This window comes from Sciurus vulgaris, assembly GCF_902686455.1.
Source record: "Sciurus vulgaris genome assembly, chromosome: 7".
NCBI classification, from domain to species: Eukaryota; Metazoa; Chordata; class Mammalia; order Rodentia; family Sciuridae; genus Sciurus; species Sciurus vulgaris.
In genome coordinates this window covers 150981875-151103770 of record NC_136467.1, presented here as the reverse complement: position 1 = coordinate 151103770, position 121896 = coordinate 150981875, and the positions used below count along the sequence as shown (strand labels likewise).

General features: G+C 47.2%; 1 protein-coding gene across 1 annotated transcript; it reads left to right on the top strand.

Moving 5' to 3' along the window:
- The first annotated feature begins 9815 nt into the window (after nt 1–9815).
- On the top strand, nt 9816–96579 carry MBOAT1 (membrane bound glycerophospholipid O-acyltransferase 1). The gene is made up of 13 exons (XM_079148324.1): nt 9816–10066; nt 53636–53781; nt 54844–54921; nt 59628–59723; nt 69254–69309; nt 71282–71336; nt 75626–75809; nt 76701–76893; nt 81723–81826; nt 84596–84660; nt 87039–87171; nt 89433–89584; nt 95387–96579. The coding sequence occupies exons 1-13, from the start codon at nt 9968–9970 to the stop codon at nt 95511–95513; spliced, it is 1488 nt and encodes a 495-aa protein (XP_079004450.1). The 5' UTR covers nt 9816–9967; the 3' UTR covers nt 95514–96579.
- Nucleotides 96580–121896: the final 25317 nt, after the last annotated feature.

Sequence of the window (121896 nt, the reverse complement as noted above, 5' to 3'; positions counted from 1 at the left end):
GACAGAAAGCACCATTGGTTTCCTTGGGCTTCCAGCCTGCAAACTGCAGATGGTAGGATTCTGCAGCCTCCATCAACACATGACCCACAGCCTCATAACCAATCCCTGTCTGTCTCTGTCCGTCAGTCTATCCATCCATCTGACTTAAACAGTTGCCTAAGTGTTTCACTTTGGTTCTGTATGCAAGTTCTCGGGCATGCTGTGTGGTGGAGATCACCCTTCATCTTTTCCCACGGGGACAGATTTCCAGATGTTTCCTTAGCTTCTCTGCCTTTCCCACTGGTCTACAATGCCAGCTCTGTCCTGTATCAAGTTGACGTTCATGCTCTGACCTGTTTCTTTCTTTTTTTTTTTTTTTTTTCTGACCTGTTTCTAAGCTTGCCATTTCATCCCACTGGGACAACGCTGCTGGGCTGTGGTTACTACAGCTGTGTGACCGGTCTCTGTGTCTGCCAGGGCGAGTTCTCTGATGCAGTTCTGCAGGAGAGCCCAGGGCCTGTGCATGCCCGGCAAGCAAGCCACCTGCCCCGAGCCACATCCTCGGACATTGGTATTTTATTTTGAGACAGAGTCTCGCCAAGCTGCCCGGGTTGTCCTCGAACTCACCGTCTGCTGCCGCAGCCTCCTGAACAGCTGAGGTGACAGTACCCACCACGGGGCCTGGTCTGCCTTCTCTTTTCTTTGTCTTTCACCATCTTGTCTTTGGTGGCTGGTTTCCAGACACTACAAAAGGGATTTTTTGAAACAGTGCAAATTCTGGGCCAGAAAGATTTCTTAAATAAAACAAAGATAATGGGAAAGATGGATAAATATGACTAAATTAAGACTATTTATTAAAAAAACCATGGAGAGTATGCTGAAAGTTGGGAGATGTTTTCAACAATTATGACTGATTAATGCTCAATATTAGTATCTACAACATTAAAAATACTCCCCAAATTAAAAAAAAACAAAACAAAACAAAAGCAAATTATAGAAAAATAGGATTAAAGTAATCAACATTTCAGAGAAAGCGACACATGAATGGCCAAGAGAGAAGTTAAAAGATGCTCAATTTTATTTCTACTAAGAAAAAAATAATGAAAGTGCTTCATCCTCTTTGGTTTGGCAAAAATTAATAAGGCCAATAATACCAAGTGTTAGGTTGTGGAGCATTTGGAATTGGCACCCTGCTGGAGGGAGAGTAATCGGTAAACAGCCATGTTGGAAAACCGTTTGGCCTTATCTTTTAATGATGAATGTGCATCCAGCCTGATCTGGGAGCATTCACTCCTAAGATATATACTACAGAGAAATTCTTGGACCTGGTTATTAGGAGTCAAGAATATTCATGATGGCAATGTTTTCTAAAATGAAAAATCTGGAAACAACTACAATGTCCATGTATCAAGTAATTGTTAAATAAATTGAAGTATATTTTCTACAAAGGAATACTATATAGCAAAAATGGTTACACTATTTTAAGATATCTCTATGTAGACAAATCTTGCAAATGTAATATTGAGTAGAAAACCCCAAAAGTTAAAGAAGATCTAACCTTTCTTCTTTCTTTCCTTCCTTCCTTCCTTCCTTCCTTCCTTCCTTCCTTCCTTCCTTCCTTCCTTCCTTCCTTCTTTTTTTCATTCTTTGTTTCTTGTGCTGGGAATTGAACCCAGGGCCTTGTGCATTCTAGATTCTAGACGAGCAGGAATTTTTAGAGAGAGGTCAGAACAGATACATTCAACAATATATGCTTAGAGATATATACGTAAGTGATAAAGGCACAAAAAGAAGCAAGTAAATAATTAACACAAAATCCAACTTGCTTTACTTCTGAGAAGGAGCATGTAGGAATTTTTTTTAAGGCACTGACTTTCAGACATTTTGTTAATGTCCCCCTTCAAGGAGTTTGAAAAAGCATGTATTTGCTCCTTGTGTTAGTTAGCTTTCCATCACTATAACACAATACCTGAAGTAGTTAACTCATAAAGAGTAAAGGTTCAAAGTTTTGGACATACCAGTTCATGATCAACTTGGCTCCATTACTTTGGGTCTGGCTAGTCAGTGTATCACAGCAGAAGCACGTGGTTGAACAAAACTACTCACCTCATGGCTAGGAAGCAAAAGACAGGGAACAGGAAAAAGTTGGGGTCCAACAGTCCCGTTTGGGGACATGCCTCCAATGATCTAAGGATTTCCCACTAGGTTCTTCTTCTTCTCCTCCCTCTTCTTCTTTTTTGGCACCAGGCATTGAACCTGGGGTGCTCAGCGTCTGAGCCACATCCCCAGACTATCTTTTTGTTGTTATTGTTGTTGTTGTTTGTTTGTTTGTTTTGAGACAGGGACTCACTAAATCACTTAGGGTCTTACTAAGTTGCTGAGGCTGACCCTAAATCCATGATCCTCCTGCTTTTCAGCCTCCCAAGCTGCTGGGATAGGAGGTGTGTGCTACTGCACCCTGCTGGGTCCCACTTTTTAAAGTTCCTATCATCATCTGGGCTCAGTGGTGCTTGCCTGTAATCCCAGCAGCTTGGGAGGCTGAGGCAGGAGGATCGGAGTCCAAGGCCAGGCGTGGCAAATTAGTGAGAACCTGTCTCTGAAGGAAATTGAGAAAACAGGCTGGGGATGCAGCTCAGTGGTAGAGCTCTTGCCCAGCATGAACCCTTTAAGGCCCTGGTTTCCATTCCCAGTATGTTGACAAGAAAAAAATAATACTTCCTTATGCCTTAAATAAAATGATGGAGTGGTTCTCACTGCTTGGGAGGATGAGACAGGAGGACAATTTGAGCCTAGAAGTTCAAGGTCAGCCTGGGTAACAGTGAAACCCTGTCTCCAAAAATGTTTGTGGGTGGAAAATGTGCTGAAGGGTCTTTGGGAAATAGTGATGTTTGATATTCACTGTTAAGGCATTTGGATATCTGCACCTTCAGTAAACTGCGGCAGGACTGCTGCGTGTGGGTGGTGGAAAAAAGAAGCCAGAGGACCAGAAAGATCAGGAACGAATGCTGAGATAAGAGAAATGCCCTCAGTCGGCAAAATCTCCCGGCTGGCAGAGGGCCTGGCACGGAAGGCGCGCTCTTGGGCTTGGGTTAATTCGCCTGGATTCCACGGCAGAGTGACCGGGGTTGAATCTGGGGCACACGTGTGTCTGTAAAAGCGCATGCGAAATACGCTGCTGTCAACTGCAACCTGGTGGATGGATATCCTAAGCAGGATGCGGGGGAACGCCTCGGGTCCTGGGCAGGTACGAATCAGGGACGCGGTTGTGCTGTGCTTGATACCAACGCAAGTGACTCTCACGGCACGATGAGATGTGATTCTGTTTCCCTCCCCGTCTTTCTTGCCCTATGACCATAAGAAACAACAAGAATCCCAAGGGGGTAATAATCCAAATGAGGTGTGAGGCAGTTATTTTGGTGTGGTCCTGATGTGTCCCCCAAATTCATGTGTTTAATATAATCTCAGTGAGGTGAGACGTGGAGATGCGGGGCTTTGTGAGGGTGTGAGGGGTTAGGACGAGTCCAATGGCACCTCGATCCTAGACCTCCCATACCCCAGAACCGTGAGCCTGGTGAGGGTGTGGTGGCACACACCTGAAATCCCAGCCACCTCGGAGGCTGAGGCAGGAGGACCACAAGTTCGAGGCCAGCCTCAGGCACTTAGTGAGGCCCTAAATAACTTAGTGAGACTCTGTCTTAAAATAAAAAAAATGAAATGTGGCTCAGTGGCTAAGGACCTCTGGGTTCAAGCCCCAGTACCCCCGGCCCCCCAAAAAAGGAAAGAAAAGAACCCGTGAGTTGGGGCAAATACCCGCGTTAGTCCTGTAAATAGCCGGTCTCACTGTCCACCAGCATGGAGTGCTGACCAGTCTGATGTGTTGACAGAAGGCTGTGCAGGCTCAGAACAATAAGCCGGGTCATGAGGACTTAAGCGAAAAATAGAAGAGACCGTCATGAGTCTGGCTGGCGGCCCCACGGCCAGGAAAACGTCCGTCCACGCGTGTGAGGCGCGTCCGGCTCGCTGCTGTCACGACCCTGCGGATCAGGCCGAGGACCGCAGCGAAGAGCGGGGACAGGCGGGGAGATCCCACCCGCTCTCCCAGGAACAGGGCGCAGGCGGAGCTGCCCGGAGCCTGAGGTGACAGAGGCTTCAGCTCCAGGACCCTCGGGCCAGCGGACGGTGCATCTCAGGGGCGTGGCCAGCACGGCCCCCACTGCAGCCCGCGGGGAACCCTGGCGGCACCCGTTTCTGCCTGTTCCTATGTTCTCCAGCATCATCCTAGTCACACGTTATTATTCATGTGACATTTCTTTGGCAATAGTAATTACCTGGAACTCAGTCAAAGAAGCAGGAAATAAGAAAAAATAAAGTCTGATATCCAAGAGAGAATGGCGTGGAGTCCTCTACTTAAACCCAAGCACTGCGCTTGTTTCTTCAAGAGGCCCTTAGGCACTCTGCCAGAGCTAGTGACTCCGGGGCCATCTGTAGACTTCCCAGATCACAGGAGAATCCAAGAGAGCAGCAGGCAAGGCGGTGGCAACTGAAATACCACCCGGGAGGCGGAGATGGGAACACCGCAAACGGACACAGGATCCAGAACCTTGAGCTCTGGCTGCAGGTTACGCCAGACAAACCTGACCCGGCAGTGGGCACCACGCACGGCAGGGTCCTACACATCCGTAATAATTCAGCTACGATCACTGACCCCATTTAAATATGCAAGGACACGTGAAACATCTCCCTTTAAAGAATCTAAGTTAAAATGTCAGCCCACAGATTCCTCAGAAAACTTGGAATGGAACAACCAGTTATTCCACTCCTCAGCACATACCCAAAGGACTTAAAATCAGCATACTATAGTGACACGGCCACATTAATGTTCGTAGCAGCTCAATTCACAATAGCTAAGCTATGGAATCAACCTAGGTGCCCTTAAATAGATGAATGGATAAAGAAAATGTGGTACATATACAAAATGGAATATTACTCAGCCTTAAAGAAGATTGAAATTATGGAATTTGCCAGTAAATGAATGGAACTGAAGGCTATTATGCTAAGTGAAATGAAATAGTTCCCCCCTCCAAAAAATGTTGAATATTCTCTCTGATATGTGGATGTGGACTCACAGTAGGTGGGGGTGGGGACTTGAGGTCACTGTATTGGACAAGGAGGGATGGGGGAAGGGAGGGGAATGGGAATGGGAAACACATTAGAACGAATTTGACGTGACTTTCCTGTGTTCATATATGAATACACAACCAGTGTGACTCCACATTGTGTAAACCACCAGAATGGGAAGTGATACTCCATGTATGTATGATATGTTAAGATACACTCTACTGTCACGTATAATTAAAAAGAACAAATTGAAAAAATATTTTCTCACTCTTAAAAAAAATGTCATCTTACAAAGGGTGAGTTTCACCAAGCGGAGTTAGTTAATACTTTTTGAACAATTACACTGTGACAAGTTATTGCACAAGGACTCTTATATTAGCTCTTATACCAGCCTCAAGAGATTGTTATTTTTATTTTCTGCTTTACACAGGAGGATGCTGAGGCTTGGGGAAGTTATCTGATTTGCCCGAAGTCACCAAACCAGTAAAAGGCAATACTGGTTTTCAGAACCAGTTTTCCTTTGCTCTCCGGATTGAATTTTGAGGGTGGCACATGCCTGTAATCCCAGCGACTCAGGAGGCTGAAGCAGGAGGGTCTCAAGTTCAAAACCAGCCTCAGCAACTTAGCGAGGTGCTGAGCAACTCAGTGTGACTCTGACTCTTAAAAACAAGACAAAACAAAGCAAAACAAAACAAAAGACCACTCTGGGGTCGTGGCTCAGTGGTTAAGAGCCCTGGGTTCAATCCCTGGTGCTCTCCCGCCCCTGCCAAGATGGAGTTTTGTCATGTTTGTCACCTGCCCCTCTTCTGTGTTCCAGGCTCCAGTGATGGCCACTCAGAAGTTGTCCCAAATCACATTTTAAAATACGGTTCCGAGTATTTCTAATTCATGGACTTTTCTAGCAGCTTTTTCTGCACCAGTCAGCAGTAACTGACTTCTGCTCTGCATTCTCATGACCGCTCTCTTTCAGAATTATCACCGGCTGGTTGTCCTTGCTCACGGCAGCTTCTCCTGGATGCTTGGGGCTCGTTCGCTGAGATGATTTGTCTTGATTTATCTCAAATGACTCAAGGACACAGTATTCTTGGGGGAAATACAGTAACTCTGCCAGTAGTGAAGTGGGGCAGCTGGGCAGTTGTATTAGTTTCTTCATTGTCTGAATGTGTAAAAATATAAAAACCATGTTCAGCTGCAGTCCCAAGCCTGGAAATCACGCTTGGCAGGCAGGGTGCAATATGCGTTCCAAGCAAATGCTGATCAAGTGAGCGAAACAGGAAGAAACAGAGGGCCCAGGGCAATGTCTGCATTCCCTGGAGCCTTGTGGATAATGCCTAAGGAAACCACTCATAAGACAAAGATGATCCTGTGAGTCTGTTTGGCCCTTCTGCATATCAGCTTTCCAGCATTAGGCCTGGAGTTTAAAATCTCACGCAGGCAACCACTTCTACTGCTTTCCTGAAGGTGGACTCCTCGTATAATAAAAAGATCTCTGACAATTAAGAACAACGCTGGAATACCCAGAGCTGAACTCTATTTCTGAATAAGCTAGCTGCAAGGGGCGAGAAACTCAGAATTATGAATAAAATGGAGATGATGGCCTAATAATTAAGGTGATAATAACACCTTCCCTTCTGATCTCTTAACAGTTGTTGGGAGGATCAAAGAAAATGATACAAATGAATATGCTCTGTGGACACAGAGTATCATTACACAGGCTGTTATTAAAAGGGCCATTTTATCTTCACATGGGTTATGTCACTGAAGAAGGTTTAATTCGGTTTTGGTGATCTGCACTGATCGTGTAGCTGGCATCTTCTTTTTGAGGGTTTATTGCTTTTGTAAACTTCGCAGATGATCTCAATTCACTTCTGCCATTTGTGGGGTCTGGACCTGCCTGTGACCAAGTGAGTTTTTAGTAGTCCAAGGTAGCATGCTGCCTTCCAGAACAAGCTAGAATCTTTCCCAGGTCTTCTGTGCCAGGCCTTTAGATCTCACAGGGTGTGCGGTGGATCTTCTGAACAACATTCATTTTGAGCATGGCTCCATAGGGGGATTTAAAAAGCTGGGTTTGATATCAAGCCCCAAACTACTACAGGAGATCACAGGCCTGGGCCTCACCCCCAAGTGGGCATTGCCCCTGCATGGGAGGAAGGGGAGGGTCCTGGACCGACAATGCCTCTTTCAGAAGAGGCAACATACTGACCCAAAGTCCAGGCTCCGGAATCAGATGCATGCGTTTTATTTAACCTCCCTAAATATGTCCAGCTTACTTGAGCTCTCTAAACCTGTTTTCTCATCTGCAAAGAGAGATTTCTATAATTCCCCATGGTTTGTCATCACTGGAAACTGAAGCAGCCGCTTTTGAAAAGTGGTATCTAACGTGCTGTACTTATATCCCCCTTGAGCCGGGATGGAAGCAGACGCAGAAGGGCGGAGAGTGCCGTGTGGCCTCGGGGCAGCTGTGAGCAGCCTGTTCGGCAGTGAGCAGGATCCACCCACTCTCTTGGTACTGGGCCACCCAATGGTTCTTTGAGCAGTAATTGTATTAGAGGATCAGTAAGACGATGGAGATGATTGAGTTGTAAGTTCTGTGACTTTTTTTTTTTTTTTTTAATAAGATCTAAGCACAGTTGCTGCTGGTTTTTGTTTTTGTTTTTTTTCCTCCTGTGTGGTGCTGGAGATGAACCCAGGGCCTCACACGTGCTGGGAAAGCACTCTACCACTGAATTACACCCCTAGCAGTTTCTTTCTGCTTTTTCTTTTGGAACAGTGTCTTGCTAGATTGCACAGACTGGCCTTGAACTTGCAATCCCGAGTAACTGGGATTGCAGGTGTGTGTAACTAGCTAGTTACCGCATTTTCAAGTGAAAATGGACTATTATTACTTTTCCTTTCCTCCCGCCCCCTCCCGTTCCTTCCTCCTCCTTCTCCTTCTCCTTCTTCAACACATGCCCATGTGAAGACTCTTCTCGGAAATCTGAAGAGACCAGCCTTGCTCACAAAACAACCAATGGCCTGAAGCATTCGCTTCAGAAAAACAACACAAACTAGCCTGCTTCTGTTTTCTGGCTATTCCCATCTAAGTGGTTCCCTGCCTCCATTATTATTTTTTTTTAAACTTTCTTTTTCAGACAGGGCCTCACTGTGTTGCCCAGGTTGGCCTCCAACTCCTGTGTTCAGGTGATGCTCCTGTTGGCCTGGCCTCCTCCGGAGCTGGATCTGCAGGTGCAGCCCACCCTTCCTGTTGCTTTCGGGCCCTTTCCCATCTGCAATGCCTCACTGAAGCTGTTATCTTGCTCAGGATTAGGTGAACGCTTAAGCCTGGTCATTTTCCAGGACTGTGGGATGTCTAATGAGTCTGCCTAGCCTAGTCATCCTCAAGTATATGCCTGCATGAGTGTGTGTGTGTGTGTGTGTGTGTGTGTGTGTGTGTGGGCGCAGTGTGAGTTTTCTTGTGTAGTAAAGCAGGGATTGTGGCCGGCTGATGGCCTCCTCTAAAAAGTCCAGTGGGTCAGGGAGTGGTGGTAGGAACTTTCTCCCCCCCACACCCCCCACTTCTGGCAGAGGACACAGGATGGAGAAATTCTGGCCTGGAAAGTTACTATGGGGTGCAACTTCTTGGTGATGAAACTCTCCAGCCCTGGAGAAGGCAGCAGAGAGGACATTACCCTGGGGAGGAAGTTGGTGCCAGTGGCCTTCAGATGAATCTGAGGATGGAGGCCACATTCAGAACGTCTGCCCCAAAGTCCCTGCCTGCCTGCTGGGTGGGATGCTCTACCAGTTAGTCCTTGACCAAGGGATGGCATCCAGATGTTTCCCTGGGGAACCCAGTGGCCACAGGCGCTGTCTTCATTGGCTTCCTATCCATAGTCCTAGGGTACCTGCTTCCCGAGAGCCTTTAGCCAGCTAACGTTCAGAAATTCCTGGAAACGATCTGCACGACGTTTATGGATCTTTTATTTTTTAGACACAGGGTCTGGCTGCGTTGCCCAGGTTGGTCACTCCTGTGCTCGAGCCATCTCCCTTGCCTTAATCTCTGGGGTGGCTGGGACTGCAGGCAGTTGTACATCATCACGCCCAGTTCAGATTTTATGCTTCTCAAAATCTACCAATAAACTGAAAAACTTTTCCAGTCCACAACGACACAAAGGGGTTGGGAGCCTGAGATGACAGGAAGGGGCAGGGGAGCCTCATCTAGGGTCACTTATCACCGTGCGCATCATAAAACAGCAAACCCGGCTCCGGACCGGGGTAGAGCTGTCCTCCGGGCAAAGCGACGAAGTGAGGAGCAGCGCGGAGCCCCGGGTCTGCCGGCAGGCCAGGCAGGGAGGTTGGGCAGCCGCCGGCAGCCCCGGGGCTCGTCCGGCCGCTGGACAGGAAGACGCAGGCGACCCCGCGGGCGCGGCCGGGGGACGGGGCGGCGACTGCGGCGAACGCGAGCCGGGGGGCCGGGCTGCTCTCGGAGGCGCCGCCGGGGCGACCGGGGGCCTCGTCCCGTGGGCCGGGAGAGGGGCGGCGGGCCCGGGGCAGCGAGAGGCGGCGCCGCGCGTCGCGGCCCCTCGGGCTCGGCCTTCAGCGGGCGGGGCGCGCCCAGTCCCCGCGCTGCCTCCCGCCCGCCCCCTCCGGGCGCCGCGGCCGCGGGGCCAATGGGCGGCGAGGGGAGGGGAGCGGGAAGCGGCGCGCTCGGCCGGCCTCCCCGGCCGGTGGCCGCCGCGCCAGCGCCGAGTTTGCGCCCAGAGCGTTGGCGCCGGCTCGCGCCGCCGGCCTCCCGCTCGGTGCCCCGCGACCAGGCAGCCGAGCGCCCCGGCGGGAGGACGTCCAGCGGGGCGGCGCGGGCTGGGCCGGGGCAGCCGCCTCCCGAAGATGCAGGATGGCCGGAGAGCCGGCGCCGTCCAGCCGGCCCTACCGCACCACGGGCTCCACCTGCCTGCACCCGCTCAGCCAGCTCCTGGGCATCCCGCTGGACCAGGTAACCGCGCCCGCCGCGTCCCCCGCCCCGTGCGGGACAGGTGGGATTTGTTTTTTCTTTAAGTTGGTTTAAAAAAATTTTTTTTCCCGTAAGTGTACTAAATAAATATCCTGTACACCCTGCATGGCAAGTTCGACTGAACTTTTTTTTTTCAAGTTTTGGTTTGTACCAAATTCTCAGATAGTCGGATAAATGAATCCAGTGCTTCTTCCGTCATTGTAGTCAAGTTGTTTTTTTCGGTTGGGGGATTGGGCCACGGTCCCTCCCCCATTGAGCTGCACTGTAACCCTTTTTAAAAATTTAAATTTTTTCTTCTTATTCTGAGACACAGCTAAGCTGCTAAGCTGCCCAGGCTGGCCTTGATTCCGCATCCTCCTGCTTCAGCCTCCCTGCGGCTGGGGTTACAGGCGCGGCCAGGCTGGCTGAGTCGTTATTGTTTTTGATCTAGGTGATCCTGATTAACCTATGGCAGTCCATGGGGTTTGAACGGGAGACGGGTTTAGCAGTGAGGCCGGGCCAATAGGTCCCGCGTGATGTCCATCAGAAAGGCAGGAGTAAGAAAAAAGGATAGTTTGCTTCCTGAGGACCTTGTTAATCTGTTGGGTGTGTCCTTGAGGCTGGAGGCTTCTGAGTGGGCGAGAAGCCATGGTGGTTAATGCGCTGTCCAGGAATTGCTGCTAGCCTTCCAGCTACACGGGGCAGCCAATGGGTTGAGGCTACCATCCTGCTGTTCCTGTGGGGCTTGGGGCTGGATCAGCTCTGACTTAGTATCAACTCGGTGTCTGTTGCCTCCAGTTGGACTTGGGCAGGACGCTGGAGTCGCGCCTGCTGCACCCCCACCTTTGTGTTTGGGGCTGAGTGAGTCTTTGCCGTTTCCCCCCTTCCTTTCCCTGGTGCTCTTTTTTCTTTCCTTCCAACAAGCGCATACCTGCTTCCCTTTCCACTCTCCTCCTTCAGCAACGAGGAAGTGAGCCCTGGCCTCCTGCCCTGTTCAGCTACTGTTTACTGAGCCACCCTCTCCCTGGCTCTCTGAGGATCTGACCACTGCAAGCTCCGGAGAACCAGGAACTTGGGAGAGGTGTCTGATGCCAGGCCGTTGGTGGGGACGCAGGCAGAGGCAGACCCGATAGCAAATTCCTTGGCTCTGAAACTAAATAAAACTCTTTGCTGAATTTCCTGAAGGGGAATTCATTTTGTACTTACCTCTCCACCTCCTATCAGAATTTATTTTAATTTCATTTTCTTTTAAAACCTATTCTGCACAGTTAGAGAAGAGACTCCCGGGAAACTTTTGTATGAAAAGAGATACAGATGGAGGACCACACAGGTCCTGGCTGGGAGGTGCCAGTCTAGGTTATTATTAGCCTTATAACTGCATCCACCTCCATCCTCAGTCTCCTGGATTTCTGATTTTAATTTATAAAAAAGAACAAAGGAGCCGTAAAGGTATTTAAGATTGAGAGGGATGAAGGTATTTCTGGAATGAGCTCAGGGGAAAATGTTTGCCATGGAAATGGCACACTTGGGATCTCTAAGATCTTAGTCACCCTGATCAACCTCCAGCAAGGTCAAGTCTGAATGCTTTTTTTTTTTTTTTGGTACCAAGGATTGAACTCAGGGGTGCTTAATTACTGAGCCACATCCCTAGACCTTTTTATATTTTATTTAGAGACAGGGTCTTGCTAGGTTGCTTAGGGCCTCACTAAGTTGCTGAGGCCGACTTTGGATTTGGGATCCTCCTGCCTCAGCCTCCTGAGCTGCTGGGATTACAGGCATGCGCCACAATGTCCAGACTGAATGACTCTTGGTGAAAGAAGCACCCATTGGGCAATGTCCCCGGCAGCTTATTTTAGACCCAGGGAAAACCCGGATGGTAAATAATGTGGTTTGAGGCTAAGCTGTGGCCTGAGAATTTGGAAGCTTGGCGTGTTGTCTCTTTCACACTTTCGAAGCTTTTAAGGGCTTGGATGTCAGACCCACCTGGATAAATTCCTGCTTTTCCAGCAAACTGCCTTTGTGGTCTCTGGCTGGCCCTGTGCCCTCTCCGAGTCCCAGTGCCTTCATAAGTTAAATAGGAGATGGCAACAAGACCTACATTTGGGGTTGAGAAATTTCATACAAAGTGTCCTAGGTAGGAAGATCCTGGCATCAGGGTGTTGACAAGGAACAGAGTTTAACTCAGTTGGTCAAACTAGAGAGCCTCTGATGAACCACTTCGACTGGTGTGGGCAGGGTCAAGGGGACCAAGCAAGGATGGAGGGGCTGTAGTTCAGTGGTGGAGCACTTGCCTAGCATGCAGGAGGCCCTGGGTTCCACCCCCAGCACAGGGGAGTGAAAGGAAGGAAAAAGGATGTCGAGCTACCCACATCTCCAGCCGCTGGGGAAGAGGGAAGAAGTGCATTACCATTGCCCAGTGAGGCCCGGACCCCACCCCTCACCCCTACCAGGAAGCAGTGAACCTCAGCCTTCTGTTTCTCCTTTTGTCTGCAGGGGCTCCTCCTGGGGCACAGAATGGGGACAAGCAAGGTGGAGCCAGACGTGGCAGGGCAACCTGAAGATAAGAAAGCGGTCCTTGATAGACATGTACTCCCGTCCCAGGGAAGAGTGGCTTTTATTGGCCTAAGCTATGCTAAAAATGGTAAAACACACGCTGAGTTACCCAGATAGCTCTCCACGTGCCAGTTAAAGACCTGGAATTGCTTCCTCGGTGTCTGGGTAGTCCATGCGTTGATTTCTGATTGATGGCACTTGTGTGAAGTCTTTAGCCTCTGGGTCTCCCTGGGTCAAGTAGTTTATTACCTGCAAAAACTGAAATACCCATTGAGCATTCTGGTTTGTGAGTGAAGAACGCCTTATTCTGTTTCATCTGGTTCTTCCACTTGTCTGTTTAACTTCTGGGTGCCCTTAAAGGATGCTGTGTATGGTGATGTGTCTATTGAGGATGAGTCTGTTTTTGTTTCCAGGGACTTTTACTAGCCAGCAAGCTCCTAAAGATGCAGAGTCACTGAATTTCATTAGAGACAGTTCAGATGCAGAGCATAGGTGGTGTGGACGCATATTGAAAACTGAATTTTGAGCTGAGCCCCTGACCCTGTGCGGACTTGAGCTCCAGCAGCAGTCGGATTGGATCCAAAGTGTGCTTACCTTGGATAAATGAGGCAGGGACTTTTCTTTCCCATTTATGGGGAATCAGGGGACGAGAATGGAGTTTTAAACATCGTCTTCTCCTGTGCTCTCCGCCTTGTTTTGGTTGTGGAGTGTGACATGATCTGCATTTCACTAGAACCTTCCAAGTTTGAAAGGTGAATTTGACCTCCAGAGGGAATCTTATAATGTGGCTGTTATTCCTTTGTGTGGTACAGGGTTCTGTCCTTGGACTGGGAACTTTGAAAGCTGGAAAGGAAACTGTTCTCCAGCGTTGAGGACCTTCTCGTGGTGGTAGCACCCCCAAACTGTGTGTGCACAAAGTATCAGTGCAGTCAGAAGCCAGGATTTCACCCACCCCTGCAATGTAGCAAAAAGGAAAAATAGAAATGATTTTGAGATTAAAGCAAAATCATTATGACTGCTTAAGTAAGCTGGTGTTACAGTTTAGTCTGGAGGAGTGAGGACCAGCTTTAAAGGCCTGGCACTCCAGACCAATGGTGACAGCGATGAGTTTTGATTACACTGGGGGGGCCTGTGACCTTGGTTTTCTCTACCTGCCCAGAGTTTTCAGTCACCTGGTTGGTTCCCTTGGCCATGCTTGGAAAGACCCACCCTTATTTCTGTTCTTATCTGAGTCTTGCCCTTCATTGAAAGCTCAGCTCACATTCCACAGTCATTATTAGGTCAATTAAATATTTATTCAGTCCTATTTGTACCAGGTACCTGGCCGTGTGGTAGAAATAGAAGGATTAAAACAAAAGAAAAAAAGAAAAGAAGACGAAGGTGCCCATCCTGGAGGAGACCAGAGACCTATCTTAAGTATACAGGCGGTGCTCTTCCAAGGTTTACAGTAGGTGCCTGGAGGAATAAAGAGAGGAAGCCCATAGGCCACAGTGAACTCCTGTAGAGTTTGCTGTTTGCATTTAACACTTGGCAAATGTTTTATGATAATATTGTGATCTTACTGGGTTCACATGCTGAATTCCAAACTCATTTAAACAATCCATGTGGTCTGGGTTTTTATTCTTTTTTGCATTCTCAGGAACTAGTAGGTGCTCAATAAAAGCTTATCATTAGTAACGGAACATGCCAGTGTTATAAATAATTAAGCTTCAGTATAGAGCATCTTGCTGTATTTATTTTTAGGTGCTGGGGATGAGGCCGGGGCCTCCAGCATGTTAAGCCTCTGCTCCCCACTATCCACATCTCCAGCCTAGGGGCTTGGTTTTGAGGTGGACTGTAGATTACTTTGTGGGAGGAAGATCCTCCACCCAGCCTCGCCCAGCCTCCTGTTCTTCACGCCGCCTTGGGCTGCACCCTGGGGATTCTGACTCCCACAGCCTGCCCTGCTCCTGGGCTTTCCAGGCCACTGACTCAGAGTGGTGCCTACACACAGTGGGCCCAGAGCATCAGCCAGGGAAAGACCCACGTCCTTCCTTTCCGGCCACAGTGGTTTCTGCAGAGTCAGGTCTGCTGTCCCCACTGAGTACCCCATCTTTGTCTGCCAGTCTGGTGGGAAGAAATTAATTCGTCTAGGCTGCACACGACAAGGGTTGAGTCACAGCGTGTCACAGGCACTGCGGGGGCCGCCGTGGAGGAGGTCTTGCCACCCTTTGACAGCTCCCAGGTGGGCAGGGTGGGGACACATATTCCAACCAGTGTCTCTCCCAGGTGGAGCCTGGATGGTCTGCTCTGGAGCCAGAGAACCACTGCTCTGTCCTGATGGCTGGGAACTGAGTGAACCGAGCCGCGCGGAGGCCTGGGATGGAGGCCTGGCTGCGCTGGTGGAGGTGAGCTCTTCACACCGAGGCAGGACAGGAGATGGGTCTTGAGGGATGAATAAGAGTTTGTGAGGCCAAGTGGGGAGGGTCGTGCTGGGTGGAAAGCGCAGTGTGGATGGAGAGGTGGAGGCGTGAGGTTGTCTGCTTCCTTCAAGGAGCCCGGAGTCCACGCAGGTGACTGCTTGGTGTGGTCCTGAGGACAGGGAACACAATGGAGAGGGCAGCATGTGCACCTCCAGGCCAGGGGTCGGCAAGCTTTTCCTAGAAAGGGCCAGACCACCAAGCTCTTTGTCTCTTCAGACCATACAGCCCTGGGTACTACCTGACTCTGCCTTTGGTGGCATGAAGGCAGCCACAGATAATATGTAGGCCATTGCGTACCGTTGTGTCCCATCAAACCTCACTTTTGCTGAAATTTGAGTTTTATGAAATTTTGAGGTGTCATGAAATATTCTTTTCAACCTGGTGTGAGGTGCACACCTATAATCCCAGCAACTTGGGAGGCTGATGCAGGAGGATCTCAAGTTTGAGGCTGGCCTCTGCAACTTAGTGAGGCCCTGCTTCAAAATAAAAAAATATAAAGGGGTGGGAATGTGGCTCCATGGTAGAGCCCTTGTGTGCCCAAGACGTTGCTGCCATGGTTGTCTTTGAGATCCAGCCTCCACCTCTGGCCTGAATATCAGGCTCCTTGGCTGATTCTTATGCCAGCTGAAGTTTGGGAGCCATTGCTATAGTCAAAGGGAAGGCACTGAACTTTTTAAGTTGTGAAAGGATTTTCATTTTGTGAAGGGGTCTGAAATGTGGCCCGAAGGGGGATGAAGGGGTTCTGGGGTCTTTTGCAAAGTGTTTTTTTTTTTTTTTTGGTACTGGAAATATTGAACCCAGGGTTGCTTAACCACTGAGCCACATCCCAGTCCCTTTCTGTATTTTATTTAGAGATAGGGTCTCACTGAGTTGCTCAGGGCCTTGACAAGTTGTAGAGGCTGGCTTTGAACTTGAGATCCTCCTGCCTCAGCCTCCTGAGCTGCCACATAGTCTTTAGGGGGCTGATCAGAGGGAGTTTAATGGGTGACTGAGTCTGTTCAGGCCGTCGAAACCCTTCAGTCTTCGGGGCACAGATGTGAGCCTGTGTGAGCATCTCTCTTCAGGAGCAGAGGTGGAGCAGTTGGGATTTTTCAGAGGAGGCTTTGCAGAGCGAGGCACGGGTGTTGAGAGGTGCTGACGAGCTGTTGGGAGTGATAACAGTGCGAAGGGAGCTGTCTGGAGGCGAGGGACTTGGCGGAGCAGGTGCGGGGGAAGTGAGATGGGGGGCCGGGATTCCTGGCGCAGGATTGCTGGTGCTCCTTTCTGGACCATCGTGAAGGCTGGGTGTGGACGCCAGGGTCAGGGTGAAGGTCAGTTCAGCCTAGCGCACTAAGAGCTGGGGTGTTTGACAGACTGCCTCCCGACGCCGAAGCCACCCATGTGCATCTGGGATTTGAAGTGGAGGAAACCTCACATCGCCAGGAAGGTGGAGGATTTCTGGCAGCAGAGAGGAAGACCAGAGAGAGAGAGAGAGAGAGAGACAGAGAGACAGAGAGAGAGACAGAGAGAGAGAGAGAGAGAGAGAGAGAGACAGAGAGAGAGACAGAGAGACAGAGAGACAGAGAGAGAGACAGAGAGAGACAGAGAGAGACAGAGACAGAGACAGAGACAGAGAGAGACAGAGACAGAGAGACAGAGAGACAGAGAGAGAGACAGAGAGAGAGAGGAAGAGAGAGAGGGAGAGAGAGAGAGGAGAGAGAGAGGGAGAGAGGGAGAGAGAGAGACAGAGAGAGAGAGAGAGAGACAGAGAGACAGAGAGAGAGAGGGAGAGAGGGAGAGAGAGGAGAGAGAGAGAGAGACAGAGAGAGAGACAGAGAGAGAGACAGAGAGAGACAGAGACAGAGACAGAGAGAGACAGAGAGAGACAGAGACAGAGAGAGACAGAGAGAGAGACAGAGAGAGAGACAGAGAGACAGAGACAGAGAGAGACAGAGACAGAGAGAGAGACAGAGACAGAGAGAGAGACAGAGAGACAGAGAGAGAGAGACACAGAGAGAGAGAGAGAGACACACACACACACTGTGCATGCATTAGCTCGCCTCCTGTCAGGAGTCCAGGCAGAGGCCGGAGGGAGGGAAGGCCTTGTGGGAAGGCCAAGGCAGCTGGGGGTCTGGGGAAGCACTGACCCCTTCCTGCTGACTCTGACTTTGCTGGTGTAGGGGTGAAGCGGGAGCAGAGGGAGGTCAGGAGCCAGAGGAGGGAGGGAGGCCGAGATGACTCATGCAGGAGGAGGAAGTCAAGGGCAGCGGGCGGTGCCCCTGGAGAAGGAGTGGGCCTGCAGGCGGGTGGGGAGGGGGAGGGTCCAGTGACAGGTGGCACCTGGGGCCCAGCCTCCAGTGACTGACCCCAGGTAGGTCAGCCTGGTGGAAAGCTCCTCTTGGTTCTGAGGGGTTGCAGCCAGGGGGGTGGAAGGTGGCTTTGGGAAGCAGCTGGAGCACAGGGGTGGGCCGGGGCAGCGGCACCTCCCTGGGTCCAGCCCCTCGGCTCTCCAGCAGGGAGCCTGTGTGCAGCAGGAGGATGAGCAGCCTCCACTCTAGGGTCCCTGGGTAAGCCCAGGAGGTGGGCCGGCCCCCCTGGAAAGGACTGGCCACACCCCCTACCCGGGGGCCTGATTGACAGGGAAGGATGGCAGGAGAGGGTGTGATGTGGTCATACACTCCCTGGCGTCTAGGCAGAGACCCAGGGCACCCTGGAGCTTTGGCCTCCCTGCTGTGAGCAGTGTAGCCTTCCAGCTTGGCCTCAGTGTACCTATCTGGCCTATAGATCAGCTTCGTATGTGGAAAGCTCAAGCTCTCTGTGCTCAGCCCGCTGTTCTGCGCATGTCATCTCATCTAACAGGTAAGACAACGCTAAAAGTCGTTCCTTCAATTTCAGATTAAAGAGCCGGTCCTCTGGCCTTACGTGGCCTGTGTGGAGCCCTGCAGCTGGCAAGGGCAGAGGCTGGACTAGAACCCAGGTTGGTCTGGAGCCTGGCTCCTGGTTAGTCACTGCATTACTGGGCAGTGCACGCTCCTGGCCCAGTACCGGTCCCTCTCGCTGCAGAGGACTTTATATTTTCTGTCCCTGGGGTACCCTGCAGCCGCTGCTTGGGCACTCCCTGCTCCGGAGCTGTGTTCCTCCTCGAGTGCTCATCCCTGAGGCCCCGTGGTCACCTCCTGTCCGCCTGTCACCTGGCCCTCCTGCTCCCAAGGCCAAATGGAGTCCTATGCTTTTCCTTTTGTTTTCATATTTTAATATCTGAGCAGGATGCACACAGCTGAGGGTCATTCAGCCAGATACGGCATCTTTCTATAGTTTGAAAGGAGACCAAATTTGAGTGAGAATTTAGCCTAACAAGACAGAGGAAGCCATCCTTTAAATAGTCACATCCATATCTCAAGTACATTTGGTTTTCTCAAAAGAAAATATGCATTCTTGACCTCAGTGAACATTGTTATTTTGGTACCAGGGATTGAAACCAGGGGCGCTTAACCACCGAACCACATCCCCAACCCTTTTAAAAAAATATTTTATTTAGAGACAGGGTCTTGCTGCATAGCTTAGGGCCTTGAAAAGTTGCTGAGGCTGGCCTTGAACTTGCGATCCTCCTTCCTCAGCCTCCCTAGCCACTGGGATTACTGGCCTGCACAACGAGTGAACTTTTTTTAGCATTTATGATGAATGACTAATACTTTGTAACCAGTTCTCATAGCTTATAAAACATTATACCAATGTTATACAAAGTCAGTGAACAGCACCATTTGCCCTTGGAAGTGCTAACCCATCAAGCCCATTCTTCCTGATCTTCACAGCTTCCTGTCCACTCTCTATTTTTGGGCTCTTACCTTTGTCTCGAGATATTTATTTCTGCCCTTTCCAACTCTGAAAGGCTTCAGCTGATACTTATTGAGCGCTGTGTGCCAAAGACTGGGCTAGAACAGAGATACAGAGGTGAATCAGGACCTGTGCCTTCTAGAGACAAACCTGTGAGCACTTGTTAAACTGCCGTAAACCCTTGTGCTGTGACGCGCTCACTGCTCCAGGCATGTGCGCACACACCCTTGCCCAAGGACAAGGAACCTCAGCATCTTCGGCTGCTCCAGAGGGTGCTGTGGGCACACTTCTTGGAGTGGCTGCTTTAGGAGAAGAGGATGGCTGAGGGGAAGTTTAGGGGGTAGGGAACCAAGGGGGACAGTCAGAATACCCCAGGAAGAAGCTATTTTAGCAGAGGCAGCGAGACCATAGAAAAGAGTGACACTCTGTGGGCAGTGACCTCTGTCAGAGAAAAAAGTGTCCACAATTGAGTTTAAAGATCTGATTGCCTGTCATCGGTGAGTCATGATTTGGGCCGCATCTGTCTACACACAGGGCGCTCCTCTGAGCTACCCAGACGAGGTGGGCTTTGCAGGCAGAAAAGGCAGAGCAAGCAGAAACAGGAAGCAAGCAGATCGGTGGTTTCCAAGTCACTTTCCTTGTAGGATTAATAAAGACAGGGCTCCTTATCAGCTGGGCTCAGGTGGGCTGGGCGCCTCCTGTTGGGGGGAGAACAGGCTCATTTTCGAGTTCACTGAGCACCATGATTCCTTTCTGGCGTGGTCTGGTCTGTTGAGGTCTAGTGCAGGAGCTCAGGCCAAATCTACTGCTTCCCATAAATTCTATTTAATGCCAAAGAGAGTGAATGCGAGGCCCCTTTGTGTGCTTAGAACTAAGTAGGGACTAAATTCATATTTGTGGAATTGGAATGGAATTTTGTTTACATTTGTGGTTTGGATGAATGACTAAATTAAGATAAAATTGGGAGCCAATGCTTTTACAACTGAGTTGGGCCTATTTGTTATTTGGTATCTGAATTTCAGATCGAATAGGCCTAATTACTAATTTAAAAATTAATTCGTGGCTGAACTGATGATAGTTCAATGTTAATCTCGGGTTGCTTAATTATAACACATTTTCATTTCCATTGTATGGAGCTGAAAGTTTCATCATTGGCAATTACAGATGCAGATATTAATATCATTTTGGGGGCCAGCAGTCTCAAATTCCTGTGACCAGCATTTAGAAATTCTTTTCAGGTGTCTAAGTGAAGTCACACTTGTGCGATACTCTCAAGTGTTCTGTTATGGCTTCTGAATTACATTTGTAAAAACAATTTCTGGAAAAGACCCTACTCAGAGAGATCAAGCTTGGAAATATCTCTTGTACCAGTAATTTATGAAGAGGATTCTGTGTTTGTCATTTGGTAACAGTGGTTGTGTGCTGTGCAAGGAGACTTCCTATTTTAAGCAGGTCAGCCCTATCAGTAAACAAGATAAAGGGGAGATTTGCCACAGCCTTACTGATGGCAGTTCCTAGTAGTCTGGCCAGGAACACATCAGTGGGAAAATAACTTCAAGTAGTTCATACTGGTTATAAACGTGCTTTACTAAAAGGGTGCTGTCCCCCTGGGCTTAGGAAATGTGACCATCTGCAGTGAGATGAACTCATTAACCCATTTGTTTTTTAGTGATCCTAAAAAAAAAAAGCCAAAAAAAACCTGTAGACTTGGTGAATCACTTACCGACTTCCTTGTAATAGTGGGGCTTTGGAACTTTTTCAAGTTACAAGAAATCAATCTTTTATGTATTGGTGATTCGAGGTATGGATTTGAAAGTCCACCATAGCCTTAAAACATGCAGTTTAGAATGTTGAATTAAGATTTCTGGACCGATATTGCTGGGGATTTCCTAACTGTCACGTCACCTAAACATTCCATCCTCAGGTTTGTTTACCCAAACACCACCACAGAGCTCAGGTTATAGTGTAATTTGGAAAGAGCATGGGTACATTTGAAAAGTTCAAGTTCAGGCTGTTCTAAATTCTTCTTTTCAAACAAGGAATTAAAATTCACAAATTACTGTGGGTCCCCCCCAACTCTGTCTTATTCACCATTGTGTGGCTGTGCTCTGAAGCAGATGAATCAGCAAAGGTACCCAGCAAAGGCCTACAGGAAGTTGCTAAACTCGAAAGTCATTTTGTGCAATTTCATAAAGTGGCATAACTGTGAGTGTCACTGGGATGAGACTTTTTTTTTTTTTTTTTTTTTTTTTGGTATTTTTTTTTGGGGTCTTTGTTTTAAATAACTTAGTTATTTAGGACACTCGCACCGGCAACCCCAGTTACATCCTTTCAGAGGAAACTGATGCCCACGTGCATCCAGAATCTTTCAGCTTTCTGACATGTGAGAGTCTGAGTCTCCCTTTGCTTTTCCCCCTCTTTAACTTACATTGTCTCTTGGGGATCGATTCCTGTCTGCATATGCAGAGCTCCAGGGACATCTGAATGCCTTTGCCACTAACGGACCACGGTCTCCAACAGTAAGCATGAACTTACCTGCAGGCTATTTAACAAAAGGGAAACCAGTCAACATTGATAGAGAATTGATTCGGAGAGCCACTTAATACAAATTACAGAGGGAAAAGCCAAAAGAAAGTTTCCCTTTGTAATTTTTTTAAAAAATGTACAGGCCCTTGGATGGAGTTCACAAAGGCACGTGGAAGATCCTGTTGTTTCTTGCTACTTTCAGCCTTATTGAGGTAATGTCTACTTAATTTTATAATTAGGTTTACTCAGTTGCAAAACCTAAGTTGACTTTTTTTTTTTTAAATCTTTCCAGTGACGTATTTAGATTGTTGTAGATACGTCTTTATCTGACGGCCGCTTTTGTTATCTTGGTTTGAAAGATAATGAGGCTGTAAACTAAAAACAGTCATTTCTTCAAGATGTAGGGCGGGGCCCTGTTTCACATGATCAAATAATGAATTAGGCTGCAAGTCTTTGCTAGTTGAAATCCAGGGAGAATTTGAAGAAAGGGAGTGGGTTGTACAATGATTTAGAAATTGGACTATTTATGACTTTTTATGAGGACTGGAAAGCCACCTCTTGTGTACTTGGCAACCTTCATACAATAATAATTATTAGAGTAACGTGTAACGTGTGTCTACATTTGGTTCCCTGTTTAGCTTCAAAACCACTGGAGATGTTAGAAAAGAGTAAGAAAATTGGGATAAGAACAGCTAGGTTGTAGATTGCCAAAAAAAGGGACATGAACTTGAATAAGTCAGTGAATTGACTGAGAAGGGCAGAAGGGACAGGAGCTGAGAGCAGACTCCCCAAGACCTTAAGATACAGGAGAGGTGGCCAGTGCCTCTCCTGTCCTGAAGAGGGCCCCGCGGTGACACCCTGGGGAAAGACCCTTTCTTCTGCTGAACCCTTTTGAGCTCAAGAGAAAGTGTTTCTATTCCCATGGTGCATTGGTCAAAACTAAAAACAACTGACATTAGTACATAGCTGTTAAACATCTCCAGATATTTTGAATTATATCTACTTTTCCATTGCCACACCAGATAATTCACCCATCAGAAGTGTACAGTAATATTCAGTATATTCATAAGATTATGTAACCATCGTCACCACCTAATTTTAGAGAACGTTTTTATCTCTGAAAAGAAAGTCCATCTCTAGCCGTCCCCATTTCCTCCTGCAATTGACCTCCCTCCTCCCTCCACTCACCCCAGCCCTGACACCGGCTAATCTGCTTTCTCCCCATGTAACTTTGCCTATTCTGGACATTTCATGTGAATGGAATCATAGGACATGTGGTCTGAGTGAGGGCTTCTTTCATTTCCGGGGGTCTTTGGTGATTTTCGATTGTGCACTTATTCTCTTTTGTGTTTCATCTGTGGGAATATTTTGAGACCTCGATTTAAGGCCTCAGGACTTCTGCTAGGCATCCACGGGCTTTCTCAATCCAGGCTCATTTAAACTGCATTTCCTGCTTTGGATTTTGTTTTGCCTCACAGGGCACGTGAAGTTAGGCCCCCAAACTCATCCTCAGGGGAGTCTTTGCACTTCTGACTCTCTGCACAGAGCCAAGTCCTGTATAAGCACACATCTGCTGTCTCCCTCTGTGGGAAGACAGGTCTTTCTTCTTGTGAGATGTCTCCTTTTAGAAGTTTAGGAGGGATCCTGGACTCAGGATATATCTTAGCTTTATGTAGAGCCTCCATCTCGTCCTCAACGTCTCCTTTCCAGAGGTTCTCCTCCAAGCTCTAGGCCACTTGGTTGGGCAAATGCCAGCTCTGGCAGTGCTTGACTCTCTGATTTCTGCTTTCTTGCATTTCTGGTTTCTGAGGAATTCTTTTACTTTCTCAGTAGTTCAGCTGTGCCTTCTTGGAAATGACTGGCATGTAAGTACATCAGTTTAGCGTAATATCAGTACAGGGGGTTACATATGAGAGTATTTACAGGTATGTGAAGAGTCAAGGATTAGCATAGATACTTGTATTTCCTTGCTTTGTCAGCTAGGAGGGTCCACAATAAGTGACACTCCATCATAATAGGTATGGAGTGTTTCCTAATGCCATTCTCCAATAAAAGGTACCAGGGCTCCTTGAAGAAATAGCCAATTCTATGACTGGGCCAGGAAATACACAAGAGGAGTTTGGAGCATTTTGTAACTGTCAGAAAGTAAGGAAGTACTCAAAAACAAAAACAAAACCCATAAATGATAATGGCATGTCAAAAGGACATAGGAGCCAGTTGAAACTGGTCAAAGCTGGAATAATTTGAATAAAAAAATAAATATTAGCCTATCAGAGTACAGATTAAAGAAGTATAGATTATAGGTAGTAGAGATGATAGAAGTTTCAAATTATAATTTGAAGTATAAAATAAATATGCAATAAGTTCATAAATCAATGATTGAGTGAATGAGTAAATGGAAGAAAAAAGACAATTTGGAATTCCTTGCAGAATTCCGAATAGCTTATGTGGACTCTCTGCCTTAAGCAGGGGAACGCACTCTCCACTCCTTAAATGTTGGCCGTGCGTAGCGACTCGCTTCCCAAGAGTGCCTGTGGAAAAGCTGGTCCACACGCCATCATCCGGTGCTCAAGGTCCACACCCACACCTAGAGCGCTCAGTAGGTGACCCTCCACGTGATGTGGTGCAAAGGGCACATCACCTCTGCCCTCCTTGCTATACCTCATAACCCCTAAGCCCTGTCCAATTGCGAGAAGAACCTCAGACTGATTTTAATTGGGAGTTTCTACAAAATACGTGACTGGTAGCACTGAGCGTGTGGCGGAGGGAGGCTGCTGGGCAGCAGAGACAGGGGAGGAAGAGGCCCTCTCTTTTTCCAGGGCACTCCTCCACTGATCTAACTTGCACCTACCCCCACCTCCTAAGGGTCCACCACCCAAACCCCAGAGAGAACAGACCCATGCATTTGCCCATGGGTACTGAGATTGTCCCTCATCAAGTTTCCACCCTGGAACCACCATTCTGCCTCTTGAGGATGCTGCCTCTGTTCTCCATGCTGAACAGGCTCTCCTGTTCCCAGAACCATGGTGCGTATTGTTTAAGCCCCAAGAATCCATGCAACGTCTGCTCACGAGGAGTATAGGGACCCAGCTTGATGCGCCTATGTGGTAACCACCATCTTGTCTTCCTGGTGACGCGGGCATACATCCCAAGCCCTGTAGGACAGAGGCATTCAGATAGCCAAGCTTCTCATGCTAGACTCCGCCGCCTGTGCTGTTTCTTAGCTGACATTGGACGTTGTGTTAATGCGTTTGAGAGAGGTCAGGAGCATTCTGGTTGACCTGGCCTAGCATTTAAACCCCTTCCTCGTGCCTTGTGTGGGGATCCACCTGGCTTGCTGCTCCCCAACACACCCTTCTCTTTATAAGTCCCTAGGACATGTCACTGTGCGCTTCTGAACCTGAAAAGAAATTTGCCTCTGTCTTCGGTCTCAGGGCACCCTATGCCTTTGGTGGTTGGTTCTCATACCCTGGAACTAGGTTTCTCTGAAACAAGGAGTTAGGAGGTTCCAGTGGAGTAAAGGGGAAACAACTTCAGACCCCCCGGGTATGCAGGTGACATTTGGTTTCCTCCTGGGATGTCCTGTGAGCTCGCCTTGCTCCAGGGTAGTGGGAATGGCCGGAACAGGACTGAATGTGAGGCCTAGAGCCAGTGTTTCTTAGGCGTGTGGCCTTGGGCAAGCTCTTTCAACTTGTTCCTTATCTGTACAATGCAGATAATCCCTAGGGAAGGGGCTGTTGTAAATGTGGAATGAGCTGAGTGACCTTGGGAAGGTCGTAGCAAGCTGTTTAGTGGGCTCGCAGGTGGGTGCTCTCCCCACCCGTGACGGCCCATGGGGTTCTGAAGCTAATAGAGAAACAGGTGTCCCTGTGGCCACTCTAAACTGGAGAAACACAGGTTCCCGGGTCTCTCCGGAGTTCACTTTGTAATGGTCCAAGTTGGATGCTGTCTTCCCGCGCTGACCATCTAGGATGTGGATGTGTTCCTGGGACCACCTTAAGGAATGGGTAGGGCGCCTGAGTGGGCTTTGGAGGAATTTGGCTTTCAGTTAGTATCTAGTAGACAGAGCAGGCTCAGCATGGGGGACAGTGAACGAACACAGGGATTTAAGGTCTAGGGCAGAAAAGATGGGGCAAAAGGAGGCAGTTGGGAAAGGTATGGATGAGAGAAAGAAGAGTTTTTTGACTGTAGTGAACTGGGAGGGTGGAAATCTCACCTCAGACATAGGTCGATGTACCCAGGAAATATGAAGGGACTCAAAGAATGGCTCTTTTTCTCAGGTACAGCTTACCTCTGATCTCTGGGGTTGCTAGTTGGGCTGTGTTCGTGGCCACTGAAGAGGCTTTGCTATGAGAATTCTAATAAATAAATCGATCTATTGTTTTCTAAAGCAGACTGTGAGCTACCATTTCTACTTACTTTCCAGCCAGTTGGGTGTAAAAAAGATATAACTTCTTTCCGTCTCTTCTAATGAGAAGAACACACCTCTGTCCCCACAAAGGCCTGGGCTGTAGGTTCCCCGCTTACTCTATCGCGTGGGATTATGGCTGCCTTCAGCTCCTGGCCGCTGTGCTCACAGAGCCAGGAATGAGGCTTCCACATGGTTTGTTGCCTTGCTCTGCTGAGCTCAGTACTTCACATGGAGGTCTCATCGAAGCCACAGAACAACCCAGGGCGGTAAGAAGTAACTTTCCTCCCCGAAACCCCCAGGGCGGAGCGACTGGTGTGGGTTCAGGGCTGGGCAGCATAGAGCCAGGATTTGCACTCGGGCCTCGTGGGTTCCGGCCCTGGGCTCATCATGGGCAGTGCGAGCAGCCTCCCAGCAGGGTGGCTCAGGCTATGTGGGTGAAAGTGGGAATGACTCAGATTAGCAAGCAGTTTGGAAGCTGCCCTATCTGGCTTGTCCGATGACCCAGGGGACTTGCCTTGCTGTCTCGTCCATGGCAGGTGACGCTGCAGGACATGTGGCTGCAGCAGCCCTGTCTGTGCAGCTGGAGTCACAGCACCTGGACATCTTCCTTGCTAGGCTGCGGATCCAGGCCTCCCTGACGAGGCTCCCTGCCCACCCTGATTCTGCTCCCGATCCAGCTGCCGGCCACCCTGACTGGTCCAGCATTAATGAACAAGCCAGTGGCCGAAGGGGCGACCTTCTCAATGGGTGTTTAGAGATGGAAAGATGCCTAAACGTTAGGAGTAGAGGAAAAGTTAGATCCAGAGGTGGTGTGTTCAGGCTGCAGACCCACAACTGTCAGAAGACGAGGTCAGATTGAGAGGTGTGCAGGGTGCTGATAAGAGAGCAGGTCGTGTTAGGATCCCACGTGCCACTGAAACCAAGAACTACAGATACTTTGTCTGTCTGTCTATCTATCTATCTATCTATCTATCTATCTATCTATCTATCTATCTATCTCTTTTTACCTTCTTTCTGGTTCTATAAGTATAGTCAACAAGGATAGATAGAAGTCCCAGAGACCTTGACCCTTTCAGTCACCCTGAGGACCAAGGACTGGGGAGGGTAAAGGAAACTTAAAGATTTTCCATCTGTATTGTTTCCAAACAAGCACAGCATCTTCTTTTTTAAAATGTAAGGAAAAGCTCTCACAAAAGCCAAAACATGAGGTCAGCCAGTGTTCATCGACAGATGGATGGAGAAAGAAAGTCTGGTGCTAGGCAAGGACCCACCACTGAGCCAAATTAGACAAAGGGGAATGAAGGGAAGGGAGAAGGTGGGAACGGGAAGGGCAGTAGAATGAGCCGGCATCACTTGCATGTGCAGATGTGAATACAAGCCCAGCCTAACTCCACATCATGCACAAGCACAGGAATGGGAAGGTACACTCCATGCATGTATGACATGTCAACATGCGCTCTACGGTCACGTAGGGCTAAAAGAACAAGGACCGAAGTCCGGTGCATATATACCACGGAACAGCATTCAGCCAAAGGAAGAAGGAAGCCCTGCATCCGGGACGCCATGGAGGAACCAGGAGGATGTGGTATTAAGTGAGAGCAGCCAGCCCAGAGACAGTGCCCCCCGGTGTCACCTGCAGGAGAAGTCTAAAGAGCGGAGCACTGGAGGAGGAGAGGGGCTCCCGGGGCTGGCCACAGGAGCAAGGCGTCAAGGAGGAAACGTGGTCGGAGAGGGCTGCACGCGTGATGCGGTTGGTACCCAGGTATCGCACTCTGGAAAACTGCTGGAAAAGGACGTTCCAAGTGTCCTCAACCCCACACACAGGAGTGCACGAGGAAATACGGTAACAGCTCAGCTCGGCCGTTCTGCAGGAGAGCTTGGCATCCATGGTAAGCACATACATTTTTGGCCAATTAAAATTTCTAAAATAAATAAGAAGTGCCTTGGCCCTGAACCGATGGGACTGGAGGATTTGTATTAATTTGTGGAGGCAGGGAGCGAGCTTGCAGGGTGTCAACTGAGAAAAAGAAAGAAATCTTTAGGACTCCACGGAACAAAACACCCGTGCACGATGCCAGGCGGTGTGGTTATTGGGGGGTGTTGTAGGTGTAAAGCCCACAGGGCTGCAGCGGAAGCTCAGGAAGGAGAAGAAACCTGGTACCAACTCAGAGTCTTGGGCGTCACGGAGACGGGAATGCTTAGGCCGGGAAGTGGGAGCTAGAGGTGAAGTTTGGCTAAGGAGGTGAGATGGCCTCTGTCCTTGGGCCACATTAAGCTGGAAACAGGCCGAGGCAATAGGTCCCCGCAGGCAGGTGTGCTCTGAGCTCAGGGGCACCTGGCAGCAGGTGGAGCCGGGACAGGAAGAGAGCTGGGTGGGGCTGGGCTGGGCCAGAGCAGAGACGCCCCTGGGGACAGCCCTGGTGGAGTGTGGTGGGGTGGAGCCCGAGGGGGTGGCACCTTGGAAGTGGGAGAGAGGGAGGTGCCCCCCTCAGGGAGGAAGCAGAGGCCCCTGGGAGCACAGCACAGGGCGGCCTTGGAGAACTGGCTGCAGCGTGTCTGCGGAGGAATGAGGGGGAGGAAATGGACGCCTGTCCCTGCTGGGCAGGGATGTCTGGTGGCCTCGAGGAAGAGAGATGCAGACAGAGGCAGGAAGGGCCAAGGAGAGTTGGCTTTATGAAGGATGGAAGGAGTTGTCCATATTTAAAGACAAGACGTGAAGAAATCACAAAGCCTCTGGAGAAAAAGTTAATGTGAGAGGCATTGGGACCAGAGCTTGGTCACCTGAGGGGACAGGTCCCTGCCACCGGGAGGCGGAGGGCAGCTGGAGGTGGAAGACACAGGTGTGAGGAGCTTCGGTTGACAGCCCACAGTGTGGCGTTGACCTCTCATCCAACTGAAGAACGCAGGGACGAAGATGGGGAACCCGCCCCGCTGGTGCTCTGCGGGAAAAGCCCAGGAGACGGCAGCGATGGGACGGCGGGGTGGAGCCCAAGGGGTCCTCGGGCCTCAGCCTCCTCGGAGGCTCACCTCAGTGACCCTGGCTTAGAGCACAGACTCCCAGACACCAGCTGCTCCTGGACACCGGGGCCTCCGGGTCACCTGGGCGCGTCTTCACACAGGGCCTTTGTGAGTCAGGATTTCCTGGAGAAGTCGCAGTCCAGGACAGCAGCACTGAAGAACTGCTGTGCCCGCAGGTGCCCCCAGGGATCCTGCGGAGGGCTGGGGCGGAGACGCGGTTTTCAGGCACCTGTGCTGAGTGCCCTGAGGGTCTCCGAGACTTCGTCCTTTAGGGGTTCTTGGCGATTTCCAAGGCCGAGAGTGTGGGTCTTTGTTGTTTTCATTTTTTCCCACTGTTTCTTGTCCCTGCGTGGTTCAGAGGCATGTCTGAGCACCCCTCAATCCTTCCGGGAGCTTTTCAGTTCACAGAGTTACTCTGCCGCACACAGTGTAGTCTTAGGTAGAAAACCTCCCATCTGTTAAGTTTCTTCCTTCCTTGATCTGACCAATGGATGTATTGTTTCATTTGTTCTGTCTTATTAATTACCAGGGACTTTTCACTTAGTGACATGACTGTTTTCCACCTTCTCATCTTTGTTGAAAGTAGAGATAGCCCAGTCTCTTCTGGTTTTGTAAATGGTTTTATGTTTGTAAAATAAAAATGCAACACTCTTTTCAGAGGGGCTGTGGGGAGCAGAAAGTAAACTCTATGAAACCCCAGCAGAGACAAATTGCAGAGCACCTGTAGAGAAGCCATCGAGGGCTCGTGCCATGTGGGTTATAGGTGCTTGGTCAGGGCAGTTTGAGAATATTCTAGCAGGAATCTCATGTGCTTCCTCATTTTGTAGATAAGAAGACTTGAGCTCATCGAGACTTGATCCCTTGCCCAAGGACACCCAGCTAGTTAGTGGCAGAACCGGTTGCCTGATGCCAAAGTCCAGTTCTTTCCAATTTGGCATGTTTAACACTTTGCTCATCTCTGCAGAATTAGTAAAATGTGGCCATATTAAGAAGGCTGGGCGTCTGAGTTAGGTTAGTGCAAACAGGTTGTTGCTTAGTGTTTAAACATTCCAGGCAGTTTGGGAATTCTCTGCCATGGCCTTGGGGGAGGACTTTATATTAATATCTGAGTGAGCAAATTGTGGTCGTCAGAGATGTTTCGGAGGAATAAACATACAAGGTTATTTTTATCCCAAAGATGTTTAAATTTGTAATAAGTGTTTCCAACCAACTTGTAAATAGTTTGTAACCACGTTTGCAGGCTGTAGATTTTGCTGAAAACTGAGCAGGTCGAGATGCCAACCGCTGTGCTTTGCTTTCTGTATGTCAGAGCATGGAACTCATTAAATTAACTGAAATTGATCATTGGCATTGACCCAAGGGGCTGTGGCTTTTCTTCTGAATTTCTGGTTAGTTTATTTCCTTTCAGGAGTAGATGTTTTCTTTCTCCTGTGGTTTTCTGAAGTCCCAGAGCCAGATAAAGTTTCACCCCTTTACATAGTTCAAAGTGAGCCTTGGGTAAAATATTCCTATTCATGCAGTTTCTTCAAAGGTTCCCACAGGCTCTGCCCCAGAGTAATGGCATTTCTGGCCGGCCTTGGGGCGGGCCCAGGGCACTCAGAGATCTGCTGCCAGCTGGGGCAGCGCTTGCCTAGGTGGTGGCTTCTCCATTCCACACAGGACCACGCCTGCATCTTTCTGTTGCTGTGCCCTCATCCTGGGCTGCTGGCAGGGGAGGAAACTCGGGGCTGCAGAGTGGAAGAGGAGGACCCAGCGCAGGGTGCTTCCGATGCCTCAGGAACAGGGGCCCGGGAGCCCTTCAATCTGCAGCCTCCTGTGCGCCTTCCTGTCTTCTCACCTGGCCCGCAAGCAGGACTGTTCTCTCAGCAACGTTCAGCCCATGACATTTCTGCCAGTGGCTTATCCAGGTGAGGGACTGAGTCAAATGACCTGGGAGTCATGGGCAACTTACGAAACCTCCCCAAGTTTTAGCCTTTTCATTTGTGAAGTGCAGCTAATAATGCCTGACGCACAGGTTTGCTCAGAGGGTGGAATGAAGAAAGGTGCAGAATGCTTGGATCCTAAAGAGTAAAATTCTATTGTCATGTATTAGGTACTGTGCTAGGTGCTAGGTATTAGTTAGAGCTCACTAGAGAAAACAGAAGCTGCAACTGTATCTGCTTCATTGTCTGCCTATTGCCTATCTATCTATCTGTCTATCTATCTATTCATCTATCAAAGGTTGACTTATTTTAAGGAATCAGCTCACATGACTGTGGAGGCTTAGCAAGTCCAAAATCCACAGGTAGCTGGCAGGCTGGAGGGAAGGGCAGCAGTTCAAGTTCAAAGGCAGACCGCGGGAGGATTCCCACTTCTTCGGGAGAGGTCATCCTTTCTCTGCTAAAGCCTTCAACAATTGGACGAAGCCCGCCTACATTACAAGGGTAATCTGCTTCATTCATGGTCTGCTGACTTAAATGTGAATCTTGTCTAAAAAAAATCTTCACAGAACTATCTGGAAGAATGTTTGACCAAATAACTTGGTATCCTGGCTTAGCCAAGTTGGCATAAAAAATTTACCATCTTTTTTACGAAGATGAATAAAACTTGTTCCCTGCCTGTGGAAACTCAAACTTAGCTAAAATACACACACACACACACACACACACACACACACACACACTACCACTGAAATGCTGGCTACACACAGGCATAGAGGTAGGGAGGCAGACCGTAGCCCAGTGTGTGTGCAAACACCAGGGCGGGCATAGGAGTGTGGGAATGAGGGGAGGCCCCCTGGCAGAGAGAGGTCCGAGAATGTAGAGGAGAGAGGGGTCAGCTGAAGGGTCTCTCTTCTGCAGGGAGTGGCGTGCACCCACAGGGCTGGGAGCCTGGGAGAGAGAGGCTGGGCTTGGGACGCTGTTGTTCATTTGGTGGAGGACAGTTTGGAGAGGGACAGACTTAACTGGTTGCCACCAACTTTGGAGAGTCTTCTAAACACAGGGGCTGGTCATCTTCCCGAGGATGGAGTTCTGACCCTCAGCTGTAGCTTAGTGACTAGGGTCCAGCTCTCTGAAGGTTTCTCTCTCTCTCTCTCTCTTTCTCTCTCTCGCTTGCTGTCTGCCAGTGTGGCCTTCCTACATGGCCTGCCAGCTATCCTCTGTCCATCCATGGTGACATGGCATCTTGGACAGCATCCAGTCCTCTGCCATCCCCCACAGGGGTGCCGTGCTCATGGGTGCTGGCTTGGCTGGCGAGGCTGGACTAGCACCTCAGCAGCAGCTCTGGGAGGGCTCCGGGGGTGCTCCCCTCGTGTCACCCGTCTTGCCCGGCGAGCCTGAAAGCACTGCTCCGTTCTCATGGCAGAGGTATGAGTGATGTTGGGAGCGGGTGGCTGCCCTTTCTGGCCTGGACAGTGTGGTGGAGTCACAGCCGTTCAGGGTCCTGCCTCAGGCTGTCCTGGACTGGTCTTGTTGCTGGGCTTGCACCTGCTGAGGCGGCTCAGGCGTGGACATCAACCAAGCAGAAAGCCATTTTATCTGTCTCCAGTGACCAGCGCATTCATAAGCAGGATGGAAGTGGTGCCTGCTGGGTACCAAGCCCTGCGTTGGTATTCCACCTTGCAGCTCTCCCAGGAAGTTCCACGAGTGGTCAGGAGCAAGGGCAGTGAGCTGGCTGAGTGTCCCGGTCAAGCTGGCCGGCTGCATCCTGGGCTCTTCCTGGCTTTGCTGGCGGTGGCACCTGCCCAGTTATAGCCTGCTGGGGGATCTGCGCTGAGTCTCTGTGAACTCTTTTTTTTTTTTTTTTTTTTTTTTTTGGTGACGTCCTTGCCGAACTCTACCTTCTGTGATCGGGTCACCCCCGTCCCCTTGTGGCCTCTCCCGAGGTTGCGAGTCAGTGGAGGCGTGCAGGTGGGTCTCTGCTGGGGTTGCGCAGCTAACTCCGAGGCCTTGTGGTGAACCTGGGGCAAGGAGGGGCTCCTGTGCCCTGGGCTGAGCTGTGCCGCAGGTGGGGCCTCTGGGCAGGGCAGCTGTGGCCTGGCCTGTGGAGGGCCCAAGGACAGGGAGGCCGGTCGGCTTGTGGGAGGCAGCAGAGAGGGCCAGAGAGCAGACCTCACCACGCTGCCCCTCTCCCCACAGGAGGGAAGGGTCTCCCCAGCAGCCAGTCCCCTCCCTCGGGCAGGGAGAGCATGGGAGAGGGGAAGTCGGAGGAAGGCTGCTTCCAGCGTTCCAGAAATGAGAGGTCCTCCTTGTGGGCGGGCCCAGGGGAAAGGCCGCCCCTGCTGGACGCTGCTGCCGTCTGAACGTCTCCTTCCTGCCACGATCCACACGTGGAAACCCAGTCCCGACGCAGTGGTGTGGAGATGGGCCTTGGGGGAGCCATTGGGCCATGAGGACACTGCCCTCCTTGAAGGGAATCCTGTCCAGTGAGAGAGGAGGCCGGCGAGGGGCCTGTTCACCCTCGGCCACGCGAGGACACCTGGAAGGGGCCGTCTAGGAGGAAGGGGCCCTTGCCGGACGTGAGATCTGCTGGCGCCTGGATCGTGGCCTTCCCGACTGCGGCACTGGGGCGGTAAGGTTCTGTTCCCGTAGGTCACCAGGTCCAGCTGTCTGGTTAGAGCAGCGCAGATGAGCAGAGACGTCTAGCGCTTTCCAGGCCTGTTACTCCAGTCCCCCCGACAGCTCTGGAAGGAGGCGTTTACACTGCTCTAACTAAGGAATCCGATAACTCAGGAAACTAGAAAACTAATTTATAACTCAGGAAGTGCTCTCAATGGCAAGATGAGATCATCTGGTTTCTCTTTTAACCTGTCATTAGCACTGCCTAAAACCCATTGGTTCAAGGTGACCGTTTGCTATTATTTCCATTTTAATTATATGTCTCATTACAGACAGTTTGGGCTACATCAAACTGGTTTCTGGTCATTTCACTTTCTTCAATTCTTAAATTTTTAAGTTCTAATCAAGCCTTTCTATACCTCCAATTTGAAACATTTTGCAAGTTTCCCTAAGAGATGCCATTTATTAAATGAAAGCTTTAATTAAATTCATTTTCCCAAATATATTTCTGAATTAAAAAAAAAAAAAAGTAACTAGCAATCCGTCTTTAAGTGTGGACAGGCGAGTCGGTGTTGTGTTTAGAGGGCGGGAGTGCCGTTTCAAAGCCCAGCACTTCCGACAGTGTGTGAAACAGCTCAGAGTGGGGTTTTGTTGGCAGGTTCATTAATTATAGATGCCTCTAGAGCTCAGTTAGTAAAATTGGAGCAACTGATTCCATGAGGGTCAGAGAGTGGGATGCGAGTGACCCAGAGCCACAGTGTTTGTCGAAGCAAGAAGGGGCTTCCGAGCTGTCTCTGGAGCCTGGGGTCTACCAGGAGGTCCTCAGGAGGTGACAGGGGTGAGCCCAGGGGGAGAATGGCAAGGCGGCCGGTCAGAGAAGGCGGGCAGGAGAATTGGGTCTTGAGTGAGGCCAGGGTGAGTTCTGGGGGTGGCTGGGAAGAGGAACAAGGGGATTCGAGCGAGTTGGAGGAGACCAAGGGACAGCAGGGGTGTGTGGACAGGCGTCTGTTCTCTGGGCAATGTGAAGAGCAACAGCAAGGGTCCTGTCTTCAGAGGAGACAGGGTGACAGGTGATGGAGACGATGTGCACACAGGTCCTCGGGGTGCGTGGACTTGGGGTGAGGCTGTGCACGAGCACGTCGCAGTGGCTTCCAAAAGGAGCCAAGGAGCCAGGGCCGCTCCCTCCCCAGCTCTCCGAGGGAAGCCACTCCATTATTTATTGAATGCTGGGGACACCCGTATGTTGGTGAGCTGGACTCTGAGGATGGATGCCTGTGGGATGCTTGTCTCCCCTCCCCATATCGAGGCCAGGACAGTGCATTTATTCACGCCGCCTGTCTAGAATCAGCGGCTTTATGTGAAGCCAGTCTCCGAATTGTTAGCTCCGAATTGCAAACGGCCACCTCCTGCTCTCATTTTATCCCCGCCAAAGCACCGTCATTCAGATTTTTGAGTTAGAAAGGAGCTTACAGAACATGAAGATGATCTCCTGATTTTCCTAGTTAGAGAGTTTCCACCCCGGGGGTGAGATGAGTGGTCTGACGTTCAAGCCCACGGGGTCCCTGTCCCAGCTAGTGATGGCGGTCCAGGCTCAGGGCACCAATGCCCTGGCTCTGACTCCAGGTGCACTTGGAAGGGCCATCGTGTTTGGAGCCATGGTAACTGCTCATTTTAATGTACACACTTCCCAGAATTCTGTGACACCTTTCAACACTCTTATGTTTGGGGGGCTTGGACCACTTGATAAGGATCACAGCGGTTGGGTCACCATAGCAAGCTTAGCTTTTGCTTGGAAAGAAGTGGGTTCTTCATGAGCAGCTTAGACTCTGCTCACTGAGCACAGGCGGAAGGACTTTCCTGTGCTGCATCCCTTGTGTGCTGGTGTCCCGTCACCCAACCCTGCACCCTTCCCCACAGGATGTAGGTAGGTTCCTGGGAACTAACCAGAACAGCAGCAGTTACTTCTGCTTTTACTGTGGAATGGTTTAGTTCAAGTGTAAAAACAGAAATAGAAAAACCACAGCAGGAGACAGGAAGTTGCATCTTGGTTTAGCAGAGTTCCTCAGGTGAGTAGATTGCTTTTATTTTTAAAGTTTACAGTACTGAAAAAAACAATTGTGTATGCTATCGGCCTGAAACACAGAGAACCCAAGTGCTTCCCCACCACGTGGCGACAGAGGGACTTGACTGCTGCTTTGGAGTGTGGGAGAACCTTCTGGGCCACTGCAGGGCAGGCGTCTTGCAAGTGACCTGCCACGTCAGCTGTCTGTCCAGGTTTCATCCATTCTGCCTCAGGGAGGGACCCAGAGTACAGGGGAGGGGAAGGAAGGGCATAGAGGTGGGGAGACAGGCTTGGGGAAGGAGCAGAAGCCGAGGACGGACAGGAGAGAAGTGTCAAAGCGAGCGGTGTGTAGGACAAGGACCAGAAGCACCTGCCAGGCTTCAGGGGAGCCGCACCCCTGCATTTCTTGGCGATTTAAAAAACAGGCATTGGCACCAAAATAGACAGGTAGATCAATGGTACAGAATAGAGGACACAGACACAAACCCAAATAAATACAATTTTCTCATACTACACAAAGGTGCCAAAAATATGCAATGGAGAAAAGATGGCCTCTTCAACAAATGGTGCTGGGAAAACTGGAAATCCATATGCAACAGAATGAAATTAAACCCCTATCTCTCACCCTGCACAAACAACTCACAATGGATCAAAGACCTTGAAATCAGACCAGAGACCCTACATCTTATAGAAGAAAAAGTAGGTCCAAATCTTCACCTTGTTGGCTTAGGATCAGACTTCCTTAACAGGACTCCCATAGCACAAGAAATAAAAGCAAGAATCAACAACTGGGATAGATTCAAACTAAATAACTTTCTCTCAGCAAAGAAAACTATCAGCAATGCAAAGAGAGAGCCTACAGAGTGGGAGAATATCTTTGCCACTCATACTTCAGATAGAGCACTAATTTCCAGAATATATAAAGAACTCAAAAAACTCTACATGAAGAATACAAATAACCCAATCAACAAATGGGCTAAGGATATGAACAGACGCTTCACAGAAGATGATTTACAAGCAATCAACAAACATATGAAAAAATGTTCACCATCTTTAGTAATAAGAGAAATGCAAATCAAAACTACCCTAAGATTTCATCTCACCCCAATTAGAATGGCAATTATCAAGAATACAAGCAACAATAGGTATTGGAGAGGATGTGAGGAAAAAGGTACACTCATACATTGCTGGTAGGGTTGCAAATTAGTGCAACCACTCTGGAAAGCAGTGTGGAGATTCCTTAGAAAACTTGGACTGGAACCACCATTTGACCCAGCTATCCCACTCCTTGACCTATACCCAAAGGATTTAAAATCAGCACACTACAGAGATACAGCCACATCAATGTTCATAGCTGCTCAATTCATAATAGCCAGATTGTGGAACCAACCTAGATGCCCTTCAATTGATGAATGGATAAAGAAACTGTGGTATATATATACAATGGAATATTACTCAGCTATAAAGAATAATAAAATTATGGCATTTGCAGGCAAATGGATGAAATTGGAGAATATCATGCTAAGTGAGATAAGCCAATCTCAAAAAGCCAAAGGACGAATGATCTTGCTGATAAGCGGATGATGACACATAATGGGGGGTGGGAGGGGGGCAAGAATGGAGGAAGGAGGGGCTGTATAGAGGGAAAAGGGGTGGGAGGAGTGGGGGGGAGGAAAAAATAACAGAATGAATCAAACATCATTACCCTATGTAAATGTATGATTACGCAAATGGTATGCTGTTACTCCACGTACAAACAGAAGCAACATGTATCCCATTTGTTTACAATAAAAATAAATTAAATAAAAAAAAAAAAAAAACCGGCACGTGTGTCATCTTGGCATCCCCTAGGGAGGCCTGACCCCTCTGTCCAGGAACAAATGAAGCTTCCCAAATCACGAAGCCCAGGTGGCTGGCAGAGCTGAGGAGCACCTCCTGTTCCTGGTTGAAATGCCCCCACGGGGCCTTTGTCACCGTGTTCTTCAGAGCAGCGACCAGCACGTCTGCGATTCTTGCTGGTTGGACTGTCCACAGGTTGGGGGGTTCTTTATATATGAATTGGCTTTGTTAACCATCAAGTTCTGCCCATCGTGAATTAGAACCCATAATTATGAAACCAGACGGCTTCATAATCTTTGAAATGGAAGGAGAATGGATTGGAAATGTCATCCTTTCCCCCTGCGTCTTATTTATCCATTCTGCCTGAGCTTTAAAAAATTAGTGATGCCGAAGTCAAAATCATCATCATTAACATCGTTACGGACTCGGAGAGTCCTTGCGGCACGGTCGTCTCTACTCAGATTTGGCCCGTGTGATTGTGTCAGCCCCTCGCCCCCATGGGGAGGACATCTGTCTGTCTCGTAGACGGGGAAGGACGTAAGCAGTCAGCGGGGACCAGAGTTGGACCCAGGCAGGCTCCAGATTTGGTGCTGGGCAGCAGACACTATTGTATTCACCCCAAAACGGAAACCCAAACCCAAACTGCCCCCCTCCATGGTCACGCTCTTGGCTCACGACCATCCTGAGGCTGTTGGGCTGTGCGGTAGGCGTTGTGGTTGTGTAGACCTTTTCAGAGGATGACGTTGTTTCTTCAGTTTCTCTTGGAGAGAAAAATACAAGTTTCTTTAAAAAACCTGAGCTTAAAATATTGTAGTGAAGGAGAAGTGAGCAAAGAAAGGTAATCAACCTCCTTGAATCCCTCACTCTATTATTTTAGTTAATTGATGTTTTTCGAAGGGGACCAGTGGCTAGGAGAAGGAGTGGATTTGGACACACGTCTCTCCCCTGCTTCCCTGCTGAAGTCTTCACTGCGTCCGGGACGTTCCAGTCGGTGGCTTTTCTGAGTTCCTTGCCCGGCTCTCTTCTTAAATGGTATCTCCGGGGTGAATTCACTTGTCTCTCGTAGATGTCGTTGCTTTACTTCTGACGCTGCCCATACTGTAGACGTGAAAATAGAAATGAAAGACATTAAAAAATAGTTCACGTTTCGCTTTGAATATTCCTCTCCAAAACTGGTCATCATATGATTTCCATTCAGTATGAATTCTGTGAGCGGAACTGATGTTAAGCACTCTTGATTTCTCAAGTTCCTCACAAGACTGGCCCTTCAATTTTGAGCCTGGATTCCCTCTCTTCTGTCCCCCTCATGTTGCACTTAGCAGATTGGTGGCCTGGGTACCTGATAAACTTGTGGCCTCCTTTCCTCTCAGGTGTCTTCATTTTGTCTGTTCAAACAGGCTAAACAGATAAAAACCATCTTCATTCTTTTTCTGTTGCTATAACAAAATATTCGAAGCTGGATACTTATTACAAAAAGAGGTTTGTTTAACTCCCAGTTTCAGAGGCTGAAAGTCCAAGATGGGGAGGCCTCATGTGTTTGGCCTCTGGTGAGGGCCTCCGTGACTGGGTCACAACATAGCAGGGAAATGGAAAGGGAGCCAACTGCATGAGCAGGGGACAGGTGTGTCAGGTGGCCTTACAACAACCTACTTTTCCACGGACTTACCTGGGTCCTGTGAGAACCACATAATCCCTTCTGAGGGCAGCGCTCCAGTGACCTAACCAGCCAATGACCCGGGCACCACCTCTGGCCGGCCCACCACCTTCATATCACCACACCGGGGACAGAGCTTCCAGCACAGGATCATTTGGGAGACAAACTGTGTCCAGACCGTGGCCGAGGAGGGCGTGTTGGTGCGGCTTGAATGGAGCGCCCGAGGGTTACAGTGAGCACTCGCAGGTCTGTTTAGTGTGCTCTTTGGAGGTTTCATTTTATTTAAAGCATATAACTCTGTACAAGACCTGGCGCTATTACTAGTCCCGTCTTTCTTTGAGTCTGCAGAGCCTCAGTGAGGGTTGGACCCAGGGTTTCCAGGACCAGCCGTGGAGCCTGTGGGCCTGGCCCCGGGTCAGGAGGCGAGCTGCTCTCCCTGCCTGGCCGACTTTGTTCCTACGGGACGCGTGATCACCGGGGCTTTGAGGGGGTGGCTGAAGCCACTTGAGCATCAGGCCAGCTTCGGCCGCACTTCTCAACTCGAGAAAGGACTCAAAGCCGGCAGTCTCCCGGCCGGTGAGGGACAGCGCTCAGCACGGCGGGGCCTCTGCGTAGAGCAGGGGCGGAACGGGGTCATCGGGTCCTTCTTTAGAGCTGTGGGATTGGGGATCCACCCAGCGGCCCCGTCGTGGTCATCTTAGTCCTCGGTCCTCTCCTGGACGGTCTCCAGCTTCCTTCTTCATGCTGGCCATTCCTCTTCTCCCTCCCTCACTCAGCTGCCAAGCTGACCCCGTGCTGCAGGCCAGGCTCTGTCCTAGGTGCTGGAGTCCAGCGAGTACCAAGCCGCTGGGTCTCTGCGACTGAGACGCTCACATTCTGTTGGGAAGTCACTGGACTTGGTTGAGCGTCCTTATCGTCCACACCAGGCTGTGGAGGCTACGTCCCCTCCCCACTTCCCTGTCGTCTGTGACAGAGCCACCGCCACCACCCGCTTCGTCTTCCCCTTTTTATCTGTGCCCCTTCCCGGACCTTCTGTCTTTTTCACCGTGTCTTCCTGAGTCTTTCCCTGCACCGCCTGCTCTGCAGATGGCCCCCACGAACGAGTCTCACTTCTGCTCTGCCTCTCCTTCGGTCAGACAGAATCCGGATTCTCTTCTCTGCCCTCCTGTCCACCAGGAGCCAAGTGCCTTTTGACGTACCGCAGGTTATTTTCCAGAATGAGTCCTTAACCACTTTGGATGACATATTTCCATTGTTTATATCTTTAAAAAAACCTGTTTTAATATCTATGATTATCTTATAACATTCGAGATTTAAAGCCTAGATTTACTTTCAGAAGTTGTTTTCTTTTAGGGAAGCAGAGGTTGAGGAAACCCTAGTTCTTACGCAGAAGTCACACGTTTCAACTTCGTGTGAGGCGGGTGAGAGCGCCCTTCTTCTTGCTGGGACCTCGCAAGGGAGATGACACCGTCCTATGTTTCTGCCCTTTTGTCTTTCCCACCCGTGTTTTTGTGCATCCTATTATGTTGAAACACACACACATATACACACACGCACAGATATGTACATGTTATGACAACTGCGCTTTATCCCAGATGGCCCCACAAGATCTGTTTTGTAAATGTTAAATGGCATTGTATTCCATTTATATGTCTACACATATGTGCATTTTTCTATTAAATATAGCTTATTTACTATTAAGTATACTATATTAAATGACTAATTATTAAACGTACCAGTGTCTATAAGATCAACGGCACATATGCACAATTATGTTTTATATTTGTGTGTGTCTGTGTGACATTTCATGCGTGACTTTCCATTGTAGTTCTCTTTGGGATTTTCTCTTCTTGGAACAGAAACTGACCCTACAGGGGCCTCGTGGCTAACTATCACTTTGGGAAGCAGAAGGCTCACCTCACTTTCTGGTTGGTTTTGAGCAAGGCGGCGGGTCCTCATTTAGTAGGCATAGCAGGAAGAACTTTAGCTTCCCTAGGAAGCAGTTTTTATAGCAGTTTATATGCAGCATACTTGATCACTTCTCTTTTATTTTCCTTCTTTCAAGATATAAGAGGATTTTCTGGTCAGTGATGCTGTTCGGGTTGTATGAACAGGGTTCACTATCACGTTTTCCATTTAGGTTGGGGGTGAGGATGTGGTTTGGAAGAGATCATCAGATCTGGTTTGCATTAATGATATCTAAACAGACATATATGAAGTAACCTTGAAGAATAAAAGTGACACCTGTACCTAAAGAGGAATACTCTTTAAAAAATTTTTAGTTGTAGATGGAAACAATACCGATATATTTTTTAGATTTATTTTTATGTGATGCTGAGGATCGAACCCAGTGCCTCACATGTGCTAGGCAAGGGCTCCATCACTGAGCCACAACCCCAGCCCCAAGGGTCTTGAAGAACTCACCCATGACTCCGGAACATTCCGTGCTCATGCATCAGCCTATGGGGAAGGTTTTCTGAATGTCTGGGGAGGCCTGGAACCATGTTCCTTGTGGAATTGGGAGAAAGCACCATCTTTAGGGCCCTGCTCCCAGCTCTGCCTTTCCTTTATCTTCCTTTTGCAGTTTTCTCCTATGGTACTGGCTGCTGAGCACAGATTCACTCATTTGTTAACCATGCTGAGACCCCGGTATGTGCCAGGCAGCACAGATGAGTGATGGGCAGGGCAGGTGTGGCCTCAGGCTTCTGGAAGCTTTTGGCCCAGGAGAAGAGACAGTCATCACGCAGTGTGGAAATGTCGTGACTGCAGAAACCTCGGGTGCTGGCAGGCCACCTGTCTTGGATTGGGGCGGAAGGGGGCCTCCTGGAGGAGATGCCACTGAGCAGAGATCAGAAAAGCCAAGGAGGCAAGGTGGAGGGCTGGTGATGTGAGAGGCAGGGAGATCCGTTCCATGGCTGCAGGTGTCATCCAGGGGAAATGCCGGGCAGCCAGAATCAAGGTAGATGGGTGTGTGCATCCCCCAGATGGGGGCGGGGGGATTTAACACTGAACTGGGAGGTAGTTCAAATAGTGTGGAGGTTGGTTCTCGTGGGGGTGATCCCCTTGTCTGGGTTTCTCGGGTCAACACTGGGTGGTGGAAGGGCCCCTGCCTCAGATAGGAGACCAGCAGGAGGCACAGGTAAGGAAGAAAACAAGTTCTGTTGTGGACAGAGTGGACCCGAGGTGTCTGTGGTTTACCCAAGCCAGGATTTCAGGGGCATCGGGTGGGTGCCTGGGAATTCAAGGGAGACACCGGGGTTGATGAAGATTTGGAAGCCCTCAGCTGGTGTTTGCAGGCAGAGGAGTGCGGAGATTACCTTGGTGTACAGGTTGGCCAGCCTGGGGTGGCACTAGAAGGGCACCTGGGCAGCAGGGGAGCAGCCCTCAGAGAGGGACACGCAGTGACCAGGGAGGTAAAAGGCAACAAAAGAATGTGGGGCTGGGGAGTCAAGGAGAAGGAGCAGAGAATAATGTGCATTGTGGAGGCTGCCCAGGGTCGTGGCAGGTGCGGGCTGGCCTTAGTAAGGGAGGAGGAGTTGGGACTTGGCCGGGCAGTTATGGAGGGGCGGAGGTGGGTGCCATGTTTGTGTCATGAAGGAAAGGTTCCAAATGGAGCAGGAGCTTAGAGACCCTTTGGAGTTAAATTTTAAAAACGTAACCCCCTCCCTTTCTTCTGTGACCCCCTAGAGAGATGGAAGGCAGGGGAATTAGTAGGCACTGAAGACAAGCTTGCTTGCTATTTAAAAAAAATTTACCCTGTAGTTGGCAATTTGTTTCCCATCTTTAAAACTGTCACCTCATCTTCTGTTGAGTAGGCAAGGTCCTTCCACAAAGGATGTGCAGTCACTTTGACTCTTGGTCTGCATCAGAGTTCTTATACACACATATTTTGGAAAAGGCGATTAATCACAGGAACCCAAAATAGCTCAGCTCCCAGGGATCAGACGGATATTCCCATTTTGACAGCCCCCATTCCACAATGGCCAGCAAGCTCTGGGTCCCTCCACCCTCGGCGTTGTGACAGTTGTTGTGTGATACCCCAGACGGCCCCACAAGATCTCTGTTTTGTAAACGCTCAATGGCATTGTGTTTTATTTTCAAATTCAACTAAATTAAAATTAATTTTGTTTTGAGACTTTTGAGAATTTCACAACACACTCTGAGATAATGGGTCACACCCTTGGGTATTGCATAAGAAAATATAGCCCTGGTTCTGTTTTCCATTGTCCCGGAAGACCTCACTCAGGGTGACTTCTTCAATAGCAAGTAAGTGTTACTGGTGACAGGAGGCCGTGGGTGGCGACGGAGGCCGTGGGTGGCGACGGAGGCTCTGTCTGTGGAGTGAAGAGGTTTTTACTGAAGTCCACCAGGACAGAAAGTGTGCAAGTCTAGTTTTCTGTTTAGCAGGCAGTGAAGGTCACTGGGGAAAGAAGCCACTTGGGAGTTTGTTTTCCTTGCTCTCTTTAAATAACCTTATTTAACCTCTTCATTTTACTCACTGGGGAAACTGATGCTATTTGTGCCGAGTGCCTCCTTAGTGACGTGAGACAACCAGATTTTCTGTGTGTGTGCGCCTGTGCACACTTGTGAGGAGAGAGAGACAGACAGGGTGACAGGGTTAGAAAGTTACTTTTTTTTTTTATCAGAAAGGCAACACTATAATTCATAGTATAATTGGTTGGTACTGTTTGGGCTTTTTTTTTTTTTCTTGGAAAATCTTATTGTTTCAAATGTAAATTGAAATGTCTAGGTTCTAAAATAAATAATGAAGAGATTAAAAATTGAGGAATGAATGGGGTCTCTTTAAAGCACGGTTATAAACTCACGTCTCCTGTGGGAAAGAAGAGGGGCTAACTGCATCGTGTATTTAGGTCACTTTGGTTCTCTGTGCAGAATGGGCCAGGCCCCTGTGATGCTGGCAGGTCTTCCCGTCACTGATGTGCTTCCTCCACTGATGTGCAGGGAAGTTGGTCAACTCTTAGTGCCTTTAAGCTTTCCTCTTCCATGCCATGTTGGGTGAAGAGTTGAATGGGACCAAAGAGATGATAGGAATAAGAGCTGGCATGGAACGGCCGGCATGTTGAATGCTGGTCACATGAAGTGCTAATTCCGTGAGAGTGGCTGCATTATTCCCATGGTAGAGAATAAGAGTCAGAGACACAGGCTGCAGAACTCAGGTTAGATGACCAGGGAGTTAGGGTAGGAGTCCTTCTCCAAGCATCTGAGTCTTTTTCTACTCCCAGTTACTGCCGATGAAAATCTATGGGTAGTTCCCACAGTGATTCTCCCGTTTTATAGAAAATGTCAGTCTAGAAGCCAATAAACTAATTGGCCAGAGACCAATAAGAAATGAAAAGGTGCTCAGCCCAAAATCAGGAAAATGCAAATTGAAATGAATGCAATACCAAGTTTCACCCTCTGATTGTTAAAACTAACGGCTTTGAACACCCAGCGTTGGCCAGGGTGTGAAGGGGCACTCTTGCGTAACTAGAGGAGTGAAAACCAGCTTTGACCGCTGGGAAATGGAACTGGCAATATGTATTAAAATGTTAAATAAACATACCGTTTTATGGAGCTAGGAATTTATCTCAAAGACATAAATTCACCAGTACATACGGACATAGGTTCAATGGTGTTTTTTTATGGTGCTGTTTGTAATAGCAAAAAGCTGTAAATGACCTGGACGTCGAAGAAGGGCTCAGTAAATCATGTAACATCCACAATATCGACGTTTCCAGCAACTGAGGAACGATGATCTTTGCTTTCCCTGTGAGACCTGGAACCAATTTGGAAACAGAGGGAGGTTAAAACATTCCCTTTAGTGATGGCGAAGCTGATGGACCTCAATAGGTTTCCTGCCTCCTCACCTTTGAATCAGGGGTTCCTGGTGCTGCTGAGCAGGCACCACAAGACACCTGGGGCAGGACAACACCCAGGGGACATGGAGTGGAGGATGCCTGGTTATGAGCAAGAGCAAGTCCCAGGGGAGGGCTGGGCATGCCCACTGCCTTCTCTCACCTCATCAGTTGGTGACTTCCTCCCTCCCTGGGCAGGTCAGGTGGACCATGGGTGCAAAGGTTTCTTCTGTATTTGTCCTCTGTTGTGGCATGACTCATATATGTCCCTCAAGTGCATGTGTTGAAGGCTTGGTCACGGGCCGTGGCATTTTTGGGAGGTGGTGGAATCTTCAGGAGGTGGGCCTGGTAGGAGGAAGTGAGATCACTGGGACATGCCCTTAAAGGGGACATGGGGTCCCTGGCCCTTCCTCTCCCTCCCTTTGCTTCCTGGTTTCCATGTGGTGAACTGACTTCCTCCGCCATGTTCTGCCATATCACAGGGCCAAAGGGGTGGAGCTGTACGAATGAGGACTGAAACCTCTGAAACCAGCAGCCAAAATAGATCTTTCCTTCTTTAAGTTGATTTATCTCAAATACTGGGTCACTGCTAACACACCCTCTAAGGAAAAGAAGTGGGAATTATGTGATCTCCATGACAGTCAAAGCAGTGGAATGCTCACCCTCCTCCCCGTGCTGTGGAATAACATGCAGCTTTGAAAAATGCAAGTTAGCTCTCCATGACTTCCCTTGGAATATGACCACCCCTTAGTACTGAAGAACCATATTACGTGGTAGCCTTTGTACCATGATTTATTAAACTAAAAGAGAAACCCCTTTAGAGGGGTTATATGAGAATGTTTTTGGATTTTTTTCAATGAATATAGAAAAAAATATTAAAGAATATCCTCTGATCTACTAAGAAGGAAGGTGAGTGGTGGGAGAGAAGGTTGTGGATGGGGGAGGCTAGAAACTTCCATCGTGTGTCTCTGTACCATTCAGTTTTAAAGTGAGCCTTTGTTAATTTTATTATAAAATGAAATTAGGGAAAAATAAACTCTATGGCTTCCTGTGGTTGACTTCCTTTAGGTATAGATTTAATAGATGCCGGGAAGAGGACCCGAAGTTCTTGTGTATTTCCTTCCATCTTGGGACGCAGGATGCTAGTCTGATTAGCTGGCTGGCTTTTACCCATTCTCTGTGGACCTGGTGGTTTCCCTGTTCACTTTTAAACCTTCTGTGGGAAGTTGGGTACATAACGTGCCAAGCCTTTCTTGTACCCCTCTGCCAGTTCATGAAGCAGGTGTGGAGTGATATCGAGTACCAGCCAGAGGGTGTCAGAGTTTGCCAGCCAGCACGAATGCACGATCCATCAACAAGAATAATCACTAAAGATGTCACAGTCACCTGGCTGAGTACTCGAGTCCACTTCTAAATGGAAACAGGTCGGTCCATAGAGGCAGGAGACTGGCTGCAGTAGCTGTTTCTCTCTGTGAACCAGTTTCCTTACCGAAGGTCTTGGGCCAGATGATTGACAAGAGCTTGGGTCTCTTGTCTATTTTATGCCTGTAATTACTGTAACACACGCTTACCGAACTGCCTCTTACTTCCCATTAGTGTGGTTAGTTGAAACTGTGGACCTCAGCCCTGGCTATGCATTAGAATCACCCAGGGAACTTTTAAAGAAAAAGGTACCTCATCTGGAGTGGGGCCCTAGCACCCAGCATCAGTCCTTTCTAAAAATTCGATAGCTCGCTGGTCTTCAGCCTTCAGTGTTGAGAACTGTTGTCTTAGAGTGGTCTGCTTGTTGACTTTAGAGTTTGTAGCTCAGCTAATACTGGGAGCTGTATAGTTCACAGAGTTCTTTCATGTTAGCGTCCACCATACGTAGCCCAGAAAGTGTGGCAGACCTTAAGTTGAGGTTGCTTTTCACCGTGGAACTAGATTGAGTGATGGTAAGTCTAGACTCAGCTGGGTAGACTTTGGGCAGATGAAAAGTTCCAGGTTTTTAAGTCTGTACATAAATCTCACTCAGACACACACATACTATCATACATTATGTGTGTGTATTACTTATAGACACATTATATAAATTATATATTGACTATGTACACAACATTTACATTCATTCAGATTTATAATATTATGCACGTGCATGCATATAAACACACTGAGCTACAGGCCCATTGCCTGTGGTGGTCTCTTTCTGTGTGTGAAACTTGACACACCCAGTCTCCAGTCTGGATTACAGATTCATCCTCAGACATTCTGCTTCCTCATCCAGTGGTGTTCCCTCCAGCAGTGTGGACTCCTCACTCCCTCTGGGGCCAGGGTTCTTCACAGGGCCCTTTTCCTTCATGGCCCCTGGGCCCCTGCACCCTGTTCTGCTTCCACTCCATGTCCAAGGTGGTGGAGAGCCTCAGGTGGGCATGCTGCACCTGAGTCAGGATGCTGTACTTTGGTTCTGGAATGTCCCCCAACAGTCCATGTGTGAAAGGCTGGTTCTCAGCTGATGGCACTGTTGGGAGGTGGTGGGTGGTGGTGGACATGGGGACCTGGCCCCCTCCTGTACTTGTTACTCTGCTGCCACAAGGTGACCAGTTCTCCTCCAGAAGTGCTCCTGCCATGGTGAGCTGTGCTGCCACAGGCCCAAGGCAACAGGGCCCAGCGACTGTGAACTGGAACCTCTGAGACCCTCAGCCAGATAAACCTCTCTTCCTTTTAAGTTGTTTGTCTCCAGGATTCGTTACAGTAGCAGAAAGCTGCCCCACATATAGCATGCATGAGTTGCAGTCCCAATTCCTGATGCTCAGGGGCTGTCTGACCCAGGTCAAGTCACTTAGAATCCAGTTTCTTCCTTTGGAAAAGGAGATGTTGGAATTAGGAAGGCTGAGTTGAACCCTCTTGCCATGGCTATGCAGATAGGCTTGGGAACCAGACTCATGGGAGTAAATTCCACTGTTGCCCCAGATGAGGCGTGTGGTTTGGGGTAACTGTCCTACTCCGAGACTTAATTTCCTTATCTATGAAATGGATACCTCAAAGACCTCAGCGTTGTGGACATGAAAGGAGGTATATAAACAAAGGACTTAGGCCAGTTCCTGGCCTGAGGTTAGTATTAGTAGGTTAGTAAATGCTGGTCACCACCATGGAGAGGAGGGGGAGGGGGAGGAAGAGGTGGAGGGGCGAAGGAGATGATTTTATATTCTCTAACAATAAAACTGACTATAAGGGGGCTTTTCTTCCCAGAAGTGGTGACTGACAGCTTGTTTGTGCTCGGGGTTTCTCAGGGCTTCTACATGATCCCAGGTTCTGTTTGATCTTCTCTGCCTGCTGGGCCAGGGATTCTAAGGACATGATTTCTGGGTGGGAGGCAGGCTGTAGGGGAGCCTAAGAAGATATCACCTGTGTATTCTAGGGTTTCCTTTGCTGTGGATAAAGAGACAGCATAATCTTTTTCCACCTTTATACCCACTGGAGTTGGTTTTTTAAGGGTTTCGTTTGTTCTGAATTGTAACTAATGAACATGGCATAATATTGCAGAGTAAGGCGAGCCGGAGGCTCCTGTGCAATCTAAGCTCCAACACGGTGTATGTAAGGGTTGTTTCTCTGAGGATTAAGAGGGAGATCTGGTTCCAGAGGGACTGCACGGCTTCCTGTGGGCTGCTGAAGGATGCTTGGCATGCGAGTATACAGACTCCGGAGAGGGGGAGGCAGTCCTTGGAATGGACTTTCACCCAGCAGGGTTACTTCAGATCTCCCCCTGCACAAGACAGATGGTGGGAGGTGGTCACATGCAGACAGTGTGCGATCAGCTTTGACTCAGGGTGCTGGCCTGTGGCTGAGCGTTTTGAGGACTGCGCCTTAGTTTCCCCAGCAGTGGGTTGAGGGTTGATGGGAAGGTGAACTGAAGTAAAGGACGTGAGCATTTAGAGTAATAGCAGACAGTCATTAAGCTCCATCACATAATATGTGCTCAATAAATGCAGATTGTCCCTGCTTGAGAACTCTTATGTTTGGAACAAAGGCCGGAGGGCAATCGACTTTATGCACAGGACTAACTGGAGTAGGCTAATACTTTTTAGTGGTGTGGAAGCAACAGGCAGGGGCAGCCATGGGGCCCACCGGGCAGCTGTTTTGTTTGGCACTTCTGACCACCTATGCCACTTATGAAGAAGCTAATGCAGGCCTTTGGTTTGGGTTCTGCTTACTTTCCACCTGTAGGAGCAGGAACAGTGGAGTCTGTTTCATTTCATGTGTTTGAGCAGAGAATTTTTATTGGGCAGTGTTACGGGTGGATTTCACATTTGAGTCCTAACTCCCAGGACCTTGGAATGTGACTATATTTGGAGATGGAGGGTCTTTAAAGAGGTGATTAAATTAAAACGAAGCCATTAGGGTGGGCTGTAATCCAGCATGACTGATGTCCTTATAAGAGGAGGAGATGGGGTCCAGATACATACAGAAGGAAGACCATGTGAGGACCCGGTAAAAGACAGCCGTCTTCAAGCCAAGGAGAGCGAGCCCAGCAGAACCTACCTGCTGCCACCTTGCTCTCAGACTCCCAGTCCCTAGAACCGTGAGGGGATCCATTTCTGTGGTTAAGCCACTTAATTTGTGGTGCTTTGTTATGGCAGGCCTAGAAAGCTAATGCGGACAACCAGTGAGTCCTGCGATTGGTGGTGTTCCGGGGAGAATGCTGGGAGTTGAGCTGGCCCAGACAATTCTGGCCAGGTTTATCCTGATCTCCACCACGCCTGGACTCTGCAGCCATTACAATCTGTGATCCGTGCCCTTCCCTGGGCGAGGCGGGAGCAGGCTTCTCCCAAGGCTGGTACCATGCCTGCATGGAGCCGTCGATGTAAGGTTTACCCTGAGCCCTACGAGAGGAACGCATTCAGCAAAGGGCATTTATGGTCGGGAAGCGACAAAAAGTCCATTGAAAATTTGACTGTAAATTATGCACATTGATGATCCATCCTAAAGAATGTTTGCTTCTCCCCAAGTTTGGTAAAAGGTGAGCTCATTACAGATTTAGAAACGTTTCTTGCTGGCATTCTAAGGAGTCGAAGATGAAAGTATGACAAGGGTCTCTTTGAAAGTACATGGTAGTTGGAGAGCAGGGTCCATTTTTTTGTCCTGTTGGACAGAGAGGAATAGGGTCTTCAATGTTCTTTCCCAGCCACATTTATTTTTAGGGGCAAGGCCAGAGTACTCTCAGTGATGGCTTGCCTTTCAGTAAGGAATTGTGTTATGGGTTGATTTTGTCTTGGAACTTACAAAGCAGATATTGCTGAGACAGACATTCCATACCCGGACAGTTGCCTGCACCCCACTGGTGATCCACTGGTAAACCACTATAGCAGGGGAAATAATTTGTGGCCTGTTAAGTTTTGTTATTTGTTAAAAATAGCATGTTTGCATCTCTTCATGAGGGGGAAGGTAATATTTTTAGCTCCTGACAATGTTGGATTCTTATTTTTGTTTTGTTTTTTGTTTTTTGTTAGAAGCCACGATGGCCAGAAATCTCCCCGTAACGCCTTTCTGACTGCAGGAGAGGGTAGAAGGATTTCAGACTCACATTTGAAAACCACAGCACAGTTTCACTGTGGCGGTGAAGAAGTCAGACTCTTGGGCATGCATTTTATTTCCTTGCAGCGTCTTTGAAATCTTGCAAGAACTGTGGAAATTGAGCTCTTGCTGGATCTGAGCTATGCCAGGCTTGCTTTGTTGAGGAATCTGATGGGAACAGCTGTGCGCCTGTCTCTGTGCGCAGAAGGACTCACACAATGCCCTCATTGTGGCCAGCATATTGTTGGCTATCACCAATGAAAGTGTCCCTTTCTTCGCTGCTCTGGGGGCAGCAGAGCCACAGGAAAGTGAAAACTTTGCACATGTTTCTTTTAAATGTGAAGGGTTGTTAGAGACTAGTATGCACATACTTTCTCATTCTCTGGCCACCCACATTTTTGCTGTGGACATTTTTGCTGCCTATAAGAAGTATGTTTTTCTTCAAGATGGCACTCTTTTTTTTTTTGTAAGTAGGTTAACTTCTTCCATTTCTGGCTAACTTCTCCCTAAACTTTCTTTGTAATAGGTGCTAATAAATAACAACCCAGAGAATAGACAGAGTAAGAAGAATCAAATAAGGATTTCTTTTTGTGTGGATGTGTATAAGATAGAATTGGATGCTGGTCAAAGGCTTCTTTTGGAGAACCCCATTTTGTGTGTGTGTGTGTATGTGTGTGTGTGTGTGTGTGTGTGTGAAATTTCACAGGGGATTTTACAATTCAAAATCGCACAGAAGGTATTTTTAAAAAGGCGTAGATCCTTGTGACCCTGGTGTAACAGCTGTGTTCAATTTTACATGTTCTCTCTGCTCTTTTTCATATATTGCTGTTGATCAAAGTTTTACATGGTTGTAAGTGTACGTACCATTTGATATTCTGCTGCTTATTAGTTTGAGCAGAATGGCTTTTATTTTATTATAGGTGCCATTTTAATTGATGGAATGCTCTCCCATGGAGTGGATTTACTTTGACCACTCTCCCTCTAGTGCCCTCTATTTAGGTTGCTTTTACTTTATTTAGTTTTGTAAATGATACCCCGGCCTTTTGGGGGCGTTTAGCTTTTCATCCCGTGACTATGTTTCCAAGAGTCAGTTGAACGTTAAGGCCATCAGCAAACACGGCCACTTTTGGTTTCCTTCGTTTTGCTACTACAGGTAATGCTGAGGTAAATATATTCGTGCAGAACTTTTGTGCGCATTTCAAGATGTGTTAATAATAGTGGGTTTAAAATTTACACAGCTATGCCAAAAAGTGTAGCTTTTAGATTTCTCCCCACTAAAGTTAGTGTAGCTCTCAAGTTACAATTTGGGGCAATTTAGTTTAGTGTGATACTAGTTAGCCAAAGGAGCTGTCTATGCCTTTTCTTGGAAAAGATCTGAGCCCCGAGGGATTTCTAGATCGTCCTGGCCTTCCGATGCCATCTGGGCCTGCCCCTGGTCCTTGCTGGCTTCTGTCCAGGTGGAGCTCTTTCTTGTGGTCTCTCTTGGCCTCTTACTGCTGCATCTGTGGCCCTAACAAAAGTTTGGTCAAGCAAAGACTCTTATCAGTTCAGACAGTACCACCCGATTATTTTTAGGTTGTCTCCTTTTCTCATTAAGACCATAAGCCCCTTGAGGGCAGGGAGCGTGCTTTCTTTCTCTTCTACTCGGGTGGTTCTTAAACTCAAGGGTGGTGAGATCCTGTTAAACCCCATTCCTGGGTTCCCCGGGAAGTGTCTAGCTCAGTCGGCCTGGGCAGCCCGAGTGCTTTTCCAGCAAGTTTCCGGATGAGGTCAATGCTGCTGGCCCGGGGCACGCTCTTGAGACCCTGTCCCTGCATCATTCCTCCTGTACAAATGCTCAGTAGTTACTGGCCAAACCGAAACCACGGAGCAGATTCCTGCACAGTTGGTCTCTCGAGTAAACACCTTCCATGGTGCCTCTGCGCTGGTCCCTGGGCTGAGGGAATGAGAGAATGTGATTGGTCGCCTCACGGCATCCTAGCCTTTTGACTTTTGCTGATTCTTTCTCATTTTGAACCTTGCTAAGTTGATTATTTCTCTGTCCCTGTGTCTGTGTGTGTGTGTGTGTGTGTGTGTGTGTGTTGTGTTGATTTAGTCTACACAAAAGATGTTGCCAAATGTTGCACGACAGACTCATAAGTCACTTTCTCTGTGTCTTTTAAGGTGAAAGTGAAGATGAACTGTAGTGAGCACAGAATTTTGGGGACAGTGGGTGGGGTCTAATCTTCAAATAGGGAGGGAACTATATAGTTCATTTTTAATAATGAAATAAAAATTCTCTGAAGGCAATCTTTTCTGTGAGTTATAAGGGATCCAAAGTATTGTTGCTTTTTATCGGGAAAACAGAATGGGCCAAGAGTTCCCTCCGGCCTTTCCTCCTTGTACAACTGTAGTGATTGCTATTAACTGCTGCAGTTCATTGTAGCATGGGAAACCAGTGATGGAAAACTTGAGCATGTATTCATATCTTCAGTCTTTTTTGCTTCAGTGCCTTCTAAAAGTGAATTAATATGAAGTTTTCATTCTGCATACATTGGAGAGTTTCAGTTACTTTTCTAGTCTTCATTAACGGTTACACCACTTCATGTGTAAATTTATACTGTGAAGATACCTGTTTGCTTATTCTTTAAAAAATTTTTTTCCCTGTATTTCAGGGAATTGTTTTAAGTTTTCTCTCAGGTAAAGTGCGTGTGTGTGTGTGTGTTAGTTACTGGGGGTTGAACCCAGGGCCTCGCACATGCTGGGTGCCTCCTCTGCCCCTGAGCTGCACCCAGCCCCTGTGAGAAAATATTCTTGAGAGATAATCATTGTGACTTTTCCCAGGAAGTTTTTGCCTCTTTTGCCAAATTGGCCAGGTGTGGCTCTAGAGTGTAATGCACAGCTGTGTCCTTTTTGGGGGGTCTGTAGTATCACACCTTGACTTTGGGGAATGCTCTTACTAGTTTAATGAGGAACTTAGAGGTGCAGACATCCGCTGGCCCCTTTGGGGAAGGCCTGGACTTCTTCGCTACCAAGGGAACGCTCTGGCCCGTCTGCATCTCCCTTGGTCCTGCTGGAGGTGGAAGAGGCCTCGCGGGTGCTTGTGCATCAGGAGCTCGCCGCCTGTGGGAGGGAGGCGGCTGGTGAGCCGTGGGCTGGAGGAGAGCTGTGGGCTTATCGTGTCTTACTCCACGTGAAGGCAGTGACCTTCTTGTCAAATACTCCTCCGAGGGAAAAACCAAAGCCAAGTGAGACGCATCTTGATGTGGAAGCCGGTCGGCGTGGGCCGGTGGTAACGCTGCCTCCCTGCAGGTGAACTTCGTGGCCTGCCAGCTCTTCGCCTTGCTCGCCGCCCTCTGGTTCCGGATCTACCTGCATCCCAGTAAGAGCAGCTCCCAGGTCCGGCACGCCTTCGCCACCATGTTGGGCATTTATTTTGTGATCTTTTGCTTTGGCTGGTGAGTATGAGCCTTGTGATCGCTCGCGGTTATCATCTGGATGTTTTGGGGTGATGTTCTCGGCGTTGCACCGAGGAAAGAAATGGACGGGGTTGTACCATACCACATTGTGAGATAAGCTGAAGACAGGTTTGTATTGCTGTAAAGCATTGCAAAATAAGGGGGATGCCACAGGAACCCGCATGTGCTGTATCAAAAATGAAAACCAAACTAGAATCAACACGCTGAGCACGCGTTGGAAGTCAACGCGATGAGTGTTCCTTAAAACCAGGCTTCCCCAGCCCCGTGGGCCGTGTCAGGGGAGGCTGAGGTTTAGCTGGTCCTGCTGGGAGCCTTTCTAGCCTCTGCAGACACGGTGGGTTCCCAGCACCACTCTGGAGCCCCTGCGGTCAGTCCTGCTCCTGGAGCAGAAGAGTGTCCTCAGAGCAGGTGGGGGAGGTAGGGTTGTCATCGAGCATACAGAGCGAGGCCCTTAAAGCTGCCGGGCTGGACTTCCCTGGGCACACCTGGCAGTGCCCTGGGACTGGCACTCCTTTGAAATTTTAGGGACTGACATTTCTAGAAGTATGTGTTGAGGAAATGTGTGCAGAGCTGTTCACAGTCTAGAAGGCCACTCCAGATCCTTCTACGAACATTTGAGAAAGGACAGATAATTTGAATCAGCCTCCAGGCGAAAGTCTTGGTGTCTGGGAAACCTGGTTTTGATCCTAGTACTCGAAAATGAATGAGTGCATAGATAAATAAGTAAATTAATTGAAAAACTAAATAATAAAGTCCTGAAGGGAAAACCTCCACTCTCTGGACTCACCGTCGTATCTGGATGTGAAAAAAAATAAGGGTTCCATTTATGGATTCCTGACATCAAATGCTGCAGGTGGCAACTGTGTAGGCGCCATGTCATTTCAAGAGGTGGAATCTTAATTACCGAGAACAAGCACACTTGATTTATTTTCTCTTACGTGAGCTCACTGTTGATTGCTCCATGGCAGGGTGGAGGCTGAGTAGCCAGGGGGTGTGCTAATATGAACTGTATTCACGTCTCCCTCCCCTCGTGTCTTAAAGGTACTCTCTACACCTTTTCGTGCTGGTGTTGATGTGTTATGGGATCATGGTCACCGCGAGTGTATCCTGCATACACAGGTAAGACCCTGGGGTTGAACAACGTGGGGCAAGGTGAGGTTTCCAGTGTGATCTTCGAAATGCACAAAGTTGTAAATCCCCCGTTTCCCACAGTGGTGTGTCTCAGCTTCCCTAGGACATCCAAGGAGGGATGGGGGACGGACACAGTGCCACGGACACATCTGGAATTAAATGTGCCAAATCAAAGGAGCCACACAGATCAATTCCAGAAAATGCAAATGAATCTAGAGTAACAGAAAATCAGAGGTTGCTTGGGGTGGGTGGTGCAGGGAGGCGAAGAAGGGGCCAGAAAAGGCATGGGTGGTGCAGGTCCCCTCTGTCTGTGGGTGATGGTTTCCTGGGTGTACACCCACATCAGAACTCGGTGAGCTGTGTACTTAACAGGAGAGAAGGAGTCTTGCTGTGATGTTTTGATTTTAAAGTGCAGAAGCAATTTTCTGCTCGAAGGCTCTGTGCTTGGGTGATCCGTGGAGATGTCGGGTGTCTGCTTTGCAAGGTCTCTTTCCCATGGTCTTCCTGACAACTCAGTGCTGAGTCTGCCTTGTGGGGACCCTGGAATGTAAGTTCTGTGAAAACCAAGGCTTTTCACTCATTCATTGTTGAATCCTCAAAACCTAGAAGTACTTATGGGATGAATGAATGACTGCAGGGCTTTTAAAAGATATTTACCCTTTCGTGGCTTCTTTCCTGACGGCTTCTCTAGAAAGCACATGTCTCTCCTCAGCTTCAGGGAACCCCCTGATTAATAAGACTATCAGCATCATCTTTTTTCTTCTTAAAAGCATTAAAATCCATCTTTAAAGCACATGATTTTATAGCTACTTGTAGTAAATTTCTGGTTTTCAGCAGAAAATGTTTTTGCATACTTTTCAACTTTACCTCCATTCTTCTTAGTATCAAGTGAGCTCTGAAGATTTGAATCATCATCTCTCTCTTCAGTGGCCTCCCAGAGAGGATAGATCATTCCTTCCAGAAGGGAAATAGGAAATCTGTTTTCTAATTTGGAAAGAGTGGGGTTTGGAAATGCTTTGTATATGCTGACAAAATGCTCAGAAAAGTTTTTATTTTTTCCGCAATCCCACAGTGCTGGGGACTCGAACCCAGGCCTCCAGCATAGGAGTCAGGCACTCTACGTGATGGGCTATATCACCAGCACAAGTTTTTATTTTTTAACGTGGTGGTGGAGCATGTGTGAAGTGTCTTGGTTTTTCTAAACAAGATTCCGAAGGCGATCATGTGATTAATGGCAGTGCTGGGTCTTTATGGCGTATTTCCTACTACCCCACCCCCAGCTTTCCCAATACTTAGGTAAGGCTGGGGGTACGGTCCCATTCAGAGGGTCAAGAACTCACACCCACACTCATTCCATGGTGGGCCCAGGTTTCCAGGATTTCCTTCCAGGGGCTTGGAAGGGAGCACTCCGTCCCTAATAGCTGAGTGGTTTATAGCCAGGGGGTGACTCTTTCCTCTGTCCTACTGCAGTGGCAGAGGGCTCTGCCTTCAGAGTAAGAAGGAAAGACGCCAGAAGAAGTCCTTTCCCTTTTCATATGCTGGGGTGGTTGCCAGTGCTGGAGAGCGGTTCACAGTTCCCAATGGAGGGACTCGATGTAAATAAAAACAAAAAAAAAATTCCAAAATGGTGTCCTATCGATTCAGGGGAAGGGCCCTAGAGTGGAGTTAGGAAATCAGGTCACCCTGCTCCTGGGCACATGGGATTTCCCATCTATGAAATGTGGAGTTTGGGGGACTTTGAACACCAGTTCTCTGCAGCACCCTGATCCATGATGCTTGGTGTCTTCTCCTTTCTCTTCCCTGAGTCACAGAGCTCTGTCCTGCAGCTGGGAAGAGGGGAGAATGGCATTTGCTGCCCTTTAGAACTGACCCACTTCTGCACCCTGCTATTCAGGATTTTGTTTAGAGAGTTCTTAAGGGACCCCCCTCGGTTTCCTTCCCAAGCCACCGCTGTGCGGGCAGGAGTCAGGGGATCAGTTTACCAGGTGTGGCCAACTGGAGCAGAACGGGGGTTTTATCTCCTTGGTTAGAGGTGCCGTGTGAGACCAGTGTTGAGGCCCTCGGTCCCTGCTCTGTGCCAGGTCCCAGGCCAAGCTCCTTTACAAATATATGACGTTTCAGTATTTTAAGTACACAAACTACTAGTCATCATATTAGTTAATATTTTATCTCATTGTTTCAAATGTATTCTTTCTAAGACAACTCTTTGGAAAAAAAAAATATATATATATTCCTTCTGAGATGTGGAACTGAAAGCTCAGAGAGGCAGATAAGTGGAGTTTGACAGATTTTCACAAAGTGAGCAAACACCTGTAACCACCAGGCAGGTCAAGAAGAGAACATTACCATTGCTCTTGGCCCAGTCTCTGCCACACCCCTCTTTCCTAAAATAATCACTCTGCCAACTTCTCACACCACAGATGACCTTTGCCAGGACTGGGATTTGAACTCGGATTAGTCCGTCTCTAGAATACATGTTTTCCTCAGCCACTCCTGGATTCCTCAGATTTTTCAGGTCCCGCTGGGACTTGAATGCTCCTCCTGTTGTATTAGGCTTTAGCTCCTGGCCCTGTCCTTGACAGCTCAGGGCCTATGGGATGGATGACTTGAACCTGCTTTACCCCCAAGCCAGGTTCAAGTCAGGGTCTCCCTCTTGTAGGGGACAAAGGGCAAATGGCTGGCGTGGCTGCATTTGAACTGGGCCTGGAAGACTCTGCCTTTCGAATCTGCTTTGTGCTTCTGCCTTGGGCTCATGAACTGACCTAGTCCATTCTATTCTTGCTGCCACTGTTGAGGGAGATTTTCCGTAGCCATTTGCTTTGCTGTCTTCCTGATTTAGAAGGGGTTCGGGATGAATCCAAGGTAGAAGAAAATCTCTTTGAATAGTACAGGTTGAGTATTCCTTTCACAAAATGCTTAGGACAGAAATGTTTTGATTTGGGAGTTTTTCAGATTTTGGAATACTTCAGTAGGCTTTAATGGTTGAGTACCCTGAATCAAAATCATCTGAAATCAGAAATGGTTCAAAATTTGTACCTTTTTTTTTTTTTTGTTTTGGCACCAGGGATTGAACCCAGGGGTGCTTAACAGCTGAGTCACATCCCCATGTCCCTAGCCATTTTCTTTCTTTCTTTCTTTTGAGACAGGGTTTTGCTAAATTGTTCAGGGCCAAGTTGCTGCATTGCTGAGGCAGGCCTTGAACTTGGGATCCTTCTGCCTCAGCCTCCTGAGTTGCTGAAATTATAGGCATAAGCCACCTCACCCAGCTTCAGAATTTGAAACTTTTTGAGCAGATGCTCAAGAAGTTTTGGATTTTGGAGTGTTTTGGATTTCAGATAATTTCAGATTTAAGATCTCCCTATTCAGAATGGGTCTGCCAGTAACATCTTAGTAAATAAAAAGAGCGTACACTAGGCGTTAGTTTGTAGAGCTCTCTCGCACTCATTGTCTGGCTTTCTCTTGCTGCCCAGTGATTTTTTTTATTATCCTTACTTTACTATTTCTTAGGTTGACCTCATCTTCATGAATTATTTTAATGTGAATGTGTGAGTTTCAGTGTAATTTGTTATCAGGATATTCATCGTCCCTGTTTTCTGACACGTTCAAAGGCATACCTTCTGAATGTACGCACATATCCGATGGGCTCTAAATAGTTCGAAGAAGGGGACATGTACTGAGTGTGTTGTGATTCTGCATAATAAACTGCTCGTCTGTGTTCAGTTCCCTTATGCCAATGGTAACTGACTCTCTCCTGTGTGTCAAGCCAAGGTTGGGGTGCCCAAGGTCAAGTGCATTGAAAAACAGACCTCAATGTAAATAACTTTTAGCGTTATAATTACATAAGTCAGCGTGTCGTGCTGGACAAATGCAGACAATGGGACAATAGATGGCTGGGGGGCAGGGAGCAGAAGATGGGGTGAGATGGATAGAGCAAGGCCAGCTGAGTGATAGTGAGAGATGGCGCTGGCGCTGAGCCTGATCTGATCAGTAGTTTGCAGATGGACTGTGGGAAGGTTTGGGAGGGGAGCTGCAGAGAAACTTCCCACTCCAGAGTGCAGGCTGCAGCTGCGGAGCACGAGCAGGCCAGGTGGACGGGAGCCAGGTGCAGGTGAGCTGAGAACCTAGGAGGGCTGTGGGTGGAGCATCTCGCATGAGGTTGGGAGTTTTCATCTGAGTGGATGCTGGGACCCCGGCGATGCTCAAGGAGGGTGACCTTGTGCAACTCACTCACCAATGCACATGACCATCTTTACCTTCAAGCAGCTTATGGCCAAGTAGGGAGACAGGAGTTCCTCAGATGTCGCAGTCTGCTCAGGTTGCTGTGGCAAAGAGCTATCGCTGAGTGACCTGTAAACACATATTTCTTTCCCCTGTCTCTGGGGGCTGGTAGTCAGAGGTTAGCCACAGGGTCGGGCTCCATCGAGGGCCCTGCTCTGCTTTGCACATGGCTGAGTTCTCTTGGTACCTCCTTGCATCTCATGGTGGAGAGACAGCGACCACTGTGGTCCAGGTGCAGAGATGGAGGGTTCCGGGCAGAGGGTGGGAAGATGAGGAGATGCGGTGGCCTGGGAGGTCGCCGGACTACAGATGATTGACCATTTTCCTGTAGAGGGTGAGGGAGAGGAAGAAGGGGACATGTACTGAGTGTGTTGTGTTCTGCATAATAAACTGCTCGTCTGTGCTTTTGCTTGTAGGTACACCTTTTTTGTGGCAATGGGATACCTTACGATATGTCACATCAGCCGGATATACATCTTTCACTACGGAGTTCTCACTACAGACTTTTCGGGGTGAGTATCTCAGTTTGGGCAGCAGGGATTGACTGCTGACTTTGACTCAGTCTCGGGGGTCTGTGCATTCCAAGTGTGAATCTGAGTCATCGGGGTAAGTTAAATCAGTGGTGAGACACTGGTGGGTGAGGTTGGGGCTGGACTGTTCTGTGGGATCGTTAGCTGTGCTCAGTTAGGAGGTTAGGTCTCAAGCTGCAGCCTGTGGGCTCTGTCCCACGGCCTGTTTTTGTTTTTGTTTTGTTTTTTTATTACAGTTTTTTTGGAAGACGGCCAGACCCTTGCTCGCTTATGTGTTGTCTGGCTGCCGTAGCACTACAGTGGCTGAGCTGGGTTTTCTGCCGTGGAAGCCATGCCACTGGTCAAGTTGAGAATGTCCACCCTTCAGCTCTCTAAGAAACCTTTGCCAATCCCTATTCTAAGGCCTGTAACGCAGGGCTGGGGCTCATCTCTTACTGGTTAATGATATAGAAATTCTTCCTGGTGAATTGAAACAGATGCTACCCTGAACCTTTTGAGTGTCCCCTGGCTGCTCTGTCTCCTCCCCTGAGACCCCGCCCCCTACCTCCAGGTCATGCCTAGACCAGCGGAGGTTCCAAGGGCTTGTGAACATCCAGTCTACCACCTCAGCCTTAGCCTGGTGGAGCCAGCCCGCCTGTCCTAACTGGTCACCTGGTAAAGACTATGTAGGGTTCACTGAGAATTCAGTGTTCCCTTGAGGTTACTTCAGGAACAACTTCTTATGAATCATGGAGGACGAAGACTAAAGCAGAGTTGCTCCTGGTGACACACCTTAATCCAGTCCAGTGACACATTAAGCTAGCCATCTTGACTTTCATATAAGCTCATGATAGACGGAGGTGAAAGTAAAGATGATGATTTTTCTAAAGCTAGATTGGGTCCTTTGTAGAGTCTCAAAGCAGGGTTAGCACATTAAAAGTAATTGCTGTGGATGAGATGCTGGAAGGATTGTGGGGACCTCGTAAGTGTTGAGTCTCTCAGAGGTTTTGCAAGCATCTTACCATTTCACCTTCTTTGTATATGCTAGAGGAAGTCACTCTGGAGGTGGTAGGTGGGGTTTATGTAAGAGAGATGCTGCCATTCAGCAGATCCACTCTCGTTCATTCTTCAGCAGACACTGGCTGGGGCCCCTGGATGTGCCAGGCATGGCTACAATGGACTGGAGTGAGCAGGCTGCAGAGTCCATGTGCACGTGTCTATTTTCACATCTCCTAGAAAGTTAAACTGCAGCCATATCATTCTGTGCTGGGTTGACTAAGTATCCCCCTAAAATTCATGTCCACCCAGACCCTCAGACTATGTCCTTATTTGGAAAAGAATCTTTGCAGGTGTAAGTAGTTCCAATGAGGTCATACTGGATTAGGGTTTGCGTTAGGTGCAGTATGTCCCTGTAGGAAGGCCGTGAGGGACAGACCACAGAGAGATGACTGTGGGAGGTTGGAGGCAGAAGTTGGAATGATGTAGCCAGGTGCCAGGGAGTGTCAAGGATTGCTGTCAATCACCAGAAACCAGGAAGAAGCATGGGACAGATCTCTCCTCACAACCTGCAGAAAGAACCAACCCTGTTGACATCTTTGTTTTAGACTTCTAGTCTCCAGAAGTGTGAGAAAAGAATTTCCGTGTTTGTAAGCCATCCAGCTCGTGATGATTTGTTACAGCAGCCCTAGGAAATGCAGATGCATCGTTACGATTCTTCACCTTTTGATGCAATACTCCTGCTTCTCCACTGTCCCTATCTCTCGCTGCTCTTGTGATACCTTCTCTTCCCATTTGTTTTATTAAAACCACAAGGGCGGGCTGGGGAGATAGCTCAGTTGGTAGAGTGCTTGCCTTGCATGCACAAGGCCCTGGGTTCGATCCCCAGCAAAAAAAAAAAAAAGAAAAAAAAAAAAGAAAAAAGAAAACCACAAGGGCTTGAAAAATTTTTATCTCCTTTTTAGTATAATCAAAATTGTGGGAAGTTACCAAAAGGAAAACAACCCAGGGCATTTGGGAAAACACGTGCTTGTGAATGGGGGGAATTTGGGGTTGACAGCAGGAAGGATGGAAATCAGCTCCTGTCAACCTCGCTTTCAGCAGCAGAGTCTTGAAAATTTCCTCAAGTGATGTTTTTTCCTGTGGCATTTTTTGCATCCCCTTGAATTAAGAAATCTCTGATGTTACACACAAAACTGCAGAATAGTTTAACCAGACAGGCACTGTTGTTAGGGAAAGATACACAGAAAACGCTTCTGCTTCCTGAAGATCGCACCTGATTTAGTCCTTTGATTGCTGAGTGGCCAGGCATCCAGTTGGTGGAGGGTGTTCCTGTTGCTGTCTTTTCATAGATCACTGTTAAACAGCATGATTTTCCCCTATCACGCAGGTTCGCACTGCCTTGCTGACATAAACCCATCTTCTGGGATTAAGCCAGTGTCCATGTAGACAAATAGAAGGGTTCATACCACCTGGAAACTGGCAAGATGTGTTAAATCAAAAATTGCCAATCAGAGAGGTTCTGTACTGTTGTCTGTTCTCATTGCAAGCACACAAGCAGCCACACATTCTCTTACAGAACGGAATTAACCTAGCCCACCGTTTATTTCAGTTGGAATGTCACGCATAGGATTTTGTGGAGGGGTGAAGTAGGGTTTTGAAGTGGTGTGGTAGCGCAGCTGATGTGGCAAGTGTTCTTTTCGGAGTGTGCGCACAAATCTTCGTGTTTAGCACACATTATCACACCTTGAGTGTGAGAGCACACAGAGATCGGATCAAATGGGGTTGGATGTGATGAGTATTTTAATCAAACAACATGTATATATGTTTTCAGTTTTGGAGAACACATACACTTGTACTTTAGGCTACAAGTACTTCCAGGACGTAGTCAAGTTCCCATGGGCTGGACTGGTGAGACTAGTAAAATATACTTTTATTAGTGCTGCTCATACAACCTGTATCATTGCAGGTAGTGGTGAATGTCCTTTATGCTTTTCTATGACTGTGGGCTGCGCCAGGCACTAGCACAGTTGCCGTTCTCCTGGGGGAAGCTGGGCAGCTGCAATAAAGCTGATTCCTTTTAGGTTTGTGCTGGAGATTGAATGCTTCCGAGGGCAGCAGAAAGATTCCTTTTTGCAGTCTCGGCCAGATTCAGGCAGCTAATTGCTCACCTCATGTTGGTAGTTCAGTTGCTCATGTGTCTTGGAAACAGTATGAAATGAAAACTCTCATATGCTGCCAGTGGGAATATCAAAAGTACAGCCCTCTGAAAGGAGATTTTGCCATGAATTTCCAGTGGGAGTTTTAAAAAAGTTCATATCCCATACGAGTCTAAATTCTTAGTAGTTGAATTACTGTAGAGAAGCCAAATATATTTTTATTCTCCATAAGGATGTCTGACTGTTGTCAGTAGTGAACAACTAGAAGCATCCCAAATGACCGAAGAGAGATGAGTGAGCAGATTAAGGTCCTGGCATGCTTCCATTGTATTAAAACTACAAAACAAATACGCCTATCAGGATTCCATTTTTTCTTTGTGGACCGGCGTAGAGAATGAGTGAGGAAATAACGAAATGTTAAGACAGGTTCTGTCAGGGGGGCTGTTACTGGTGATTTGAATATTAATTTTACTTATTTATATTGCTATGATAATGAAAATCCTGGAATGTTATTTAAATACATTTGCATGCATATTAAAGACTCTGGGGAACCACAGCGATGTGACTGTTGGAACAGTGACCACTGTGGTCCCTGTTACCTTTTTGGAGCATAATAGAAACGCTGCTTGCCTGGCCTGCTTTCTGGTGGGGGAGACCTCTGCCTTCTTGTTCCGTGGGCCACGTTTCCTTCTGCTGCGTTATGACATTCTAGTTACACCATTTACCAGCCAGTATGTTCCGATAATTGGGTTGTATGATGTGGAAAAAAGGAGATATTTGCAAAGAAATTTCAAGATTTGCTTATTCCGTATTTCTTCTTCGGGCTACTCCTAGCTTTCCACAGTCACGGGTTGTTCAATTCTATAGATAGAAGTCATATCAGGTGTACCTGGTGGGTCACCTGTTCAAATGGACCCTTGGTGATTTTGTTGTTGAGTGCTGAAGGGTAGAGGTCAAATCTTGGAAATGTGAGTGTGGGGTGTGTGTGTGTGTGTGTGTGTGTGTGTGTGTGTGTGGTGGGGTTGTCATTATTCTTTTTACTTCAAACATCTCTATCTACCTGTTTTCCTTACTTCATTTCCTCCATTATGTTCCTTTATCCAAATTAGATTAAGGTTCTTAGGTTTAAGATGAAACTATGTTTTTTTTTTTTTTTTTTTTTTTTCTTTAATCATGGAAAAAAAAAAAAATGCTAGAGCAAAAGGAAGAAACCTGCCTCCACCTTGCTGGCCACAGACCTTGATTTTAGGTTGGTCAGATAATCCCAGCCATCCAAGTGCAGGCAGAAGTTCAGAAGCCTCCTTGTGTGGAGGAGAAATTCTTTGGCTGCATCAAGGTGCCCGTCAAGAATGTCCACCTGTTTTTGTTCTTTCTGTTCTTGGAGAATGTGCTCGTATACAGAATTTGCATTTTTGCGAAAAAGGAACATAAATTCTGATGATAAATCAACATTGGATTGTTTTCCTTGAAATACAACAGGGATGAGATTTAGGTTTTATCCTAAATCAGTAACTCTAGGGATTTGATTCTTGAGTCTTCCTAACTTGTAAAGTCTACACTTTGCATCTGATATGTTCATAAATTTAAAGAAATTCGTCAAAGGGTTCAGAGAGGAATTGTTCTGAGGAAGACTGTGTTTGGTGCTCTTCCTAATGCCCATGGGAAAGTAAGTACGTGGGATTTCTAAGCTGTTCCTTTTACTGAACAGGTTTGAGTTCTAATTTGTGGCTCTTAGATCTGCTTTATCACAAGTTACTGGTGCATCCATTATATTTTCCAAACTCATGATCACGTGAGTTACTCATTTTTATTTAAATTGTTAGAAACTTCTTTGGATATTTAAATCAGAAACAATATATGGTTGAAATACAGTCAGGATGATGTGCAACAATATTTGATACTTAGCTACTTGCTTTTTTCCCCAGAAAAGAACATCTTTTCTAAGGCACGACCACAATATGGTTTTTACAGAGACCCGGAGGCACAGATTTCATCTTGAAAAATTAGTATTTTTGATACAGCAGTAGCTACCCAGTACTAGCACTGCCTTGGCCTGGATCCTCTGATAGAGCAGATGCCGAAAGGAAACAGCTGTGAGATTTGTGGGGTGAAACGTTTCCAGGGAGAATGGGGAGGGAGACGGATGAGGCTGAGGCAGCCATGCGACTGAAATGCAGGCTTGACTCCTGAGAGGAGAGAGGGAAGGAAGAGAGAGCCCTTGGAGGGCAGCAGGGTTCTATGTTTGCAAAGTTGCGCTGGAATCCTGCTGCTGGTTTCCAGGGCGGAGGAGCTTCCCTGCATTGGAGGGTGGCTGCTTAGTATCCGGGCACTGCTCGCTCATTGGCTGGCGCAGCCCAAGGGGGCGTGGCCTGTGTCTGAGCGCTGCGGGCCAGGGTTCTCCGCAGCTGCGCACCTGAGGCTGCCCTGCGTGCATCAGGCTACAAGGCATGGGATAGGATTACTCTAACCAAGCTAGAGGGAAATAAGGTTGTATTTCTACGGAGACAGAAAGGTAGGCTAACCGTGAAACATTTTTTCTGATATGTCAATTTTTGGGGTCCTAAGATGGAAGTTATAAATTAAATACATTGTAGAAAGTTCATTGCTTTACAAATAGACTGGTTGCCAGAGAGTACACCCCACATTTTAAAAATTATGTGCTGGGTTTTGCATGAGGAAGCCTGGTTCCTAGGGTTTTCAAACAAACAAACAACAACAACAACAAAAGGCAAAAGCATTAGAAAGAAAACAATTATGCTTTGAAGGCCAGATTTGAAAACTACCTTGACTGTGGCGTTTACAGTGAGTCCCTTTAAGAAAGTCAGCTCGGCTTGTTCTGCGTTCTGGGTCAGAGGTCTTGGTGAACACCCAGAGGGTGCGCTCCAAAGTTACATGGGTCTGTAAGACCAGCTTGGCCTTGCACAGAGCTCTGACGTAGCCCCATTCCTGGGACCAGAACCTCAGTTTACTGGAAGAACAGGGTTTTTTCGTTTTGTTTTGTTTTTTTTTAGGGTAAAAGAGTGTGGTCTTCATGAGCATCACTGATAAGCATGTCCTGAGACACCTGACTGTGTGTCTTGGTGGCCTTGATTGTTAGGGATTCTCACCCCTTCTGGCAGAACACAGACACCCTTCTTTCCTCCGGCCAGCAGGCTCTCCCTCTTCTTTCGACATCTTGCTCAGCATTAGGAATCTTGTGTTAAGTGTGGCCGTTGGACTTTTGCAAATGAGGTATCAAGTTAGGTGTAAGTGTGAAGATTTCCAAGGGTAGTTGCTGATAATTTCTTTAAAATGGTTTATGTATTTCTGTATATGTATGGCTCAAATATTATGTGCTTATTATTTTAAAGGGATGGAAAATAGGAATAAAGAATGAGCAGAGTTAGACAAGAGAGTGCACTCACAGAGAAGGGGATGAATGTAGTGGACACATGTCATATCTGACCTGAAGAAGGCTTGTCCACCCCGTCTTCCCTCACGACTGTACGTGGCCTGGTGTAGGCTGTGGAGCCTCCGTATGATCCAGGATGCTGTCATAGGACATGGGTCAACCTCAGTCTTCCAAATAAATGAGCCATCTGTCCATAGGACACGAAGACGGCAAGCTCAGCAAGAAGCTGGAAGAACGGAAGTCAGAAGACCAGACTAAGGCTTAGGGTTTGATGAACGTGTGTCAGTGAGCAGGGGGTTCATCTTGTGGGGCAGCGCAGCAGCCCGGATGCTGGGTCCCCTTCAGAAGTCACGTCCAAGTCCTCCCCTCAATGCCACGGCGTTGGGCTTACATGAAGGGCTGCGGAGTGCCTTTGCCCTTCCTCCCCGTGTGGTTGCAGGAAGCTGGCCCTCAACCAGGCGCTGAACCTGCCAGCTGACCTAGGACTTCCAGCCCCCAGGACTGTGAGAAATCCAGTCTGCCATTTGCAAGCCACCCAGTGTGTGGCATTCTGCTATAACAGCTTGAATGAATTTAGATCGACAAGAAAATAAAGCTGTATTACGAGTAATAAACTAGGGTAAATTGGAAAAATAGATGTCACTTTTTCTTTTCTTTTGAGATTGGTTCTGGCTGTGTTGCCTAGGCTGGCCCTGAACTCCTGAACAAGTGATCTTCCTGCCTCAGCTTCCTGAGTAGCTGAGACTATAGGCATGAGCCACTGCATCCAGCTCACTTAAAAATTTGTATGATAACTTTGTTAAGATGTAATTCACATCATTTGAAATACACAATTCAGTGATTTTTAGCAATCTCACCTAGTGAATTAACAAAGCCACAATTACATTTATGTTTTTATCAACTACCTAAAGAAACCCACTTGTGTCAGCCAGCATGATCCAACCTAGATGCCCCTTAATAGGTGAATGGATAAAGAAACTGTGGTATGTATGCGCAATGGAATATTACTCAGCCTTAAAGAAGAATGAAATTATGGCATTTGCAGATAAGTGGATAGAGCTGGAGAATATCATGCTAAGTGAAATAAGCCAGCACATCTCTTTCTGCTCACCTCCCTCTCAGACTTGGGCAGCCATCAGTCTACTTTAGTTTTCCATGGATTGGCCTATTCTAGACATTTCATATAAATGGAATCACAGAGCTGGTGATCTTTTGTGTCTTCCTTCCTTGTAGTGGTTTGTGTGAGTACCTCACCCCTTTTTACTGCTGAATGATATTCTATTGTATGGACATACCACATTTCCTTTACACATCCATCAGTCGATGGACATTGGGATTACTTCTTTGGGCTTTTGCTGGTAATGTTCTCCGAACACACATGTGCATGCTTTCTTGTGGATGTATTTTCATTTTTCATGGGTACATCCCTAGCAGTGGAATTGCTGTGTCATAAGGTAACTCTTGAACTGCTTCTGCAGCAGCTGCACCGTTAATAGTTCCAAGGCCATGACAGCTAGTTTCTCCAGATTCCTGCCAACACTTGCTACTGTCTTACTGGTTCTAGCCATCCTAGTGCTTGTTCAGGTGTATCTCACAATGTGATTGTGGTTGTGAGGTTGTGGTTCCAACCTTCATATCTTGGAGGGGTAATTACTATTGGATGTCTTCTCAACACAAAGATGCTTATTTGCCATTTGCATATTTTTTAGAGAAATAGCCACTCATTCTTTTTTCATTTTGACATTGGTTCTCTATAAAGTTGCAAGGGTTCTTCATGTATTCCAGTCATATGATTTGCAATTTTTTTTTTTTTTTTTGCATTCTGAGAAATCTTTTTACTTGCCTGGAGGTCTGTCTCCATGAAATTTAGGTCTTTGGTCCATTTTGAATGGTCTTTGCTCTTTCCATGTGGATGCCCGGTTGCCCTTATCGTTGTTGGTTAAAAAGACCGGTCTTGCCCTTGCTTAATTGTGTTAGCATTCCTTTTGATGTGCATGCCATTCTGAGGAGAGTTTTTATTCGAGGACTCTCACCAACCTAAGGCCGGCACTAGTTTTGTCAATAAAAGGTTTGTTTACAGAGAGCTGCATTTTACAGACGTGTCCTTTACCATGTAAAAGATGGAAGACTCGGCTCTAATAGACAAAGGCTATTAGAACATATTTGGGTGGAGAGGCAGGTATGCGTCATTTAGCTTGGGGAGCGCATTCTGAGAGATGTCTCATTAGGCGGTTTTGTCCTTGTGCGAGTATGAAAGTGCACACACACCAGCTTCGATGTCCGGCCTACTGCACACCTGTCCATATGGTGTGGCCTCTTGCCCCAGGGCTGGGAACCTGTACGGAACGTCACCATACTGACCCCAGTGGCAATTGTAGTACAGGATAGGTGTGTGTGCACCTAACACGTCCAGGTGGGTTTGCCCCAGCGTCACCACAGACGTGCAGGTGACACATTGCGCCATGGCTTTGTGAGGCCCTGGTGTCACCAGGGGTGGGAATTTCTCCACTCCACTAGTCTTCTGGGACTGCAGTTGACCGAAACTTCATGACGTGTGGCACGTGACTGTGCAGGTCTGTCTGTCCAGGTGGACCAGGGCAAGTAGCTCCCAAACCAGGGCTTCTCACGCTTCGTGTGTGTTTGAAATCCCTGGCCCTCTTGTTAAAACAGATTGTCACGTTCCAGTCTGGAGCGGGGTCCACCGTTGTGCCCCTCCGGTGGCTCCAGGTGAGGCCGATGCTGACGATTCTGGTCCTGGGGCCTAACTCTCAAGAGATACTGTCCAGTGTGAGCTCCTTCTTCAGTGTTGCCTTATCTGCTTATTGAAAGGGATTCAGAAGGGAAATACAAACGGAATATTGTGAATTTCCTGTTTTTAGATTGTATGTAATAAGTTGCAAGATGAAAGACCAACGTGCAAAGAAATAGAGTAGCCGCCTCTCCCGGAGGTGCTTCCTGCCATCTTGATTTTTCCATCTTCCCTCCAGGCCCCTGATGATCGTCACTCAGAAGATCACGACCTTGGCTTTCCAGGTTCATGACGGTGAGAACAACATCCTCCCTTTGACTCCCCAGCTCTTCTTTGTGCGCTGTCTGCACAGCCTGGGGTGTAGACAGCGTAGCCGAGTGCCGGGGACCTCGCCACCTCTTTCTCCGACTTTCCAAGTCTCTTTCACCCTCCCTGGTGAATAGTCTCAATTTGCTGAAAGATCTGCTCCAGGAACCGAGGGTTTTCTGTTTATCTTTGCAGTATTTTAAAGCTTGTGATTCTCTCTGAGTTCATTTCCAAATCGCTAAAGAAACAACCTCCTTTTTGCTTTGGTTTCATCTCCGAAAAGCTTATAAAGGTGATAAAAAAATCAAACAAATGGCATTGGATGTTTAATCACTTTTTAATAATAGACCTTTTTTATTTTTTTTTCTCCTTTTGGCTTGCAAAATCATCTCATGAAATTAGCCTGACCCTATAGAAAGCTGGGAGAAGGAAGAATCTGTTGTTTGTCCAGCAAATGTGATGTTCGCTGTTCAGACGGGGACCCAGGGAAGGGGGGAGGTTATTTCAGCTGGGTGGAAGATTTCCGCGTGGCTTTAAGAGGAGCCAGGTGCAGTTCCTAAAGGACGTTCTGTGGATTCGTACAGCTCGGGCAAATGCATTTGTTGGGCGGTCTTCACATGCTGACAGATGGGCTTGTCTCCAGTAGCTGGTTTTCTTGTTCTTCCCTCCAGCTTGGGAGCTGATGAAGTGTGGCCTGACCCAGTGTCCCCTGGTTGATACCAGGTGCTTTAGCCATTCTGTAGAGAACTGGACACCAAGATGGAGTCTTTCTGGGGAAACTAGCCATCACGCTTGCCCTGCACTGAGAGGTTTCCCTGGATGTGAGACTGTTCGGGGCCAGAATCAGAGTAGCTGCTACACGCTCACATTAGCAATCAAGACCAATAGCGAGTGTCAATATAACTTTTGGGGTTGCTGGAGAGATACTATTTGTTGAGATTATAAGGGAAAAATGAATAGATTTTCTTTCTTTTTTTTTTTTTTAACACTGCTTCTTCTTTTTTGTTTAAATGGACTTTTTGCCTAAATTTAATTTATAACTTGTTCTCAGCTTACATTTATTTTCTGAAACATTCCTTGCATGCAATAAATGTCTATTGTCTCTCTCTCTCTCTCTCTCTCTCTCTCTCTCTTTTTCCCTCTTCTTGTGTGTGGGAGAAACAAGGAAATTCCAGAAACATTCTGCCTTCTCTGAGGCGTGATTGAGTCCCTCCGTTGGTGACTGTAACCGGCCTTAGCAGGACAGGCAGTTTTACAGTTGACTTCTTGCTTGCAATGCCTCAGTTTCTTCTCTCCAACTTAATGTGGCCATTTTATAGGCAGCACATGCGTCCTTGGTTGGAAGCTTGTCTGCCGTGGGTAGGTTTTAAGAAGGAATCTGGCCATTTCTCTGTGCTTTCCTTGTATCAGGGTGACGTCTCTACGGTTGCTGGAAAAGGGAAGTCCCGTTTCCTTTCCCTCCATCTCCCTCTCCCACTCTATCAGCTGGTTTCAGGTCCTGCACCCAGCGTAATCAGGGAGGTATTTAAACAGGTGGCAGTGACACCGTACAAAGTGGGAAGGAGCCCCCGTGGAGGAGGGAGGGTGCTGTGGAGTCCACCAGGGTCTGTGTCATAGCATGCAAATTAAACAGAAAAGCTCGCTCGGATTGCTCCCTTTGCAGTGGAACCTGCAGAGACTTTCCTTCTTCACACGTGCTCCCAGGCAGCTCTCTGACCCAGGGCACCCTCCCACCCCATGCTGGGATGGAACCAGGGCCTTGGGCATGCTAAATAAGCCTGTGCTCCACCACTAAGCTACATCCTCCCAGGGCATTTTTATAAAGTGAAAAACAGGGGCTTTACAATTTATGAAGCCAAAACAATTTGTCTTTTTCAACTGAATTTGGTGGGACTTGTTAGGATAAGCTGTCTACTTAACTTCAAACATTATAGTTCTAATTTTTTTTTCTTTTTTATAGGATTAGGTCGAAGAGCTGAAGACCTCTCTGCTGAGCAACATCGACTTGCAGTAAAGTAAGTGACCAGTGGGTTTTTGAGTCCTTTGCAAACCAGTATTTGGAGGTTGTCCTCAGTTTTGTAATATCTGTATATTAAGTCTATGATATGAACATCATATTGTTTATTTATCAAATCTCTTGATGGATACTTGGATTGTCCACCAGTCTTTGACTTTGACAAGCAATCAGTGATGAATAATCTTGAACATGGATTATTTATTTTTTTAACTTTAGTTTTTTAATTTGTTCTTTTTAGATATACATAACAGTAGAGTATATTTTGACAAATTATATATACATGGAGTATAACTTATTCTAATTGGAATCAAATTCTTGTGGTTGTACATGATGTGGGGTTTCCCTGGTCATGTACTAGTATATGAACATAAGAAAGTGATGTCCAATTTATTCTACTGTCTTTCCTGTTCTGACTCCCCTCCCTTCCCTTTATTTCCTTTTGTCTAATTCAATGAACTTGTGTTCTTTCCTTTCTCCCCTTATTGTGTGTTAACATCCCCATATCAGGGAGAACATTTGGTCTTTGTTTTTTGGGGATTGGCTTATTTCACTTAGCACGATATTCTCCAGTTCCATCCATTTACCAGCAAATGCCATTTCATCCTTCTTTATGACTGAGTAATGTTCAATTGTGTGTGTGTGTGTGTGTAACATTTTCTTTATCCCTTCATCTTTTGAAGGGCACCAGGGTTGGTTCCACAATCTAGCTATTGTGAGTTGAGCTGCTATAAATATTTGATGTGGCTGTGTCACTGTGGTATGCTGATTTTAAGTCCTTTGGGTATAAGCTGAGGAGTGGGATAGCTGGGTCAAATGGTGGCTCCATTCCAAGTGTTCTGAGGAATCTCACCTGGATTATTTTAAATGTGTTTCAGTCTAGATGCAGGGTAGATTCCCAGAAGCAGGATTGCCAGGTCAAAGAGTAAAAGGATCTTTAACATGTTCTGCAAGATTCTTTTTCACCCAAGTTGTTTTGTCTGCTCTGGAATTATTTTCCATGGGCATGTGTCTGGGGCCCTCACTGAACAGTGACTTGTCGACCCATGTCAGTGTGCCAGAGTCATGGGGAGAGGCAGGAAGTGGGGCAGGGAAACAGATCTGGGCTGGGGAGAGGAGGCGGCTGAGTGGGCTTTGGCCAGTGCAGGTGAAAGGGGTGGTGTGGAGGAAGGGAGCCCCAGGGTAGGAGAGCCACATGGACGTGGGGTGAGGAGGCCCCGGGGAGACTGGTGCTGCCAGGGCAGGTTATTTGATATCGGGAGCCCATGTTGAGAGCGGAGCGTGGAAGCTGTGGAGAACCTTCGGAGCTTCTGGTGGATCGGGTCTCCGCTACACACCTGGAGGTACCAGGAGGTGGGACATGATCACAGTGCTGGGTAGCTGGGGTGTTTCGGGATGACCTTTCTGTGATTCCCAGCTGCCCCTGGAGGCCTGGGCAGAGCCGTTTCCACCAGATTTCCTGCCACCTCTGGCCTGTTTAGGGCCTCAGGCCTGGATGCCAGCAGCCCTCAGATGTGGCCTCTAACACGCGGAAACCGATTCCACCCATCATTTGTTTTGGGTTTGTTTTGGCAGCCTGGAGGGGTTTCCCATTCCAGAGCATCTCAGTCAGCCCACTTTGGGCCAGGTTCTCACCCTGCCTTATGCTCATTACCCTCACTTTGTGATGCAGACAGATAAGGGTGATAGAGAAGAGCCTTTCTCAGCCTCCAGTAGCTTCCGCCCCCGCCCCAGCCCTGGGCAGTTCCAGCTGTGGCCAGCAGAGGGTGCCACGGAGCCCTCCGCCTGCTCTGACCACCTGCTTGGTCCCCTGGTCCTTTGAACAAGGTCACTCTCTTCCGTAGACTTTATAGCAAACAGCACCAGAGAGAGGTCTTGGCATATATAATAATCTACAGAGATAACCACTGTGTGACTTTATGATTTCCTTCTTTGCACATCCTGAAGAAAAGTTAAAGACTAAGGAGATTTCAACTTTTTAAAAATTTAAAATAAAAAAAAAGTTGGTGCTTTGTAGTTACAGATAATAAATGGGGCTCATTTTGACATAGTCATAAATGCATGTAACATGGTTTTCTCCATTTAAATCCTCAGTTCTATCCCCTTCTCTTCCTCCTCCCTCCTCCCTCCCCCTGTCCCGTATCAGTCTTCCTTTTATTTATTTTTAATTGGTTCATTATAGTTGTATGTAAAATTGGAATGCACTGTGATATATTCATATGAGCACGTAGCATAATTTGGTCAATTTTATTCCTCAGTTCTTCTCTTTCCCTCCCCTCCTCTCTCCACCTTGGTCCCTGCTTCTACTCTACTGTTCTCCTTTCTAGTTTTGCACGATCCCTTTTTTTATTCCTGCTTTCTCTCTGGCTTCTGCATATGAGAGAAAACATTCAACCCTTGACTCTCTGAGTCTGGCATGATGTTCTCCAGTTCCATTTACCAAAAAATGAAGTTTCATTCTTCTTTATGGCTGAGTAGATCTCCATTGTGGATGTAGAGCACATTTTATTCATCCATTTGTCTATCGATGGACACCTTGACTGGTTTCATAACTTGCTATTGGGGATTGTGCTGCTGTAAACATTGGTATGCATGTATCACTATGGTATGCTGATTTTAGTGCTTTGGGATAAATGTCAAGGAGTTGGGTAGCTGAGTCATATGGTGGTTCTGTCTTTTGAGACATCTCCATACGGCTTTCCAGAGTGTACCAATTTGCAGTCCCCCCAACAACGTATAAATGTACCTTTTCCCCACGTGCTTGCCAGCAGTGATCATGATGTGCATTTCTGATGGCCGCCGTTCTGACTGGGGTGAGAAGAAATCTCAGTGCAGTTTTGATTTGCATTTCCCTGGTTGCTAAAGATGTTGAATATTTTTTCACATATTTTTTGACCATTCATATTTCTTCTTCTGAGAAATGTCTCTTTGGGTCTCTCACCCACTTATTGAGTGGGTTAATAGTTTTCTTGGTGTTAAGTTTTTTGCGTTCTTTATATATGAACCCCCAGTTGAAAGAGTAGCTGGCCAAGATTCTCTCCCATTGTGTAGGCTCTCTTTATGCTCTTCTCTGTCTCCTTTGCTGTGAAGAAGCTCCTTCATTTAACCTGTCACTCTTACTGATTGTTGGCTTTAATCTTGAACTTCAGGAGTCTTATTCAAGGAGTTGGTGTCCATGCTAACGTGTTGGAGCGTTGCCTGTTCTCTTCTGGCAGTTGCACTGTTTCTAGTATAATTCTTAGGTCTTGGGTCCACTTTGAGTTCACCTATGTGCATGTTGAGAGGTAGGACCTAGTTTTATTCTTCTCCGTAGGGATATCCAGTTTTCCCAGCACCATTAAGGAGGCTATCTCTTCTCCCACTTATGCTTTTGGCACCTGTAAAAATCAGATGACTGGTTTTTTTTGTTTTTTGTTTTGTTTGGTGCTGAGGATTGAACCCAGGGCCTTGTGCATGTGAGGCAAGCACTCTACCAACTGAGCTATACTGGGGGACTGTTTTAAAGTAGATTTGCCTCTGTGCCTTCTGGTCTCTTCCACTGGTCTTCATATCTTCTTCATGCCGTCCTCTGCTGCTTTTGTTACTGTAGCTCTGAAGGACACTCTAGCTCAGGTACTGTGGTGCCTCCCTCCTCACTCTCGTTGGCCAGTATTGCTTTGGCTCTTCTGGGTCTTTTATTCTTCCATGTAAGTTTTAGGAACTTTTTTAGTTCTGTTAAGAATGACCTTGTTATCTTGATGGGGATTGTGTTGAGTTTGCAGACTGCTTTTTGTAATACGATCATTGTGATGTTGTTAATTCCACTATCCATGAATATGGAAGGTCTTTTCATCTTCTAAGGTCTTTTTCAGTTTCTTTCTTCAGTGTTTTATAATTTTCACTGTAGAGGTGTTTCACCTCCTTAGTTGGATTTATTCCCATGCATCTTATTTTTTTGAGGCTATTGTGAATGGAATGGTTTTCATGGTTTCTTTGACTTTTATGTGTTGATCATGCATCCTGAAACTTCACTGAATAGGAGTATCAGCTCTAGAAGTCTTCTGGAGGAGTTTTTTTTTTTTTTTTTTTGGGTATAGGATCATGTCATCAGCCAACAGAAATAGTTTGATTCCTCCTTTCCTATTTGTATCCATCCTGTTCTCTTCTCCTGCTTGATTGCTCCAGGAAAGGTCCCCTCACATATCATAATCCACAGAGATAACAGCTGTGTTTATTCTTTGCTTATTTGCACATCCTGGAGGAAAATCAAAGACTAAAGAGTTTTCAACTTTCTTCCTATTATTTTCACAGAGTGAAACCCTCTTTTTTGGAATACTTAAGTTACCTTCTCAATTTCATGAGTGTCATAGCTGGCCCTTGTAATCATTTCAAGGACTACGTAGCGTTCATCGAGGGGAGACATACCCACATGAAGTTGCTGGAAGTGACCTGGAAGCACAAAGGTTTCCATGGCTTGCCAGAGCCTTCTCCTACTGTAAGTCTTTAGTGCCACGTGTTGACTCAGAAGTCCAGAGAATACATTTGGCTGCGAGGGCTGACTCAATAATTGTTTTATTTAAAAAGACAGGACTGGGTGTAGCTCAGTGGGAGGGCATTTGCCCAGTGTGCATGAGGCCCTGGGTTTGATCCCCAGCACTGCAAAGAGGGGAAAGAAAAGCTGAACGGTTTACCAGAGAGCTTGGCTCATAACTTCCTCCCCATTTGTTTAAAATGCCAGCCTTGGTATTTATTTGCAGGAGTCCTCAGATTCAAAGGACTTAACTGGGAGTCAGGCACTGTAAATATTCATCCACTAATACCCTGTGGGAAGTGCCCTCAGTATACCATATTACAAATAGGAGCCTGTTTTTATGAGGTTGGAAACTGTATAGCTACAGAAGGACATTTTCCAGAATGTCAGAGAGATGAGGGCAACCTCATTTTGTCCAAAGGAATTAAAAAGTCAGCATGACTTAATTCCAGAACAGGCTATGCCTGAGCCATCCTGGAAGGCTGCAGCTCTCCGTTACCTGCCCACACACGGGCTCAGGTGTTCTCTCCCTGTCCCTGAGCCTCCATCCTCCTTGCTGGGGACTCAAGTCCACTTCCTGGGTTCTCATGGCTACAGAAGCAAAAGACCCATGGTTACTCCTTTCTGATGAAAGACCGTCACTCTGTGATGCTGTCCTCTTCTCTGACTTGTGATAATAAAACCACCCACCCTTTGTGGGTAGAACACGCTGAAGGAGGTTTCCTTCCATGCTGGACACGTGTGTCCTCCATGGCCAATGTGAGGACAGCTCTGCCGTCCGTCCACATGCCCTTGCTGAAGCTGACCTCGTACCTGGTCTTCTGAGTGCTCACTCTGGTTTCTCCCCTGTTTCAGGGAGCCGTGATACACAAGTTGTGCATCACGCTGGTGTCTCTCCTGTTGTTTCTGACACTCACCAAGACCTTCCCAGTCACCTGCCTTGCCGAGGACTGGTTTGTACATCAGGCCGACTTTCCGACTCGTCTCTGCTTCCTGTATGTCGTCATGCAGGCCTCAAAGCCCAAGTATTATTTTGCGTGGACGTTGGGTAAGTTCAGTGGAGTGGCCCTAAGTGAGTGTGGCATGAGACACGCTCCTCGGACGGCTCAGCCAGGATAGTGGTTTGGATCGGCCACTTCAAAGCCAGTCCAACACGTGATGGGAGGCTCTTGAGCCGGGCCATTTCTGACTTTCCAACATGGCACTCATCCCTCCCACCCTCCATGAACCCAGCCATCCACCATAAGGGAAAGCCAGTCCTGCTGTTGTTTAAACCCAACGTCATTAGCAGATGTCAAAACCTGGAAGCTTCTGCTTCCCCTAGTCAGACTTGGCATTGAGTACAGAGGGAAGTTAGGGGGAAATTCCAGAATAATCTGGCTTTCCTCTCGTGTTTCTGGATGGTATGTGATCCAGGATGCACGCCGAATTCATTTTGCCTCACACATGCTAATTTAGGCCTCACTTCTTTCTTTAGGAATATTAGCTTTATGTTTAGGTAGACACCAACTTCAAGTTTTTTACACTCTTTAAGGTAGAATATTCCATTTTATTTAGTTTTGTCAAACTTTTTTTTCCCCCTCCCTGTGGGGCAACTTGGTCAGTATTAAACTTTTATCTCTTTCTTTTCAAATGGTTTTTGGCAGGAGTTGTTTAAAGCTTTGCTAAAGTGAGCAATAAAGCTTCTGTACGTTGACCAAGGTTGGCGGACGGGTTGGATGGGCCCAGCAGCCAGCTCTCTCTCACTGCGGGAATCCTGTCAAGAGTGGAAGTTTCATGGTTTAGCTGGTACTTGATGTCAGAGAGCAGTGGTATGGCTTTTTAAGTCAAACAGAGCATTAAACTCACTTCCTGGGGGTCAGCACATGTCCCATGAATGAGGAGCAGCACTTGATTGAGACACTCTTCTCTTAGTTCATGCCTTGAATTTTATACCCCAAATTAAACTTTGCCAGTACCAAATTACCTGTTTTCATTTATTATTATTTTGGTACTGGGATTGAACCCAGGGGTGCTTAACCACTGAGCAACATCCCCAGCCCTTTAAAATTTTTATTTGAAATAGGGTCTCTCTGAATTGCTTAGGGCCTCCTTGCTAATTTGCTGAGGCTGGCCTCAAACTTGTCTCTTGTCTCAGTCTCCTGAGCTGCTGGGATTATGGGTGTGGGCCACTGCACCCACCTTTTTAAAAATTTTTGAGATAGGGTCTCCCTAAGTTGCTGAGACTGGCCTTGAACTTGTGATCATCCCAGCTCAGCCTCCCAAGTTGCTGGAACGGCAGGCGTGCACCACGATGCCTGCCCATTTACTGTTGTTTTATTGTGGTAAAATACATGTAAGATGAAGTCTGCTGTCTCAACCACCTTTGAGTGTGATTCGGTGGCGTGAAGTTCATTCACAGGGCCGTCCTGCCATTGCCACCATCTATCTGCAGACCTTTTTCATCTCCAGGGAGAGACTTTCCACCCATTCAACAATAATTCCCGGTTCCTCCCATCTGGATCACTTTAAGGACCAAATGCCCATGCCCAAGTTCAGTCCTGTGCAGCATCTCTGGACAGGCTGGCCAGAGCGCTCTGAGGCAGATCTCTCCTGAAATTTGCAGTGCAGGGCATTTTGCTTCTGATTACTTCCAGTTTGACTCAGCGGGTTGCTGAGCACCAGGCTTGGGCTGGGAGGAATTCAGAACTGGGTGAGACACCTTCCCTACCTCAAGATCAAGGCACTCTGGCGGGACATGGACATGGCCAGCAACCTGGCAATATGCATCCAGGGCTGTCCCAGTGTCAGGGCACAGAGACCACTATCCATAAGCACAGGGCCCCCTGCTACTGCGTTTTTTTGGGGGGCAGGGTGATGTACTAGGGATTGAACTCAGGGGCGCCTGACCACTGAGCCACATCCCCAGCCCTTTCTATTTTTATTTAGAGACAGGATCTTACTGAGTGTCTTCGGGCCTTGCTAAGTGGCTGAGGCTGGCTTTGAACTCGCCATCCTCCTGCCACAGCCTCCTGAGCTGGGATTACAGGTGTGCGCCACGGCACCTGGCCTGCTATTGCTGTTTTGTTTAAAAGGATGCTTTCTCTATTAGCTGGGCTTAGGACTCCTGGAGCACTGGGCATGCTTTTCTCTGTAAAGCAGGTGTTCGTGTTACCGAGAGTGCGCATGCACAGCAGAGAGTGGGTGCGTCTTCCCCCTTTTACTCTGTCCTCCCGCCCCACCTCCCTCCCTGGCCCCTTCCCTTCCCCTCTTCCTTCCACGCCCACATTTTGCGACCAGTGCTGGCGCCTCGAGGGGGAAAGAAAGGCCATTCTGTGGCCTCTTAGGGAAAGTCCGGCTTGGGGCAATTGCGCTCTGGGACTGGAGTGACAGGGATCAGGGGCACCTGCATCCTTTGTTGGGGATCCCGACTTTGGAGAGGGGGAGGACCCCTTCCCGGTGGGAGGACCCCTTCCCGGAGAGCCCTCCGGGTGGACTGGGCTCCCTCCCGCCTCCACCCACCGCCCCTTTTCCTTTATCTTGTCTGGTGCTTCAGTAGGAACGCGCCATTAATTTGCATAGCCTCTGTGTGAAGCGCGTCACAGTTGAGATTGCCCAGGCTGGTCTGAAATTAACCTTTGTATTATTTATGAATAAAGAAGCAATGAAGAGTGTATCAGGGAATATTTAAACTGCTTAACCGAATAATTGTTTGATCCAGCTCTTTAAAACACCATTTACATATAATTGATGTACTAATTATACACGATTATAAATTTAATCCTTCAAGCTGGCCTCTCGATGCATCTGAGCCGAGCCTTACTAGCTCTAGTTATTGTTTATATTGAAATAATAAAATTATTTTCTTTGGATTTAGGATACAGTTGTGGTTGTTTCCCCCCTACTCATTAGTGCTAATTAGAGAGCCCCAATTCCAGCCCAGCCTGTGTTCTGAGGATCCACACTCCAACCCAAGGGTGTTGAAATTAACGTATCTGTAGTAATAGGTGAGAGCCAGTTTTGGACCCATGTACTCAGAACCTATAACTGCGCTGGGACTGCTGCAGAATGCACTCTGCAGAGCGGGTACGTGGGACTCTGTCTCAGTGGGGCAGTTCTGAGTGGGGACTTGGAGTCATTTACCATCTGCCCTCAGCTTGGCTCTCAGCTGTTCAGGTGGTGTGTTGAGAGTCCTGGCATTTGGATTCTGGCATTGTTTACCCTCTGAGTAGTCTTAGTGGTCACCTAACATTAACCTCAGGCCCCTTCATAGCCCACCTAAGGGTGTCCGTAATGGTAACAATGGCACCTGGGCCTGGTGGCGCACACCTGCAATCCCAGCCACTCCAGAGGCCGAGGCAGGAGGATGGCAAGTTCAAGGCCAGCCTGGGCAACTTAGTGAGACCCTGTCTCAAAATATAGGACAAAAGGGGCTGTGGGGGTGTAGCTCCTGGTAGAACCTTTGCCTGCCGCGGGCGTGGGGGTGTAGCTCCTGGTAGAACCTTTGCCTGCCGCGGGCAGGGCCCTGGGTCCCCCCAGCACTGCAGGAGAAAACATGGTGGCCAACCTTGCTTGCGTGCTGCCTTGGGTCAGGCACTGCTGTCTGCACTCTGCACTCATTTTCATTTGATCCTTTCAACAGCCCTTGGAAGTCGGTGCCATTATCTCATCCATTTTCTACTCAGGGGATAGGTTTCTGGAAGTTAGCTCTCCAGGGCGGGCGCACAGTGGGCAGGCAGGTGAGCTGCCCTGCCCCACCTCTGCGCAGTGGGAGGGTTGGAGGAGTGCCGAGCCAGTGCTGTGATTGATTGCCCTGTCTGACCAGGGTGGCGGCCACGACATTGGGCGGCAGTAGGAGTTTGGGGATCGCTCGCTGTTGGGGTCCAGCCGCCAGCAGCCCGCTCTGGTCAGTGTCCCCGCAGGCTCCGGGGCTCTCCTCCCCTGAAGCCCGTCTCTGTCACTCACAGGTTTGTTTCCAGACTTCTGGCACTTTCTCATTTTCTTCGTCATCTTCTTTGGCTTTTAGTCATTTGGGGAGGATGATACCGAGACCCTTCCTTCTAAAAGAAGCCAGGTCACTTTTCAGTGGCCCGAGCCTCAGAGAAGCAACACCAATAGGCAGATGAAGCCTCACACAGGGTTTTGTCCGCCTCGGTGCCGAGGGTGGAACCAGGCCTGGCAAGGCGAGGCCGGCCCTCCCCACCGAGCCGCACCCCAGCCCAGGAGGGGTTGTTTTCTTAGGAGTAGCTCTCCCGAGGCCACCTAGGTTTGGAGGTGAACTTCTCTGAGCTCTCCTCCAGGTCTAAGGCTCCACAGTGCTGGGATTTAATGAGTTTGAGGATTATTTTCTTAAAGACTTCTCACCAAATTTGAAACAAGATAAATGGTCGTAGTCCTGAAAGTGTGCTAGTTCATCTGGTCCTACGGGGTTTCAAGCCACTTCCTGAGGGCATCCTCATGTCCACGCCCCGCAGTCCTCAGCGACCGCTTTGGTCCTCGGCCGGGTCCTGTGTTTCCTACCATCTCCTCTTCTGAGCGAAGCCCTGCTTTTCTCTCTCTTTCTCCCCAGGCGTCGGGTTGGTTAGGAGATCCTGCTGTTCACGTCTTCGTTTCGGTTCTTCGCTCCGATTCACCCCGCTGTTCCCCATCTTTGAGCGTCCACCATCTTTCCTCTTCGTAGGTGCCCGTGGATGCTAGGAGATGAGTGATTAAACATCAAGGTCACCAAGCAGCCAGATAGATTTCCTGCTTGGTGCTGCCAGATCCCTTGAATTTCTTGGGTCCTCTTCCTGGGAAATACCACCTCTCTCTCCACCGAATCAGACAAGTACGCGCATCTTTTCCAGCAGCAGTGTGCCTGCCGTTCTGCATCCTAACGTCTTGTTTTTAAAACCACAGCTGATGCAGTGAACAATGCAGCTGGCTTTGGGTTCAGTGGCGTGGATAAGGATGGCAAGTTCTGCTGGGATCTGCTGTCTAACCTGAACATCTGGAAAATAGAGGTGAGCGTGTGGCCCCGTAGTGCACCGCTGAACCCAGCTGTGGGCCAGGTGGTTTGCCTGGAGCGTGGTTTCCCTGAAGTTCTTCAGCAGAGGACGGAGGGAAGCCCGCTCTGGGAAGGCCAGGTCCAGCAGCCCCTGGACATGGTGCCTCTCTGATTTTCCCCCCTCCTGTTCCTTCGAAGATCCCTGCCTTCTTGATAGCTTCCCTGGTTCCAGGAAGAATGACGCCAGAAACCTGGAAGAGAGCCAGGACGCTCTTTCTGTTGTTTACATTCCCCTTCTTTCGGCTGGAACGTGCAGGGGTCGCGTCCTCTGGTTCATGCTCCGCTTGTTTCGGTGGCGTGCAGCCTGGGAGCTCCTGTGTTTAGATTTCAGGATTGCAAGTGTTTTCTGTGGTTCCTCTGGAAACAATCATCAGTGTTTTCTTTTAAAAAGAATTGTCATGGGCTGCGGTTGCAGCTCGGTGGTGGAACGCCCGCCTCGCACGTGTGAGGTGCTGGGTCCGATCCGCAGCACCGCATAAAAGTAAATAAATAAAGGTCTCAAAAAGTACAATAACATTATTTTAAAGATTGAAAAAATAAAGAACTGTCATGATGCCCAGCTTCCGGGCACTAGGTCCATGAGGTCTCCCTCTCTCTATTCTGGGACCACGAGGGTGTGTACGCATTCCTCATCACACATGGTGTCTCTCGGCCACCTCGCTCGTGATTTTCTTTGCTCTGCTATCATGAGGATGGTCAGCGGGGAAAGTTCCAGAGCCGTCCCTCGTCCAGCTGGTAGGACGTGGTTCTCAGCACCCCCGGCCATGTGGGCAGGCGGCTCCTGTCCTCTGTGAGCTTGGTGTTCCTCCCAACCAGGGCGGGCAGCGTGCCCGGGGAGAGCTTGGGCAGAGGGGCTTGGGCAGTGGTGCAGGAAGCCAGGCAGGTGTGGAGATGGATCGTCTTCCACCCACCAGAAATGAGCCCCAGAGTGCAGTGAGGAAGCCTTTCCTTCCCCTGGGACTCCCGGAGACCTGCCTTCCCAGGGGAAGGACTGCCTTTCACCCCACGGAACGTGGAGGGGTCTATGGGAAGGGTTGGGTTTCTATTTTCTTCTCCTTCTTGCTCTCCCCCTCTCCCTCATTCTTCTTATTTCTTATTTACTTATTTATTTTTAGCATAGCAGCATTGTTACTTTAAAAGGCAGAAGAGCAGGAGGAAGTGGAAGCACTTGTACCTGTCATCTAACTAAATGGCAGCCTGCATTCAGCTCACATTCCTGCTGTCAGTCAGATCCAACAAATGCTAACTGAGAGCCCACTAGGGGCAGAACACTCATTCTCAGATAGTTCTAGAGTGTCTGGGGCTTCTGTGGGCAGAGGGCCTTGGCACATGTGGCAAGAACATGACCAAGATCCGGGACTGGTTCTGAATGAGGAATAAAACTTTGCCCACCGGTTGTCTCCCGAGAGGCGGGAAGTGGCCCCTTCCCAGCGTCTTAAATGAACAGGTTCCAGCCTTCAGAACGACTCTCCCCATGTTTGGACAAGCCCCGTAGGTCATCTGTGACCTCCTCTTCTCTATTTAGACGATGTCGGAGAACGTTCGGGTGAGTCATGCTTCTGTGCCCCAAAGGATAGCCCTTTCACATGAGTGGCACGTGTTCGGGGCCACGGCCCAGGTTATTAGCTGTGTATTTATCATAAAAGAAAGCCAGAAGGAGAGAGGCGCATTGCCACGGTATCAGGTGTGGCCAAGGGGCCAAGGGAAACGTGGCGGCCTGATTTGGTTTAGGTCCCTTGCAGCTGTGCTTGTAGCATTTTCTGAGCCGTAGAAAAATGGGTAAGCAAAACCCCGTAGGGTTTTGAAATGAAAACGGAAGTCTAAGCACACGCCTGTCAGTCGGTCTGCCTGCCTGCCTTCCATCTTGCCTACCTTCCTCCCTCCCTTCCGCTCGCCTTCCCTGCCTCCGCGCTCCCTCCCAGCATGTCTCACCAGGCCTGTGGGTGGCCTGCACAGGATCTTCTGTGATTGATGAACTTCAACAGGGAAACCGACGCCCCCACTTCCTCTGGTCCTCCTTCATGTGTTCTGTGCTTTTTACCACTGGCCTTTGATTTGACGGTTTTTTTTTTTGAACGAGAAGACCCAGTCGATGGTTAATTTGGGGGCGTCTCTCCCCGGGAGGATGATTGACTTTCCTCGTTGTGGGTTGGGTGATATTTCCTTGTTTGCTTTTCTGCATTGTGATCCCTTCATGTGTAAAGCCTCTTTCTGTTCCAGACACAATTGGAAGCTCCTGGACTCTTGTAGCTCTTTATAGAATTAACTGCCCAGAGTGGCCTGGTTTGCACACGGCCCCAAATGCAAAGATGACAATTACATTTAAAATATCCCCACAAAGGTGTTGAATCCGCATGATCCCACTTCTCCTGTCGTGAATTCCTTTTTGGAGTATTTAGTTTTAAGATTCAGATGACTTAATTTTTTTTTTTTTTTTTCAATCAGAGCGGAAGGGAAGCCCACGAAATGTTCCTTCGGTTTTCCTATAATTGGAAAATAAATGTTGAGAAGAACGCAGATTTTGCGAGCCAAGTTTCAGCTGCAAGGTTGATCCTACAAACACCAGAAAATGTGCCTGCCAGGGGCTGCAGTCCATGGCTCTTGCCTGACAGCTGTCATTTTGAAATACCCCGTTGACTCTGCTGCCAAGGAAATTCTGGAGAGGACTTGCCGTGACTTGGGGTATTTTTAAAGCTAATCATAGGTGTTATTTTCTTCTTTCTAGACTGCCACCAGTTTCAAAATGTACTTAGAGAACTGGAATATCCAGACCGCTGCTTGGCTGAAGTGGTAAGGAAACAGAAGGAGCTTCCTGACTCATGCATGACGCTGGGCAGGCTTCAGGGGACACGCCAGGCCACGGCGGTCCTCTGAGTAGCAATGTCATCTGACACTTTGTGTTAATGTCTGTGCCCTGCAAATGAAAAAAAAGGAGAAATGTAGTGATTTGAGAAGGTCACAGTGTAACATTTATTTTCTCTCATACTACTGCCATTACTATGTGCCAGTTATTTACTCCTCAAATTAGCTTTGGGAGGTGTTGATCATTAGCCCCACTTTACAGATGAGAAAAGTGAAACACAGGTTACGCAACTCTCCCAAAGTCACACAGCTCATGAGTGACAGGTTTGAGCCCACGTGGCCTGTCGGCAGGCTCTTGGCCTCTGTGCTGTGTGGCTGTTACCTTAGGACACTCCGTGAGGTGGCAGGAGTGTTGTGACGGCACCAAAGCCCAGTGCTTGCTCTGCTCTTCCCCAGCATCGAAAACGTTAGGGTGGCCCATATATTTATGCTTTTTACTTTTCATTTTTGTTGTGATTTCTCTGTCCTTTGTTTCCCTATATGTTCCCAAATCAGAAGCAATCCTTAGATGGAACTTATGATAATGTCAGAGCAGGAAACTCCCCCAGTGAACTTGCCTGTCATACACGTGCAGGGGAGCGTTCAGACATGACCTTTCAAGCAGATTCCCTCTTTTTTGGGGGGTGGGGGCAGTTACCAGGGGCTGAACTCAGGGGCCCTCGACCCCTAAGCCACATCCTAGCCCTGTTTTGTATTTTATTTAGAGACAGGGTCTCACTGAGTTGCTTCGGGCCTCTCTTTTGCTGAGGCTGGCTGTAGACTCCTGATCCTCCTGCCTCAGCCTCCCCAGCCGCGGGGATTATAGTGCCTGGCAGATCCCCTCTTTTCGAGTGCAGCGTCTTGGGGCAAGTGGAGAGACGGTGTGTTGTGGTTCCTCCAAAGGACACTCGGGTGACGTTTTCTGAAAGTGGATCCAGTTGTTGACACTTTGGCCTTAGCAGCCTTGCTTTCAGTCCCCACTGGAGAGTCATCATGTGACCACTGTTTCTATGTAGTGGTCCCCATGTGCTGAGGTCTCCAGGAGTCCAGAGTTCTGAGGTGACCAAGCGTACTTGTGTCACATAAAAATTTGACAAAAGTGTTTAAAAATTTTTGAAAATAAAGTATTTCATTCATAAAAAAGAAAATACAAAGAATGAGAAACAAATACATAACCTACCTACTACTTATTTCAGGAAGAAATTTTACGAATGGGGTCTCAGTCTTGTGTTTATCTCCCTAAATGTGTTCTTTCTCCTCCGATGAAGAGGGAGCCGTCATCTGACTCCGGGTGTAAATCAGTTACTTTTGAATCGTCACTGAGGAGCTGTTGATAACTGAATTTCTGTTTCATTTTTTATTTGGTCCTCTCATTTGATGAACTCTGTGGGGGCTTCCCTAAGAGTGTCATTGGCTATTCGTAGATGGGGTTTGGAGGGGGGATCCCCTATCACTTTGTCAAGAGCTAAAGGTCTCCAGGGTCTTTGTGGACATTATCTAGATGACAGTATCCCTAACCTGAAAAGCTGAAATCCAAAATGCTCTAAAACCTGACACTTTTTTAACATTAATATGATGTCACAAGTGGAAAATTCTGAACCTGACCTCAAGTGACAGCTTGCGGTCAAAACATAGGCACATTAAAAATACTGTATGGAATTACCTTTGGGGTATGTGTGCAGGGTGTCTAGGAAGCAGATCGATGTTGTGTTTTGACTTGGGTCCCGTTCCCAAGATGACTCACGGATGTGCAGATATTCTAAAATCTGAAAACTTGTGGAATCCAAAATAATTCTTGGGATATTTAACCCGTGTCACTCTTGAAGGCAGATTCCTGGGTCCAAATCTGATGGACAAGTGAGGTCTGAGCAGGTCATGTGACTGGCACGTTGATTTTTGTGCTAGAGTCATTGCCTAGAAAGATGGAGAGACTGAGTGAGGACATTTCTCAGGACCCTTGGCCTGATTCCAGAATTTTCTATGCAATGACCCTCACTTAAGTTCCCCCAGAGGATTAGACCATGGTTGGAAGCAGCTCCATTAAGGCAGGAACTCTTGCTCAGACCTTCATTAGGGTCCAGGCCATTTGTCTGTGGAGGTCGGACATTTAAAATATCCAGTGCCTGAGGCGTAGATGGCTTGGCTGGTAGTGCTCAGGGGACCCCAGAGCGACACAGGCTTTGTGGTTCTTTGCAAGACCCTGGACAGTGTGATCCCAGCTCCCATCAGAAAGGGACAGGAGGCTTCTGCAAGGCCTGCCCCAGGGAGCAGCGGGGCCACCGAGGGTCTGTGTGCTCCCTCTGACCGCTTCCCTCCTCTCTTCGCAGCGTCTGCTATGAGCGGGTTCCCTGGTGCCCCACGGTGCTGACCTTCATCCTCTCCGCTCTGTGGCATGGCGTGTACCCTGGGTACTACTTTACCTTCTTAACTGGAGTCCTCGTCACGTTAGCAGCCAGGGCGGTAAGCATCCTGTGGGTGTTGGGCCTTCCCTGTAGCAATCTGATGCTTGTATGTTTGTTGGAATCTTTTAGGTCCGAGCAAGAATTGGGGGCGAGAGGGGCCGTGGGAGTGATATTTTGGAAAGCCAAACGATATACAAAAATCCTCCCATGAGAGAAATTCTTCAGTGCACAGGAACCTGTGATCATTGCAAAAACAACCATTTTATTTTGGTGTCCTTTACAGAGGGTTTTTGTAAAACAAAAGGAATTTTAGGAGCAATATTTATTACCTTAAGAGATGAACACATTTTTAATCATTAAAGGCTGTGAAGACATAGTCTACTAATTACGGATGTTGATGATTATTAATTAATGTAGGCTCAGTAGGACTTCACTTTGTTTAGATCCTACTTAATTTAACGTTTTATTATCCTAAGTCTAGAGATAATTCACAGGGGTGGTAAGACAGCAGCCACAGGAGCTGTACCTTTTGGAGACTCACCTCGCCTCTGTGGTCTCCAGTCTGATCCAGTTAACTTTGTGTAAAATTCTTTGTGAATTTCGCAAATTGAATTCTGTTTTTGAAGACATTATTTTTTTATAGCTGGACATGATGCCTTTATTTTATTTATTTTTATGTGGTGCAGAGGATTGAACCTAGTGCCCCACACTTGCGAGGCAGAAGCTCTGCTACTGAGCTACAACCTCAGCCCACAAATTGAGTTTTTGTGGGTCCTTTGAGGAGCCTTTCGTTTGTCCTAGATTATTCCTGCAATTTGCTTATTAGAAAGCCAGGTAATAAAAGAATGAAAAATGTGATCGTCTTCCAAGAAGATGAACGAATATAGAAGTGATTGCAATTCCAAGTGCTTTCATGGCCAAAGACAGAGGGTTGGATTTGATTTACTTTCAGCCCTTGATCATGAGGGTGGTCTTCCTTGCTTCGGATGCCAGGACTGTAAGTGACATTTGTCGCACTGTACTTTAGGTGTGAATTTCAGAGCCCTGGTAGAGCGATAGTCGCCCCTTCTTCAATTCATTCATTCTGCGAATCTGTCAGGAGCCACACCACGGGGCCAATCAGCATCACAGGTGCCAAGTCATCTCAGTTAGCTTGACATTTGCCTGAGGACTTCCTGCTTTGGTTGGGTGGAAGCTTGTTAGGTCCACATGTAAAGAAGGCAGATAGCTGACTGCAGTTTGCTGATTGAAATACCTTTAAAACTAAATGCATATTGTACCTATTTGTACATGACAAACAGGACGGATGTTTTCCTTTCTCCCATTCATAATATAGCCACTCAGATTATGAAAGAAACCTAGAAAACAGATGACCAGAACAAACTAGGAAATAAAGGTCAGAGCTTCCTTTGTTAATGTAAGCACCCCCAAAATAGTAACTGTGTTTACTATTAGAAATAGTAACATCACCCAAAGCAAACAACTCGGGGACAGTGTAGAGGTTTATTGACAAGGTGTGCGTCACAGAATTGTTTGTAATAGCAAAAGAGGCAGTGAGTAGACAAGCTGACTTTTTCATAATTCACATAAAATTATAATGGAGATGACTATTTACTGACATTGGAGAAAGTTCATGGTAGATAATTAAATGAAAAAAGTTCATGATAGATAATTAAAAAATATTAATGCCACTAAGAATAGAAATGTGGATACGTATAAATAGAAAAATCTTTGGAGAGCTATGTGCCCACATTTTAAATTTTATTTTATTTTATTGTTTGGGTACTGTGAATTGAACCCAGGGCGCTTGACCACTGAGTCACATACCCATCTCTTTTTTAATATTTTATTTTGAAACAGGGTCTCACTGGGTTGCTTAGTTGCTGAGGCTGGCCTCAAACTTGCAATCCTCCTGCCTCAGCCTCCTCTGCCACTGGGATTACAGGTGTGTGCCACCACACCCAGCTATGTGCCAGATTTTTTTTTTTTTTTTTTTTTTTTTGGGTGCTGGGGATTGAACCCAGGGCCTTGTGCTTACAAGGCAAGCACTCTACTGACTGAGCTATCTCCCCAGCCCCTGTGCCAGATTTTTTAATGGTGCTTTTTTCTTAGGGAGGTGTTAAAAAAGGATTTTTTTTTTTTTTCTTCGTTGTTTCTTGTCTTTTTCTACAGTGAACCTGCATTTTCTTGTTTTTAAGTAAGGAAGGCCATCCTGGTATCCTTAGTTGAAAGGAGGACTCCCGTGGTTGGTTATTTTCTGCTGCTTCTGTTCTGCTGGAGTAAAAGCTCTTTTGCTCCCCCCCGCTCCTTGACTTGCAGGTGAGGAACAACTACAGGCATCACTTCCTTTCTTCCAAAGCCCTCAAGTGTGCGTACGACCTGGTGACCTGGGCTGCCACTCAGCTGGCCGTCTCCTACACGGTGGCTCCCTTCGTCCTGCTGGCCGTGGAACCCACCCTCCGTCTGTACACGTGAGTTCTCTGCGGCCGTCTGGTGCCTTGGTCGGTTTTCTGTGCTTAACGTAGGCTCAGGTAAGTCACAGCAATGAAGAGGGACTGCACCGGATTCCTAAGTGACCCAGGCTGGACGATGCCACGGGCGCTTCAGAGGAAGCGCCTGGTCCAGGATACCAGCCTGCAGCGTGGGCACCTGCAGGGACGGTTGCCGGGGATGCCTTCAGCGTTCACGGTGTCAGCCCGCAGCCATCGAGGCAGGGCAGTGTGAAGGGACCGATCCAGCGAGAGGGCCACTGGGCGAGCGTTCCGCCTCCTCTGCTCTTCCTGGGGAGCGAGCATGCTGGCCACCACGGGGAGTTCCCAGGGCGGGAGCCGGGCACTGCCTGCCGACGCTGCTGGCTCGCCGAGTAGACCGTGGCAGTGGTCAGTGTTCTTGGTGAGGTGCTGGTTCTGGTGGGGGTGCATGGGGGATTCGTGTTCCCGATGCCTTCTATGTGGAGGGGTGTGTGGGACTTAGGGTTGAGAGGGAGGCTCACACCGGAGACCCGAGGGCTTCAGGGAGTCGGGCCCTCCTTCCAACACCTGTTCTGCAAATGCACTGCAGACCTGTAATTGCTAACTTTTCTTGTCTTACACTGACGTTTAATTGGTTGTGTTTTTCCACTGTTGTGAAATGGTTGAGCACATAGTCTGGAAAACTTCCTGTGTGACCTCACCATGAAAAGAGGCTGAGAATAGAATCCGCCCTGAGTGTGATTATTGGGACTGTCCTTCGAATTGAAGGAGGAAGACTTGCAGAGTTCAGGCCAGGACCTGGCATGTGGCTTGAACTTGATAAGTGCTTCTCGTGTCATCTGACGAGTAGCACAGGCTACTCAGGTTCCATTTTGAACATAGCATGGTTACAAAAGAAAGCAACCTGGAAAAAAAGGAATACAGTGCCATTGTCAGGGCTCAGAAAATGACACCTCCAGCTTTGATGCTTTGTCATTCAGAATGCTTTGAACTAATGGAAGACCAAGGTCTCTCTGCAGCCCCTACCCTGACCCCAGTCTCTTGCCCGTCTTTTCCCCCTGCAAAGTGCAATAAGGGGCTTTCTCTGAAGTTTCCCTATCTATGTAAAGGCTGGGCTCTCCAGAATAATAACTTGCAAGAAAAAAGACTACAGTTGACATACATCCAGCATGCAGGCAGACTTTGTCCCAGATGGTTGCCTGTTATTAGGGCCCATTCTCCCCTAAAAATCATTTGTTCTCCCTCTGGAACTGCCTGCAGCTCCCACTTCTCTCTCTCCAGTGAAGAGGATATTTAAGCTTCAACCATCTGGCCCTTGACATGCTTCATGTGACCCCATGCACAGTGCATATAATAAGTCTGTTACCCCTATCTCCTGTTAATCTGCCTGTTTTCAGTTTGTTTCTGCAGACACAAACCCTGCTTAAACACATCTTATTTGTGAGCTGGGGATTTCCTGGACTGGTTAGGAATGGATTGAAGAAATTTTTACTGCCCAGTACATGTATGAATATCCAAAAGTAGGATGCTTTCCTTAAGGTTATAGGAAAAGAAGGCAGAGGGAACTGTACAGCACTCATCAGTAAAGTCTCTTCTGCTACATGTTTCCAAGATATTAGTCAGGTGGTGAGAAGTCACCTTGGTATGACATGGAAGGTGTGCTGGGTCATGCATAGTGTCCCTAGAATGCCAGGAGAGTAGGAAGAGTTACAATCTCCAGCCAAACCAGAAGCCCTCAGTTCAGCCGCTGCAGAGGTAGGAGCCACGTTGGCTCTGGTGGAGGAAACTTGACTTGAGCACCTTCACTGGAGTCCCCTGGAGAGCACACCCTCCATGCCAGCCCTCTGTGCTTGGCGGGCTTTACCTCTGTACCCTCGCTGGGCAGCCCTGGGTCCCAGTTACATTTTCCTTACATCGGACCCTCAGTTAAGCCAGCAAATACCCTCTTTGGCTTTGCATTTTTAACACCCCAGAAGTGGTCTTCAGTCCCAGGGAGCTGTCTGCTTGGGTTGTCCAGGGTGTTGCCATGGGTGTGAATTGTTCTGGTCAGCTCTCTGGTCCTAGGTGTTGAGTTGTCTGCATGTTAAGGACAGGATTTCCCCCCATGAGCCTAGTATCCTAATCACACAATCCTGCGAGATTTTTCAGGAATATATTTGTCATGTTACTGCAAAAATGTTTGTGTTCGATGGAGCCTCACTTAATACCTGTGGCATGCTGGACACCGCGCTGGGAGCTGGGGCTAGAATGCCAGACATACAGAAAAGTCATTCCTGCCCCGTGGAGGTGACAGCCTGATGGGAAAGATAGATAAGGGTTGGCGGATTGATAAACACGCCTGAGACTGTGCTCTGGGTGAGCAGCACAAAGCGCCAGGGGTTTGCCTAACAGGAATCTGACTCAGCCTGGGTGGAGGGGCGGCTCTGGGGGACGTGGCATTTGAGCTGGGTCCTGGGGGCCACGCAGGGGACCGAAGCTTGGGTGTGAGAGCGCCGAGGGTGAGGCGGGCTCTGTGGGTCGTGCTTCTGAGATGGGAACAGCATGGAGGAAGCGCCAGGCCGTGAACTCCAGAGAAACACCGACGTGGGCCGAACATGGACTTTGAAGTGAGCAGTGGTGGGCTGGGAGCACGAGGGTGGCTGTCCGTCTGCCCTCTTACCCGTGAGACTCAGAGAGGGTGCGCATCACAAAACTCACACAGCAACCAGGAGTTGGCTCCGAGTCTCCTGCTTTTAATTGCAAGATCAGCAGTGTAATCACTAAAAATTTCCTGAGGAGAAGCTATTTTGGAAGCAAATTACTGCTTGCAGATCGAAGTAAGTTAAAGACATGTTTGTGATAACATGCATTTAACCAACTAAAGCAATGCTAATTCCTGCACTTAGGCAGAATCAAATTGTTGTCAAGCAGCTTTCCATTCCTTTAAAAAATAACCTAAGATATGTTTTAAAACACCTTTGTTTAGGATAAAACAATTTTTTTTTTTTGCCAGTTGAGTCCATTGGAGTTGCTCTAACGTCATGTTATCTGCATATATAATAACACATGTAGTACATACTGCATGTGCAGTTTCCTCTCTGGATCTGTCTGTCCAATAGAAGCTTCTATGATGACTGACATCACTTTTCTCTGAGCATTGGATGCCCCATATATTAGCCACCACCACGTGTGGCCATTAGGCATTTGGTATGTGGCTAGTGACTGAGGAAAGTGAACTTTCAATTTCATCCAGTTTTTAAAAAAAATGTTGTTTCAGATGTTGATGGACCTTTATATTATTCATTATTTATATGCAGTGCTGAGAATCGAACCCAGTGCCTCACACATGCTAGGTGCGCTCTACCACTGAGCCACAACCCCAGCCTCAGTTCCGTCCAGTTTTAACAGCCACATGTCACCTGTGGCCTTGGTAGGTTGATTGCACCGCAAAACGTGTTTTCAGAATCTCTTGAGAATCTGAATCTGGTGAAAGAGTCAAAATTTCCAGCCTGTCAGGGAGGAAACCTCGCTGCTTCTGGATGTGCGCCTCCCTGGGGCTCACTGCTGTCACTGGCTGCCAAGGACAGCTGTCCACTGCCTGTTTATTGCCTGCCTGCATCGCTTAGCATCCAGGTCCCTCATGTGCTTCATGTTTGTGTCTAGTCCGCCTTTGGTCTAGAGTGACCTCAAAGTACAACTTTGAATTTCTCAACTTTTTTCCTTTGTGCTTCGTTGTTTTTTTTTGTTTTTTGTTTTTTGTTTTTTTTTTTTTTTGTTACCGGGGATTGAACTCAACCCCTGAGCCACATCCCCAGCCCTTTTTTGTATTTTATTTAGAGACAGGGTCTCACTGAATTGCTTAGTGCTGGGCTTTTGCTGAGGCTGGCTTTGAACTTGTGATCCTCCAGCCTCCTGAGTTGCTGGGATCACAGGCGTGGCCACCATGCCTGGTGCTGAACTTTTTTCCTTTGAATTGTCAGTGAGCCCTAAGTTTAATGAACACTTGACTGTATGATGATTGAACCCAGGGGTGCTCAACCACTGAGCCGCATCCCCAGCTCTTTTTTGTATTGTATTTTGAGACCGGGTCTTTCTAAGTTGCTTAGGGCCTCGCTAAATTCCTGAGACTGACTTTGAACTCACGATCCTTCTGCCTCAGCCTCCCAAGCCGATGGGATTACAGGCGTGCACCACCATGCCTGGCCACTTGACTGTATTACTAGCCACTTGACTGTATTACGAAAGAAACTTTCTGTGAAATCATTTTGAAAATATAAATACTCATACAGTAATTTGTCTTGAATTAGATAACACTTTCTTAAATTCAGTGTGTAAGAATGTTAGGATCTGGGAAGAAATTTTGCAGATAGCAAACTCAGCAATTTAGCGAGGCCCTAAGCAACTTAGCAAGAAAGATTGTTGACTCATCACCATTCTCCCAAGGGAGCGCATAGAGGGTTAATGTCTTTTTGTAGATCCCAGTTTAATGCTGCATACATTTTTTTCTGTTACTTTCTTTTTTCTTTTTTTCTTTTGGTGTGGTACTGGGGATTGACCCTGGGGTGGGTGCTTCACCATTACCATTACCAACCCAGCCCCTCCTATTTTTTTTTTTTTTTTTAATTTTATTTTGAAACAGGTTCTTACTAAGTTGCTTAGGGCCTCACTACATTGCTGAGGCTGGCCTTGAACTTGGAATCCTCCTTCCTCAGCCTTGTGAGCTGCTGGGATTATGCACCACCATGCCTAACTAATGCTTCATGCATCTTGAACAGTAAATGTTTATTAAAACATTAAATGAATGAAAATCTATTACTGCTCTTGACTAGTCTGCAAACCATTTTAGGGAGATTTCTCTTGCTAAAGGATCGGGCAATTGAGGGCATATGTGCCTTCTCTGGTCTCATGTGCCTGACATTCTACTTACCAAAACTAAGGAATGATACACAAATCACTGTTTCCCTGCTTCTTCCAATACTACATCTTTTGACTCTTAAGAAAACATTGGGGAGGAGGGCATGTGGGTGTATGCCTATAATCCCAGTGACTGGGGAGTCTGAGGCAGGAGGATTGTGAGTTCAAAGCCAGCCTCAAAATTTAAAAATAATAAAAAGGGCTGGAGATGTAGCTCAATGGTTAAGCACCCCTGGGTTCAATCCCTGGTACCAAAAAAATTTTTTTAAATAAAAAATAAAGGCACTCATGAGAGAAAGCGCACATTCCAGCATTCCAAATGGATCCAGAATAGTTATGCTAATATGGGCTATTTCTAATTACATGCATTTATTGATACGCTGTGTCCAATAAATATCAGTATCTACGTCGTGCACACTGCTGAATGATGTGTTTTTGCAATGAAAGTCAACAAAATCTAACGTAAAACTTGCTCCTTACTCATTTGGATGAAAGTTGTTTTCAGGATTATAGACTAGTTTTCAAAATCAGAATCCTTCCGGTTCACAGGACACGCAAGAAGAACCCCTCACTCTTAGGAAGAACATGCGGGTGAAAGCATTCGTTGTATTTGTGTTTGGGTTGGAGTTTGGCCTTGTGCATTTTGAACATTGAGGATTTCTGGCTGATGGGGCTAATTCTCTTGGTCTGCTTACCATGTCAGTGGGGCAGTATGACGCTTGTCTGCCGCTGGGCTGGTGCTCTGCACTGCTTTGAGGGGTAATCTGAGGGGTGGTCAGGGCAAGCTGAGCAAGCTCATGGACCCCCTGAAAGCAGCGCCTCCACTCGCCTACTGAGGATGAGGTGATCAGGTGATAATTTCCCATTTATGTCCTTGGAAACATAATTTTTGTGTGTTTTTATTCCTAGGTCCATGTACTTTTACTTACACATCATAAGTCTCCTGATAATACTTTTTCTGCCAATCAAACCACAAGCTCATATTCAAAGGCAGCCTCAGACCACAAATTCTGTTAATAAGAAGAAAGCAGACTGATACCTCCAAGAAAGCCGAACAAGTAAAATCGCAAAGCATTGGAAAGACCACGAAAGGGCTCCAGGGCTCTCCTGTGACTCAGAGGCTATGTTTACATGCGTTTTTTTTTTTTTTTAAACTGCAGGGAATCTTTTTCTGAAGCCTTTTTGTCCGTTTGGATTGGCCGTGTGCGGTTTATTTGTTTGGACATTTTCCAGGACCTGTCGTGGCGTGGAGGTGTGGAGACAGTCTGTTCTGGGCCACCGGGTCTTGCTTTTCTGACATGGTTTTCATCTGCTGAAGTCTGGGTGCTGCATGAGGCTGTGGCTTCGGAAGTCAGAAGGAGGTCGCTGAGAAGGTGTCCTAGACGAGGCCAGCCGTGGCTGTTCATCGGAAGCTATGACCCCTTTGACGTGTGACGCTGTTGGTTTGTGGATACAGTGACTACACTCAGAAGACCCCAGAGGAGAGGGATCATGGAGAGGGGTTTTCAGGTACTGAAAACTCTGCAAGCCAGGATTACCCCTGAAAATGTGGATGGACTGGGGTGCCCTCGGAGAGGCTGCATGTCCCCCAGGAATGTAACCTTTTCCCTTCTCTTTTTCTGAACTGAGCCGAGATTGGACTTGGGCGCCTCTCCTGCGGAGGGGGCTGCTGTTTCCATTTCACATGCACTGCTTTTAGGATGGCCCCAGGAGACCCCGAGACTCCGTCACAGGTAGCCGAACACCCTCTGAAGAAATCTCTTTAAAACAAAATTTAAACTTACACAGGAGTTTGGTAAGAAGCAGAAGATGTTTCTCTCTTCTCCCCTCATTTCATGGAGGTGTTAATGACCGTGGCCTTGACATAGGCAGGGGCTGATTTTCATTTTTCCAGTTTCATAGCTGATTAAATCCAGCTTTGTTTTAGTTGACTTATCATATTGGAAAGCAGAAATTTAAAGACACTTTTCTATCTTTGTTATGAATGCACTGTGGCTCCTTTTGGGGACTACTATTGGGTGATATTCTATGTGGGAGAAGGAACATGCTATTAAATATTGTGGAAAATAATGATGATAATAATAAAATATATGCTGCAATGATGTGCCTTCAATCAAACAGCTTGGGAGGAGAAAATTTGTTCAAATCAGATAGTAAAAATTAATTTCTCACTGAATAAATACTATGTTTCTGTATAAAGAAAATGTTTCTGAATGTGTTGCTTTTTCTTTGAAAGACCGGGTATTCAGAAGTGTGTGTGTGTGTGTGTGTGTGTGTGTGTGTGTGTGTGTTTAATAAATGTGCCCAAAGTTTTATTGTTTTATAGGACTTTGTAGGAGTGAGCTTTATTTGCCTAAAATGTGAGCATTATAGCATGCTCAATTTTTACTATATATGTCAGGCACTTGGATGGTTTGGTTTTCAGTATGATTTCTGATCTTCATTCCAATTTTGCAGGTGGGGTTTATTTCCTCTGTAGGAAGGAAATTGAGAATTGGACATTTGCTCAGTGCCCTGTGGTCAGGGTTTGTGGTGGGGCTGGCCTTTGATTGCCAGCCCATCTTGTGACAGCTGCTGGCCATGGGTCTTCCCATGCAGTGTCCTGCTGGTGCTTCTCCAAGGACAGTGGAACCTGGAAGTGATGTGCTTATCCTCGTAAAGCATTTCCCAGTCCTGGTGCTGGGACAGAGTCCTATCATCCTTCCTCTGTTGCTGTTGGGGCATTGGTCTTAGGACCCCTTCAGATACCAAAGTCCAGGGATGCTCGAGTCCCTTAAATCACTTAAATTGTTTAGGAAAGAATAATAATAATACGTGTTCAATACAGACGCCATTCCCACCAACACTTTCAGTTGTGGAAGCCAAACCAGCACAAGAGGGTTGGTGGTGGAGCAGGGGGAGCCGAGCAGAAGCTGGAAGCCGGAGGGAGGTGGAGCCTGGGCAATGGAAGCCGGCGGAGGGCAATGGGAAGGCCGGGGAAAGGAGAGGCCCACGGCGATGATGGGGTAACACGAGCCAAGGAGTGTGTGTGCGCCAGTGCGTGGCCTCACTCCTCTGTAACCCGGACTCACAGGACAACCCTCCTCCACAGTCCCAGGAGGATCCCACTGGCCGACGAGGGGATGGAGATGCCCAGAATTTATCAGTGTCCCAACAGGAATACCTAGAGGTGTAAGACCATGTCTTGCACACTAGCGAGAAAAGCAGATGTCGCCATGGCAGGACATGTGTGCGATAGTGCATGCTCCGGTGGAGTCTGAGCGCATGCTGTGATTTATGGCTTACGACTTATGGTCAGGTTTCCCCGAGCTTAAGTCTCTTCAGTGCTGAGAGAAGAACTTTGGCACTGAGAAGAGAGGTGACCGCAGGGTGGCCAGCTCTCAGCAAGAGGCTCTCATTGGTATTAAAGGACAGTGCATAGACTCGTGATTACAGCCTTATTCTCCTGAGATGTGTTTACCCATAGGGAAATGTTTCAATTGAGGACCAGAGTTTTAAACAGGTTGGGACTGTTTTTATTGCCTTAGATTTCTATGTTGCCCCAAATGTAATGTAATTTAATAAAAATGTATTGGATTGGAGAGCTTCCTGCTGAAAAGAAATACATTTTCTGTTTTCAAAGCCAAATCTGAAATGCTCTACCTTAATGCTCTGTTTATGTTTGTGTATGTTTTACTTTTCCGATAACCATAAGGAGCAAGAATATTGTTCCATAGTTGCAAAAAGCAATAGATGGTTCTGTTTGAGATTTTGGCTGGTTAAGAGAGAAAAAAAGGCAAGAAGAGAAGACTGGATCAAGAAAAGAGGAGTCAGCAGGGGGGCCTCCAGAACTGATGGGCTGCTTGCTCACCATTACTGAAGGTCAGTGGTCCTCGCAGCCTTTCTCAACTCCTGCTCACTTTGGAACCCCAGATTAAAAACATTGATCAACAGGTGGTCCCTCCAGGGACTGCATCTTCTCTCCCCACTTGTTTCTGTCAAGGTGCCTGTCATGTAATGAAGATTCAGTTAGTGTTCGTCAAGTGAATGAGGGAGCGAGGGGATTAGTTTAATGCATCATTGCACTTGACAGTTTTGATTGAGCTGCTTTTGCACTGGGAAACATTGTTTCTGCTCTTCAGAATTAGGATTTGAAATAAAAGCTTGTGTTTTCAGGGAATTCTGTAAGCAAGTTATATGGAGTAATCACACAGGCAGCCTGGTTGACAGAGCCTGAACCTGCTTGGTTAGTCCATCCATTCATTAATGCCCTAGATCTCTGCCCTAGACAAGCTCACAGTGGGCTCAGAAAGATGTGATCCAGAACCATGTCATGCAGAAAAGGAGAGTGATTGGTGGCCCTAGCCTCATCCTCCTGTGGGGTGAGAGCATCCTCATTTCACAGCGACCCAGCACTGCTCTCCAGCTGTCTCTTCAGGTGAGGTCAGCCTTGCGCTTGTCCTGAAGTTGCATGTTGACCTTGAACATGGTAATGCCAGTCAATGCAGCAGCTGCCTAAGGAGAGTGTGAAATTTCATGGTTGCCCTTGGAGGTGATTTCCAGGCTCAGCAAATGCCTTTATGAGGCCCAGGAGGAAAGATGTTTTCTAGAAAAGCCCCAACCCACGTGAGCTTTGTCTCATTCCCTAAGCTTAGTTAAGGCTGCCTCCTGTATGCTAAGAGGAAGAAACTAGCATTCCTTGACAGCTCTTTTCACTTTTAGTACCTAATCCAGGTCTGGGAACTTGACAGTGTTTTCTGCTTTTTTGCAGAAGTGGAAACTGAGTCTTGGAGACTGGAAGTAACAGGGGTCAAAAGATGAAATCACAACACATTTCGTTCTAGCTCTGACTTTTTAGGGGCTTTTTCGAGATTCATTCACTGAAACAGCGTCTCTTCTGTGAAATAGAACAAGAGCTCCCAGTGGGCAGTGGAGGGCAGTGAGTTCTGTGATTTGGAAACAAGGGAACAACAGAAAAACAGCTGCCTGGGTAGCATCAGGTTATTTCAGGTTACTTACCTGTGTTTTGTAAGGGACGAAGCAGAGGACTTCCATATTGCACTAAACCAGGCAGAGTAAACCTTCCCATAGTCAGGAAAAGCCAGTCTCTGTGGAGGTCTGCCTACTTTCTTAGTATGAGTGCCTGGGTCCCCTACCTCCTCCACTCTGGTTTGGTCTGGCCTACTGGGACCTGATGCTGGAGCCAAGCCACAAACAGGGGCCTCCCATAAACTCCTGATCACGCATAACCTGCCCAAGGTCCCATGGCTCGTTAGTCGGGGAGCCAGGTTTGAGTCGTGGGTTGACTGATGCTAAGGCCCCTTTCACTCTCTATTGCAGAAGCATGTCGGTCTTCCAGCCTCACCTGGTCTAGGTTTCCAGAGGCAGACTGGCTGGCCCTACCCTGGGGGATCTTCTGAGCTCACAAGGTGAGGGACAATAGGAAGGGGGCCGGGTGGGATAGAGGTAGTGTCTTCTGGGCCTCCCTTTCCTGGTGAGTGGAGCTCATAAACTACGAGGTGGGGGTCAAGCCCTGTTGTTTGATTATGACAAAGAGACAGCCTTTTAGACCTTCCCCTGTTGCTTCCGTTGGTAACCTGCCTTTCGTTTAGCCTTGATGTATTTTGAGATTTGCAAAGGTTGCCCTAGACTTGAGGTGGCTTACGAATGCCGTGAGGAGCATCCTTTGCTGGAGAAATCAAGGGAACTCTGAGGAATTAAGGCATAGACCACCCAGGAGCAGAATAATAGATGGCAGAAATGTAGGCTTGAGGGGAAGGAGAATAGTCAGCGGGTGGCTGGGTCAGGGTGACCTTTAAGAATAGGAAGGTGTTTAACTGCTGACTGTTGTATGTTTCTATCTTAGCTACAGGGACTTTAATTTTTATTTTTGCAGTGCTGGGGATTGAACCCAGGGCCTTGGGCACGCTAGGCAAGCGCGCTACCCCCAGCCTCCTAGAGATATGTTTAATCTTAGAAGAGGGTAGACTCGATTCCAGTTTTGCTTACTGTTAGAAGGAGAGAAGGAAACAGACTGAATAAGATGGAAAATGCAGTAGGAACTAGAGATGGGAACGAAATCTGCCCTGACTCAGCCTCCTGTGAGAATCCCCAGGTGTGCCAACTGGGTTGACCAGCTTTCCATTGCTGTGACACAACGTCTGACAAAGTCAACTCAAAGGAGGAAAGGTTTATTTCAGCTCATGGTTTCTGTCTGTGGTTGTTTGGCTCCATTGCGTTGGGCCTGTGAAGTGGCAGAACATCCTGGTGGGTAGCACATGGCAGAAGAGAGTCACTCATCCCATGGCAACAGGGAAGCCAGGGGAGAGAGGGAGGAGAAGGCAGGGGACCCAGTGAACCTTTCAAGAACACACCTCCAGTGACCGGCTTCCTCCAGCGAGGCCCTACCTCCTAAGGTTTCCACTACCTCTCAGTAATGCCACCAGCCGGGGACCAAGCACCAATCAACATGTAAGCCTTTAGGGCTGTCCCAGATCCAGGCTGTGACACTGGCCATGGCATTGTCCATGGGGTTGGGCATGTGCTATACTTTTGTTCCTGGACAAAGAACCTTCATTCAGGATGAGCACTTCTGACAGGAAAACTTGGTGGCTACCATGGTCCACGCCCCCTGGCTTCTCTGTCTGTTGTCTCCGCAGTCACAGGCCGCAGCTGCCTCCGTGCGCACGGGTCTGGAAAAGTCACACGATTTCTGCCTGGTCACCAGTCTCCACGCTGCTGCTAGGGACTTCCTGGACAGCCCGACAGGCCCTTGCTCTTCATGAAACCTGCTGGCTCCTGCAGGTGACACTCATACCCTTCCCTCCCCAGCCTCAGTGGCCCCCTCCCATCAGGCCAGTGGCTGCCCCCACGGGGACCCCACTCCAGCAACCTCGGGATGTTTGTGACTTAGTTCTGCTGCCTGGAAGACTTGCCTGTTTCTTTCTTTATTTTCATACCAGGAATTTAACCCAGGGGCACTTCACCACTGAGCCATATCACTAGCCTCCCCCGCATCCCCTTTTTAAAATTTTGAGTCAGGGTCTCACTAAGTTGCTTAGAGTCTTGCTAAGTTGCTGAGGCTGGCCTTGAACTTGTGATCCTCCTGCCTCAGCCTCCCAAGTTGCTGGGATTACAGGGGTGTGCCAACACACACCTGGCTACAACCTGCTTTTTCTGAGTGGGCACTTAACCAGAGCAAGAAAGAGCTGGAAGCTGTGCCAAGGGAACCCCTGGCCTCAGAGGGAAGAGGAAATATGGAGTTGTTGGCTCATGATGGGGGCCATTTACAGTGCCGGCCTCTGCACTTTCAGGCAAAGGAAATACGTTGGACAGGATGCCGTTCCCTCGGGGTAGTCCTCCTCCGCCTCTGGGTACTGCTCTTGGATCCCCAGTGTTACCTTGTGGGGCAACTGGCTAGATCCGTTTGTCTCTCCCCGGCCAGACCCCGCTGCCCGGCAACCCTCAGTTGTGTTTCTTCGTGTCTTTGCACCTGGCAGAGCCCTGTCTCAAGGGTCTGGATGACTGTCATCTGCACAGGGCACAGGTGAGTGAATCCCACTCACCTCGCAGGTCCTTTCTGTGGCTGAGGGAGGGGGGACATCTTGCGACTGCTTTTGGGGTTCTCGCCCTTGCATTGGGAGACCAGCCTACAAGTGGCCCTAGTCATGGGCTGGCAGCTCCGTATTTCTCTTCCTCAGAGTCCAGGATTTCCCGTGAATGTGGGGCTGCTTGAAGGTCTGTCCACTCAGGCTTGGGTGAAGGAAGAGAAGGAGCTCCGGGGCTCTCCATTCGCCGGACACCTCGTTTCCTAAACTTTCACATTTTACAGCTTCTGGCACTTGGTGATTCGTTAAAGAATGCAGTGTTTCATTAACTGCATAAAAAGAATGTACACACGTCCCCCTAGGGCTGGCTTTGTGATAGTTAGCGGGGACCGTCACAGCCAAGCGCCACAGACTGGGAGGTGGAGCACACTCATGGCCTCCGTCCCAGGGGCTCCAGATCCAGGGTCGGTTTCTCCTCGGCTTACAGAGGGTGGTCCCCTCTCTGCATCTTCCGGGGTCTTTCCTGTGTGTGTCCTAATCTCTTCTTGTAAGAACTCCGATCACCCTGGATTAAGGCTCACATGGTGACCTCACTTTAAAGGCCTTACCTTCAACTGCAGTCGCGGGCTCTTGCGTTGGATAAGACTCGGACACAGGAACTGAGGCAGGATGCAGTTCAGCCATGCAGACTTCAGGCTATTCCCACTGTTGCCATGGTAATAAGGCAGCCATCGTGAGCATCCTTTTGTGTTTCTCTGGTGTGCACATGGGGCGCGGTATGTCGGTGTGGCGGAGCAGCAGATCGGACAGTCGTGTGAAGAAATGACCTGGCGCGTGCCCAGTGCCCTGCTCCGCACCCCCAGGGGCTTAGGAACGGTTCCCTCCCTCGCCAGGAGAACAGATCTCTTTTGCCCACATTCACACAAGTACTTGGTTGCACCAGACCTTTATTTTTTTCCCAGTCTGATCAGTGAGAAAAAATGTACAGAAAAAATAATTCTCCTTCCTGGTCCTGCTGGAGCTCTCTGGTTCCGCTGGGAAGCAGCCACTGTTGACTTCCTGCGCGGCCTGAGAAACGGCCCTGCTCCCGGCCTCTCAGCTGCTGCAGACGGGCTGGTCCCGGGCTTTCCTCCACATGCTCACAGGAGCTTCCTGACAGCTGTTTTTAACAACTGCATAATATTCTGGGAATAAACATACCACAGTTTGAAAAATAGTTCCCTAATTTTGGACCCTTGGTTACTGGTTCATTTATTAAATAAATAAATAAATAAAATAATAATAGTCTTTCTAGAAGCTTTGAAAATATGTAAACAGAATAAGGCAGCCATTACCCCAGTACCAGTTGACATTTTACTTCTGGTTTTCATTTTGTAGTTTTGTTTTATATTTCTGGTTGCTCTTTTGAGTACGTACCACTTTTCACAAAAGTCTGATGCTTCCTGTAGAGTTTGGAGTTTCGCTTTCTCGTTTCATCTACAGTGTTAGCTTGTCCCCTGCCATGAAACCTCCCATCCCCTTCTCTCCGCTCCAGAGAGCATCCTGAGGAACGGAAATGAGGAGGCTTAAGTGAGGACTGGCTTAAACATCGTCTAGCAAGTTATTTAATTTTTAAAATGAAAGTCAATTGCAAACCTAGCTCTTTAGACCCTTAACAGTAAGAGAGAACTTTAAGATGTCTTATAATTCATCACAACAAGGTGACTGAGGCCTGCTTCTCAGAACAACTTAACCCTGCGCGTGGGAAGGGACGGTTTATTTACCCTTCTAGGAAGTGGGACGTACTTGCATAGAAAATATGATCTGTAAGGTTAAACGGCTCTTTCATCTATGAAGTTGAATAATTTCCCCCAAACCTACTAAACATCAGTGTGAGCTTCCCTCTTCCCAGGTTTATCAAACTTAAAAGTCCATTAAAAGTTGGACATGGTGGCCACGCCTGTAATTCCAGTGGATCAGGAGGCCGAGGCAAGAGGATCATGAGTTCAAAGCCAGCCTCAGCAACCGTGAGGTGCTAAGCAACTCAGTGAGACCCTGTCTCTAAGTGAAAATACAAAACAGGGCTGGGGATGTGGCTCAGTGGTTGAGTGTTCCTGAGTTCAATCCCTGGTACAAAAAAAAAAAAAAAAAAAAAAAAAACCATTAAAGATTATTTATCAACTTCAATAAAAAGAAATGTCGGGAAAGGAATCTCAGTAGGAACAGTAATAAAATACATCAAACCCCCAAACTTTCTGGACCTTTAAAAATCTAAAATCCACAAATATATCCTGCACTAGTAGGTTTCATGTAAATAAAGTACTTAAAATAAACTTAAGGTTTATTTTGTCCATTCTAAATATAGCTGAAAATGAAACATTGTAATTTTGGTGTTTCAACACTTTTTTAAAGACTTGAAGCAATGATTTGCTAACTGGGTCCTAATGATACTCTTTTTTTCTTCTAATACCCATAAGCATGGGACAGTGGTCAAGCCCACACGCACCCGAACTCCTGACTATAATTTGAACTTCAGACCTGGTGAGGGAAAGTGTGAGAAAAATACTTCAAGAAGAAAGTGCAAATCCCTGCGGCTGGGGGTGGGGTGGGGGTGGGGGCTGAGGCAGAAGGATCGTGAGTTCGAAGCCAGCTTCAGCAACAGTGAGGCGCTAAGCAACTCAGTGAGACCCTGTCTCCCAATAGAATGCAAAATAGGACTGGGGATGTGGTTCAGTGGTCAAGTGCCCTGAGTTCAACCCCTGATGCCCCTTCCCCCCACCACACACAAAAAAGCACAATTTAAAACCCCCACATGCCATGTGCTTCTCTTTGGATGTTGCTGAATCGCTGCTTCCTGTGAGTCTGGAACAGTGAAGGAGACAGAATCACGAACATGCTGTGAGAAGTCTGAAGTGGGCAGGGCTAAGGGATGGGACAGTCAGCAGGACTGCCAGTGTTTTTTTGTTTGTTTTGTTTTTGAAATGGATACTCGCTAACTTGTCCTAGTTGACTGAACTCCTGGGCTCCAGGACCTTCCTGCCTCAGCCTCTGGGGCGTTGGGACTGCAGGTGTCACCCCACAGCTCCTGCCTGGGTTTCTACTGATTCGGATGTGTGAGTGACAGCTATTGGCTAGTGTTTCCCAGCTTTAGAGAATTCAGTCTCAGCTATGTAAAGTCTACACTTTGCAGTATCTCTTGAGGAGGGATTGAGAGAAAGCAAGGGGCAGCCCCAGAGCACATGAGAAACAGCTGAGTCCCTCTCAGTTATGAGTGACAGATCCTATCTTTGTACCAAGGATCTGAAATTCTTGACCTGGATGTGGTTTTTCTGAAGTGGTGTAAAGTAGCGACACCTTGTGGCCACTTGGGGGAATTGCGAGTGGCTCTTCCTTGTTGAATTACCAAGTCCAGCATTCATCTGCTCCTTCCTTCCCTTCGCCATTGGCCTTCTGAACACCTGGCATGGCCACCTTCACCTGTTAGACTGTTGCAGCAAAGATCAGATGTTAGTGACTGTTCCTGTAGGGTCTAATACTGAAGGGCTCCCCTGCCCGGCCCTTCCCACCTCACAAACAGAAATAGGAGGGGGCCTGGTTCTCCAGGAGGGAGGCATTAGGGGCAAAGGGCTTTGTTTAAGGAGTGTTTCTACCTCTTGCTTGCTGTGTGCCTCTGGAGGACGAGCAACCTCTTCACACTCTCCCTCTTGGGTGGATAAAAGCAGTTATTGTGAGGGTTCGTGAGTGAAGTGACGGGGAATCACTGAGCTGATAGATTTCCGCAGTGGTGGCACAGTGACAGTAATCAAGTCATTGGATATGGGGCCGTGTAAATTCGCTGGGCATCCCTGGCATCATCTGCCAGAGATGTGTATGAAGTAGCGGACCGCAGGTTTGCCTCTGTTCCAACAGTCTGATTTGTTGTTTTCTTCCACACCCTGAAAGTCCCTTCACCTCAGGAGTGAGCCCTCCACGGTGACCGTCAGCGTGCGTGGTCTCGTGGTGTGGCCTACAGCCTTATGGTAAAGTGTTTTGTTTCCTGGGTGGTAAGTTCTGAGTGACCAATTTCTAAAGAAAAATGCAGGCCTTTTATACGTTCTGTTTCTTTGTTGACATTTCAGTTTTATGGTTGAGGCAGTTGAACAAGGTTCTGGATTTGGAAAGAAACAAATTGACATGCCGTCATGTATTTAAGTCCCCGCTGCCTGTCCAGTAAATAAATTCCGTGCTCCCATGTGAGAGTCCAGCTGAGCCCCGGCCTCCTCCGGCTTCCTAGGTCTCCCTTCGCAGCTCATATGTTTCCCCAAAATACAGGGGACTTGGATAAAATTCACAGATTGAGTCTATGCCTTACCGTTATCAGGGAAATTATTAGGAAGCCACATATTTTTTAAGGCAAGTCTATTTTTCTTTCTTTCCTCCCTTGTGATTAGTTTTCTAAACTTGTCAAGAGTCGTTTCAGTCCCTGATGGAAAGAGTGACCTTCCACTTCGTCCCTTGTTCTGTCTGTGAGTCTGTTTGTAAAGCCCTTTCCCATCCATTCTCCCTGTTGCTTCCCCACAACAATCTGAGGTTGGTTGAACCAGGTATTGGACCCCTTTCTAAACTGCCAGCCTGATTCTGAAAAGGTTGCGTGTCTTTCCCACGAACAGCCTTCTGGCCTGTGGCGGCGTCAGGCTCGGATCGCTGGGCCTCCTTCTGGGACCCAGTTCTGATACTGACAAACTGTAAGATTCGAGAACTATATTAAAAGGATCCTCCTGTGCTATTAGTTTGAATGAATCATATTCATATTTTCTCTTTTAGGCTTTGTTAATACCTGAATGTCAGTCCCTTTAGCAAAACGGAAAGGCCAAAGGATAGTCTTGGGCTGCGTACACAGACCCCGCGACGAGGATTTAATTTTAAGTAGAGGGAGTTTGGGAAGTGCTGCCTGGAAGGATTTGGAACTGGGTGGGGAAGCGGAACAGGGAAGAGCTGGAAACCAATGCAGGTCCATTAAAGGCACCGGAGCTCAGTTTACTGGGGACCTTGGGGAACAGTGCAGAACACACTACAGAACTGTCCCGTCTGGGAGAACAGGAGGCTGGGTGTTCCCAGGTCAACTCTCATCTGTCATTGAGACAGCTGCCCGCACACTGCATGCCCTGCTGGGTAGGTGTGCTCACCACCTGGACGGGGCTCCTTGGCAGGCTTGCAGGGATGAGCGTAAGGAGCTGCTGGGTGTTTGGGAAGGACGAGCTGAGGTGTAGGCAGGGCACTCTGGCCGCGGGGCACTCTGGCCATGTCCCCTGCATGGATACACCTGTTCTTCAGCATCCTGTGTGATTACTGGCTGTGAGTCATACGCCGAGCATCACACAACATGCCACTACCTGTCACAGAGACTGATTGGCAATCTGAAAGAGTAACCCTGCAAGAGAGTTCATTATTAAGTGTCAAAATGAGTAAAATGAACATTAAGCTCTTTACGAGTTTAGAGAGGGGAGGTATCAGCTGGGACTCCTTGCCGAGGAAGAACACCCGTGGCTGATGAATTGGGGTGGGGAGAGCGAAGATGGATCCATGCAAAGTACAGGCGACTGTGGACTCGTTCTCAGACGGTGGAACGTCCCTCCCCCTGGCGGCAAGGTGACACATACGGAGAGCCTGGAAGAGAGACATAGTCCAGAGGCTAAAGGTGGGATGCAAAGCTGGATCTGACTTCTAAAAAATAGTTGACAACAGTAGGCTTATCAATGCAAAGTGACCAAGGTGTGGTTATTAATAATGAAACAGTTGGGGGTATGCAGTTAAAACCCTGTTCAAAGTTGATCGCCCTTAATTTATATGAGAAAGAATAAACTCTGAAAATAGGTGAGCAAATCATCCAAAGAAGTAGAAAGAAGGAAATTAAAAGGTAAGAGGAAGGAATGAATAATAAAAAAAGCAATACATAGGTTTGATGACACTGAAATTTGTTTCTTAGAAAGAAGCAATAGAATTAGTAAATTCCTGGACAGACTGAGAAAAGGAGGTAGAAAACACACATAGCTGTTGGCAGGAATCAGAGAGGACCATGCTGTGCATCCTGCGGTCAGCATGTAAATGGTCATGTCATAAGCAGCTTTAGACAACAAATTGAGAAGTTAGATGAAATCCACCCATTCCTCAGAAAAACACAGCTGAGCAAAACTGACAGAAGAAGAAATAGAAAGCTTAGAATAATCTTGTAACTATTAAGTCAATTAAATAGATGCTTAACAACCTCCCCCGCAGGGAGCTTTAATCTCAGAAATCTCTGGGGCCAATTCTTCATGATATTTAAGAAAGAATCAATGCTAAACTTTTGCACTTCTTTCAAAGAAAAAGAAAGGGGGAAAAAAAGATAATCTCTAATGCTCGAATAACCTTGATACCAAAATATGAGAAACATTATAAGGAAAACTACAGTTGACCTACTTAAAGCTCCTAAAAAAAAGTTAACAAAATAAATCATGGGATATGTAAAAAGGATAATAAATCTTGCTTTGATTGATTTATTTTGGTAATGCCAGTTTGGCCCGGTATTAAAAGATGTTAATCACACGGATTAGTTTTTGCAATCTTCTTTATCTAATAAACACATACAAAAACCTATCAACATATTTGATAATTAAACGTGAAAGCATTTTCCCTGCAAATCATGCCCTGGAGCTCCAAGAAATGGATAATTCACAGATACATTTTTAGATGTCAGTGAGCTTAGGGAAGTCTTGGAATCCAATGTCTATACGCAAAAGTACATCTGTGATAGTGAACAGAAGAGAAGTAAAAAGCCCAAACTCCAGATATGGATAGAGGATAGGGTCCCATTTTATATAAAGTCCCAAACCCAGGAAAGACTGAAGCATGCGGTTAGAAGTCACCTCAGTGGCTCTTAAGGAAGAGGGCGGGTGGGGCCAGAGGAGGCAGAGTGCGTCCAGGGTGCTGCTGGACTCGTTTCTTGGTCTCGATAGTTGTGACAGATGTTCCTGTGGCAATTCTGTGCTGTACATTTATGTTTTGTCCACTTGCTGCGTGGAGATTAAAACTTAGCAAGATAAAAGTAAAAAGCCAGGCGTGTTGGTTCAGTAGGCAATTATATCTGTGAATGAAATGTAATTAGACTGCAGAAACACTCAGTGCGTTGACTGGAATTGGAAGAAAATTGACCAGCATTAATTTATAACGGCGGAATTCCACATCAATTTGTGTCAGAAACACAATGACCCAGTAAGGCAGGAATATTTAGAAGTTCCCTCTGTTTGTTTTTTGGTGGTTCTGGGCATTGAACCCAGGGCCTCAGGCATGCTAGGCAAGTGCTGTACCACTGAGCTGTGTTCCCAGGCCCCTTTTTAAAAACTTCCTTTGAGACAGGATCTCACAAAGTTTCAGAGGCTGACCTCAAATTTGTGGTCCTCTTGCCTCAGCCTTCCATGTAACTGGAATTACAGGTAGTGCTACCACGCCTGCTCAGTAGGTCCCTCTTATCTTCAGTTTTGCTTCCCTTGATTTCAGTTACCTTTGGAGAACCATGGTCTAAAATTATTAAATGGAAAATTCCAGAAGCAAACAATTCATACGTTTTTGATGACCTTTATTATAGTGTATCATTATGATTCTTCTATTTTATTATTGTTATTAATCTCTTGCTCTGCCTAATTTATGAATTAAACCTTATTGTACCTACCATGATAATCCCACACTGCCTTTGGCCGTGCAGTTTTAAAAAATTTGTCTTTGGCACCTTCTTGCTATTTATGTTTTTGTTAAGGAAAAAAAAATGCCTACCACACTATCTTCTGGATCAGTTGAGTTGAAGAGTGCCAAGCAATTTTAAAACAAACCACAATTGCCTTGGGCCAGTTTTGTTTGTGTGAATAAGGATTTTCTTGCTATTGGTCTGTCACCTCTCAGCATCCCTGGGAGGGGGGTAGTTCTTTTTGAAAAAAATATTTTTTTTTTTTTTATTTTTTACAGACTGCATTTTTGATTCATTGTACACAAATGGGGTATATCATTTTGTTTCTATGGTTGTACACGATGTAGATTCACACCATTCTTGTAATCATACATGTACATAGGGTGATGATGTCTGTCTCATTCCACTATTTTTCATACCCCCCTCCCTCTCATTTCTCTCTACATAATCTGAAATTCCTCCATTCTTCTCTCCCTCCCCATTCCCCCACCCCAATTATATATCATCATCCACTTATCAGGGAAAACAATCAGCCTTTGGTTTTTTGGGATTGACTTATTTCACTCAGCATGATATTCTCCAATTCCATCCATTTATTTGCAAATGCCTCAAATAGCCAAAAAAATCCTGAGCAGGAAAAGTGAAGCAGGAGGTATCACACTACCAGACCTTAAACTATACTACAGAGCAATAGTAACAAAAATGGCATGGTATTGGCACCAAAATAGGCAGACCAATGGTACAGAATAGAGGACAAAGAGATGAAACCACATGAATACAGTCACCTCATACTAGACAAAGGAGCCAAAAACATACAATGGAGAAAAGATAGCCTGTTCAACAAATGGTGCTGAGAAAACTGGAAATTCACATGCAGTAAAATGAAATTAAACCTCTGTCTCTCACCCTGCACAAAACTTAACTCAAAATGGATCCAGGGGATTCATTCTAGTGCCCTTTGCATGTACCTAAGTCTGTGAATGCTCAGGCCCTTACATAAAATGGTGTAGTGATGCAGGTGACCTCTGCCCATCCCACACTCTAAATCATTCTAGATGACATCGTATGGGGAGTGCAGTACTATCTGTGGTCCCCCACTATCCACTGGGGCCTTGGAACATGTCGCCTGTGGACAGGGGCCTGGGTAGACACAGATGTGGACCGCTACTGAAACTGAGTGGAAATCTGGGAACAACTGAAGGCGGGACCAAGAAGGGTGTTTTTAACTTTGTAAAAATGTTGAAACCCAAACGCATCTTTCAGAACGCCTGGCTTACCGCAGTGCATGGCCCCTTTCACCCTCTCTGGTCACATGTTGGTTACTTACCTAATTATGTATCTGGGTACGCGTCTGTGACTCTACTGCTCCATGTCTGCATGCAGTGTCTGGGGGCTGGCCCGTTGAGCCGGGTGGACACTCCTCCGGCTGGATTGCTGGCTCTGCTGGTTCTGCCGCCCAGAGGCCACCGACTGTGACCCTCTCTCTCCTGCATTTTACCTCCAGGGTTATTGGCATTCTACTGATATTTCTTGACTTACCACTTTCAGGTGTTGTTGACTCTCCTGTTCTCTTCCTTTCCTAATAGTCAATATTTACATTGGTTACCGTGTAAACAGTGCTCACGCCGAGGCACAATGTCGCGTGATCATGGTGTTTATTTTCTTGAACAGTTTTTATGCTACTTGGTCTAATAATTGTCTCCTTTCCACTTGCTTCTGGTCCTTTGTGCCTGTGGAAACGCTCCCCACGTCTCGGGGCCTCTTACAAGCTGCTCAGTATCGTTCTTCTGGGGGCCGGTTCCTTTCCATGGCCCTGCTCTGGAGAGCCTCTGCTGGCCTGCCGCCTGGCCGCCCGCTGGCCCCTGTCTTCACCCGCTCCTGGGCTGGAGCTCCGGTTTCTCAGGCTGTTTTTATTTTACCCTGTTCGCCACTGGAGTGGCACCAGGGGAGAAGCAGACCATTCAGGACCTGCTGCCAAATTAAGAATTTCGGTGTCTGTTTTAAGGGCCTGGCAAGTCCTTAGAAGGCTCAAGGCCAAATGCTGGACCTCGTGGGTGAAAGCTGATGAGTGACAGGATATTGAGAGTCTCAAAGTATCTCGCCCCCAAGTGCTGATTGGTTACAAAGGGGAAAAGAATAACGGAACCCAGAAACAGCATGTACCACCTTCCCAGGTGATGAGTGGCCTCCAGGGACGGGCGAGGCAGCAACCTGTGCCTCCTTCTGTGAGACAGAGGAGGACAAGCCTCAGTTCCCAGAGAACCCTGCTCCAGGCCAGACTGGGTCATGGAAAATGCTAGAAAAACCCAGCTGGGAGGACTTGACACAGTGAATGTCTTGTCTCTTTTAAGGAGACAGAAGTAACAGAAGACAAGGACAGTCGGAGGAGGTGTTTCAGGCTGAGAAAAACTAAGAGACATGGCCACGTGTGATCCGGGTTAGCTCTGGATCCAAACTGCCTTTTCTCTTTCACAGGACCTCCCTGGAATCATTGGGAAATGCAGAAAAGGCCTAGAGACGAGATCTTAGATCCATCAGTGGAGACTTCTTTATTTCAATAATTGTACGGTGGCTGTCTAAAAGAAGATCCTGTCTTTATATTCTGAAATATTTAGGGGTGGGAAGAGCATTTTGTGCGTAACTTACTCTGGGAAGAGCATTTTGTGCGGAACTTAGTATGCTACATGTGTCCACAGAGAGATCATGGGGATGATGAAGGATAACTCAACCATGATGAAACATCAAAAACGTAAGAATATTAATGTTTGAGAACCTGGGTAAAAGGAATTCTTTATACTTTTACAATTGTTCTGTAAGTCTGAAATCATTTCAAAATTAAGATAAACAGAGATTGCCCAAAGTATAGCCAGAGAAGCCATTAGAAAGGACTACAGGGAACATGTGGAGCCTGTGTGGTGGGCAGTGTAGACATCCAGGAAAACACTATGGGAACTTGGTGTTGGTAGTGGCAGTGGCTGTGGAGAGAGCAATGGAACCCAGAGGTTTTTAGGACGCACCATGGACAGGAGCCAATGAGGAGGCGGGGCTGCTGGAGGTGTGGGCCTCATTCACCCAGGTGAGGCAGAGCGGGGTAGGTGCAGGCTTAGAGGAAGTGCCGGGTTCCATGCTGAATGACATGCACAAGGTGCCTTCAAAATGCTCAAGAGAGATCCAAGATGGTGGACTAGAGGGAGGCTGCGTTCCTTGTCACTCCGTAACTCCGGTTTCAAGCAGAGGATATCTGTTTCTTTGTGAGGCAGTTTTTGCTGCTTATCGATTCCCCGGTGTTTACCCCATTTGTCTGCTGTGATCACCTGCAGTCTGCCAGCATATCGACACCTTTTTTGAGTGCAGATTGCTCACTGTCAGGCGCCTATCATCCGCTATTTGCCTGCCTCTCGCCTGTCCATTGCCTGCCTTACACCTATCCATCAACCAACGGCACGAGGTTCACCTCCCGATTGTCCGACAACAGTCAGCAAACTGATCGCCAACTGCCAGTGGAGCACCAGCTGCCTGCTGTTGCCTGGAAGTTCACTGTTACAGTACCTTCAGGTTTGATTACACGTGGCTGCCACCATTTTGAGACAACAGCCAGGCCCCATAGGACCCCTGGCCGGACTGACTGAGCCCTGCCTCCAGGATCCCTCAGCCCAACCGATCACTCCCTGCCTCTGGGGCCCTCACATCGACTGACTGCTCCCTGCCGCCAGGACCCCCAGACCAACTGACTGTGCCCTATCACTGGGACCCCAGACCGACTGATTGCACCTGGCCTCCAGGATCCTACAACCACACCAAACACACTGGACCTCCAGGACCCCTGCCTGACCAACCTCATCACGCCTCCAGGACCTCCTGCTGACCACGGCCACACCCTGAGCTGCAACTCCCCATTTGCCAACACATTTCGAAGCCAGAGCAGCCATCTTGGATAATCCTGGAAGCTGTAGCTCTAATCTTTAGGTGGCAAATCCCATCCTGAGATGCCTGCTGGAGGCTTGAAGCTCATTGTCAGGTACCTCTCATGCATCAGGCTACTGAACTCTGGGAGGTTTCATTACTATATGACTGTTATACTGTAGATTTTCTTTTTTCTCCTTATTGAAAAAATTTAAGTTTTTATTTCTTTACTTTTCTTGCTCTCTTTTCCTTTTGTTTACCTGTTCCCTCAGAGTCTCTTTCTCCCTTTTCTGCATGCTAACATCCAATTTCTTTTGATTACACTCTCACCCTTTCTATTATCTAGAACTTCTGTATAATCTTTTCTTATCCCATTAACAGCCACATTCTACATCCCTCTGCATCCTCTTTGTCCTCCATTAGAAACTGCAGAAGTTATAGCAAATCTGTATGTTTGATTGAAGATAATATTTTAACTCATTCTGTTTATTGTGACAATTTTGTTATTGTACTCATAGGGACTATTTGGTCTAGGATTGCATAGTGTCTGAATTGGGCACTGCTAATATTGATCTCCCCTTAAAGAAAGGGTTTTGGAAACCTATAGGGCCACTATAAGCCTATAGGGGGAAATCTGCAATACCCCAGATCTGCACTGCTAGAGGGGAAGATACATGAACAACATGAAAAAACAAGGGAAGAAAATGATCCAAACAAATCTAGATTCTATATTAATAGAATCCAATGACAGTATGTTAGAAGAAATGTCAGAAAAGGACATCAGATTATATATGATAAAATAATTCGTGAAGCAAAGGATGAGATAAGAGAGCAAATGCAGGCAATGAATGATAATACCAATAAGCTGAAAGAGCACCTGCAGGAAGGAAAAGATCATTTCAACAAAGAGATAGAGATTCTAAAAAAAAAAAAAAAAAAAAAAAACCAAAACAGAAATCCTTGAAATGAAGGAGACAATAAACCAAATAAAAAAACTCAATGGAAAGCATCACCAAAAGACTAGACCACTTGCAAGACAGAACCTCAGACAATGAAGACAAAATATTTAATCTTGAAAATAAAGTTGCCCGAACAGAGAAGATGGTAAGAAATCATGAACAGAATCTCCAAGAACTATGGGACATCATGAAAAGACCAAATTTAAGAATTATTGGGATTGAGAAAGGCACAGAGATACAAACCAAAGGAATGAACAACCTGTTCAATGAAATAATATCAGAAAATTTCCCAAGCCTAAAGAATGAAATGGAAAATCAAATACAAGAGGCTTGCAGAACACCAAATGCACAAAATCACAACAGCTCCACACCAAGGCACATTTTAATGAAAGTGCCTAACATTCAAAATAAAGATAGGATTTTGAAGGTCGTGAGAGAAAAGCATCAGATTACATATAGGGGGAGACCAATATGGATAGCAGCCGACTTCTCAACCCAGACTCTAAAAGCTAGAAGGGCCTGGACCAACATATTTCAAGCTCTGAAAGAACATGGTTGCCAACCAAGAATCCTATACCCAGCAAAACTAACCTTCAGATTTGAAGATGAAATAAAATCCTTCCATGATAAACAAAAGTTAAAAGAATTTACAAATAGAAAGCCTGCATTACAGAATGTTCTCAACAAAATACTCCATGAGGAGGAAATGAAAAACAACAATGGAGGTCAGCAAAGGGAGGAACTACCTTAGAGAAAAACCACTCAAAGGAGAAACCAAACCAACTTAAAAACCAAAAATAAGCCAAATGACTGGGTATACAAATCATTTCTCAATAATAACCCTGAATGTTAATGGCCTAAACTCATCAATCAAAAGACATAGACTAGCAGAATGGATTAAAAAGAAAGACCCAACAATATGCTGCCTGTAAGAGACTCATCTCATAGAAAAAGACATTCACAGACTAAAGGTGAAAGGATGGGAAAAAACCTACCACGCACATGGACTCAGTAAAAAAGCGGGGGTTTCCATCCTTATATCAGATAAAGTGGACTTCAAGCCAAAGTTAGTCAGAAGGGATAAAGAAGGACATTTCATACTGCTTAAGGGAACCATAAATCAGGAAGACATAATGATAGTAAATATTTATGCCCCAAACAATGGTGCATCCCTGTACATCAAACAAATCCTTCTCAATTTCAGGAATCACATAGACCAGAACACAATAATTCTGGGTGACTTTAATGCACCGCTGTCACCACTAGATAGATCTTCCAAACAAAAACCAACCAAAGAAACCATAGAACTCAATAACACAATCAATAATCTAGACTTAATAGACATATACAGAATATTCCATCCATCAACAAGCGGATTCACTTTCTTCTCAGCAGCACATGGAACCTTCTCGAAAATAGACCATATGTTATGCCACAAAGCAGCCCTTAGGAAATGCAGAAAAATAGAGATACTGCCTTGTGTTCTATCAGATCATAATGGACTGAGAGTAGAAATCAATGACAAAATAAAAAACAGAAATTACTCCAACACCTGGAGACTAAATAATATGCTATTGAATGAAACATGGATAACAGAAAACATCAGGGAGGAGATAAAAAAATTCTTAGAGGTCAATGAGAATGACAATACAACATATCAAAATCTCTGGGACACTATGAAAGCGGTACTAAGAGGAAAATTCATTGCATGGAGCATATTCCAGAAAAGAATGAAAAGTCAACAACTAAATGACCTAACATTACAGCTCAAAGCCCTAGGAAAAGAAGAACAGAATAACATCAAAAGTAGTAAAAGACAGGAAATAATTAAAATCAGAGCTGTAATCAATGAAATTGAAACAAAAGAAACAATTCAAAAAATTGACAAAACAAAAAGTTGGTTCTTTGAGAAAGTAAACAAAATAGACAAACCCTTAGCCACACTAACAAAGAGAAGGAGAAAGAAAACTCAAATTACTAAAATTCATGATGGAAAAGGAAATATCACGACAGACACCACTGAGATACATAACATAATGAGAAGCTACTTTGAAAATCTGTATTCCAACAAAATAGAATCTACCAAAAACATTGACAAATTTCTAGAGACATATGCTCCTCCCAAACTGAACCAGGAGGACATACATAATTTAAACAGATCAATATCAAGCAATGAAATAGAAGAAGCCATTAAAAACCTACCATCCAAGAAAAGCCCAGGACCAGACGGATTCTCAGCCGAGTTCTATAAGACCTTCAAAGAAGATCTCATTCCAATACTTCTAAAGTATTCCAGGAAATAGAAAAGGAGGGTACCCTACTGAACTCATTCTATGAAGCTAATATCACCCTCATACCCAAACCAGGAAAAGACATATCAAGGAAAGAAAATTTTAGACCAATATCCTTGATGAATATAGATGCAAAGATCCTTAATAAAATATTGGCAAACCATATCCAAAAACATATTAAGAAAATCGTGCACCATGATCAAGTGGGGTTCATCCCTGGAATGCAAGGATGGTTTAACATCCATAAATCAATAAACGTAATCCATCATGTTGATAGACTTAAAGATAAGAATCATATGGTTATTTCAATTGACGCGGAAAAAGCGTTCGACAAAATACAACACCCCTTCATGCTCAAAACACTAGAAAAAATAGGGACAGTAGGAATATACCTGAACATTGTAAAGGCTATTTATGCTAAGCCCATGGCCAACATCATTCTTAATGGAGAAAAACTGAAACCATTCCCTTTAAAAACGGGAACAAGACAGGGATGTCCTCTTTCTCCACTTGTATTCAACATTGTCCTCGAAACTCTAGCCAGAGCAATTAGGCAGACTAAAGAAATTAAAGGGATACAAATAGGAAAAGAGGAACTTAAGCTGTCACTATTTGCTGATGATATGATTCTATATTTAGAGGATCCAAAAACCTCCTCCAGAAAACTTCTAGACCTCATCAATGAATTCAGCAAAATAGCAGGCTATAAAATCAACACACATAAATCTAAAGCATTTTTATATGCAAGCGACGAAACAGCTGAAAGGGAAATGAGGAAAACAACTCCATTTGCAATAGCCTCAAAAAAAAAAAAAAAAATACTTGGGCATCAATCTAACCAAAGAGGTAAAAGATCTCTACAATGAAAACTACAAACTTGGAAGAAAGAAATTGAGGAAGACCTTAGAAGATGGAAAGATCTCCCATGTTCTTGGATAGGCAGAATTAATATTGTCAAAATGGCCATACTACCAAAAGTGCTATACAGATTCAATGCAATTCCAATTAAAATCCCAATGATGTACCTTACAGAAATAGAGCAAGCAATCATGAAATTCATCTGGAAGAATAAGAATCCCAGAATAGCTGAAACAATCCTTAGCAGGAAGATTAGCTGAAACAGGGGTATCACACTACCAGAACTTCAACTATACTACAAAGCAATAGTAACAAAAACGGCATGGTATTGGCACCAAAATGGACAGGTAGATCAATGGTACAGAACAGAGGACACGGACACAAACCCAAATAAATGCAACTTTCTCATACTAGACAAAGGTGCCAAAAATATGCAATGGAGAAAAGATAGCCTCTTCAACAAATGGTGCTGGGAAAACTGGAAATCCATATGCAACAGAATGAAACTAAACCCCTATCTCTCACCCTGCACAAAAATCAACTCACAATGGATCAAGGACCTCGAAATCAGACCAGAGACCTTGCATCTTATGAAGAAAAAGTAGGTCCAAATCTTCACCTTTTTGGCTTAGGATCAGATTTCCTTAACAGGACTCCCATAGCACAAGAAATAAAAGCAAGAATCAATAACTGGGATAGATTCAAACTAAATAGCTTTCTCTCAGCAAAGGAAACTATCAGCAATGCGAAGAGAGAGCCTACAGAGTGGGAGAATATCTTTGCCAATCATACTTCAGATAGAGCACTAATTTCCAGAATATATAAAGAACACAAAAAACTCTACACAAAGACTACAAATAACCCAATCAACAAATGGGCTAAGGATATGAACAGACGCTTCACAGAAGATCTACAAGCAATCAACAACTATATGAAAAAATGTTCACCATCTTTAGTAATAAGAGAAATGCAAATCAAAACTACACTAAGATTCCATCTCATCCCAATTAGAATGGTGATTATCAAGAATACAAGCAACAATAGTTGTTGGAGAGGACGTGGGGAAAAAGGTACACTCATACATTGCTGGTGGGGCTGCAAATTAGTGCAGCCACTCGGGAAAGCAGTGTGGAGATTCCTTAGAAAACTTGGAATGGAACCACCATTTGACCCAGCTATCCCACTCCTCGGCCTATACCCAAAGGACTTAAAATCAGCATACTACAGAGATACAGCCACATCAATTATCATAGCTGCTGAATTCACAATAGCGAGACTGTGGAACCAACCTAGTTGTCCTTCAGTTGATGAATGAATAAAGAAACTGTGGTATATATATATACAATGAAATATTACTCAGCTATAAAGAATAATAAAATTATGGCATTTGCGGGCAAATGAATGAAATTGGAGAATATCATGCTAAGTGAGATAAGCCAATCTCAAAAATCCAAAAGGCAAATGATCTCACTGATAAGCAGATGATGACACATAATGAGCTATTGGAGGGGGGCAAGAATGGAGGAAGGAGGGACTGTGTAGAGGGAAAAGAGGGGTGGGAGGGGTGGGGGGGAAGGAAAAAATAACAGAATGAATCAAACGTCATTACCCTATGTAAATGTATGATTACGCAAATGGTATGCTGTTACTCCATGTACAAACAGAAACAACATGTATCCCACTTGTTTACAATAAGAAAAAAAAAAGAAAAACAATGTTCAAGTGGCTGATTGGAGTGGATAGTGGATTTGCAGTTCCAGGGCTCAAGGACGAGGTCAGGAATGAGGAACCAAGAAGGAGGCCATGGAAGCCCAACCTATTTGAAGGTGGGCTAGAAAGGTGAGCAAACACACAGCATCAGGAATGGCAGGTAGGCACGTGGTAAAGTAGTTACCATAGGATACCAAATGCATATGACGCATTTGAAAAGGTAGAGGAAACGTAGTTTTCTAGTACAGTACGAATTCCAAATTACAAAATGTGAACAGATTATACCCAGGGGACAAATTATAAAGGCCACCAAAGATCTAGTTACTATTGCAAAAAGGAGACAGGCCCAGACACGTTTCACAGTTGAGTTCTTTCTGACTGAAAATTCTGTTTCTAAGATCTTCTTTTTGGAGCGGTTCATTTGGGAGCAAAAGAGGAGTTAAGAAGAAAGGATGGGAGAATGAAGAGGACAATAAAAACGTGCAATGGTGTTGTGATTGAGAGCGACGGGGGTCTACGAGCTGGCCTGATTCCTGCCCCCGAATCAGCGTGAACGTCTCAGGCTCCCTAGCCACGGTGGTTGTTGGCGGTGTCTCTGGATCAAGTCAGAATGTGGGTAAGACTCCGAGGCTTGTGCGCACTTAGATCATGCGGAATGCTCGCCAGGCCTCCAGAGGAAGTTGCTGGATGGGAAGGCAGGACTAGTTCTGGTTTTATGTTCTAAGCATCTGCCATCAAAGATCGGGATCCAAGGACATCATTCTCCCCTCATTTGTGGGGGTTCACGACCCCCAGTGGTTGCCTGAAAACACAGATGTTACAGAGCATTATTCATACTTTGTATTTTTCCTGCACACCTATAACCACGATAAAGTTTAACTTACTAATTAGGCACTGTAGGAGATCAACAATAACTAACAAGTAAGTAGCAATTATAACAGTCCAATCTAATAAAAGTTATGTGAACGTGGCCTCTTTGGAAATAATCGAGAAAAAGATAAACATTTTCAGAGGTGGGTGACCACGGGTACCTGGAAGCCCAGCAAGTGTGGCTGCAGAGGAGGGCGAGGACCGGACCTTCGAGACGTGGACACTGGGCTGGGTCTTCCCTCACCTGCAAAGCACCGTGAAGGGGACACACCAACAAAGGACCTAGTGTGGACTCACTACATGGAGACTGCAGTGCTGGACACAGACCAGGGTAACGGCCACTCCCAGGGCTGGCAAAGGAGGCTGTGCAGCAGAGGCTGGCCATGAGCCATGCAGTGACAGAGGGGCCGGCATCACTGTGGCTGGGTAGGCGGCAGTGACTGACTGGGTGGGTCTTAGACCTGACCAGAGAGCCCTGGGAGACGTCTCCCTTGCTGACCCTTGCTTTGGACAGTGCAAAGCCCAGCTCAGCTTCCCGTGCTGCTCCTTGGGAGCTCAGCGTGGTCTTTCTCATCACATGGTTCTGGACGCGGGAAATTGGAAGCTCCTCTTGGTTCCCACTGTTAAGCTCTCGACGCTGTGAAATAAGTAGGGGTCGAGCATCAGCGTCTCTGGAAACCCACCCAGCATTTATAGTTGGAGGAAGACAGGCGTCCCTGCTGGCTTCCTTGTGCAGAGGAGGACGTGGAGGCTGAGATTGAAGCGACGTCACGGTAAGGGGCTGGGGACCTCCTATTAGAGAGTGAGTTTCTTGAGGCCCAGGCTTGTGCTGCTCATGACCTCGGGAGACTCAGCATGGTCTCCGCTGTGAGCCAGGTGGCCAGCGAGTCCCTCTGCAGCTGTGACAATGGCATCACAGAGTTCCCAAGGCCAGTGGGCTGGCAGTGGGGACAGGGAGGCCGGCGTCCTGAAGAGCAGTGCTCTTGGAGAGGACAGCAGCCTGTGCACGTATTGCTCCTCCATGTACCGTCCTGAAGGGCAGAGGACTCGGGCGAGACTCCAGAAGGGACTTGGTCACTACGTGGTGAGCTCTTTCCTGCCCACGGTGTCTGGCACAGCGTCCCCTCAATCCAGGTGTTAGTCTGACTGTAGGGAACCAATTCACTTTCTGAAAGACAGAACGCGCACATCTCTTTTTCTTGACAAAATATGTTATTGGAAAAATCTTGAGAAAAATATTATAAAATGTTGGGGGAAAACCAGGACTAGGCCAGGCCTACTTGGGAACACCAGCCTCAGATGTTTAGGCTGTCACTCTTCCCTTGTCATTCTTTCCTGAGATTTTGGTTGCCTGGGTTCCCAGGGAGATGAAGTCCTCTTGCTCTCAGGCTGCATGAGCCTAACCCCGGAATGCATTCATACCCAAGCCCTCCGGGTCCTTTGTTTTATTTAATGAGTTTGAAAGTGATGAAAATAAATCCCGCTTTTCAGTACTGTCCAGATCTTCACGACGGGCACGAGCCAGTGTTACGAGAACACTTTTCAATGATAAGGGGTACGTCGTTCTTGCGTAGCTGCTGGAAAGCGCCCTCCTGTCTTCTGGGTTCTCCCACTGCCCAGTGCT

Excerpts from the sequence above, each read along its gene's own strand:
- MBOAT1 (XM_079148324.1), top strand. The coding sequence starts at position 9,968 with ATGGCCGGAGAGCCGGCGCCGTCCAGCCGGCCCTACCGCACCACGGGC. Across the intron at positions 75,810-76,700 it reads TGCCAGAGCCTTCTCCTACT|GGAGCCGTGATACACAAGTT; the intron begins GTAAGTCTTTAG and ends CCCCTGTTTCAG. Across the intron at positions 81,827-84,595 it reads TGAACATCTGGAAAATAGAG|ACTGCCACCAGTTTCAAAAT; the intron begins GTGAGCGTGTGG and ends TCTTCTTTCTAG.